Consider the following 121,896-nt stretch of genomic DNA (forward strand, 5'->3'; position numbering starts at 1 on the left):
AGTTACGTAGTGGTCGTTTTATGTAAGTGAAAGTATGCAGAAGAATATAACAGTTAATTTTAAAACAAGTTTTCCATGTGTTAAATAGATATTCCTACAGTATAGATATTCCTCCAGTATAAATATTCCTACAGTATAAATTTCATCTGAGAGTAATGTATTCTAGGACAGTTCCTGTCAATGTTATTAAAACCGCTTAACGCTTAAAAATTTGCTGCTAAAGTGAAGTGGTACTACAGGGTCCGGCACTCGAAGTGTAACAAATTAAAAGGCCATAAATTCAGTTTGGAAAATTACTTTTACTTAATTCAAAGTACAAAATGTGTAAAAATAATACAAAATTCAGAATCAATTCACTTTTGCTCGATATGACCACCTTTTGCCTTGACTATGGCCTTGAGACGGTCAAAAAACGAATCGCAAGCTGCCCGAATGCGACTTGCAGGTATTTTGGCCCACTCGCCTCGAGACTGGTGTATTTTTAGTTCGGACTTTGCTCTCCAAAATGGCCCAAAGAGAATAATCCATTGGATTCGCATCTGGTGAATTCGAGAGTCATTGTGTGGACGTGATGAAGTTCGGAACGTTGTTTTTCAGCCATTCTTGGTTCACTCGAGCTTTGTGAGACGGTGCCGAGTCCTGCTGAAACGTCCATGGTCTGCCACCGAAATGTTTGTCTGCCCACGGCTTCAAAGCAACCTCCAGAATACTTTTCCGATAATATGTCGCATTTACTTCGAGTGCCGGACCCTGTATTTGTATTTTCTTGAAAGTGTATTAGGTTTACCAGCGAGCCATTCTGCAAGTGAAGGAAAACTTTCCCTGTGACCATTTTTCTGGTGAGTTCCTTTTTGAGAATTGTAATCTTTTGATTCATTTCCATATCCTTTGTGAGTTTAGTGATAAAGATATAAGCAGTTAATTAGGTAAAATTTCGTTGTTCAAGCAGTGAACGATTAGCTGCCCTCGAAGAGCTAACAGTAAAAAATATTTATTGCAATTGGCGTTTTAAGTTCAAATAACTGAATAATTGGTTGAAACAACCGAGACATTTTTTGCTTAAACCGGCGAAACAAAAAACGTAAAAGTATTTCTAAACTGGTCTCAAAACTACACGATAGTCATTATCAGTAGGCAACTAATCAAACTGATTCCGGCTATACTTGTTCCCGGTCTCCGGTTCCGGAAGCACCAGAAATAGTGGTCATATATACCAAAATGGATATATCTCACTTTTCTCAGCGATGGTTAGACAGATTTCCACAAACTTAGATTCAAATGAAAGATTTGCATCTGGATCCGATTTCCGATTCAGAAGTTATAGGGTAAAGTGTGTTGAATATTGTACACCGTCACTTAAACTGGTGGAACAAAAACCGTAAAAAATGTAGTAAACTTGGCTCAAACCCACTTCGTTTTTTTAAGGATGACCTACGTGAGCAAAGCACTGTTACATTATGTATATTATACTACTTAGTTTCTTTCAAAAATCGAAGAAAATTTTTTTGAATAGAATACCACAGTATTATACATGAGAAAGGCATTATTACACCACTAGGTGGATTAAAACAGGTTTTTTGAGTGAGTTTATTGATTAGTGAAAAGAGTTGAAAGTGATATTAATTGAGTAATACTGATTTACGAAAAAAATTCAAGCGACGGAAACTGCCCAACATTAAACTATATTAACGGATCGAAGCGCCATCTGCATTGTTATCATTGTCGGTGTTTTTAGATTCAAGCGTAATGAAAATAGGTTGTAGTCGTTGGGTAAAGACCGTAAAATTTGAAGAAGATTTAATAGAAAGTTATGAAATGTGTGAAAATTTATGTCACTCGTGTGATTCTGACTGAAAACCTAAATTTGGTCTACAGTGAACCCATCCGCGAGTGTTTTTTTTTTAATTTTTTCAGTAGTGATTTCGTTTATAGCAATGCGAATAGAAGAAACAAGATACTGGTGAGATCCTCAAAGATATTTCATAGTTTTCTAATTGTAAATGCCTTATTATATATCTCCTTACTACAAATCGGACTATACTAAACTCCGTCGATTATTCGGGGAACGTTTAATCTATGTATCTGTTTTTCTTCGAGTTAAATGCTAAGTTTAAGATGCGTGCGTGAAGTTTATAGTCATGCAGATATTTCTTGAACAAAACGCAATGAATTAAATGTATGCACTGATAGCGAACCTCTTGACAGCCGGCTGCTCCCAGTTTTACGAGTTTCAGAAGAAATTTCATATTTAATCGAAAGTACATATTAATATAAAACACGATGAAATTGCAACATATTATCGATAGCGATATTATCATATTATCGATAGCGATATTATCGATATTATTCAAAAATTTACTAACGACCATCCCCATCTTGTGATGCATGTGGAAATGCAGAGTATTCCTAGGTTGCTAGTAGCAACATGCATTGAACTAACAATCCTTCCTTCCCCAGGAGATCTGCATTCGGACGTGGCTGGTGCAGGTATTGATCAACATGCATAAACGATATAAAAATAATGCTAGTTCCGGTACATCTGGAACCAAAAACTAATAATTTATACCTCCTTAATCAATTTTTTGGAAGATAACTATTAAGGCGTAAACAAAATAAGTTTTACATGTTTAGTTAATAGGATTTTTTTTTCGTTTTTGCCTTTCTCATATACAAAGGTTATGCAATCACTCTGAAACCAACTTTGAAACCGAGACCCGGAGGGCCGAGATTAATATACCATTCGACTCAGCTCCTCGAGTACGCAAAATTTCTGTGTGTATATAACGTTATTTCCAATCAATTCTCACCAAATTTGGTTTCAAATGAAAGATCTAATAGTTTCATAGAATATTCCAGAATTTCATGTTGATCTAACTTCCGGTTCAGGATTTACAAACTTCCTACTTCTATGCACGAGATTCGATGCGGACTCACCTGACGGCGCCGTGCTCGCAAAAAAAGAATGTTGCCAATGATTTTTTAGGGAAATGTGAGAGCTGGATATCTTGTTAATATGATGTCCTTGCTTTTTGGAAAGAAAATATTGACGAATTAAATCAGAAGTTTCAATTTTTTTACAATATTCTCGTCTATCTGGTGAGTCAATCATGTTCGCTTATTGCAAATAATCTTCGCATTGTATAATTTGTGTTTTGTTCTGATAACGGCCAAAAAACCATCTGAGAACATCCACTTAGAAAGCTGGCAAACGATGACCGTTCGAATATTAATTTTAACGTAAACGTGGAGGAGCAAACATTCTATATTCGGTCACTGTTATGACTGACTCTCAGAGAGTTGGTTGTTCGAAAATACTTTTCAAAAGTATACGTTCCATTTTTAATTTTTATGCTTCACCAAATCAGCAGACACATGAAGTGGCTGGGGTAAACTAGGTGAATGATAGTACCTATTATCTTTCTCAAGACAGGGCCGGACTAGATGCCATGTGGAATCCGGCGGAAAAAAAACTTAACCAGGAATAGATCCACTGATCTTACAAAAGCGACACCATTCTGCACTCCCGGAAGAATGCAAAACGACTCGCAGTATGTACGAGCAGAAGTAAATTCGGTACCCCCCAGAGGATGCCAAACAATCTGCCAAACCCTATTTAAGGTTAATACAGAAGGGATTCATTCACTCCAGGAAGAACGATGAACCCTTCTGACTATAGCTCCTTACCACATTGGGTGAGAAACGAGAGAATATCCTTCAATTTTAGCTCCGCATACACAGACTCAACCATGTATGGAGAACCAAAAACCCGGATACGTAGCTGCGTCAATGCGGGACAGTTACATATCAGATGATATGAAGTACCATAATCGCATTCACACAAATCACACGAATAATACTCAGCACGTTGAATAGTAGCCATGTGATAATTGAGTTTGCAATGTCCAGTCAGAGCTCTGACCAGAACACTTCAATGATACTTGGAGAAATGCAGTAGACACTTTGACATTTTCAGATCTAAATCTGGTAGAAATGCTTTGTCTGAGCGCAAGTTTGCAAGTTGCGCCAGTAGCTGGCATGTTTGGATGCAGCCCAAGAACGTATCTTGTGCTTTATCCAACTAGTTGAAAGTGGTAAAGGTTCAGGACCAACGAAATCATTCTCTGCACCAGTTCTAGCCAACTCATCAGCCCATTCATTTCCAGTAATACCAGAATGGCCGGGTACCCATAAGAAGTAAACAGCATTTGAAATGCTGAGGTCTTCAATTTGAGTTCGACATGCGATCACTAGATTCGACCGTGAGTCATTCGAACTGAGTGCTTTTAAGGCTGCCTGACTGTCGGAACAAAAATAAATACGTTTACCACAGATCCTCTGCTGAAGTGCCGATTGTACTCCACACAGAATTGCGTAGATTTCTGCTTGGAACACAGTACAGTATCTACCAAGTGAATGAGACTGCTCCAGCCTATTTCACGACAGTAGATACCAGCACCAGCAGAGAACCGTCCGTAAAACAAACTATGTGTTCATCAAGTTGTCGTTCCAGACAACCAGACAATCATTCCTAACGAAGAGGATAGCTCACATTGAATGTTTTAAAAGGAAAACTGCATGTGAGAGTTAGGTCACTAGGAGCGAGTAAATACTCATCCCACGGAACCATTTGAGACCACAAGCGAGTGTGACTGGTAGCATATTCTAATGGGTTACTGTTCCAAAGCCCTGTAACCCTAAGACGGTATGCACAAGATAATGCTTCTTGTTTTAGGAATACATGTAGTGGTTTAATGCACAGTAGCGCCTCTAGAGCAGCAGTAGGAGTTGTCGTGAATGCTCCTGTCATCGCCATTAGGACCATCCTTTGGAGATGATTTAGCTTTGACTGAACTGTCGCGACTTCTCCTTTCTGCCACCATACAAGACATCCATATGCTAAAATTGGTCCAACGATAGTTGTGTAGATCCAATGAATATATCTGGGTTTGAGTCCCCATGATTTTCCAAAAGCTCGTCTGCATTGGCCGAAAGCCATGCAAGCTCCTTTAATCCTGAAATCAATGTGAGCAGACCAATTCAGTTTTGAGTCAAGAATAACCCCGACGTATTTAACTTGATCGACCACAGTGACCCCTGAACCAAAGAACTGCAACGGACGAGCTCCTGTAATTATCCTACGATGAGTGAAAAGCACCATTGATGTTTTGCCCGGATTTACAGATAATCCAAACCTGACAACACCATTGTTCAACAGATCGCAGGGCTTGCTGCATTAAATCAAAGAGAGTGTTAATGCTTATACCGGTCATCAATATATGATAATCGTCGGCAAAACCATAAGTCGGAAATCCAAGGTTATTAAGTTTCCTTAACAAACTATCAGCGACTAGGTTCCATAAAAGTGGGGATAGTACACCACCTTGAGGACACCCACAGACACTCAGCTTTCTAATCTCTGGCCTGCCGAATCGATGATCAAAGAAGTTGATTGCTAAGCATTGCGTGTATCCAGTAAGGGAAAAACCCAAGATATTCCGTTCACGACTGCAATGTTTAACCTCCAGCAGCCATTCAGCCATCGGCACGGAAATACACCTTGACTTAGGAGTTCCTATTTTTGTGGCCTTTTACGACATGGAATAGGGAACCAGTGGATCAATTCTTGGTAAAAAATAATTCCGCCGGATGCCACACGGCTTACCTGTTTGGTGGACTTAAACCACCGGTACAGGTGGACCGTAGCGTTATTCTTAGCAGTTGGGAAACCGCTACCGACACTACACGGCTATCTAGGCTGCTCAGAGAGGGAAGTTAACATTGATGGTCAACTTCCATGGATGGCCGAACAGTGGCTGGGGTACACTAGGTGAATGATAGTACCTATTATCTTTCTCAAGACAGGGCCGGACTAGATGCCATGTGGAATCCGGCGGAAAAAAAACTTAACCAGGAATAGATCCACTGGGTTCCTGCTACCATGGCTGGACCGATTATCACAAACTAAGATTCAAATGAAATGATTATCACAAACTAATATTCAAAATTATGGTCACATAGGTTACTATTGCATTTTACCCGGATCGGGCTTCCGGTTTGTGAATAACGGGGTAAAATGTGCAAAAAATGAAGAAAAAGTGTACTCATTTTTCTCAGAGACCGCTCAACCGATATTCTTCAACTAAGATTCAATCTAAAGGCCTCATAGTCCCATAGGTTGCTATTGAATTTCATCTGGCCCCGACTACCGCTTCGGGATTTGCGGGGTAAAATGTGAAAAATTCACTAAAAACATGCAATCGACTTTTTCAGAGACCGCTCATCCGATTTTCACAAACGTAGGTTCAAATGAAAGGTCGTATCACCCCATATAATCTAACCAAATTTCATCAAGATAAAACTTCCGGTTCCGGAATTACAGGCTGATAGGTATGAAAATTTCATTTTCGTGTGTTGCCTTTCTAATATAGAAAGGTTATGCAATCAACCGTTTTCACGGAGATGGCTGAATTGATTTTGACAAACTTAGATTCAAATGAAAGGTCTTACGATCCCATACAGAATTCCTGGATATCATCTGGATCCGACTTCCGATGTAAAGTGTGTTCAATATTGTACACCGTCACTTAAGGGACGGGTAGAGTCTAACACTTTTGAAAAATCATGTATTATTTTCTTTATATTTTCTTACAGTAAAACATTTCAAGAATTTTCTGTGCAATTTTCAAACCTATTGGAACGAAACTCTGGAAGTTATGGACCTTTATTATTGGCTATTGTCATAACCAAACAGCAATTCTGGCAGCACTGGAGCTGTCAAAGGCACGAGCACTATCACTCTTGCCAACTCAACAATAACGAGATGATTTCCGCTACGACAGTGAAAATATCACTCTATGTAAACCACGAGAATAAACTAGACGTAAGAATATGAAAGCCAGTGTACGTGTTCTTATTCATTACGATTTCCGTTCCTGTCGGTCCGCATACGATTCTTGGTAGTGTTCCGCCCGATTTCACAACAGCTATCTCATTCTACGAAGAAGCAAGCGCTCAGTGCGCAAGCCCAAGATTTCTACTACGATTGACTTCAAAACTTGACAAAACATTCTTGAAATGTTTCGTAAAAATAAATTATAAAAGAAAAAATATGATTTTTTGAAAATGTTGGAGCCTACGGGCTCCCTGGAGTAATTAATTGTTTCCATTGATTTTATAGACGCGTTTTCCTCGAAACCAGGTTTTGAAAGTCCGTGTCCTTCGTCATTCAAAACCTACTGCACCAATTTTTTTCAAATTTTCCACACACTTTCTACATATAAAAAAGCAGACCCCAACGTTTTCCTTTTCGTTGTTTGTTACTTTGGGGAGGTTTAACAGCTTTAAAATGGCGGATTTTTTCGTGAAAAATCGTAGTTTTCACTTTGAACAACCACCAAAAATTTAAAAAAAATTTTAAAAAATCAAACAGAAACGATGGGGTCTTGAAAAACTTTTACTCTAACTATGCTGCGTTCGTTTGTTCACTTCTGATTAGTCTGTACTGAGATACAGTGGACACCGCAAATCATGATTTTTAAGAAGCGTTCTCGAATATACCACTTCACCGACTTACTTCTCAATATTTTTCCACGAAAAAATTTAAAAATGTTGTTCGAATGTTGCTTTTTATCATGCAAAACATTTGAATTTATTTTGTTGAGCGATAATTTTAGAAAACAATTCGCAAAAATGATGACACAGTTTTAGCCCATTTGGTTTAAGTTTTTCCTTTAGAATTACATATGAAGGACGATGACATATTTTCTCAAGACTCGGTTTCATTTTTGTACACACTAAGAATTAATTCCTTTGTTCGGTAATATTTTTGACGAGAAATTTCGGAAATCTATAAAAATGACCGATATTTCGGTACATGAGTTATATTTTACAATAATTATGCAAATTTTTGCCGGACGATCAGTTTGACGTAAATTTTCGTTACAGAATTTTGTAAATAGATATACAATTCATACGGTAAATTTGAATAGCCGCCGAGTACGGTAAAAACCATACTGTCCGTATGGTAAAATCACAGACTAACAGACAGGACACTCAAATTAGATTCTTCAATCATTTTAACGGTCTTTTCGAATATTCCTTTATTTGGGACAGTACTCACATGTGTCATGATGGCGCCACGTTACCCTATCAAAAACATCCTGTCTGTCATCTAGACTGTGTTTATTTTTTTCATTTACCAACAGAGTTGCCATTCATACAGAATTACCTGTAATGTATTGATTTGTATACGTCCATGCGAATTTCATGCAGGATACAGATTTAATACATATGGCCAAAACTATATACATAATTGTGCCTATTTCTCATCCTCCAACGCAAGACAAAATCGAACCCGTTTTGTTACAATATTTACTTGCTTCTGGTCTGCCGCCACTTAATTTCTGGTGAAAACTACCGACACAATAAAAAATAGTCTAGATGAACAACGTTGAGTCAAATAAATGGTTACCTTCCAACATCGCGAAAAAGTTAAATATATTATCAACGTAATCCAATAATTTATTGTGACGATTCATTTTCAAATATTTTGATGAAATCAGGCATCCCTGCAAGCAGCTGATCGGTGTTGACAAACGAGGGGAAACCAACTAGTAAAAAAACTTTTACATAACACAAGGGGTGTACAGATAGTAAATAGTTCGCGCAGTACAATATAGGTGGAGCTAGTGCATCACGAAAAATTATTTTTTATAAGAATTTACTCATACTGTCATGTCTGTTAGTCTGTGGTAAAATTATCTTCCAATAACCGAACTTCTGTTAAAACTGATTGTCGTTAAACTTTAACCAAACAAAAAAATACTTGTCATTCAGTAATAGCCGTTCAACCGAGAAGGTTGTGTATAGAAGCGTACAGTTTAATAACGCTGGTTGGTTTACACGCGTTAAATACGACAACGGTTGAACTACAGGTAGAGACCTGTTGGCAGCAGCCGTTAAAACGTATAGTCGTGCTGCATAAGAGAGCCCTAGTGCTGGGCCAAGCTGGTGAAGGAAACAACAAAGGGCGTTTCCCAAACTCTACCCAGGCCGCAATATACAGCCACAAGTGCTGAGCAGGAGAGTGCAAAGGCACATCGAAGAGGAAGAGTGCAAAGGCACATAGAAGCAGGAGAGTGCAAAGGCACACCGGTGCGAAGGCACTTCGGTGCAGAAGCATATCGGTGCGGAGCACTAGGAAGAAGGAGACAAGACAACTCGGTCTTTCCACTGCCATACAACACGCAGGTATACACCGGTGACCTGCGCTGGTTACAGCTGGCGAAGACGAAAGCAAATCGGAATTCGAGTGGTGCTGGATGTCAGGTAGCAGTAGCATCACATCATATTCTATCGCTACAGTGAGCTTCAGCATTGTATCAACGTCCAGATACATCCAACAAGAACATCTAGAGCAACGAGGATCTACACGGCAGTGCAACGGAGATAGACAACAATTTCAAGGTAGAAGTTTTTTCTTTTCCTTTTGATTGAGTACTGTGTAGTGTTGGTTTCAAATTTTATTTTAAAGTTTAGTTAAATTTTTAATGTAATGGATGAATCCATGGACGTAAATCCTAGCATGAATCCGATACCCCCACGAACGAAAAAATATCAGGAGAGCTCTTCTGGGCCTTGGATAGTCTTTTTTAGACGTATATCAAAGCCATTAAACATTTTTCAAATTAATAAAGGTTTGACATCACGATACTCTTCAATCAAAGAGATCATAAAAGTAAATAACGATAGAATTCGTGTTGTGGTAAATAATTTGAAACACGCGAATGATATTGTCTCTTCGGAACATTTCAATAAAGAGTATAAAGTTTACATACCCTCCAAAGATGTCGAAATTGACGGTGTTGTTACCGAAGCGAGTCTTTCGGTAGATGATTTACTCAAGCATGGTGTTGGTCGTTTCAAGAACTCTATGCTTGAGGGTGTGAAAATACTGGAGTGCAAACAACTGTACTCAGTAGTTCATGAAGAGGAAAAAAAAGTTTATCGCCCATCAGACTCGTTTCGAGTGACATTTGCCGGGTCTGCGTTGCCGTCCCATGTCTATGTCGATAAAATTCGCCTCCCTGTTCGGCTTTTTGTTCCAAATGTAATGAATTGTACGAACTGCAAAAAATTCGGCCACACAGCTACTTACTGTAGTAATAAACCAAAATGTATTAAGTGTGAAGGGCCTCATAAAGATAATGATTGCAACAAGGAAATTGAAAAATGTATTTATTGTGGGAATAGTCCTCATGATGATATTTCAGTATGCACTGCATTTAAAGTGCACAAAGACAAAATTAAGCTTTCTTTAAAAGCACGGTCTAAGCGCACATATGCAGAAATGCTTAAAACGGTCATTGATGTCCCCCCTTTGGAAACCGAAAACGGGTTTTCAAATCTAGAGGAACCAGAGGACTCTGACTCTGACGAAAATAGTGAAGGTAATTCGTTTATCACTACCCAAGGGTCAGTTAAGAGAAAGAAGTCTTCCTCCAAATTACCAAAAAAGACACCTAAAATTTCATCTTCAAAAAAAGATCCCCGTGTTAAACAAAAAAAGTCAAAACCAAAGACTGTGCCTCCTGGTTTGTCAAATTCACAAACCAATCCAGGATCTAGTACAGAAAAAGATAATAATCCAGTGGGCTCCATTTCACAGCCACCAACAGGATTACTGAAGTTTTCGGAAATTGTTGAATGGATTTTCTCAGCATTCAATATATCTGAACCCTTAAAGACCCTCATAATGGCATTCCTTCCAATAGCTAGAACCTTTTTGAAGCAGTTATCAGCTCAATGGCCAATTGTCTCAGGTTTTGTATCTTTTGATGGATAATTTATCACCCGTCGCAAATGATACAATCACTGTCCTGCAGTGGAATTGTCGAAGCATCATGCCAAAACTTGATTCATTTAAAATATTATTGCATAGTCAAAAATGTGATGTATTTGCTTTATGCGAAACATGGCTTACTTCAAACATAGCTTTAAATTTTAATGATTTTAACATTATACGTCTCGATAGAGACTCTCCGTATGGTGGAGTGCTTTTGGGAATTAAGAAATGCTATTCCTTTTATAGATTAAACATCCCTTCAACTTCTAGTATAGAAGTTGTTGCTTGCCAAATAAACATTAAAGGCAAAGATATTTGCATAGCTTCGGTTTATATTCCTCCAAAAGCACAAGTTGGACAGCAACAGCTTAATGAAATGGTTGAAGCCCTTCCTGCACCACGATTGATTCTGGGGGATTTAAATTCGCACGGTATTATGTGGGGTTCCGTTTACAATGATAGCAGATCATCTTTAATACAAAACATTTGTGACAATTTTAGCATGACGGTATTAAATATGGGTAGCATGACACGGATCCCAAGACCTCCGGCACGCCCAAGTGCATTAGATCTATCTCTTTGCTCAACATCTATTCGACTAGATTGCACCTGGAAAATACTGCCTGATTTACACGGTAGCGATCATTTACCAATCATCATCTCAATTAACAGTAGCAATTGCATTGCTACTTCCGCTAGTATTCCATATGATTTGACAAAAAATATCGACTGGATTAAATACCAAAGTAGTATCTCTAGTATTTTGAATTCAATGGAAGAGCTCCCTCCACTTGAAGAATATGACTTCCTCATTTGTTCGATTCTGGAGGCAGCAGAACAATCTCAAACTAAACGCTTTCCTGGGCCAACGACTAACAGAAGGCCTCCCAACCCCTGGTGGGACAAAGAGTGCTCAGAGGCTAAACTCGCAAAACAAAATGCTTGCAAGACGTTTCTAAAACGGGGAGGAGGAACTCCTCAGAATTTTGAAAAACTTATGGTTTTAGAAACCAAGTACAAGAGCATACTTCGAGCCAAAAAATGTAGCTATTGGAGACATTTTGTCGAAGGTTTGTCAAGAGATACCTCAATGAGCACTCTTTGGAACACGGCCAGACGAATGAGGAATCGTAACGTGGGCAATGAGAGTGATGAATACTCGAACCGATGGATATTTGACTTTGCTAGGAAAGTTTGCCCAGATTCTGTTCCTACGCAGAGCATTATACGGGAATCTCCTCCAAATAATGGTTTTATTAATAACCCATTTTCAATGATGGAATTTTCTATAGCACTCTTGTCTTGTAACAATAACGCTCCAGGGTTGGACAGAATTAAATTCAACTTGGTGAAGAATCTGCCCAACCTCGCAAAAAGACGTTTGTTGGAATTGTTCAACAAGTTTCTTGAGCAAAATATTGTTCCACCTGACTGGAGACAAGTGAAAGTTATCGCCATTCAAAAACCGGGGAAACCAGCTTCCAATCACAACTCATATAGACCCATTGCGATGTTGTCCTGCATCAGAAAATTGTTCGAAAAAATTATTCTACGACGTCTCGACACTTGGGTCGAGACGAACGGTTTGTTGTCAGATACTCAGTTTGGCTTCCGTAGAAATAAAGGGACGAATGATTGCCTTGCATTACTTTCGTCTGACATCCAAATTGCCTTCGCTCAAAAGCAACAAATGGCATCTGTATTTTTAGACATTAAAGGAGCATTTGATTCAGTTTCCATTGATGTTCTTTCAGACAAGCTTCACCAAAATGGACTCCCAGCGGTTATAAATAATTATTTGCACAACCTTTTGTCAGAGAAACACATGCATTTTTCACATGGCGATTTGGCAACACTCAGAAATAGTTACATGGGTCTCCCGCAAGGCTCATGCCTCAGTCCGCTCCTCTATAATTTTTACGTAAATGACATTGACAGCTGTCTAGTAACCCCATGTACACTAAGACAATTGGCAGATGATGGCGTGGTTTCAGTTACTGGACCCAAAGCTATTGATCTGCATAAACCATTGCAAGATACCTTAGATCACTTGTCCGATTGGGCTGTTCATCTTGGTATCGAATTCTCTGCGGAGAAAACAGAGTTAGTCGTCTTTTCAAGAAAGCATGATCCCGCGCAGCTTCAGCTCCTTATGATGGGAAGAATGATCCAACAGGTTTTAACTTTTAAATACCTCGGGGTGTGGTTCGATTCCAAATGCACGTGGGGAGGACACATTAGGTTTCTGATAACAAAATGCCAACAAAGAGTAAATTTTCTTCGAACAATAACAGGATCTTGGTGGGGTGCTCATCCGAAAGATCTAATAAAATTGTATCAGACAACGATACTTTCAGTGATGGAATATGGATGCGTTTGCTTTCGTTCCGCTGCAAACTCTCATATTATCAAACTGGAGCGAATTCAGTATCGTTGTTTGCGAATTGCTTTAGGGTGCATGCATTCGACACATACAATGAGTCTTGAAGTTCTGGCGGGAGTTCTTCCATTAAAAGATCGATTTTGGGAGCTTTCATCACGCCTGCTAATAAGATGTGAGGTGCTGAATCCCATGATAATTAATAATTTCGAACGACTAGTCGAGCTTCGATCTCAAACAAAATTCATGACAGTATATTTTAACCATATGTCACAGGAAATCAACCCTTCAAGATATATTCCTATCCGTGTCAGCCTCCTAAATGTCCCTGACTCAACTTTATTTTTCGATACATCCATGCAGCGCGAAGTGCGTGGAATCCCGGATCATCTACGTTCGACGGAAATCCCAAAAATATTTTCAAGTAAGTTCAGGCATATTGACTCTGAGAAAATGTTTTACACGGACGGATCGCGAATTGAAGAAGCGACAGGGTTTGGTATGTTCAACAATAATGTTTCGGCCTCATTTAGGCTTCAAGAACCTGCATCTGTTTATATAGCAGAGCTAGCAGCAGTTCATTATAGTTTGAGTGTAATCGTCACATTAATTCCAAACCATTATTTCCTCTTCACAGATAGTCTGAGTGCAATTGAAGCCATTCGCTCAAACATGACTGGCAAGACTGAACCGTTTTTCCTGGGCAAAATAAAACAGTGCCTGAACGACATATTGAACAATAATTATCTAATCACTATAGTCTGGGTCCCGGCTCATTGCTCCATTCCTGGCAATGAAAGAGCCGATATTTTAGCCAAACGTGGTGCTATTGAGGGTGAAATTTATGAGAGACCAATTGCTTTCAACGAATTCTATAGCTCGTCTCGCCAAAGAACACTTGCCAGCTGGCAAGCTTCTTGGGATAAAGATGATCTGGGTCGGTGGATGCACTCAATTATTCCGAAAATATCGACAAAGGCATGGTTCAGGGGACTGGATGTGAGTAGAGATTTCATTCGTGTGATGTCCAGACTCATGTCCAATCACTACACGTTAGATGCACATCTCCTTCGAATTGGGCTCTCCGAGACTAATCATTGTGCTTGCGGAGAAGGTTATCGGGATATTGATCATGTCGTTTGGACATGCGTGGAGTATCGTGATGTCAGATCTCAACTAATAAATTCTTTGCGTACCCAAGGTAGACTATCCAATGTCCCAGTTCGAGACATTCTTGCTTGTCGTGACCTTTCATACATGAAACTTATTTATCATTTCATAAAGAAAACTGGAGTTTCAATTTAATAAAGGCCCCTTTCAAGACTTAGTTCTGATCCCAGCTGCGTCCATGAGTTCAACCAATAGCTAAATTAGAATAAAAATAATGTAATGATACAAACAAACTCGAAACAGTTTATGAAATTATTAACAAAATGTCTGAAAATAACAGCTTATTTTATAATTTATAGAAGTTAATCGTTTGGTTCAAATAATATTTCCGAGTAGATTTCATAATTAATGACGAGTTACCTAAGATGATATTTAAGTAATAAGAGAATATGTTTTAATAAATGCAAAACGTTGTGACTATGTTAGAATTAAATTAGGATAAGAATATTATGTAAAAGTGATGCTACGGCGAAGAAAAACTTATGTAAACTGCCTTAAGAAATAAACGTATTTATGAAAAAAAAAAAATACTTGAAGAGTACATCGAATGGATTGAGGTACAGGTGCTAAAGTTTTTAAAACAGAACCACTAAAAATATTTTGTTTACTTATAGGCAGAAAAAATAAATCACTTTTCCACTTGTTGCCTACACAAATCGTTCGAGGGAAATTTCTGGTGAACGACGGATTGTGCAGTGTTTTGGAAGGCGCTCATAATTCCTTTCAGCCGGAACATTTGACCCTTTTTTTTTTTGAATAAAACCATAGCCACACCAGGTTGGAATTTCCTTCATTCGTTTTTGTGAATTTGTGTTGTTTTTTGTAATACGAAAATCCAGAATTTTAACCAAAGGAAAACAAACAAACAAAAAATTACCGAACAATCAGTTAGATCCATTTGGTTTACAGTTTACGGTAGTTGTTTGACAGTTCAGCAATTACCTAACGATCGGTAATCAATTTAATTACCAAACTGATTACCGAACGTGCAGCTGTTGAAAATTCGGTATAAAATTACCGAATTCTGCGAAAGTTTTTTAGTGTGTATGAATAAGCAGGATTGACGAATATTAAATTGTGTCGAACAAAAAATAGACGAATAGAGCGAGTTCTCCGGTAAGATCGGAATTTGGTATGGATTCCGAATCATACTGAATTACGAATCAAATTCCAGACGAGTTAGCTGGGATTGAGCTATGATTTCTCTTGATTCTATCGCATAGATTTTCATCAGTGTAGGCTATTGTAATTTACAGAGTCCCTCTTAAATTTTGACAGTTTGGATATCCGCATGTCAGAGATGCCAGATCTGCATACTTGTCTATAAATTTGCAGATTTCGTATATAGTGCTGCAGACATTTTTTGTTGTGCAGACTTTCGCAGACTTTTGAAAACCGAAGTTTTTGCAGACTTTCGTCAAAATTTACAGACTTTTGAAATTGCTGCGACCTATTTTTTTTGCTCGCCAAGTCAGTTTAGCGTATCATACTTTCAAGAGCAAGACATACCTACTTGCTGACTGCAGATTTTTTTTCGAATTTACAGACTTTTGCAACCCTGTCTAAAGATTTTCGAAATTTTTTCTTGGCATCTCTGGCGCACGTGCTTTTTGTTGTTCTTTTTCGATATGCATGTTTAGAGTAGTCGCAAACAGCGATGTCAGATCTACGGAAATCTCCGTAGATCTACAGATTCGACCATTTTCTACGGATCTACGGATCCGTAGACAAAATCTACGGAAATTGGATTTTTTCTACGGAAATCTACGGCAATCTAAATTTATCAACGGAGAACTACGGAAACTAGTTTGGTCTGAAGAGCAAAAAAAAAAAAGGTTTTCACCGCGAGAGTTTCCGAGAAAAATGCCAATCTACGGAAATGAAACTACTACTATCTGGCATCGCTGGTCGCAAAGTTATTACTAGAGGTGTGCAAAACAGCTCATTTTGGTGAACAGCTCCGAACCGATCAGCTCACCAAAGTGAATCGATTCGATGTATCAGCTCATCAGCTCTTTTGGTTTAAACTTAAGGTTCATTTTGTACGCCGTTTTTCTTATGCACCGGTTTTCTTTCATATGCATGATCGAAATTGAATCATTGATTTGCAATGAATGCAATGCGAATTAACTTATCTTTAATTGATGTCGACTAAATTGAATCTCTTAAAGAGCCGAAGATCCGATCAGCTCGTAGCGTGTTCCCTTCGTCATAATGCAGTGAACTGGGTAGCAAATGAGTGAGCTGGTGAGCTGCGGTTCTTTTGAAAAGAGCTGTGAGCTGTCAGCTCACTTCAATGATTCGATTCACTGGAACAGCTCAGGAGCGAATTGCCCATCTCTAGTTATTACTTATTTCAATACAAATTTAGTATAATAAGTTAGTGCTTGTTTCAATACAAATTTTCTTATAAGTAGAATCAAGTAAATCGGGATGGATAAAATATTCACAGAGCATCCATGGGATGATGAAGATTCATCAAAAAGCAAACAGATTTTTCTTAGCTTCAAAACTGGCGCGGTAAGAATGTTTTACTTGAAGTATTTTGACATTATAGTATGTTTTCCTTTCAAGTCCAAAAAGAGACAAACTTGTCGCGTAAATCATCAGAACGAAGCGTCATTGCATGAGCCAGGTAGATTTGTGCGAGCCCCTCTGCCAACTGATTTAACAGTTGAACGTATTAACAATGGTAAATCCCGGAAAAGACCTGAAACTAAAACAATTGATGAAATAGAACAAATTGAAAGGCAAGATTTGCGTGTTGGGAAAAAAGTCAAATCTAAACAAAACGGTAACTTGTTACCAAAGCAGTCAAGTGTTAAATTACAGCCCACGAGTAAAACCATTAACTTCCGGAAAAAATTGGTAGACAGTTTGAAAGGCTCCCGGTTTCGTTTTCTGAATGAGCAACTATATAAAACTACCGGAGAGGATGCCAAGAAACTTTTTCAACGAGATCCCAGTGCATTTCAAGCCTATCACGAAGGTTACCGACACCAGATTGAGCAATGGTCCGTAAATCCATTGGATCGAATAATTAAAAGCATTCTTAAACTGTACGAATTTTATTTCCTTTCTTCGCATTGAAACTAAATCAATTTTAATTTGCCAGTCCCAAAGATTACCTAGTTGCTGATTTCGGATGTGGAGAGGCTCGTCTAGCTGAAGCTGTTCCCCATAATGTGTACTCCCTTGATTTGGTCGCAATAAACAACAGTGTGATTGCTTGTGATATGGCCAACACTCCACTGGAAACCAACTCCGTTAATGTGGTGGTATTTTGTTTGTCTCTCATGGGGACAAATTTGAGAGATTTTCTTCTGGAAGCAAACAGAATAATGAAAACAGGGTACGTACAATTTATTATGTTGATAGATGCAGCTGGTACTGATTTTATTTGTATTTGTAGTGCTTTACTCAAAATTGCCGAAGTTTCGTCCCGATTTGACAACGTGAAAGAGTTTATCGATTGCGTTCACAAGTGTGGTTTCCTGCTAGAAAACAAAGATCTCAAGCACAAACTATTCTACTTCTTTAACTTTAAGAAGGTGCGAACGGTTGAGAAAAGATCCTTGAAAAGTAAGCAATTTAGTCTCAAACCTTGCCTTTATAAAAAACGATAACAATGCCTAAATGATGTAATAAAGCTATTTATCGTGAGCTGATTTTGTATTGTGATTGAGAACTCAATTGATTATGATTCAACAGTACCGGTTTACTTTATCACAATTCAAATCAATGCTGCTTCAGCATCGAAACATCATTCATCTTCCTTTGCCGTTGCTCGATAATCGCATCGGTAATCGGATTTTCTACAATCGGAAGCAAATAAAGAGGGTGTCCTATTTTAGTAGATATTTATTTGAATTCCAATTCCGACAATTTCCGCTCTAGCAATTCACAATTCAAATGGTGCATGCATAGAAACTGACCATTAAGAAACAGCACGGGAATATCGTTGCGAAATAACCTGAGGTATTTGATGTTGTCCTTTTGAGTAATGTCAACCTTTTCCAATTGGTATCGTTCAGTGAATTTGTATTCCAATTCTGCTACTAAGTCGTCACACAATGAGCAGTGATTATGGGTGTACAGCGTTAGAACAGGTTTACAAAGACCAGTCGCGGGATCAATGGGAGAAGGATTCGATCTGCAAAGCAGAAAGAGCAAATAAAAAACTAATTACAAGCTAACACAATCTCTTTTTTTTATTAAAACAGGTTTACGCATCCCCATGCTATGAATAAATGCACTTTGTTTCTTAGAAAATCCCTGATAATTTCGCGTATTTTAGGAAGCCCTTGACGTTCATTAAAACACTTTCTTACAGTTTCTCTATCAGGATCGACGATGCACCTCCACCTCCATTGCAAATCGAAGCACAACCAACCTCGCCAGTCTTCAGTGCGTGAGTTAAATGAGTAACCAAGCGAGCACCGGACATACCAATCGGATGGCCTAGCGAAACGGCTCCTCCATGTACGTTTATTTTGGCCGGATCGATATCCAGCTTACGTTGATTGGCCACAACCACGACAGAGAAAGCTTCGTTGATTTCCCACATAGCAACATCCTCCTTGCGTACTCCCGTTTGCTGAAGTAATTTCGGAATAGCTAATGCCGGAGCAATCGGAAAATCGATCGGGTCGGTTTCTGCATCTGCAAAACCTACCACGCGAGCCAGTGGTTTGCACTTGAACTTTTCAGCTGCCTCGGTGGTCATTAAAACTACAGCAGATGCACCGTCATTTAAAGTAGACGCATTTCCGGCAGTTACAGTTCCATTTTCCCGTTGAAATACCGTTGCCAATTGACCGAACTTATCGAAATTCACACGCTTGTATTCTTCATCCTCCTTGACAACGATGTCTGGTTTTCCGCGTTTTCCAGGAATTGTGACCGGTGTAATCTCTGCATCAAACACGTTCGACGCCCACGCAGCTGCACTGCGTTTGTAACTGTTCAAAGCAAACTCATCCTGATCCTGGCGACTGATACCCATTTTCTTAGCTGTATTCTCAGCACAATTTCCCATATGAAACTTGTTGTAAACATCAGTTAATCCATCAAAAACAATTCCGTCCTGCAACTGAATTCCACCATAGGGTGTGGAACCTCGTTTCAAATAGAATGGCACATTGGACATTGATTCCATTCCACCGGCTAACACCACTTCTTGTTGGCCGAGCATCAATGTTTGCGCACCCAGCATCACACTCTTCATTCCGGATGAACACACCTTGTTAACCGTAGTACAGATGGTTTTTTTCGGAAGACCAGCAAAAATAACTGCTTGTCTGGCGGGAGCCTGCCCTAGTCCGGCAGCGTTCACATTGCCAAAGTAAACTTCCTGAACGTCTTCTCCAGCAATTCCAGCCTGTTTCACAACTCCCTGAACAGCGACTGCTCCCAACTGGGTGGCGGACAACGATGACAGTGCACTCTGGAAACTGCCAATAGGAGTTCTAGTGGCAGCCACTATCACCACATCATTTCGTTTAGTCGAATACCGGCGAATTCCATGAGCGACGGCCTTGAATTATAAAAGCCTATTACATAAACATCATTCGGACATAATTGTGCACATTTCGATTTGCAAAAATTGGTTGGCAACAATAATTGCGGATGAGTTGAATGTTTCAAAAACTTACTTTATTTAGTTTTAGGATCATTCTGGAAGTTTGTTTGGTTAACAATACAGTTGTAGTAATAAAACGAATCAATTAATTATGATCACTCCACCGGGAGTACTACGAAATTAAAGTGAGCTGCGGAGAACTGAACTGATAAAAGACACCAGCGTTGCCAGGTCATTTTTTCAAAAATCTGAACCTCGTCAACAGAAGTTCACGGAAATGTCACCAAAGCTCATTTTGGTGAGCAAAAAAAAGGTCTCATTGCAACATTTTCTCCTGTCTATCTATGCTATCAACGAAAATCGGTATTTATCTGTACGATCCGTGATTTATCGGTATTTTGGGAGTATATATCTGTATTGCGGTATAGAGGTCACATATCTGTATAAATACCGACAAATCGGTAAACCTGGCAACGGTGAAAGACACACAAACACTTCCCACTTGTACGCGGCGGGCAGATTTTCCCCCATACGGCAGGCTATGTCTGCCAGTCAAAAGTCTGGCAACAATGCAACAGCCGTTTCCGGCAGAGAACTTCGCCTAGCGGTTATTATCGGTTCTGTCTCTGTCGGATTCTTGCCATACAAGATTGGCTGAACGTTTTTTTTAAATAATTTTATTTTGCTTTCCTTTTATTACATAACCTGCCAAGTGTGATTTAATTAAATTCATATTTTAGTTTGAATGAAAAAATCGGTTCTACAGTTTTAGGGTCTTGGTTTTATTTTTTCAATAAAAAGTACATAAAAGGCAATAAGCTATTACTCTTCATATATACTAATTATGGAAAACGGTATTGCCAATAACAAAGCTTTCTCACTACCAAACATACCCATATTTCAATCTCATCTACCTCGTTTCAAGATTCGTTTTCTGTATCTACACGCAGGATTGACGAATGTCAAATGAAGTCGAATAAAAAAAAAGAAAAAGAGAAGGAAGAGGAAATAAACAAGATACGTACGGCGAGATACCCAAGCAACCAGAAGTTCCACAATTGCTTAAAAAGTCTACTTTCTTGCTGCTTAAAAGTACACGCGGAACTTTTGAGAACTTGAAAGTACAGATCAAGTTCCGCGTGAACTTTCTAGCTGCTTAAGAAAACACGTGGCAATTTTTGACAGTTCGAAGTACAGAACAAGTTCCGCGTGAACTTTCTCGTTGCTTAAGAGTGCACGTGTTACTTTTAGCAACTTGAAAGTACAGAACAAGTTCCGCGTGAACTTTTTCGCTGCATAGAAGCTGAACAATGTATTTTAGAAGCAGCTTAGAAGTTCGTTCCGCTGCGTCGCGCGAACTTTCAAGTGTGGATAATTACTTAAAAAATGGGCTGCTTAGAATGCTATTGATTAACTTTGAAAGCTGCTTAAGCCAAATCAGTCCCTTTTATCCGAACTTTTGATTAGTTGGGTAATGACCCAATTTCGCCTGGACAATGTTGGCAACTGCCGGAATGCAGCCAGTCTTCTGACGGTTGCCAGAATTCCTCACAAGCGGGTATTCTCATGTCAAGGCTGATTTGGATCTTGATGTTCGATGACTTATCGTAGCCAAATCATTTACCTTTGTCAATTTTGACAACTTATGTGCTTATTCACTGGGTGGTATAAGTAGTATATAACACTTTATAACGACATTGTTGTGATATTATATCGTAATCGTTGCACATCATAAAACTCTCCTTATAAAGCTATACCCAAATAACCACGACGCACTATAACTTTACATTTTTTCAGCTTTAAAAATTCGCGTAAAGAAATTGATTAAGTGCAGCGGAGTTACACATGTCTTTAAAATGCTATTATAAAGCTGAAAAGGGCGATTATTAGACTCTTATAGGATCTGACAGGTGAAGCAGGAATTGTACATTATTAAAGTAGTTATAATGCAAATATCTACTTTATCGAGGGTAACAAATTTCAACTGTAGATTATAAATGTCACAAAGCAATAAAAGTGCCTAAATAATGAGCTGCGAATGAAATTCAAATATTGAAAAAGATGTTTAACAAACAACATGAATAAATGAAGATCACTATTAATGTTTTTATGACGAATTATTTTTATAATTTTGGATATTTGTATTTGAACCCAGAAACCGTGGCTTTCTGGTTTCGTAGTTAGCACCTTTTACCTGGAACCTTGACATGTTTTGTTCGCATTTATATATGTTACCAATGAATAACACTGAACAATGTTAACAGTATTGTTTTCGAATGTTTCAATGTAAATAAAAGACAAATTTTCCTCGGTAATCCATTTTACTTCTGTACTACCGACACATATTGGTAAATAAAAGTAAACTTAGACTAGCTTTGAATCATAGATCTACTCCACTTTTTATCAATACCAAGACATTGATTTAATGCAGCTATTCAATTTCCTTGCACTGTTATTATTAAAGTTTCAAAATATAGCATTGAATGTCGATATATACCACGGCGGAAGGTTGTTGTAAGATAATGCTCAGTTGCATTTTGAATGCAAATTTAATGCACATTGCTTTAAAGTATGTAGGATTGATGTAGTTATACATTAACAATGTAAAAATAGAGTTGTAAATGTGCAGTGATATAATGCATATGGTTACTAATGCATTATATCACTGCACTCGGAAATTTAATTATGCAGACGTATGAAATTATCTGAATGCAATGAGTCAATAAAATGCATTCCAGCATTCTAGAAATGTTGAACACCAAGGACTTCGTATATAATGGTAAATCAGAACGACTTGTTTTTGCAATATTGTGTTATATTTGCAATTTATTAACTAACATTAATACTATGTAGACAATACATTCGAAAAGAACGATGTCCAACTTTTCGTAGGTCACACCACGCCATCCAAAACTTACGATACACTACTCTGTATCACCATTTTTTGATAAATCTGTTTCTTCAAGAAAACTTTTTTGTTTCAATTTCAATATTCCTTTTGTTCTATTAACTAAAATATTCACTGATAAGGACTGTGAGTAGAGATCTCTTTCTCCACTAACATGACCCGTTCGCTATTCTGCTACGTACATGGAAGAATCTGTTGGTGGATTAATTAAATTTTACTGGACAAAAATCTATCAACGCAAATGAGCAGCTATGATGTATTCATCCATACATGCTTATACGAATAATTGCTCTGCGTCGATTGCACATTAATGTGCACCCATTAGGTAAAACCGAGCCTTATTGATAGTTTTGTGCATGATTCCCAACAACGTTACTTTTCAGCATTATAAAAGCAGTTTACGACAGGAAAGTACGAACTCGTGCCTTGATGACAGCCCGACACACAGGACAATTTGTAACCGCAGGAGCGCATTGTACGCAGGAAACTGAAACATAATCTCAAATTAGACAGCACTCCATTTTAAGCAATTTGTAGAAATTTACCTAGATGACCACAAGGACAAAATACAACACCCACTTCGTCTGCCATACAGATTTTGCATTCACGAGCATCCTTCAAGCGTTTATTTTCTTCCTCCAGTCTTAGCGTTTTATCATCCCCGAGGCCTTCCGATTCAGTCATAGAACTGGTTGTCATGGCCATCTGTGCCATCGATTCAGGTACGCTTTTGCATTCTGCTGTTGCAGTGGAGTTGACTATTCTAGAGGTAGGTATTTCTCTCGGAGCGGCAAGGGTTTCAGTATCATCCGATGTGGCACTGGAACCAGGAGCAGCATCGGACGATGGCGAGGGAGTTGAGAATGTCGAGTTGAAAGATGAGAGATTCGGTGCTGTAGAAGAAGATATTGCCGACCAAAGTAAACGGGATACTTCATTTTCAATGCGGCGATCCATTCTAGATGAACTAGTCGGTTCCAATTCTTCATCCTGTATTTGACCATCGAGGACAGCTTCGATTAATGCCTGTGATTCTAGAAATGGTTGGCCAGTACTTTCTAAATGTCTTTTCGTAACAGCACGTATGCGACCCGCATTTAACCCCATCGATAATGCGAGCTGAACGGGTTCAGTACCGAGTGCTTCATCAAGTGTCATGGGGATTGTCGTGTGAGCGCCTATTTGCATCTGTTGTTGCTGACCTTGGGTGCTATTGTTCTTAATCTGACTTTGAACATTTTCGATAAATAATTGTCCTTTTACCAATTGCACAAACTGGCACTTAGGAAAGCATCTAGCATGTTCAAACCAGGGATCATCATCCGGTAACCAGAAGCGTAATCCTCCATCACAGTGAAAGCAATGAACCTCGTCGGCTCTTCCAAGATAATAAAAACCAGCCTGTGCCAATCGATCCGGGTTCTGAATATGACCCGTTGTCCAGTTTTCAAATGACCGTACTCTTGAATCTAATGAACTAAAATGTGAAGCATGCGGAATTTTTACAGGCTGTATTCCAATGCTGCTATCTATTGCTGGGTTGAAACTGATGTTGTTGGACATAACTTTTGGACAGTTAGGAAAAAATTTTTGATGCTCTCTGAACGGTTCGTCACCCACTTCCCACTGACCAATCACTCCCTCGCACCAAGCACACTTTACTTGATCCGAATTGTACGTGTAATACAAACCAGCTTTAGCCAACGAATTAGGACTGATATGAGCTACTGGCCATGTTGCAAACGTCGCCAATCGACATTCTTCGCGCTTAAGCTCATTCGCGTCGAAGCAACGCACATTATCTGTGCGATCCGGATGTAAAAGGAAATCACAATTTGGGCTCAACTCTCGATGTTTATCGACAATCTGCAACAGGACGAGAATGTTATGAAATTTAGTTTGCAAATTCATTACCAAACAAGCGCATTCTTACATCAATACCCGAGTTTCCGATGAACACGGTGATCCCACAGAAATTACATTTTACCTCCAAGAACTGATCAGTAGCATAGAACCCAGCCTTCGCTAGCATATTGAATGAATGGTCCATCGTCCATTCTGCGTCTTCCCATCTATCATAGGTGCGAAGGCGATTAAACTCGATGTTCATTGCTCTTGCTAACACGCCAAGCAAACTCTCAATTCTCTCAGGAGCTTCTTATCAAAACAATGATACGACCCTTTCGACCTTAGAACTACCTTTTCTTTACAATACTACGGAAATACCACAGGATTATTTAATATCGCTTAGTTTGTTGTATATTTGTGGAATATAACACAGAAGCTGCTTGATCCAAATCCTATCTGTTGTTTTCTTTACTATTCACTGTGTTTGAACTTTTCACGGATGGTTTAGCCTTTGTGTGAATTTTCCATCCAAAGCGTATACTTCATTTCCCTATGTAGGGTCTGCTGCGGGCAGAGGAAACCGACTCACAAGAACATTTTTGGGTTTCTTTGATTTCCTATCAATTTTAGAGATCTATTCAATCTATCGAAGATGAAACAGTAAATAATCAATATCTTTTAGTCTGGTGGAAAAAATTTCCGATCAAATTCAGATGCAATTATTTTTTCTCAATTCAGCATTTTACTGACAGTATGAATCAGCTGCCAGAAAGATTGCTGAATTCAGTCGACATATACGCAGAAATTTAAATGCGCAGTTTTCACATGAATCATACAATATTCAAATCGAACTGTTTGAGTGCGTTGCATGGTTTTCAATCGAAAAAGATATTAATTTCTGTCAGTATTCACTGCACATCAAAAAAATATTTATTGTATCAATCGTGATTTAATTATCAGTTGAGGTGAAAAAAAATTAGACGTGCTGAAATAATAATAGTATCGAATCAGATTTGTTGACCTCTTTATCACAATTGACGTCAATATACTTTTGACAATAGATTTTGACATAGCAGTGCTTTTCAATTGGATCATGTTCCAACTAACGAACACCCAATTAACGAACACTCCAGCTAACGGGACTCCAACCAAATACAAATAATAATACCCCTAAGTCCCATACAAAAGCATGCAATTTTTTTGGTTCACCAAAAGAACAAGTTGGCGTAGCCCATCCCTTAGTTTTGAACTGACATATCAGAATGGTAGAAAAAAAAACATATCTGGCAATGCAACATTGAAGTTGCCATGATACGGAACTAGTTTGTTTGTTGTTTTCCTGACTTTATGTATTGCATGCTGAATACCAGTTATGCAGTATTTAATAATCGCAGAGATCGAAAACCTAATGATTCTGGTTGTATCGTAACATTATGGCTGAATGAGTCGAATGTACAGCATGATATAACCGTACGCTCTAGCAGGGAAAATATTCTGTATTCTTTTGCTTTCTGAAAATCCCACTACTGGTTCTGCTGAGTGTGTCAGTAAACCGCTTATTTTCTACTTCACAGAATAAAACATTTATTTCTGGAAGAGCAGAACAGATTTATGTACATACTACGCTACTAATTGCCGGTTTAACAGTTGATTTCATTTATATTGAAAGTGAACGTGATTTCTGGAATAGCTTTGGGTCATCTCTTCTAATAGAAAATGATGCCATAAAATCCCTATTCGATCGCAACTTTCAATGAAGAAATTTTAAAACTTGGAATAATACAGAACACTATCGTTGGATCTTGGGATCATGTCTTTATTAGACTTGATTCACTTTAGGCTACCTCAATCATCACCGGTTTGCAAGTATTGTCGATTCAAATAATAGACCAAGGCACCTAGCTTTGACAATTAGTTTTCGGTAGTGCTAGAATGATTAAATTCGATCGTATTATGGAACGGATTCTTTATTTTTAACGAGGGGGACGACAGATCCGGTTTTTTTCAATCAAATATAAAAAGTCAATGGAAAGCGAAAAAAAAACTACATCTTTCCAAACATCTAGATCGATCCGTTTCTAAACGTGTAAAAGAAAGTCAAAGAACACATGAACTCTTAAAAAGTTTCTGTTACTGGTCTTGACATTCACTAAGTGTTCACATGGATTCGTCAGCTGATTGGTAAAATGAAATTTGGGTTAAACAACATTGAAAATTTGTTTTCTTAGTAACTGGGAGCATGAAGATGGAATATATTTCAATTTATTGTAGCCCTTTGAAGGTTTACCCAAAGATACCTCTGTCTGTGATATTAAACCGGTTTAATAATTTGTCAGATACTAAGACTGGCCATTTTTATGTTTAGAAACGTTTTTCATGAATACTGAAGCAAAACCCGAATAAAGCTTTTTTTTTTAAATATTAAATATGTTATTAAAAATCTTATAGAAATGGTAACAGTTCATTTTTTTACTTTAATACATATTAACAGCAAACTATACATTTCACATAACGAAATTGTTGAAGAAAATTACTACATAGAAGTATTATTTTTAACCTATTATGCTATTTCATCAACAATTTTCACATAAAAAACTGCTTTTTATTGTGTATAGGATAGTAATTCATCGAATAATTATATATAGGCGAATTTTTCAGTTGTAACTCTCCACCAACAATATTCCAGTTGCGTCATACACAATAATTTTCAACATCGTTTTGAAATTCTTCGGGAACTGCAAGAAACTCGAAATTTGCACAATCTCTGGAAGGTTTTGTTTTTGGTTGTTTTAAAATAATGCTTTCTTTAAAAGACACCTTCGAACAATCAAAACCTAACATTTGGAGAGTTTCCTTGCAGCAACTTTCGCTTTTTCTACTGCATCAGAAATTTCACAATCACTGGGTAGAACGACCCTGTTCCCTATGCATGGGGAATTCAGTCGTGGGAATCTTAGCGTGTTTTGTTGGCTGTGCATTATGTCTCGTTTTGTTTGAATTCGAATCCTTGTAAAATTCACAATCGTTGATTCGATCGAAGTGAAAGAGCGAGCATCTCTGAAAATCGCTTCACATATTTGACTTTTCCTGAAAACTAATGATTTAAAAAATATCATCATTTTATTTAAATTATTACCATTGTTCCTTGAAAAATAAAAAACTTCAGTCTTTGAAATTATATTTTTCTTCATGTGACATTTGCAACTTTCAGGTTTCATTGCTTATTACGATACATCATATCTCCATGGTTATGTTTTTAACCAGCAAAAACCCAAGAAAAGACGATCGATCCATATTCAACCGTTACTATGTTTAGCAAAAAGAAGGAAAGTGTGCATGATCGTATGCAGCGTAAAAAAGCCTAATCGAAGCGAAGTGCAGTTTTTTAGTGTCGTCCCCCTCGATTTTTAATACAATACTTGTAACGTGTAACGAACGAACTTTCTCACTCACTAAAGAAATTATCACATTTTGCAGGAGTTGACTGATATACAAAATGTCTTCATCTCCTTTAGCCCCTTTTCCAATCAATTCGTATGGAATTTGTTTTGGAAGTATGATTTCCAAACGGATTCCGAACCAGATGCAACAATCGATTCCGACTCGGATCGGTTCGGAATCGGTTGTTGTATTTGATTCGGAATCCATTTGAAGATTATACTGAACTCCGAATCAAATTCTTGACGAGTTAGTTGGGTTAGCAGGTAATAACGATGGTACGACCATGCACTTCGGAGGAAAATCAAAACGAGAAGTGTTCTTAACACGATTACAGCTAATCACTAAACATTGCATTAACAGTAATAATCTTCAACGATAATCTGTAACGAAATTTGTGCTTACAAATAAAATATATATTCATCCACCATGAAACACGTATTACTTCTTTGTAGCGAACACTATCGTTTAAGCCAGCCATACCAATGACCTTAACAGTCATGTAGATTTGGCACGCACCGCCTTTACTTTTTTGAATAAATGGTTGCATGAAGCTTCCACCGGATCTTCCTGTTCAATCGTTTGTTTCACATTCCGAATGTATGGATTCACCTGAAAAGCTTCCCTTCGAACAGTTTATTCAGTGAGATGATTCGTGAACTAAGAACGATTCTTACTCGAAGGGTTCATCAACCGGTAGGAATGCACTAGAATTTTCGGTTATCCAGTTACTTCATAGTCAGTATCCAACACAGGCCAATGACGTAATTTGTTTAACTGTTCTGGGTACTCGTGTCATTACTAGATGTGTGGCATACGCAGGCTCGTTAGCTATACGACCGACGATTTTCCTACTTGGAATAAAATGTTAAATATATCACCGTTCAAATTCATGATCGTAAACCACACTTACTTAACAACCCTGGTATGTCGAACCGTATTATCATTCTGAGAAATTGTAATATTTGTTATGCTGTCGATATCTGACTGACGTTGGCAGATGATCGGTTTGGAGAATCAGTTCCGTCGGCGAAAGTTTACGATTATTCGTTGTCACGGAAGCCGATAAAGCGATTCTTACGAACTATCCTATGCACATTCGTGCGATTCTTGCCTTAAATTATGTGGAGTATTCCAGATAGTCAAAACTGTATACAAAGATTAGTCGATAAAATATAAGCGAATTTTTATAATTTGGGAATACTACCTCATCACTAGATCATGACAAATCCGATATAACGAGTTCAAATTGAACGGTTAATATTTTGGTCCGTTTCACTTATGCGTCGCACAAGATTTCCCAGCAGAATCAAACTTAGCCACGCAGAGTTCATCGTTGGAATGTTCCGAACTTCGGGGGATTTGTATTTCTGGCTATCGATTTGCAGACAAATCAAAACCTTTTTTCGTCTTTTTCATAAAAATAAACAGTAACTATGGTGAATTAATTTGCACTTTTCAGTGTTGCTAGTTTGATAGAAAATTCGTTTAGGTACATTGTCAGTTTGACAGTGTACCGCATATTGGAAAACGTGTCCTCGAAAATTTGTCGAAGTATTCCGTATTATAATTTGTATTTGCTCCAACCAGCGAATTTTGGGTGTATTATAACCTTTAGAACGACACCGAGATTTTAGTGATATATCGTAATCGCCGCACATCAGTATCGAGTAGTGATGTGCAGCAATTTTGTTTGTTATATCACAAATGTGTTATACCATGTTCACATTAGCGCTGATATCACTTGATATACCGAGATGATATGCATATCATGTCGAAGTGTTCACATATGATCGAAATGATATCGTTTGACAATCAAGTTGTTATATTGAATGTTCTCATTAGAAATAAATTCAATAATATTACCTTTCTCTATTACAATTGAATCAATAATTGAAGTTTTGCATTTTATGGTCTCCGAACGCCAGTATTCGTTGAAAAATTCGAAATTATAATGATTGTTTATTGTCACTCTCAAAGTCACGTTCATAAATGAGTGCGTTCAAGGCCATTATCCGTGTTGCTAGTTGCGATTTTTGACAACTCGACATGATATCGTACATAATATCCCAGATATCATGCCAAAATGATAATACGCGTTGACATCAAATTGTATGGGATATCAAGTGATATCGCACATGATATCATCGGATATCAAGTATATCCGTATATCACTTGATATCAGCGCTAATGTGAACATCCTACTAGTGTCGTTCTAAAGGTTGTAATATTACACGAAAAGATGCATAATTTCCTATCAGAATCGTATACAATATTCAGTCAGGCTAAACAAAATTGAAAAAGGTTTCTTTCATATATTTTAAAATATTTTTTTTAATTTCACCTCTAAAAACATACCTGTAATTATTAATAAAACATTTCAAACAGATGAGTTGTTGTCTTATCGTTGCTCCAAAGGCCCTAAAAATAAGTCGTTGGAAAAAAAATTAAAATTTTCCGGTGAGATTATGTTCTTCGACACGTATTCTGCTAAATTGAACAATGCTTTGGTACATTGCGTATAAGAGAAGGTTCAAAACACTAAGGAAAAACCACGGTTTGAGCTAAAGTGCACATGACTAGTTTTATTTAGTGCACCGTGAACTTGGCAGAAATGAAATAGTAAAGTTTATTTTTAATTTTGGGGAAATAAATTATATTCATTTTCTTCAGAAGTGTCGTTTGACTTGTCTAAACGGTTCAAATCAACAGAAACCAAGTTTTTTTTTATTTTTATGTCTAATTATCTCGAGATCGGTTGCTTCTCGGGCAACGGTCGTTATGAAGAAATGTATTTTTTTAATCTGTAGAATTATACTCAAGACTCTAAATGACTATTTTTTTAATCGAAAATTTGAGGCTCTGAAAATATTGAAAAATTTCGGTCATCGGGAGTCACTGAGAAAGACATTACAATCGAGAATCAAAAAAATTATCGAAATTAAATGTACAATGAAAATACAACCTATATGAATGAAAAGACACAATACAATAGAAAAATCAACAATCGAAAATTAAATAACAAAATAATATTATGACAGCTCTAAGACTTTTTTTTGCTGGTGTCAACTTGACAGGACTGGGACCTATAGAGATCTATCTCGCCCAGGCCCGTGCGCAGGAATCATCCATTGGGGGGTTTCAAGGGGAGAGGGGGGTGTCCAAAAATGTAAAACGAATTCTGACAGGATCGTGCGCGGGGGGGGGGGGGGGGGGTTTCAAATTATGTCAGTTTATAAATTGATAAAAAAATATGAATTGTCAAGTTATTTGCACTTTAATATAATAAGTACTCCATTGTTCATAAAACTTAATTTTAAAAAAAATTCTTCATGGGGGGGGTTTAAACCCCCAAAACCCCCCCCTGCGCACGGGCCTGATCTCGCCCGTTGAGCAAAAAAAGCAAAGAAAATTGCTAGGTTGCCAGCAAAAAAATAGCTAGGTTGCCAAAAGAAAAGAAAAAAATGGCTAGGTTGCCAAATAACAAAAAGATCGTGCAGTGGCCGGGGCTCTAGTTTGGCGAATTTTCACTTCGCGCATCGCTGAATCTAGCAGGGTTTCTAGTGCATGTATCAGAACAATCCTACAAAATGCAATAAAAATTCGGTTTGTTTACATTTCTCATTTGGGTCGTAATGAAAATTTTATCAGAGTTAATCGTTACTTTATTTTAACCATGTTGCCATGTTATTTTAACAAAACGCTGTCTCTGACTGAAAACTTCATCTGGATTTGTCTGTGTCTATGTACAAGGAAATTTGATCGGTGTTCATTTTCAGTGGGTGAAAAAAAGGTCTCAACACCTATCATCAAAACCGGTAAAGTAAAATTTGTTAAATCTGGCAAAAGATTTCTCGGATAATTTTTCAAAAGGGCGTATAAGCAAGTAACAGTTTCTCTTTGTTTACTTTCTCTTCTATTAATTACCAAGCGGTTTCCACGTTTATCACTCAACTCTATGCTTGAAATGATACCCGAAACATTCGACTTTCAAACAGAATAGTGATATCAAAGAAAATCTTTTTAATCACATCACAATAATCGAAAGAGAGAGTGATTAAAGAGAAACTGTTACTTGCTTATACACCCTTTTGAAAAATTAACCGAGATTTGGTTAGTTATGTCGTTTTCGCTTGAGAAAACTGAAGCTGACCTAGGGTTGTTTCATCAAACAAAAACTTTTCAAGAAACTGTGTTGGTTTCGCACTTAGCAACGGGGGTCTAAGCAAACCTGATATAAAAACCAGGTTCGAGACTGACTCGGTTTTTAGTTCAACAACTTGAAACAAGGTTCGAAACTAGCTTCAAAAAAACGGTTTGACAGCAGTTAGGGTGGAAACTGGGTTAGGTTTGGCTTCAAGCGAAAAACGACATCTGGCAACGCTGTCCGATAGTCGACATAAAATTTAACTCTCTCTCTTATTTATCTTATTCAGAACAACAGAGAATGTTGGCAACGGCACTACCACTAAAAGAAGGTCAGCATCAGATGCTTCAGTTGTTGTTTGCTGAGTTGGGTTTGAATCGCGACCCGAGCGAGTTTAGTTCATTCGATGGTCGCCGTGTTGTGAGCGTAGTGTAGATTATCGAACCGTGCCTGGAAAGAAACACAATAATAAAAAATCAAAACCCAGTCAGTCAGGTTGATGATCGGCGCAAAAATTAACAGAATAGTGAGAAAAGTACGACTTTTACCTGTATAAGCTGTCCATGAGTAGAAGAAATTGGTAGACATGATTAGTGCCATCGTTTCGCGAATAGTGATGTGAGTATTTCCAGAGAATATGCAGAAAATATCGTTGAAGTATTTTGTTCGCTGTAAAGGTCATCTTTTGTGATGAAGAAGATAGTGACGGCGACAGTGGTATTCAAATCGGCTTCCTTTTTCGGAACACGGTGACACATTGAAGGATTAAAGCCCATTTTGTGCAAAATACGGTGGTGCAGAACGCTGGAGATACTGCGGACGGAATGGAATTTTCGAATGGCTGACGGCAGACCATCGATCGATAATGAATAAGGATGTTGCACCGTTCATTCTTTGTCGCTAGGATATCTACGCAAAACGAGCTTGCTCGAGTTGAAAGAGTATTAACAAAAAATCTTCGTCCATGGCCTTCTTGAGATATGGTTTATTTAATTCATGTAGAGGAACCTATAAAATTGATATATAACATATATGAACAAATCTTCGTGCAAGAACTGTTAATTGGCAAACTTACGCGAAATCATCCACGAGTACACAATTTTAGGTCTGTTTCAATTACCTTCAATTTCAGGATGAACAGCACAAATAAAATTTCTATATTAACTGTAGTTTGAATAATAATATTCAATTCAATGAATAGTAAAATGTACTAAGATTGAAATCATTTACCATATTATCTTAAATACTCGACCCGCTACAACGCTGCTATACGTAACAGAACGTAATACAAACGTTGAAGTCTGCTAGTTGCATGGCAAGTTCTAATCAATACTGCAACGGTTTATTATCTGTTGGTGAACAAGCCGAAAGCATAATGCTTCGAAGACCTTTTCGAGCAATGGCACAGTTAATGATCATACGTCATTACTGTAACGAATGTATTTTATATGAAACATGACCAACAAATACAGAACAAGTACAACGCACATGTTATGAGCCTCATTCGCCTGCATAACGTGATGTAATTTGGGTGAAAAATAAAATGCGAGCATTGATTGGAACGGAAATTAGTGTGTGACGTTGGTCTTGCTTTTTAGTCACCGCGCGTCTGCCGGGCAAGCAGAGTTATTCCATTGTTCAACATTTACAGCCACTGACTCCGTTTATTCGTTGGTAATCATGATTACAGCCCTTGGTCGGTATTTGGATATATTTCGTCATTCGATCATTGTTTTATCAACTTCGTGAGGCAGTTTTATTCGCAGTTTATCCTGTATGAGAGAGGCACGGAATAGTAAACTTTCATTTTCTAAATAAGATTAAGGTATATGTGAACTGGGTTTTTTTATTATTCTAACCAAAAAGAGTAGAAAGCGATTGTGTGTGTGGCAATTCTCGATAAGGAAACTTGTTGCTTGAATTGAGCTTATTATACATATAATGGAGACAGACGCATGCTTCTCCATCAGCATTTAATGTCACCAGTTTCGTCGGTCTAAATTCGCTGAATTGAAGTCATCTGAGGTTGAACTTTTGAATCGAGATAACTTGCTTGTTTTATCATTATTGTACAAACATACGTTAATCGGGAAGGTGCGAAAACTAAAGTCAACTCCATTCTACCATGTCGACGCAGTTATTCATCCACGAAACATCTAATAACTGTACCCCACCTTCATGAGTGTGTGGTATCGTTTTTATTTATCACGCCAAAACTAAATGAAAAGTAAAGCCGGCTTTTTTCGTTTGCTCTTTGAGTCAATACTTTTGCATAGATTTGGCATATACAATTAATCGTACAAATTTCTACTATTTCATGTATGGAACTCCGGAGACAGCCATATTCGGAACATGATTATTCTTGAGCTGAATGTTAATTAGTTGTCACTGGTTCATACGGTAAACAACCCCGCTGTCAGGTCATCGTTTGTTCCTTATTGTTGTTGTACTAAATCAGGGTAAACGATTTCAAAGTATTTTTCGTCAGCTGTAAATGAGTTAGATGTCGATGATTAGGGGAAATTGGTCACCGAATAATGTCGCCGAATATGGCCGGAACAAACAAACTTGATTTAGGTGCTATGTCTGCCCGTCGATGGTTCAAGAATCGTTTCTTTATTGCTCTTTACTATTCCATATCCCATCCTATCAGAAGTAGCACAAGAAATCATGCTCAATTAAGAAAAACAGAAAATAAATTGCACCACTTGGAAGCGGACATTCGTAGAATCTGAGAAAGCTGTCTTGCATCAGTCTCAATACATAAGTACTTCGAAGTAAAGACATAAGCGCTATACATTAAAATAGCGCTATTTCGATTGCACTTTACTGGTACAGAATGCACGAACCGATGATTCTGGTCCAGCAGCGGTGTTCAAATATAGCAATAAACAGAGGAAAATATTGTTTCTCGTTATTATTGTTATGTGAAACCACAAACTAAGGGAATTTAAAAAATGTTTTCTCATCATATTGAATGGGAATGGGTGCGTAAATGCTCCTAAAATGCATGTACAAAGTTGCCTGCGCATTTAACACAACTACAATAGCTAATGGAAAAAAGGATACCCGTTTCTCACTAGAAGCGCTGTTAGTGTCTCCGTACAATGGGAAATCTATGTTTATTATGTGTATGATTTAATCTTATGTCCTATCTCTATGGAAATCCATCCAACAAAAACCGCTCATAGGCAGCAAAAGAGACAAAAACAAAATCTCAAATCAGTGTCTGGTGGCAAAGCAGAATTTATATGCAAAATGTCGATGTCTGTTCAATTTTGCATGCTTCAAAATTGATCAGGCAACGTAACGTCAGACATCTACATTTTGACTATTAACAATAGACATTATATTCGTAGGTTGACTTCAGAAGCCGAAACGTCAGATAACGAACAACATTCCTTTCTATCGTAAGACTGAGACATCCGCATTTTCTTGGAAAATTACAACAGCAAGAAATAATAACCGCACAGCTCTATCACAGACTAACAGACATGACAGTATGTGTAAATTCTTATAAAAATAATTTTTCGTGATGCACTAGTTCCACCTATATTGTACTGCGCGAACTATTTACTATCTGTACACCCCTTGTGATATGTATAAGTTTTTTTACTAGTTGGTTTCCCCTCGTTTGTCAACACCGATCAGCTGCTTGCAGGGATGCCTGATTTCATCAAAATATTTGAAAATGAATCGTCACAATAAATTTTTTGATTACGTTGATAATATATTTAACTTTTTCGCGATGTTGGAAGGTAACCATTTATTTGACTCAACGTTGTTCATCTAGACTATTTTATATTGTGTTGGAAGTTTCACCCGAAATTAAGTGGCGGCAGACCAGAAGCAAGTAAATATTGGTTCGATTTTGTATTGCGTTGGAGGATGAGAAGTAGGCACAATTATGTATATAGTTTTGGCAATATGTATTAAATCTGTACCCTGCATGAAATTCGCATGGAGGTATACAACTCAATACATTACAGGTAATTCTGTATGAATGGCAACTCTGTTGGTAAATGAAAAAAATAAACACAGTCTAGATGACAGACAGGATGTTTTTGATAGGGTAACGTGGCGCCATCATGACATATGTGAGTACTGTCCCAAATAAAGGAATATTCAAAATGACCGTTAAAATGATTGAAGAATCTAATTTGAGTGTCCTGTCTGTTAGTCTGTGGCTCTATCTTCAAATCGTTTCTCTAATTGCTCTTTGATGGTCATGCAAGGCCGCGGATATAAAAGTATACACTGGAATCGTTTCGTCGCGGATTTCGTCGAGATTTGGTGTCATTTCTAAGACATTTGGCATGAAAATAACTCGATATCTTTAATCTCAAAGTCCAAAAGTCGATTTTTTTCAATTTTTTTTTAAATTGAACCATAATTGGACGTTTCATGCATATATTTGACATACAAAAAAAACACACGTTTCTCGGAGATGGCTTAACCGATTTTCATTCTAAGATTCAAATGAAAGGTACTTTTGGATCCGACCTCCCGTTCCGGAGTTATACGGTAATATGTGAAAACCAAGGAAAAAATGTGCACTCAATTCTCACGGAAATGACCCAACCGATTTTCCGAATTTTCAGAAGATTCAAACGAAGTTTCGAAGTTATTTAATAATTTCTAAAGCATTTCATCCGGAGCCGACTTTCGATTTCGGAACTAGAGCGCGATAAGTAGAAAATATCATGAATAGTTTTACACAAACGATGACAAAAACAGGTAAAGATTCCATTAAACTGATTGAAAATTTTCTTCCAGTTTGCAGAACTTGTTAGTTTGTGGGCATATAAACTTAATTCGGCACTACTGGTCCCTCATTTTAATTCGTAATGTCAGTAGAATCGTAGCACTAGCCATGCAATGGTTCTGCACACTCTGAATCGGCTGCGAAGTCTGTTGAAACAGAAGGTCAAATTCCACTTCAGGAATGTAATACCAAGGCTTTGCTTTGGTCCCTCATTTCCTGTTTCGGAAGCACCGAAAGCAGTGAAGAGTAAAACTCATTATGATTGCTCAGCGATGCTTGAACTGATTTGCACAAATTTTGATTTAAATTAAAGCTCATATTATCCCAAAAGCTACTGTGAAATTTCATCCGGATCCGGATCCGATTTCCGGTTCCGCAATCACAGGGCAATGAGAGTTAAAACTTTCAAACCGCCATATAAAATGACGATACAAATGCGGTACGCACCGGTACGTGCGGGCATTGAAGAGGAAAACACAACACGCCTTTACAAGCGATGCACACAGCGTGCTTTGTTTAATTTCGTACACGCTATAAAGAAAATCAGGATACAACTTCGGAACCGAAAGTTACAGAATGAAGAATGTCTCTTATACCGTCTCTTTAAGCGGCGAAGCAAAAAATGTGAAAAGATTTCTAAACTGGCCTCGAAACTATTCCAACCGTTAGTCATTAATAGTAGACGTTAATTCCGGCTATACTGGTTCCCGATTTTAGATTCCGGAAACACTGAAAAAATGTTGGAATACTCCAAAATTGAACTCCGTATATTTTCTCAGATATGGTTTGACAGATTTTCACGAACTTAGGTAAAAGTAGAAGATCTTATAATCCCCTCTAAAAAATTAATCTGGATCCGACTTCTGGTTCCGAAATTACTGTATTAGGCGTAAAAAAATTATACCGCCACCTGAAGCGACGACGTGAAAGAGGGAAAACTTATTTTCAATTAGGTTCAAAACTGTTCCAATGTGTAGGTCATATTTGTTGCTGGCAATACGAACCAATTTTGGCTATTCCGATGCTCGAAATTAGGTTTCGGAAGTATTGGAAATACTGGTCAAAAACTGTAAAAAGGATCTCACTCATTTTTCTTCAAGATGGCGAAATCGATTTTCACAAAATTATAGATAAAAAGAAAAAGTCTCTACCTGAATTCTTTGTGGATAATACTTCTGGTTCCGGAACTAATGGGTGTTTTGATTCATATTTTGTTAGATTACGTTCGAACAAATTTTTCTCAAACACAGTAATACTTATGACGGTATGAGTAATACGATTAAGACATTATTACACCACTAGGTGGATAAAAACAGTTTTGACCTAGGACTACGTCTTTCTTTACTATGCTCACCTGGCGCATTTTCAAGATTTCACACCACAAAAGTGTAACTAAATAAAATTTTGTTTTCTTAATAATTTTTTCCCTGTTTGAGTATTTGCTCTAATTGTTTCACGAAACGAATGGAAAAAAGATGCCAGATTGTTGTTAATACCTCGTTTTTTTTATACTAAAACATTGTTTAAATAGTGAAAAAATAGGTCCAAACAAGAAAAATTAAAAAAATGAATGAAACCACGACACATCGGGTGCGCAGGCTGCCATCTACGCCAAGACAGTGGAACTACACTTAGCATTATTCAACTGGTGATTGCATCATCCAGCTTCTGGTCGTTTGCATTGGAGGAAAAGAAAACGAAAAGTGGAAAACGATGGGGAACGTTATTCAAAATCAGCCGTCAGTTAAGGGCTGAGGACAGTACCGTAAAGTGGTAGGTTTTTTGCTTTTTTCCCGTTTCAAATTATATTTTCTTGGAAACGGTGCAGAATATAGAAAAACCCACGTGACAATGTCCTCGAAATTTAGTTGAGAATATTCTGTGAAATTTTCAGAATGATTCATTGAGTTTAGCGGTCATGTTTGTATTTTTTTCTGACTGAAGAACTGCTGAAAATTGGAACGCTCGGAAATGCTTACCTCTACTTGTTCATCGAATATCTCGACTTTGAAGGCTTGTATCATAAATCTACCGTGACAATTTAGTTTAGCTGCGATTAGTACATAAAAACATATATGTTATCGCGAAAAAAATAAAGTCTTGTATTTTTCTGTGAAACAAAGTCAGTTTCAATGCATCCACCATTTTTTTCGCTTTGGTTTCCTGATAGCATTCTGAAAAAAGAGAGATAAATAAAATTGGCTCGACAAGGCTGCCAAACACATAGACGTTTCATTGTATATAAACACATTTTTTGTTTCGCATTCAATCTTTGTGAAAGTTGAACATTTTTTCATTGTTCATTGGAATCCATGTAATGTCCAACCCATACGATAGATTTATGTGATAAAACTTCTCATCAAAATAATAAAATGTATGCTGGAAACCCGGTACAGTTTGCTCATATACGAAAGAGTACAAGAGAAATACGATGTGCAAAGGGAATTGAGCGAGCCACGTGGTCAATTAAAAACTCAACACGCGACCCTCTGTCCTCAGACCTTAAGTGCAAATCTAGAATAATTTGCACCAAACGAATGCAAATAAAGCCAGCATGCGGCATATCAATATCGTAGAAAATACCACCTTCTGAAGGCCTGAAATGAAACCCTCGATTACATCATTCAGCTGCTGGTCGTTTGCGTGCTAGTAACAGAAAAAAAAGCGGGTGGGTAATGTCAGAGACATAACTGGGTGTCGTGAATACGAAAACAACTGACATGTTCCTTAACACTTCCGAATATCAATTAGTTGATCAATTGTATGAATTATGCAAGCATTCCCCTTTTCCACACTTTTCGCAATTTAACACAGCGAAAAGTGCACAAATCTAACCAAACTGTTCTAGATTTGCACTAAACTGAGGATATTTCCTTTCGATTTGCGAACAACAAATCCTAATAGTTCTTCAGAAAACTTTTAGAGCCATTAGAACGGCTGATTTTTTGTTATGCTCTCCACCGTTGCCTTTTTATCCATGCAAATGACTGGCAGCTGTGACGTAATCGCTCTTGTCGGAAGCGAAACTGGCTTTACAAACGGCACAAAATACATCTGCTCGCATTGGCGATAGAATCCAAACTGATTCAATTTTTGTTAGGAGCTTTCTTTTACGTGATTTCGTTTGTAGCTTTTTCACTAATGGGCGGTCCTAACGGTTATAAAAATAGCCGCATAAAGAATTTTAATGTCGATTATTTCATTTCGGATTTGCATAATTTATTGAAAGAAACTATCAATATGCTGTAGGGATTCGTTTCTAGCATTCAGAAGGACCAAATTGAGGAACTTACTACGATATTCACCACTTTTCGAAACATTTTTCTCGAACGATTTGTTGTACAGCAGATGATATTTTGTTCTCTTCCTCAGAACGCGTTCTGATTGGCTGGTGTTTACATAGGCCAAATGAGATAGGGTTTTCAATAGTGTACTATTGAAATACTTCAATGCTTTTTCTATACACGTTTAGGTTGAAAAATTTCGATTCTAATGGTAGTTAGATTATATAAATCCTTCCACAGATCACTGAGATATGAGCTTTCAAAATACGAGAAAGGCAAACGCGCCTTATGAATTATCCTCTTTGATACTCGTTTATACCAAACATTTCAGAAAAGTTGAATTTTGAACTATTTGAGATTATGTCACACAGCTGAAAATTTTATCATAAAATTGTGATCATATTTCCGATGGCATGTAGCAAAAATTATGTTGATTCGTTAGATACAACAAGAGATATTCACGATCAAAAACTTATCACTCTCTCAGAGGGTAAATTTTGAAAAGGCACCCCATAGTAAAGTAAGTCGTATTCACGACAAAACATTTTATCGGCGCGAAAAATGAAAAATGATAATCTGAACTGAAGTAGTCAATGTTAAAATTCTATACGTTGGCATTTTTGTAACTATTAGAACCGCTCTTTTGAATTTTTGATCTATTATGTTCATTGTTCGCTACGTTCGCAGTGCGGCTTTCGCTACAAACAAGTGCGGAAAAATCATCAAATTATGACTACATCGGAGAGACAGTTCTAAGGATCATAAGTGATAGTGTTAGAATTCGCAATTACGGTGAAATCATTTAGTTCCAAACCATTTTCAGTGTTTCTACATAGAATCAAGCAAAGAGTTGATTGGATTTGCTCATATACATTAGTTTGGTTTTAGAAAATCGATTTTCAATAAGAATAAGTGTCGTCACTAATCCTTACATACAAACCTGTGGCAGATTTACTTTGTGCGCCGTTCGCCAAACGAGAGGCAACCGATTTGATCGGAATTTTGCTCGTGGAAATAATAGGCAACTGTGTTGAAAGTTGAAAAAATGGTAACCTTTGGTTCTTTTCAGAATTCCAAGCATTTCACAAAGATCTAATGAGATTTTACTTGAAATGGATAATTGATTAGTAGAAGAATGTACCGAAATAAAGGTGCATTTTTAAAGTGATCTGCCCCTTGTGGACACGGACAGTCCTACGTCAATCTTGCGGTTATGTCTCTAACATTACTTACTACAAGCTAATTTTTTGTTCGGCAGTTTTATCCAGTAAGAATAGAAGTAGTGAATAAAAGGATCGTACCATCTCTGTGAAAATGAAATGAATTCCGTTCTGGAGTCTTTGACACTATTTCGGTTACTTCCAGAATCGGAAATCAGAGACAAATGAGATTTTGCCAACTAGTTCTGAAGAATACTTCCTTCAGTGAGCATGGTCGTTTGAAAAACGCTTGAATTTTTGGTACTTATCACACTGTAGCTTCCGGACCGAAAGTTCCATTCAAATAAAATACAGTATTTTTGGATCTTATGCCTTTTCATTTGAAGTCAAATTTGTGAAAATCGAACCGAACCGAACCGAGTCATCACCGAGGAATGTTAGTGTACATATTTTATTTTTTTTTGCACTTTTTCGAATTGCTCTGTAATTTCGTAACGTTTGAAATTAAGCCAAGTGACAGTGACAAAAGTTTCTTTTCAGAAAAATCAAATATGTATGATTAAAATTCAACTAATACGGACTCTTGTATTGATATTTCAAATCCAATTTCATTTAACGTGACAAATTCTACTAAACTAAAGACTTTGTGGTCCTGCAAAAGCAATAAAGAATAAGATTTCTATTTGGACGGTCAATTCACACAATCAGACAAGGAATTTTGCAATTGTCCGATTCTTTGCAGATGGTTTTCAATTTGCGCATCGTGCTATTGGGTGCCGTCTCCTTCGTTGAACGTAAAGTTCAAAGTCGATTTTCCATAGGAAGATATTCTACGTCTCGCTCCAAATTGTACTCCCACGGGCCACGGTCGGTTCGGCGAAAGACTCCATCCTACGGATCAGTTTGAAGAAATTGACTGCACCGATGCAGTCATGCTTCACCGGTTCCACAACAAAGACGGTGCATTATGCCGGTGCAGATCACCATCCGGCAAGGTGCTTAAATATATTACCTGCCGGTTACGCTTCACTGCGGGGCTATAAAACCGAACCATGGCTGAGGTAAAAAAGAGTCATCTAGATCTTGCCAGTAGGTATCACGACCAGCTGAAGTTCAAGAGAACATCCCAGTCGACAGCCTCCGATGAAGGTCAATCGGCATGTGCGCAAGGAACACTACTCTATGCCCATATAAACAAAGACCCTCGTACGCGTGTAACCATACGGTATGAGTCGGAACTGGCTGACGAACTCGTTATTATTGAGAAGACGTGGAGGAAAGAAGGCTAGTGGAGAGCAAAAAAAATCAATACTGTTACCGGGTTTTCCCATAAATGGTATAATTTGGTTGGTTGCATGTCTGATGTGATTGTTGCAGGCAAGTGTGGAGATGGGAGCCGGGGTGACAATCAGCTGTGCAATAAAACACACATGCAGCTGTTTTATAATGTCATTACTTCATATAATGGAGAATGGCTTATGTATGTGTTTTATCTTTCGTTTGATGTAAGAAATTAATTACTGTTAATTGATCGCATTCAATTGTTCGATTCTCGTGATCATTTGGTGCATTCGAAAGATCGATAGAAGTATGTTTCAATTGACTAAAATACATTTTACATTTAAAGGGTGATTTTTTAAGAGCTTGAGAACTTTTTTAAACAATAAAACGCATAAAATTTGCAAAATCTCATCGGTTCTTTATTTTAAACGTTAGATTGGTACATGACATTTACTTTTTGAAGATAATTTCATTTAAATGTTGACCGCGGCTGCGTCTTAGGTGGTCCATTCGGAAAATCCGCTTTTTTATCGACAAATTTTGTTCAGCGATGAGGCTCATTTCTGGTTGAATGGCTACGTAAATAAGCAAAATTGCCGCATTTGGAGTGAAGAGCAACCAGAAGCCGTTCAAGAACTGCCCATGCATCCCGAAAAATGCACTGTTTGGTGTGGTTTGTACGCTGGTGGAATCATTGGACCGTATTTTTTCAAAGATGCTGTTGGACGCAACGTTACAGTGAATGGCGATCGCTATCGTTCGATGCTAACAAACTTTTTGTTGCCAAAAATGGAAGAACTGAACTTGGTTGACATGTGGTTTCAACAAGATGGCGCTACATGCCACACAGCTCGCGATTCTATGGCCATTTTGAGGGAAAACTTCGGAGAACAATTCATCTCAAGAAATGGACCGGTAAGTTGGCCACCAAGATCATGCGATTTGACGCCTTTAGACTATTTTTTGTGGGGCTACGTCAAGTCTAAAGTCTACAGAAATAAGCCAGTAACTATTCCAGCTTTGGAAGACAACATTTCCGAAGAAATTCGGGCTATTCCGGCCGAAATGCTCGAAAAAGTTGCCCAAAATTGGACTTTCCGAATGGACCACCTAAGACGCAGCCGCGGTCAACATTTAAATGAAATTATCTTCAAAAAGTAAATGTCATGTACCAATCTAACGTTTAAAATAAAGAACCGATGAGATTTTGCAAATTTTGTGCGTTTTATTGTTTAAAAAAGTTCTCAAGCTCTTAAAAAATCACCCTTTACATGCCTAGTAATATTTTTAAATGTAATGTTGAATAAAAGTTGTTTTTTTTTATTATATTGAATTACAATAAACATAACAGCATAGATTTGTCTGATTGTTGATGGTTCTGGCATATGCGATGAAAGCTAGTATTGGCTATTGAGCTCATGTAATTGAAAAAGTAACACGCCGCTCGACGTCTCGCAGTTTCGGTCTGTGCGTTTTTCAATTCATACGTAGAAAATAATTACAAATGACGATCAAATCAGTTATCATGGAATGTGGATAGGCGAATATGGGGAATATGGACCGCAAGGGTGGAATGGATCGCTTACATTTTTAAGAGGAAAAATGTAAGTTTCCATCGTTGGCATGAAAATTTATCTGTGGTTTATCCAACGTTTTTTGTATGCAAGTCATCACATGTTTTAATTTAAATAATACATTCAATACGGCATACTGCCTTAGCTCTCAAGTGTCGAGGACAAAATTAAATTCATGCAGAGTGCTGTGCTAGATTGGAAATGTCACTACGCCGTTTATAATTTTCCAATCGAACTTGTATGTGGAGCATGAAACGTATTTCTCCTTATATTTTCAAATTGTTTACTTCAGCTCGATTTTAGTGTATCAGATGAAGTGCCCGGCAGATTCCGAACCGTGGCTTATTTTATGTCAATCGTGCCTTTTTCAAAAGTATTGTGCGGAATAGATAAAACGAAGCAATTTATTTTATATATTGCTTATGGTATAAAACTTATACAGTTTATCTGATAAATACTGAAAAGGCCTTTGCGATTTTTCAATTTTATCTATGGGTAATGTTCGTATATTTTTTTGACAAAAAACAGTACATTTGGAGTAAAAATCAAGAAATCTCAGTACATAGACTTTGAAACAACAGTACATTTTACAGTACGCATTCTTCTAAAAATAGTGAATAAAAAAACAAAAGCAAATAAATTTGATCAGCCTCTTACGAGGAAAACAGATCGAAAAAATGACACACGAATTCAACTATGTAATGAAAAACCACGAAAAAGCCACCGCAGAGACGGGACTCGAATACGTCGTTTGCCATCGTTTTGCCAATTGAACTATCCTGCACAAACACACGAAGAAACAGTCGTACTGAACAAAAGAACCGAGCGTGTTCAACTGTGCTCGAGCGCCACGGCGTTTATTTGTAGTCATTTTTCTATAGCAACCTCTCTGCCAGTTGTTTCAGCCCTCAATTAGTCTGTTTTTTTCGTGAGTTTCACAAGCAGGGTATCTTAATTGGCAAAACGATTTCCCCGGATAGGACCTAGCTACGAGTTCGAGCCTCGTCTCTGCGGTATTGTTTTTTACCGTAGTTGTAGTCGCATATCATTTTTTAAATCTGTTCCTCGTTATCTACTGATCAAATGTGAAATTAGCTCAATACGGCTCTACGCCTCAACAAGACAAATAGTTAAAGCAAATAATTATCGAATGATTTATTTTCATAATCTAATTTTTTTTATTTCCTTTTTAGGGCAATTTCAAGTTCGATAAAAACTAAGAAAAAAGGCACCGATTATTCATCAAACATTTTTTGAGAAGCATATGATTCTCTTGGTAGAGACATTTTTCTATTTTTTAATCATCAAAATTTCGCTAAATTCGCGCTCTGAACAAGAATGATTAATGAAAAAAATATTGTTTGCATATACTTATATTCACATTCAAATTCGTTACGTGTTGTCACTGTCCTCTCTGACGTTTTGTACTGCAACAAATCAAAATTCGATTCGTTAAAGATTTAAAATAGTGTATTAATTTTTAGTGTGAAAATTGCAGTACATTTCAGTGTAAAAATACAGTACAAATTAAAATACAGTACATTTGAGGGTAAAAAACAGTACGCAGTTTTTGGGTCGAAAATGCAGTACAATACTGTAAAATACAAAACGGATACGTGCGCTATATGCTCGCATCTCATCTGATACAGTCGAAAATTGCTTACGGTCGAGACGATAGAAACAAAGACAATACAGTGTAGTGAACAATAGAGTGTACGAAATGGGCAAATACAATTTAACAAAGCCTGAAACTTGGACTACAAGACCAAATTCAATTTGTATTGATTTCAAGCGCTGCAATGTTAAACCAGCAGCAACCGAAATTGAAATCTTGCTTAAGGAACGAATGCATCTAAACGGTAATGATGTAAGTGAGTGTACATGGTGGACAATGCCATAGAAATACGCGTGCATGATCTTCCCCCGCATACCAGCGATCAGTTCGTTCGGGAAAGTATGTCGCAGTATGGTGAAGTTCTTTCCATCGAAAGGGAAGTATGGCGGAATTTTTTTCCGGGTATCCGGAATGGCGTCCGAGTGGTACGTATGCAACTACGTAAAACAATTCCATCTTACATAATTTGTGATCAAGACGGGACACATCCGTGTAAAACGCTGATCACGTATGAAAATCAACTGGTTACATGTCAGTTTTGTGAACAACCTGCACACTACGGCAAACCTTGCATTCAAACTGCGAAAAGGACATCTTCAAACAAAAACAAGGGCAATCGCTAAATTACGGAAACTTGTGAGCGCAGTACTTCTGTTTCACCATCAAACCAACCAGCAACTGCAACAAATGTACAACAAGGCGCGTCTACAGCAACTAACAACGAGCCCAAGACTGCGCATTACAAGAAAAACGAAGAAATCGCAAGAAAAAAATGGAAGCTAGCTTATTTTCGATACACTCCTTGATGTTTTTTAAAACATGAACGTAGGACTCAAAAACGAATGAAAACATAAATAATTGTTCCAGAATCAATTTCATATCATGTCTGTCTCGATATTGTTACATAAAATTAACATGGTATTCTCTAATGAAAAATCCACGCTCGAAATCAATGAGCAAAAAACCCCCGTTTACTGAAGAAGCTCCTCTTAAGGTAGAATGTAGTGCCAGAAAATTCGCACAAATTTTAAATTTTAATTTTTTTTAAATTTTTTTCTTTTTTTTTTTTTAATTTTAATTTAATATAATTTTTTTTAATATGTCGTTAATCGTGGAACCACAAATGGATCCATATTATTTTTATGATATTGTGCGACGATTTTTTGGAGGCATGATACAACTGACCACAAAGCATTTTCTGGTGTAAGGTCAGTAAAATCGATTACACGTATTTGAAAGGGCCTGCACGAAACGCTATCATGTTCACTTTGACCCAAGTTCAGTTTTTGTTCTGGATATATTACATGAAGCCGAAGTACTTGCAGGATGCCGGATAGAGTGTTACTGATGTAAAAAAGTCTAACAAATCGATTTCATATAGTTTTAATGACAGCAGTAAACTCGTTGTAACGTTTTACCATTTTTACCTTTTTTTATACATATAAAAAATAGGTATAGAATTCGCTCAAACTTTCGAAAAATTTTCCGAGGCCCGGAGGGCCGAATGTCATATACCAATCGATTCAGCTCGACGAACTGAGCAAATGTCTGTGTGTGTGTGTATGTGTGTGTGTCTGTATGTGTGTTGTCAACTAAGAGGTCGAGATCTCAGAGATGGCTGGACCGATTTTGATCAAACTAGTCGCAAATGAAAGGTCTCCCCGTCACCCAAAACGCTATTGGATGGTTTTGAGATAGGATGTTTACTTTTTGAGTTATACGGAGTTTTAAGTCAAAATTTTCAGTTTTTTGACAGTATCTGTCACAATTTACCTTGAAAACAGAATATGTTTTTAGACTTAGATTCCGCACGGTAATAGCTATCCAACAAGCCATAGATTGTTAAAATCCGTCCATTTTTAACGGAGATATCAATATTTTTGTGTAAACGACTTTTCCCCTTATTCCAGCAGTAGAAGTTTTGAGCACTGTATGACAAAGAAATGCTTGGGAGCAACGGAAAACACGATTTTTATACTGTGACATACAATTGTTTCTAAGTGCCCAAAAGACTGTGTACAGCATCCTTTTTCATGACAATTTGCCTTGGACCGATTTTAGCACGGTTCGTTTTTGGCAACATAATCGTTCGAATATGGCATTTATAAACCAGATGATATCAGCATTTTCGAGTTGAAAGTAATTCCATAATTATATTGATTTAAACTACTTACAGCAATAAAAGCTTGAAGAACATAACTTCCATATACCATACGACTCAGTTCGTCGAGATCAGCAAATGCGTGTGTGACAAATAATTTCACTCAATTTTTTCGGAGATGGCTAAACCGTTTTCTAAAAGGTGATTTTTTTGAGGTTAGGATTTTCATGCATTAGTATTTGCTCAGATTTTTTTAGGTTATGATTTTCATGCATTATTATTTGCTCAGTATGCTCTGACATTTCATCATGAATAGACTTACTAACGAGCAACGCTTGCAAATCAGTGAATGGGCCCTAGAAAAGTTGGCAGAAAATCTACTTTTTTATCGACAAATTTTGTTCAGCGATGAGGCTCATTTCTGGTTGAATGGCTACGTAAATAAGCAAAATTGCCGCATTTGGAGTGAAGAGCAACCAGAAGCCGTTCAAGAACTGCCCATGCATCCCGAAAAATGCACTGTTTGGTGTGGTTTGTACGCTGGTGGAATCATTCGACCGTATTTTTTCAAAGATGCTGTTGGACGCAACGTTACAGTGAATGGCGATCGCTATCGTTCGATGCTAACAAACTTTTTGTTGCCAAAAATGGAAGAACTGAACTTGGTTGACATGTGGTTTCAACAAGATGGCGCTACATGCCACACAGCTCGCGATTCTATGGCCATTTTGAGGGAAAACTTCGGAGAACAATTCATCTCAAGAAATGGACCGGTAAGTTGGCCACCAAGATCATGCGATTTGACGCCTTTAGACTATTTTTTGTGGGGCTACGTCAAGTCTAAAGTCTACAGAAATAAGCCAGTAACTATTCCAGCTTTGGAAGACAACATTTCCGAAGAAATTCGGGCTATTCCGGCCGAAATGCTCGAAAAAGTTGCCCAAAATTGGACTTTCCGAATGGACCACCTAAGACGCAGCCGCGGTCAACATTTAAATGAAATTATCTTCAAAAAGTAAATGTCATGTACCAATCTAACGTTTAAAATAAAGAACCGATGAGATTTTGCAAATTTTATGCGTTTTATTGTTTAAAAAAGTTCTCAAGCTCTTAAAAAATCACCCTGTACAAACTTAGATTCATATGAAAGCTAGTATACTTCCAAATTTGGATCCGACTTCTGATTTCGGAACCACAGGATGACATGTGAAACGAAATTAAAATAATGCAATTCATTTTTCTCGTAGATGGCTGAACCGATCTAAGATTCAAATGAAATCTAAGAATCATCTATGATTCAAATGAGAGGTCTTAAAATCCTATAAAAAATAGTCAGATCCGATTGCTGGTTTAGGAGATACAGGGTGATTAGTATAAAAATAACCATTTCACATAAATTAATCAGGTTTATCGGGTTTGCAAATTTTGATAGTCGATTACCAATCAAATTTATTTCAGTAAGCGGTAATCTTTTTTGGATTCGGAATGTACCCCCAAATTTTAATTCGCACTACAATTTCTCAAAGATGTCTACACACTCCTCAGGTGAATTTATCTGATTTCGGCTACACCGATCTTAGAACTCCGGATCCAGTTTCGAATCGTTTCTCAAAGTTTAATCATTTTTTCACAAAGGCCAAATCGAACTTCAAAAACGACGAAAAACTCTAAAGTGAAACTTACTTCGACATCTCATGGAATGTTCAATCGAATGTCACACGTTAAGATTGAAATTCGATACGATTTGCAGATTCGAAATTACAGGGTAATGAGTGATTAAAATCTCAATTTGCCGTTTGAAACGACGATAATTAAAATAATGTCATGAGAACTAAAACACCTAAGAATATCCATGCAAAAAAACACATGCGGATTGATAAAAAAAAGGTATCATCTCACTGCTAGGTGGATTAATCACGTTTTTCTAGTTAGTTCTAGTTGAAATTTGATCTTCAATCCAAAAAGCAGATCCAATACGATCTATCAATTATCTAATTATTTCACAAATCGTTAAACTTTGTTCTTCGAATTCTAAAAGGAGTCTGGTCAAATCGATTAATTATATAACAGATAGCTTTGCGAACTTCACAGGATTCGCTAGTAGATGTCTTGACATATTGCTATTATTCATACTACCGCTACATTGGGCCGGTTAATGTTAAATCCAGAGAAATTACCCAGTACATCAGTTATTTTACATGCTTCTTTTTTACCAAAGGGTGACTGAATGGTAAATTACCTGAGATTTAAAAACAACGAGAATTTATTTCTTCAATTACATTGAAGAAGTTTCAATAAAGCTGCATTTTGATACTGTCTGTTTCTTTAACCCACAATAAACTGCGAACTCGACAAAATGAAAATAAGGGTTAATATATCTTGATCATTGTTGGTAACTTTCAAGTACATGTAGTGTTCGGTCAACAATGAGTCATACTTCCCCGAAAACTTTGTGGCATTATAATGGCTAAAGCCAGTTGATGAGTACGGGTCAGCTGCTACGTACATGATGCAATCCATTGATCCGCTCGATGGGAGCTTATTTCTAATTTTGGGTAAATCCATGAGGCGACTGATATCATTTTTTACTAAATCATGGACTGTGACCATACAACGGAGATATCCCATATCATAATCTGCGTGTTGCGTTATTTTATCATACCTTTATAAGGAACAAATGTTTCTTCGACAAACCTGGAATTAGAATCAGAACTAGTTGACTAGCATAGCATAACAGTTTTGTTTTAATCTCAGTCACATTCGAACCTTTTTCCAAATGTAAAGCGAAGTCTTGAAACTTAGTTAAGGGGTAAATTGGGGTTAAACGGCACAATATGATTCATTGAATTTATTTTTAATTTACTCTTTAGGTAATATCAATCGATTTCCATCAATCGCTATCAGCTTCTTATCGAAATGCGAAAGAAGGTTTACCCATAGATATGACTTATGAAATAAATTGGGGTAAAGCGTGTTAACCGGGCTAGTACTGTCATTCCCATTATGTGCACTTGGATCGTTGAAGTTTTTTACGTAATATGGACCAATATTGATAGGTCGTATGGGATCTGCTTTGGGATTGTAAATCAGAATTCAACATAAAATTATGTTTGTGGGAAAATTGTGGTAAAATGATGTAGTACGATACATGCGATCATGGAAACTATTTGTTAACTAGTTTTGGACGTGGTGTACCTTATGATCAAAAAAGAACCGGAATTTTCATTTTAAAAATCCCGCGCTTGTCCAATCGGTAAACTTTCATTCTCTCAACGTTGGCAACACTTTTATACACATTCTGTCAAATTTTGACGCATATCGTACGATTAGTTTTTGTTTGGCGTCTATACAAAGAAGTTGAAAAATTTTCGTGTGGCGATTTTTATAATGGATGAAAATTTAGAACAACGGCTCGCCTTCGAAGCGCCATTCGGTCGATTGTTGTGCGGTTTCGACGTCATATTCATAGATCCACACCTCATCACCAGTTATGATGCATTCGATGAATTCGGGGTCACTATCTGCGTTGGAAATCATCTCTTTGGCCACATCAACACGACGCTGTTTTTGAATGAAATTCAGCTTTTTCGGCACCAGCCGAGAAGCGACGCGTCTCAAACCCAAAACATCAGTGAAAATGTATTCGGCTGATCCATAAGAGATGCCCAACAACACAGCAATCTCTTTAATCGGTACAGAACGATTTTCCAACACGATTTGCTTCGCCGATTCAATGTTTTCTTCAGTAACAGATGTTGTTGGGCGGCCAGGGATCTCATCATGATCCAAGCTTGTACGACCACCTTTGAAGCGTTTATACCACTCGTATGCCTGTGTTTTTCCTAGACACGATTCACCAAAGGCCTTTTGTAACATTTTCAACGTTTCGGAACACTTAAATCCATTTGCAACACAAAATTTGATGCACGCACGTTGTTCTAAATTTTCATCCATTATAAAAATCGCCACACGAAAATTTTTCAACTTCTTTGTATAGACGCCAAACAAAAACTAATCGTACGATATGCGTCAAAATTTGACAGAATGTGTATAAAAGTGTTGCCAACGTTGAGAGAATAAAAGTTTACCGATTTGACAAGCGCGGGAATTTTAAAATGAAAATTCCGGTTCTTTTTTTATCATAAGGTACGTAACATAGAACTGTCTAGGGTAACCTAAATGGGTCCAAACACCTCTCAGTAGAACTTTTTTCTGTAAATTTATGGAAGAGGATGATTTGGGGTCGAATACAGTTATTTGTGGTCGTTGGAAATTATTAAAAGAAAAATTGGGTCAAAACGGGCATGATAGTGAATTTTACTACTCTTCTAACTATCATCAATCGATTTTACTGTATTTTTTTACATAAAAAATACCCACTTTGAAAATATTTACTTACATTTTTATGAAATTATTGAGTAAAGTCGCGTTTTTTTATATTTTTTTACCTACTGTGTTTTATAGAATGGAAATTGGTCCAGGAATCTGCCCATAATCCATCGCCACGTATGTTTCTGCGTCTTTGAGAGGGGGGTTTTCATATTTCGTTAGAATCTCATTGTACAACTTCCAACCACGTCTTTTGGGCACTAGATTCTGTATCAGTGTTGCTAACTGGTTCTTCTAGCAGTGTTTGGTTAGCATGGAGTTTTTTTGGCGATGTCATAATCCAAAAAAACGCTGGGTGTGCCCTAATCATTCTTAACAAATTTAGCTTCCGATTCTTAGTTCCACTACGGCGCTTGATGTGATCCTGTCAATCGATAGTATGCCGCTCACGTAAATGTTTGAATATGAAGTGGGTATCGAAAATTAAACAAACTTGTTTAAATATTCCATATCCGACAAATAGGAGCGCCACAACAAAATAAACAGTGTGTTCAGATCTTGAATGACTCAAGCTCTAGATATATACTGTCCTTAGAATACATTTATAGACAGTATATTGATTCGATCGAAAATATGCTTAACAGGGAAATTTTCATTCTACTTATACCAGAGAACAGATTGGAAATTATTGAAAGAATGGAATGGCAAAGATAAACTTGTGTGGGAATTTGATTCTATGAACATAGCTAAAATAAAATTAAATGATCCCTCGCTGAAATCTGGCGAACACAAGGCAAGAAAATTGTTCGGCCGCAGAACTGTACACGGTGTAAACTAATTCAATACTAAGGCTAACTGAATGAAAAGGTTTTTGCCTTTCTCTATAGAAAGGTATTAGAATTGCTGGAAAAACCGACTTTCGAACGGAGCCTCGGAGACCCATAGTGTTATATACCATTCGACTCAGTTCGTCGAGGTCGGAAAATGTCTGTGTGTGTGTATGTGTGTGCACTTTTCGAAGATATTTGAACGCGCTCAATTTTCTCAGAGATGGCTGAACCGATTTGAACAAACTTGGGCTCGTTTGAAAGCTACTGTCGGGCCATTGATCAAGTTCGAAGATCAAATGGCTGTGACTTTTGGTTCCGGAGATATGATTGTATAAGTGACGTAACCGACAAAAAGCGTTGTATTCGAACGCGCTCAATTTTCTCAGAGATGGCTGAACCGATTTTAACAAACTTGGGCTCGTTTGAAAGCTACTATCGGACCATTGATCAAGTTCGAAGATCAAATGGCTGTGACTTTTGGTTCCGGAGATATGATTGTATAAGTGACGTAACCGACAATTGATCTATAGATTAATCGATATATCGATTCATCGATTTATCGATTCATCGATTTATCGATTTATCGATTTATGCGATCGTAAGACCTTTCATTTGAATCCAAGATTTATCGATTATTCGATCTATCGTTTATGATTTATTCGATATAACGTTAAATTGATTAATCAATGTATCGATTTGTCAATGTTTCGATTATTCTATCAATCGATTGATCGATATACCGATTAATCGATTGATCGATTATTCGATATATCGATCATTTGAATAATCGATTATTTGATTAATCGATTATTTGATTATCAGATTGATAGATTCTTTGATTAATCGATTATCAGTTTGGATTATAACCTCAAATTGGATAATGTATGGATTATTCGATCAATCAATTAATCGGTTATTCAATCAATCAATTAATCGATTATTCTATTAATCGATTATTCGATTATTGAATATATCGATTATTCAATATAATGATTAATCGATTATTCAAAGAATCGGTTAATCGGTTGTTTGATTGATCGAATAATCGATGAATTTATTCGTCGATTATTTGATTTATCGATTATTTGATTTATCGATTAATCGATTATTTGATTTCCCGATTGATCGATTGATCAAATAATGGATGATCGATATATCAAATAATCGATTAATCGAATAATCGGCTTGTCGATTAACTGATCAATCGATTCATCGAATAATCGATCAATCGATTCATCGAATAATCGATACAATCAATTTAACGTTATATTGAATCTAATAATCGATTAATCAAATAATCGTTAAAACTGATAATCGATTAATATGGTTTATGGATTAACCGATAAATAAAAAATCGAATAATCAAATTTTTTGATTTATAATTTATGATTTGATTTATGATTAATCAAATAATCGAATAATCAAATAATCGATTAATCAAATGTATCGATCAATCGATTGATCGAATAATCGATACATTAATTGATTAATTTAACGTTAATAATCAAATAACGCTAATTTCAAATAATCGATAAATCGAATAATTGAATCGATTATATCGATTTATCGACAGATTGATAAATCGATCTATCGATAACGTCAAATTGGATAATGTATCGATTATTCGATCAATCAATTAATCGATTGATCGATAATTCAATATACCGATTAATCGATTTTCCAATATATCGATTATTCAATATATCAATTAATCGATTATTCAATATATCGATTAATCGATAATTCAATATATCGATTAGTCGATTATTTGATTTATTGATTAATATCGATATTCAATATATCGATTAATCGATTACTCGAAAAATTGAATAGTCGGTTAATCGATAAATCAAATTTGATTTCTCGATTAATCAATTGTTTGTTTTATCGATTAATCGATTATTTGTTTTATCGATCAATCGAAAATTCGATTTATCGATTAATCGAAAATTCGAGTTATCGATTAATCGATTAGATTTATCGATTAAACGATTATTTGATTTACCGATTAATCGATTAATCAAATAATCGATCAATCAAATGATCTATATATATATATATATATATATCAAATAATCGGTTAATCGATTAATCGGTTTATCGATCAATTGATCAATCGATTCATTCGATTCAGAATGGATCTATCGATTATTCGATTTATATAACGTTAAATTGGATAATGTATCGATTTATCAATTGAACGGTTATTCAATGTATCGATTAATCGATTATTCAATATAAGTGAATCGATTATTTAATATATCGATTAATCGATTATCCAATATTATCGATTGTTCGATTTATCGACTAATCGATTATTTAATTTATCAGTTAATTGTCTGTGATTTATTGATTAATCGATTATTTAGTTTATCGATTAATCGATTATTTGGTCTATCGATCAATCGATAATTTGATCGATTATTTGATTTATCTATTAAACGATTATTTGATTAATCGATTTACCGATTAATCGATTAATCAAATAATCGATCAATCAAATGATCTATATATATAAATAATCGGTTAATCGATTATTCGGTATATCGATCAATTGATCAATCGATTCATCGATTCATTCGATTCAGAATGATCTATATATATCAAATAATTGGTTAATCGATTAATCGGTTTATCGATCAATTGATCAATCGATTCATCGATTCATTCGATTCTGAATGGATCTATCGATTTATCGATTATGCGATTTATCGATTATTCGATTTATATAACGTTAAATTGGATAATGTATCGATTTATCAATTGATCGGTCATTCAATATATCGATTAATCGATTTTGCATAAGATCGATTAATCGATTTTTAGATATATCGATTATTCAATGTATGTTAATCGAGTATTTAATATATCGATTGATCGATTATTCAATATATTAATTTATCGATTATTTGATTCCCCGATTAATCGATTATTTGATTTATCGATTAACCGATTATTCGACTGATCAAATAATCGATACATTGAATAATCAATTTAACATTATATCGAATCTAATAATCGATTAATCAAATATTCGATAAACTGATAATCGATTAATCAAATAATCGATAATCATATATAATTAAATCATAAATCATAAATCATAAATCATAAATCATAAATCCTAAATCATAAATCATAAATCATAAATCATAAATCATAAATCATAAATCATAAATCATAAATCATAAATCATAAATCATAAATCATAAATCATAAATCATAAATCATAAATCATAAATCATAAATCATAAATCATAAATCATAAATCATAAATCATAAATCATAAATCATAAATCATAAATCATAAATCATAAATCATAAATCATAAATCATAAATCATAAATCATAAATCATAAATCATAAATCATAAATCATAAATCATAAATCATAAATCATAAATCATAAATCATAAATCATAAATCATAAATCATAAATCATAAATCATAAATCATAAATCATAAATCATAAATCATAAATCATAAATCATAAATCATAAATCATAAATCATAAATCATAAATCATAAATCATAAATCATAAATCATAAATCATAAATCATAAATCATAAATCATAAATCATAAATCATAAATCATAAATCATAAATCATAAAATAACTGCATGATTGCCGTTGTTTGTTTTCAAAGAAATTGATACTCGAATTTGAATTTGTTAAAAAGAAAGGGTTGTGATACTCGATGACAAACTCAGTTTCGTCAAGCACATTGGATGACGATTGTGGCGCTCTCGCGAATGTTGGCCAACAGCTCGTCGGTGCGCTCCAGTAAACGCAGGTTACTGATAGGGGTGACAGTTTCGATCCTCAAGTACGGCAGCCCGGTATGGACGTCAGCACTCCGTGTGGAACGCAACGGACAATTGCTAGAGAGCATGCATAGACTGATGTACCTTCGCATGATCAGTGCGTACCGTACGGTATCTGGAGAAGCAGTTTGTGTAGTGACGAGCATGATGGCCATTGGACTGCTCATCAAGGAGGAATGTCCGTAGGACTACCAACACAGCCTTCTTACGCGAGTGGCAACGGAAATGGAACAGCTTAACCAAGGGCAGTTGAACACATCGACTCATTCCAAGAGTCTTCGGATAGATCGACGTACCTGACGGTGAAGTGAACTTCGGTCAGACGCAATTCCTCCTCAGGCCACGGTTGTTTCAAGTGGTACCTTCACAGGTTGAGTCCAAATGAGTTAGAGACGGCAGGACACGTCTTGTTCGCTTGTCCTCGCTTTTCGACACAAATGAGTGGTCTACTGGAGGTATGTGGCAGAGAAATTACACCAGAGAACCAGTGTCACAGTGAAGAGAACTGGAACGCAGGGTCGACCGAAATACGGCAACAAGTCGAACTATTTTTTGCTTTCTTCGAATGATCCCCCAAGTATATCAAAGGCAGACAAAGATGGTTTGGTTCAAATAATTGTGCTTTATTTATCGGAGGACCGCAGGATCATTTTATTCACGAAAGATTGAAACCATTAAAATTTTAGGAAGTTTAAAACCCTTTTCATATATAATCTGGGTCGAATTTTTATACGAAGAAAAGTCTAGTTCATATGTTCGAATTCAAATTTAACTCATTGAACCGAAACCAGGTGAGAAGTAAAGTCTTAACTATTGAGAATTATTAAGATTTGCTATGGAACTAGACCACACTAAAATGTTCAATACATATTTCAACCTAGGATAAAGGTAAATATATGTAAACATCAATTCAGCCGAAACGAAAGTATACATTTGCATTTTATTTTTGCCTTTCTCATATAGAAAGGTTATGCAATTACTGTGAAAACCGACTTTTGAACCGAGGCCCGGAGGGCCGAGTGTCATATACCATTCGACTCAGTTCGTCGAGTACGCAAAATGTCTGTGTGTGTATGTGTGTGTGTATGTGCGTATGTGTGTATGTAACGTTTTTTTGCACTAACTTTTCTCGGAGATGGCTGAACCGATTTTCACAAACTTAGATTCAAATGAAAGGTCTTGTGGTCCCATACAAAATTCCTGAATATTATTTGAATCCGACTTCCGGTTCGGGAATTATGGGGTAAAATGTGCAAAAAATTGTGAAAATAAGTGCACTAACTTTTCTCAGAGATGGATGAACCGATTTTCACAAACTTGGGTTCAAATGAAAGGTCTTGTAGTCCCATACAAAATTCCTGAATATTGTTTGGATCCGACTTCCGGTTCCGGAGTTATGGGGTAAAATGTGCAAAAAAATGAAAATATGTTTTCTAGCTTTTCTCATAGATGGCGCGACCGATTTTCATAAACTTAGGTGAAAGGTCCTGTGGTCCCATACGTAATTCCTGAATTTCATCTGGATCCGACTTCCGGATCCGGAAATATAGGGTAAAGTGTGTTAAAAATTGTATACCATCACTGAAAAGGACGAAAAACCGTAAAAAGTTTAGTAAATCGACCTCAAATCTTCTCCAATTAATAGTTTTTTTATCAGTAGACGGTCAAACAAACCGATTTCGGTTATTGTTTTTAGGATTCGAAGAAAATTATTTTGAAGAATACCACAGTATTATATATGATAGTATGATTGATATGAGAAAGACATCATTACATCACTAGGTGGATTAAAACAGGTTTTTATACTATGTCATTACACTTTTGAGACAATACTGCACATGGTTCGAATTACAATAATACTGATACTAGCATTTCAATGGAACAAAATATCAAATAGATTTCAAATCATGAATTTACTGGTACTTGAAAGATCCGATGAATCTATATTGAATGCATTTTCCCGACGAAAGATCAGCAAAACGATGAAACAGTGCTTAGCACAAATCAAAACGGATAAATCCCGATTTATCTATTTCAACAGACGAAAATCTTAGTTCCTTGGAATACATTTGCTGGTTCTAAAATGAACCGATTAATTAAAATCATTTCACAATGTGGGTATATTCTGGAACTAAGCTTTTTGACATGAACCGACCGAAATTAGGTTCCTGAAACTGAATTTGAATTCTTACATGCTGAATTTTCGACGTTGATACTAAATATTTAGAAAAAAAAAACTTTAATTTTGTGCTATCTGTGTTGTATATTTCACCTTTTTTGCATTTAATAATACCTTATGATCAAAAAAGAATCGGAATTTTATTAAAAAACGCAAAATTTAAATTTTAAATAAATTTCTTTATTATCGCTTTCAAAGTACTCTCCTCCTGCGGCAATTCATGCATGCCAATTCCAATTTTCCCTACAAGTTTTATAGGCCGCCGAACTTATGGCCTTTAGTTCACGCAGCGAATTCTCTTTTATGGTCTCTATGATCTCAAAACGCGTTCCCCGCAATGGCAATTTGAGTCTGGGGAAGAGGAAAAATTCACACGGGGCCATATCTGGAGAGTACGGTGCTTGGTTGATGATATTGGTTGAGTTTTTGGCCAAAAACTGCGACACAACCAACGCTGTGTGAGCCAGCGCATTGAATGAAATTCAGCTTTTTTGGCACCAGCCGAGAAGCGACGCGTTTCAAACCCAAAACATCAGTTAAAATGTGTTCGGCTGATTCAGAAGAGATGCCCAACAACACAGCAATCTCTCTAATCGGTACAGAACGATTTTCCAACACGATTTGCTTCCCCGAGACAATGTTTTCTTCAGTAACAGATGTTGTTGGGCGGCCAGGGATCTCATCATGATCCAAGCTTGTACGACCACCTTTGAAGTGTTTATACCACTCGTATGCCTGTGTTTTTCCTAGACACGATTCACCAAAGGCCTTTTGTAACATTTTCAACGTTTCGGAACACTTAAATCCATTTGCAACACAAAATTTGATGCACGCACGTTGTTCTAAATTTTCATCCATTATAAAAATCGCCAGACGAAAATTTTTCAACTTCTTTGTATAGACGCCAAACAAAAACTAATCGTACGATATGCGTCAAAATTTGACAGAATGTGTATAAAAGTGTTGCCAACGCTGAGAGAATAAAAGTTTACCGAATGGACAAGCGCGGGAATTTTAAAATGAAAATTCCGGTTCTTTTTTGATCATAAGGTATAAGTGCTTAAACTCTAAGATGTGGGAGGGGCATCTGTGTGTCGCCTTGAAGCCCCATAGTAAAGAAAAACGTATTCACATCGAAAATGTTATAATAAAACTTTTCGAATGACAAGAGAAAGGCGTTATCGCACTACTAGGGGAAATAAGAGACGGTTTTTCAATACAGCTACTCGTTCCAACTTGAAACTAACTGGGTGATGGTAGATTTACGGATAGCTGCACTTTAAGAAATAATTCCATGCACTCCATTCTATCTTTCATTAATAATTTTTAGGCGGCCATATTTCCCCACAAGCCCCTAGAGATCTCGAGCACATATAACTGATGCTTTTGCTCCTGTCCCGTGCAATACTCTATGATGGCTATCGGATACAATACAACGAAGTTGATTGTGATCAACGATGCCATAATCGATTCTGTTTTGATCTTTTCCGTTTGAAAATGTTAATGTCGGTGTGGCAAATGAATAGTACAATAAATGTTTGTATTTCAGCATACTCTTGCATCGTAGTGCTAAACACTTAGTGAGATGTGAAATCTTGCAAGTAGAGTTTCACAGGTTGGCTGATTACAGATAATTGAATGCAAGCGATTCCTGTTCGAGTACACTCGTGTTGGTCTAGAATCTTCTTGAGTTCGATCAAGTACAAGATAATGTAGTAGAAATCATTTTTTTATTCAAAAGTTGAAAATTTTCAAATTTTGTTCTCATTAGATTTGATCTTCTCAGCAAGTAAAATATTTTCAATCGTTTTACAATTTCTTTTCATGGTAGTTTCAAGACAGTTCATTTGGAAATTGTTTGTTTTACTTCATATCTACAGAGAAGAAAAAAGGAAATTCACACGACATATGTTCATGGAGGCTTATACGTCATAACGAGTCAAATTTTGAACAAAGCGAAGAAAATTTGCTCTTCATCCCTAGCACAAAGATTTACTTCAGAGATGTGCATTAAAGATGAGCAATTCGTTCGCGAGCGGTTCAAAAGAGTATAGTTCTTATTTCTTTTTTTAAGAACGGTAGTTCTTCAGTTCAAAGTCGTGACCTTTTTTGCTCGCTCAATCTTTTTCGAGAACGGTAGAACACAGTATAATATGAACCTCAGTTCTAATTGGGATCTCGGTTAGTCATTCAACAAGCAAACTAACTATGAAAAGAACGAACGAACGGCTCTCGAGAACTAGTTCTTTTAATAGAACTCTGCATCACTGAACGGTTCTATGAAATGAACTATTTGGCCCATCTCTAATGTGCATCAAGCGTGTAATGATTGGACATCATTCGATTGAAATTCCAACTTATATTCAAATCCTTGAACCATCCATTTGTCGAAACTTTAGAAATTATTGAGTGCAGTCACCGACCTAGATCATCATTGTCCCATGAAGTTTGCCAACTGAGGAATGTTTTTGGCTAGAGGCTCTGTCAAATTCATTGAAAGCTGTGAGCCTGTCGTGAACTTTTCCATGAAGTGCACCAAGTTTGGCCAATTAATCCAATTGTTCAACTGGTAATTTTTTTTGTAGCACTGCGATTACCATGATCGTTACCTGGAAGAACGGCTTATGTCTATTAATAATAGTGCTGAGACGACTTGTCAAATTCAAATGGTGGTTTGAGGGTAATGATTCAGTACTACCCGGGCTATAAAGAACTGCTACTAGTTCTGCGATATAAAAAGAAGCAGGTTCTTCTAGCTAAAAACAGACGTGGAAGTTATTGTTGGTCGTAATTAAATGTGGCTCGTAAGTGTAGAACATTCTCTCAGAACCAACGTCCTGGAACATATTTGACTATATTTTCGGGATTTTTTCCATGCGTAGGTGTTCGGAGATTGCACGAAAAGTTTCCCTACTCCAAACAAATCATAATTCCGAAGAGCGGGTCTATTGAATTATAGGTAGCTTTTAGAGTCGATACATTACAATGGATGAAACAAGGAACCATCATTATACACTTGCGGGGACGGGTATAGCGTGATGGGATAGTCGATGCCTTTCACGCAGCCCGCCTGGGTTCGATTCCCAACCCCGCACATAGGGTCAGAAAGATTTTCTGGTCCGAAGAGGCGAATGACCTAAGATGTTAAAGCCTCTATAATTGAAACAAAAAAAAATCATTATACACGTTAGTCAACTCGACAGCCAACCGGAAGGACAGCAGCTGGTCAAAAAGGACAAAAGCGTCCGAAGACTAAAAAATCAGCAGGCAAGCTTACGGTCGTTGTATTTCTAGAAAGGAATTTGTTCATTGATTACCTTGAAAAGGGTAAAACGGTAAAACAGCAATATTGAATCGTTGGTTAGACGCCCGGGAATGAAAAACAAAAACCCCTCTTAATCCATCTTGTGGCGTGATAATATCTTTCTCTTGCCATTAAAATCGTCTCATTAAAATATTTGTAAGACTCTATGCTCGGCCATTAGTATTGCGAGCTTGTCAAATAACCTAATGGTAGCTTTCAAACAAATCTAGGTTTTTCGAGGTTACGTCACATATTACATTACATCTCTCGAACCGGAAATGTTCGCCATAACTCTTTCAAATTTAATTGACATAAGTTTATCAAAACTCGTTACGTCATTTTCGAAAAAAATTCAGCCGAAAATAAATGTGCGGCTTGTCGGTTACGTCACTTATACTATTATATCTTCAGAACCGGATGTGACAACCATATGATATTCGAACTTCACCCAAAATTCAATAGTAGCTTTCGAAGCCTAGACTTGTAGAAATTGGCAAAACCATCTGTGGGAAAAGTGAACGGTAAAAATACAACGCGTTTTGTCGGTAACGTCACTTACACCTTTATATCTCTGGAACCAGAACTGGCAGCCATTTGGTCTGCGAACTTGGTTCATAATTCAGTAGTAGATTTCAAATGAGCCTAGACTAGAAAACAACGCGTTTGGTTGTTTACATCACTTTCATAATATCTCCAGAACCAGAAAATACAGCCATTTGATTTTTAAACTTGATCAATAGTCTAATAGTAGCTTTTAAACTAGCCTAAGCTTGTTGAAATTGGTTCCGTCATCTCGGAGAAAATTGAACTGTAAAAACAACGCGTTTTTGTCGGTTACGTCACTTATATCATTATATATCTAGAACCAGAAATGACAGCCATTTGATTTTCGAACTTGACGCGTTTTGTCGGTTACGTCACTTATACCATTATATCTTCGGGGCCAGAAATTATAGCCACTTGATCTTCGAACATGATTCACAATTCAATAGTGACTTTCAAAGGAGCCTAACCTTGCTGAAATCGGTTCAACCATCTCTGAGAAAATCGAGCGGATAAAAAATCTTTAGAAAGTGCACACACATACACACACAGACAATTTCCAATCTCATCGAGCTGTGTTTATTTTCTAGCACATCCACCATATTCGGCAGATTTAGCTCCCCGCAGCTATTTTCTGTTTTCAGATTTGAAAAATAAGCTGGTTTTGAGGCTACGTACGAATAACGCGTTTTACTATAGTGGTGTATAAATGTTAGAGTGCCTTTGGAATACTTTGATGAATAAAAACCGAAATTTAGGAAAAATGCTCTTTGTCATACCGAGAACTTTTTAACTGACGTTTGTGTGTTGCCTTTGATTAACGATGTGGAAAATCGACGAGAATTTCGATCTGGACCACTATTTCCGGTGTTTCCGGAGTGAGTTTGTTAGGCATTCAACTAACAAGACCTAGCAATTGGAAATTGCACCGAAGCTTGAAAATGTGACCAGGTACTCTATTTTTGCGAGGAAAATCTACCTTTTTCTCTTTTTCTCTCGTCAAAGTGATCATTTTCCCAATTCTACATACTCAGAACTTTACCGTCTGTTGCGAGAGTGATATTCGTTTCTCATGTATGATTTTTAAGTATCAATAAACCGTGTGCGAACTCAGTCGTTGACTCGTTCTCGTTTAGTTCAGTTCTGGTCCGGAATTAGGCCCCGACCGAACCGTTCGATCGCGCACCGCTCGCGTTTTTCTTTTCTACGCAGTTTTTCCTCCGTTTGTGATTTCCTTTCCCGTTTTGTTTTTGTTAGCTCTCTGTGTGTGGAATGCGTTTTGTGTGACGATTTTTGTTGTTGCAGTTGTTGCTTTCGATGCGTTGATCATTGATCAGCAAGACAATTTTAGATATCGATCAAGTTCGCAGATGTGAGACGCCGTTTAGGTTAAGGAAAAAAATGTATTCGTTGCAACGTCTAGTGAAATGAATTTAAAATTCCTCGGACGTGTGTCAAGTGATAATCTCAATGCGATGCGATAGTTAAAAATAGTGTCGGGGCACGGGTTGTGATTCGTTTCGTCATACCGGCTACAATAATGGGATCGCATATTTCGTGAAAAAAATGCCTGTATTAGCCAGGGCCCGCTGAATTTAATGGCTTGAAGCATATTGTCTGTGTGGAACAAACAAAACGAACGGATATTTTAAAAATAACTCACCGGTTTTCTTTTATTTGCGAAATGTTACAATTTTCAAAGGTTCGCAGCGCTGTAAGATTGATGCATGAGTTGAGCAGTGTTTGGATAGAGGTCAAAATGTTTATCTAAATCATTATTTTGCAAGAACATATTCCAGTATTGCGTGGAGATTTAAGGTCCGGTCTTTTGTGTTCAAAATAAATAAAAGCATCATTCCGGGAACGGTTCGGTTGAGCTTCTTGTATCTAGTTTAAGTATCTGTAACAATAAATTAGCAAGTTAGTTCCATTCTTGAGATTAATATGACATCAATGGCTCCTAAGTAATAGCTATATTGATTAGTAGCAACATGAATAAACTTTTGGCTTTGAGTCTTCGAAAATATGTTGTAATATTTTAAATTAAACCGAATTTGTTCCTTGTATTATTGAAAAGGCTCAATATGACCAGATAATTAATGTGTTGTATTTCCGGTTTTGAATTCCAATACATAATATAAGGAATGTAACTCACATTGATTACTAAGAGATGAGTGAATTAATTTCTCCTGTGCTAGATTTGAACTAAAAGTACTGTCGACTGCTATTGAAGTTTATTCAGATCCGTCTTCCGGTTTCGAATTTTCAGGTGAATGAAATGAAAATTGAAAATCGTCATATAAATAAATAACTAGTTGAAACAATTTCATTCAGATTTATTCGGGTAGTTCACAAAAGCGTGCTTCAACGCTTACCAATATTTGCCAACGAGACCATAAGACCGGTCCAGTCATCTCTGAGAAAAACTCCAGTCTGTTAATCTCCGAGAAAGTGAAGTGAGTTTTTAAGTTCTCTACTTTTATTTCCGGTACTTCCGGAACCGTAAATATAGTTTTATGATTGATTCAGATGGCTATTTTATGATAACGAACATGAAACGCGGAAAACTTTTTGTTTGTGGGAATATTGAAACTACATTATGGAGTCGCAGGCAGTGATGACATTTCACCACCGTGTAAGTTTCATGCCTACACTGGGGACGCAGCCGGCAAATAACGCACAAAAAGGGAAGCGTACTTCTTCTCAGTGACGAATAGACAGAATTTGAATATGTGCTTTTGGTTAAAGAAGCTGTTGCGAGTGAACTACATTCTCTTCGCATGAATCGCTCTCATGCGTTCTCGCCTAAATACACTCAAGTGACCACTGGCGCGTGCTGGTCAGCGAACACTTCTTACCTGGACTTGCTTTGATAGTCTTTTTCGCAGGAAGGGAAACCGAAATTTCAACGATAAATTGTATTTTTGCAGAATATGCGTGCCCTACGCTTCTTTTATGCGAATCGTACACCAGAATGCTCACCGGCGTGTACACTTCGGTAAAAATAAATGCGTCCACCTCAGAGTATTTGAGAGCTCTGCTCCAGAACTTTGGTTTGATCCGGTGCTAGAGGTGAAAGGAAATAAACACGCGCTTTCATAATGCGTTTATAAAGTCACAGTAATGTTTATGTGTGACAGACCTTCGTTAATGTTGTCAGTGCAAGGGGAGAAATTACACTTGCTCTTCGTCACACACAGGAGATGGATATCTCTGGTCGCAAGAAAATGAAACATACATGAAATAAGAATATTACTTTTATTGAAACTACACTGAGGTCTTTTCTAGGTGGAAGGAATTTGAAGTAATAACTAATAAGAATTTAGTGTACATGGATTCATTTTGAGTATTTGGGAACGTTACGTAATATCGTAGTTTGCTTTCTCGTATCTTTATAAACAGACTTTGATTTTGGTGCACAAAAAATCCCTAATTAAAATTGAATTTCGCTCGACAAAAAAAAGAGTGATGATAGAAAAGTATTTTGGATTCATCAAATGTTTACGATGTTGTTCGTGACTAAGATTTAATTAGTTTATTTGAAAACAAGTTATTCCCATGTTACGGAAAGATAGGCTGTGTCAGCATGTCATTGAAACGTAACGACAGTTTATTTTTTATCGATCTCCAATACGTCGCTAGTCACTAGTCAAAATTGACCTTTTTGAGTCAGGCAAGTGGTTAGATTTTAGTAACAATCACTCAAATTTCTTGAGGCGAACTAGTCATAAATTTGTTATCATAAACAAAATTATTGTTTGGGTAAATTAATGTATTTGATCATCAACTAATCAGACCTGGTAAAGATTTTAACGGATAGTTGAAAATATTTTGCTCGATTTTTCAGTGCCCTGTACATAAAAACGTTCGATAAAAATATGAACCGAAAGATGGATTCGGTAGAATTCCATAGCAGGCTGGACCGATTCAAATGAAAGGTCTCTTGGTTCTCATGGCTGCTTTTGATATTTACCTGGATTGGACTTCCTGGATTTTCTCAGAGACCACTCAATCGATTTTCTACAACTAAAGAGTGTATCGAAAATAAGCTATCCACATACATTTGTATTGTACGCATGTATTTGTGATGGGTTTTTATTAGAGATGGTCGGGTATCGGGTATTTTACCCGAAACCCGACCCGTACCCGTACCCGACGGGTTTTTGGTCGGGTACGGGTAAAAAATTTTATTTTCAATCGGGTACGGGTCGGGTACGGGTAAAAAAAATTTACTGCTTACTCGGGTACGGGTCGGGTCGGGTAAAAAAATTTACTACTCACTCGGGTACGGGTCGGGTACGGGTAAATTTTTTTTTCTGATCGATTACCCGACCATTTGTACTTCACATAAATATGTTTACACGTTGACGAGAATTTTTTATTGCAAAACAGTTGTTCCGAAAAATAAACAATTTGATTCAAGGGGTTTTGACATTCGCGCCTAGAACCAGACCTGAAAACTGGCATCTTTTTCCAGAAAAAAACATTTTTTTTTCATTTAAAAAAAACGATCAATCATAGTTACGTGAAAAGTTATGTGAATATTTTCCACCCTACTTTTTTATAACATATTTAATAAGACACACTGCCTTAGCTCTAAGATGTTGCGGTCAGACCCTACTTTTCACGTAGGTTTTAATGGACTGCCATTTTAAAGCTGTTTAATGCACAATCCAGTAAAAATTATTTGATTTATATATAAAATGTAGTGTAGTACTCATATCACATTTAGATACCAGAAAACTGTTATTTTAAATATTGGTTGGAGATTTTCAAAATTTACATATAAATCATTAGGATTCTACCCATAAAAACATGAATATTTATTTCAGAAAATCTGCATAGAAGTTCTTCTTATTCTTCACTTTTGGGTGGTGTCACCTCACTTGAAATGACACCGATTGATGGCACAGCAAGTTGAGCTATATTGCCAGTTCGATGTCAACATTTCATAAGGGCACATAAACCAATGAGAGTTGCTCTTTGTTTACTTTCTCTTTTGTGAATATCTCCTTAATTTTCACGTGTACCTACAAAGTATTCGTGTAGGATGAAAGATAATATCTCCATGTTTCAAACATTACCAAATATGTAACGAACGTTTGTATAATAACGCAGATATAGTCGAAAGAGAAAGTAAACAAAGAAAATCTGTCAATTGTTTTTAGGCCCTTTTTTTTTCATAAATACGTTTATTTCATAGGCAATATACATAAGTTTTTCTTCGCCGTGGCATCCACAATACATAGTAGTTTAAACCTAATACATTTCGAATATCATATTAGTATGTTGGTACTCATTAGTTAATCTAAACACTGTTTTTATCAAGCGAGTTGCTATTTTAAATTACATTAAATAAAATACAGTTATTTTGTACATGATCTTATAACTATTTCAGGTTTGTTTGTATCAGTTCACCACTTATATTCAATATCCTATAGTTGGCTATTGGTTTAACTCATGGAAGAGAAAACAGTCTAACATAAAATAAAATTCAAATTGGAACTCCAATGGATTTAATAAAATGATAAAGAAGTTTCATGTATGGAAGGTCACGACAAGCAAGAATGTCGCGAACTGGGACATTGGATAGTCTACCTTGGGTACGCAAGGAATTTATTAGTTGAGATCTGACATCACGAAACTCCACGCATGTCCAAACAACATGGTCAATATCGCGGTAACCTTCGCCGCAAGCACAATGATTAGTCTCGGAAAGTCCAATTCGAAGGAGATGTGCATCTAACGTGTAGTGATTGGACATGAGTCTGGACATCACACGAATGAAATCTCTACTCACATCCAGTCCCCTGAACCATGCCTTTGTCGATATTTTAGGAATAATTGAGTGCATCCACCGACCCAGATCATCTTTATCCCAAGAAGCTTGCCAGCTGGCAAGTGTTCTTTGGCGAGACGCGCTATAGAATTCGTTGAAAGCAATCGGTCTCTCATAAATCTCACCCTCAATAGCACCACGTTTAGCTAAACTATCGGCTCTTTCATTGCCTGGAATGGAGCAATGAGCCGGAACCCAAACTATTGTGATTTGATAATTATTATTCAATATGACGTTCAGGGACTGTTTTATTTTGCCCAAGAAAAAAGGTTCATTTTGGCAAGCAGCGTTTGAGCGAATAGCTTCAATTGCACTCAGACTATCTATGAAAAGAAAATAATGGTTTGGAGATAATGTGACGATTACACTCTTTAGGCCCTTTTGAAATGTTGACGTCGAGTTAGTTTACGTTTCTTTTCACTGAAAATCTCGATACGTGACAGTCGCAAAAGTACGGGTGAAAATCTTTTCACGCGATATGCTCAAATTTTCACCGTGTTCACTCGTTGAGGGTTCCAAGAGAGGTGGAACAGAAGTTCAATGGCTGTAAAAACCACCAGCTCCCGTTAACATCGTTGGTGTGGGTTTGTGAGGCTTACAAAACGGGCATATTTGATAGATTAATTTAAATCAAAATCATAATTCATTTTGCTTTGTAGTAAAAAAACGAGCTTAATCCACCTAGCAGTGAGATGATACCTTTTTTTATCAATCCGCATGTGTTTTTTGCATTAATATTCTTTGGTGTTTTAGTTCTCAGGGCATTATTTTATTGACCGTCATTTCAAGCGGCAAATTGAGATTTTAATCACTCATTACCCTGTAATATTTAGTCTAAAATTGTGACAGTTGATTGAACATTCCATGAAATGTCGACGTAAGTTTCACTTCAGAGTTTACAGTTATTTAGGGTACTTCCAGAGCCGGTATTCAGGAACCAGCATAACCCAAACCAATTCGTATGGCCAAAAACGAATAAATTGCAATAGTTTTGAGTCCAACTTTCAAGTTTTTTGGAATTGTCACCTTCTACATCGGTTCGAATTTTGAAATTTGATCACTCTGTAATTCTAGAATCGGAAGTCAGAATCGGATAAAATTGACCAATTTTGTATGGGACCGTAAGTCCTTTAATTTGAATTTTCGTTTTTGAAATTCGAGTTGGCATTTCTTGAGAAAACGAGTGAGCTTTGAGAAACGATTCGGACTGGAACCAGAATTCGAAAATCGATGTAGCCGAAGTCAGTTAAATTCACCTAAGGAGCTGTACAGTTTACATTTGAATCAAAATGTTTGAAAATCAGTGCAGACATCTTTGAGAAATCGTAGTACCTTCTGAATCAAAAATTGAAAAACACTAAAACTGAAATAAGTTCATTTGGTTATGAATTATCCAAATCTGCAAACCCGATAACCTGATTAATTTACGTGGAATAGACATTTCTATACTAATCACCCTGAATCTTCTAAACCGGAAGTCAGATCTGAGTAAAAAGCGAGATGTTTTATAGGATCTTAAGGCCTTCAATTTGAATCTTAGATGGTTCTTAGATTCAATTTGAATCTTAGATCGATTCAGCCATCTACGAGAAAAATTAGTTATATTATTTTAAATGGATCCAAATGAAATTCAGGATGCTTGTTTGGGAGTATACGGCTTCTCAGATGAATCAGAATTTGTAGAAAACGGTCGAGTCACCTCCGAGAATATTGAGCGAAATTATTTGTCACACACATATTTGCTGATCTCGACGAACTGATTCGAATGGTATATGGGTGTTATGTTCTTCCAGCATTTATTGCTGTAAGTAGTTTAAATAAATTTAATCATGGCATTGTTCTCAACTCGGAAATGCTGCCATCATCTGGTTTATATATATCATATTCGAACGTTTATTATTGTTATTGTTGCCAAAAACGAACCGTGCTAAAATCGGTTCGAGGCAAATTACCATGAAAAAAGATGCTATACACAGTCTTTTTGTTACTTAGAAATAATTGTATGTAACAGTATAAAGAATCGTGTTTCACTTTGCTCAGAAAAATCGCTTTATCACTAAGTGCGTGAAACTCCTACTACTGGAATATGTCCTACCCAAAAATATCGATATCTCCGTTAAAAATGGACGGATTTTAACAATCTATGGCTTGTTGGATAGCTATCACCGTGCGGAATCTAAGTCTGAAAACACATTCTGGTTTCAAGGTCAATTGTGACAGATATTGTCAAAAAACTGAAAATTTTGACATAAAACTTCATATAACTCAAAAAGTAAACATCCGATCTCAAAACCATTCAATAGCGTTCTGGGTGACAGAGACACAGAGGTGCGAGAGCATAGAAGTGACGAGTCACAGAGGTGCCATCGCATAAAGGTGCGAAGACGAAGGGGTGCAAAGGCACAGAGGTGCTAAAGCAACCCAGTGCTGATCTACCAGGTACCAGAATTTGTACGCTGCGTAGGATCAAAAGAGACGGCATATATCGCGAGGTGCTACACTGCAAGCATCGCATTTGATCGCCACCAAGAGCAAAAGCACTGTACCTGGGGTCAGGTACAGCAAGTGCAGTGGTGTTCACAACGACGGCAGAGCAACTGAGATAGCAGTAAACGACAGAAGACTGCCAATTGGAAACAGCAAAAGACTGCCAATTGGAAATCGTTGGAAGAGCTTCACGTCGTTCTTCACGATAAAGGAACAGAGACATCAGCTACAAGGTAGATTTAATTTAATTTATTTTTTATTTCTTATATCTGAAATTTTACTAAACATAAGTTTTTATTTTGGTATTATTAATTTACAAAAAAAATTTAATGTAATGGATGATCTCATGGAAGATCATCCGAATCCGATTCCGGATACTAGTAAAAGTTTAAATACTCCGAGGGCTAAACATTATCCACAGGGTACCACTGGGCCATGGATAGTCTATCTTCGAAAAAAAGAAAAGATTTTAAACTTGATGCAAATTACAAAGGATTTGACATCACATTTCTCTGAAGTTAAAGAAATCTGTAAGGTTAATAGAGATAAAATTCGAGTTGTAGTTAACGACTTGAAACAGGCAAACGATATTGTAACCTGTAAATTATTTGCTATTGAATATCGAGTTTACATTCCATCGAAGGAGGTAGAAATTGACGGTGTTGTGACTGAAGCAAGTCTGACAGCAGATGATTTACTTAAAAATGGAGTTGGCCGTTTTAAAAACTCCATGCTTGAGGGAGTTAAGATACTCGAGTGCAAACAATTGTACTCAGCATCTATTGTCGATGGAAAAAAGTCTTATCGTCCCTCAGATTCGTTTCGCGTAACATTTGCCGGATCTGCATTGCCTAGCCATGTCTATATCGATAAAATTCGTCTTCCTGTTCGGCTTTTCGTACCGCATGTTATGAATTGCACGAACTGTAAAAAATTCGGACATACAGCTACTTACTGTAGTAATAAGTCCAAATGTATCAAATGTCAAGGGCCTCATAAGGATAATCTTTGCGATAAAGATGTTGAAAAATGTGTTTATTGTGGGGAAAGCCCTCATGATGATCTTTCAGTGTGCGCTGCATTTAAGCTGCGTAAAGACAAAATGAAGCTTTCTTTAAAAGCACGGTCTAAGCGCACATATGCAGAAATGCTCAAAACGGTCATACATGTCTCCCCTTTGGAAACCGAAAACGGTTTTTCAAATCTTGCGGAGCCAGAGGAATCTGACTCTGACGGAAATAGTGAAGATACCTCGTTTGTCACTCCTCAAGGGTCTGTTAAGAGGAGATTAACAAACCACAAAATACCAAAAAAGACACCTAAAATTATACCTTCAAAAAAAGATCCCCGTGTTAAAGCTAAAAAGCCAAATTAAAAACCAAAAACTGTGCCTCCTGGTTTGTCAAATTCACAAACCAATCCAGGAACTAGCTCAAGAAAAGACAATAATCCAGTGGGCTCCATTTCACATTCACCAACAGGATTACTGAAATTTTCGGAAATTGTAGAATGGATTTTCGCTGCATTCAATATTTCTGAACCTCTAAAGACCATCATAACAGCATTCCTTCCAATAGCTAGAACTTTTTTGAAACAGTTATCAGCTCAATGGCCAGCTCTTTCAGGTTTTGTATCATTTGATGGATAATTTATCATCCGCCGCAAATGATTCAATCACTGTCCTGCAGTGGAATTGTCGAAGCATCATGCCAAAACTTGATTCATTTAAAGTATTGTTGCATAGTCAAAAATGTGATGTATTTGCTTTGTGCGAAACATGGCTTACATCAAACATAGCCTTAAATTTTAATGACTTTAACATTATACGTCTCGACAGAGACTCCCCGTATGGTGGAGTGCTTTTAGGAATTAAGAAATGTTATTCCTTTTATAGATTAAACATTCCTTCGACTTCTAGTATAGAAGTTGTTGCTTGTCAAATAAACATTAAAGGAAAGGACATTTGCATTGCTTCGGTATATATTCCTCCAAGAGCTCAAGTTGGACAACGACAGCTTAATGAAATTGTCGAAGCCCTTCCTGCTCCACGTTTGATTTTAGGAGATTTCAATTCGCACGGAATGATGTGGGGTTCCGTTTACAATGATAGCAGATCATCTCTAATATATAATATTTGCGACAATTTTAGCATGACGGTACTAAATATGGGTAGCATGACACGGATCCCAAGACCTCCTGCACGTCCAAGTGCATTAGATTTATCTCTTTGTTCGACTTCAATTCGACTAGATTGCACCTGGAAAGTATTTCCTGATTTACATGGTAGCGATCATTTACCAATCATCATCTCAATTAGCAGTAACAAAGGCATTGCTAATTCAGTTAATATTCCATATGATTTGACAAAAAATATTGACTGGATTAAATACCAAAGTAATATTTCAAGTGTCTTAACTTCAATGGAAGAGCTTCCCCCACTTGAAGAATATGACTTCCTCGTTTGTTCGATTCTGGAGGCCGCAGAACAAGCCCAAACCAAACGATTTCTTGGTCCATCGTCTAACAGAAGACCTCCAAATCCTTGGTGGGACAAAGAGTGCTCAGATGCTAAACACGCGAAACAAAATGCTTTCAAGACGTTTTTAAAACGAGGAGGAGGAACTCCTCAGAATTTTGAAAAATTCTTGGTTTTAGAAACCAAGTACAAGAACATACTTCGGGTTAAGAAATGCAGCTATTGGAGACATTTTGTGGAAGGTTTGTCAAGAGAAACCTCAATGAGCACTCTTTGGAATACGGCCAGACGAATGAGGAATCGTAACGTAGGAAATGAGAGTGAGGAGTACTCGAATCGATGGATATTTGATTTTGCGAGGAAAGTTTGTCCAGATTCCGTTCCTACGCATAGCATTGTTAGGGAGTCTTCTTCAAATGATGATTCCATTGATAGCCCCTTTTCAATGATGGAATTTTCCATAGCACTCATGTCTTGTAACAATAACGCTCCTGGATTGGACAGAATTAAATTCAACTTGGTGAAGAATCTGCCCGACCTCGCAAAAAGACGTTTGTTGGAATTGTTCAACAAGTTTCTTGAGCAAAATATTGTTCCACCTGACTGGAGACAAGTGAAAGTTATCGCCATTCAAAAGCCGGGGAAACCAGCTTCCAATCACAACTCATATAGACCCATTGCGATGTTGTCCTGCATCAGAAAATTGTTCGAAAAAATTATTCTACGACGTCTCGACACTTGGGTCGAGACGAACGGTTTGTTGTCAGATACTCAGTTTGGCTTCCGTAGAAATAAAGGGACGAATGATTGCCTTGCATTACTTTCGTCTGACATCCAAATTGCCTTCGCTCAAAAGCAACAAATGGCATCTGTATTTTTAGACATTAAAGGAGCATTTGATTCAGTTTCCATTGATGTTCTTTCAGACAAGCTCCACCAACATGGACTCCCAGCGGTTATAAATAATTATTTGCACAACCTTTTGTCAGAGAAACGCATGCATTTTTCACATGGCGATTTGGCAACAATCAGAATTAGCTACATGGGTCTCCCGCAAGGCTCATGCCTCAGTCCGCTCCTCTATAATTTTTACGTGAATGACATTGACAGCTGTCTAGTAACCCCATGTACACTAAGACAATTGGCAGATGATGGCGTGGTTTCAGTTACTGGATCCAAAGCTATTGATCTGCAAAAACCATTGCAAGATACCTTAGATAAATTGTCCGTTTGGGCTGTTCATCTTGGTATCGAATTCTCTGCGGAGAAAACAGAGCTGGTCGTCTTTTCAAAAAAGCATGATCCCGCGCAACTTCAGCTTCATATGATGGGAAGAATAATCGAACAGGTTTTGACTTTCAAATACCTCGGGGTGTGGTTTGATTCCAAATGCACGTGGGGAGGACACATTAGGTATCTGATAACGAAATGCCAACAAAGAGTAAATTTTCTTCGAACAATAACAGGGTCTTGGTGGGGTGCTCATCCGCAAGATCTAATAAAATTGTATCAGACAACGATACTTTCAGTGATGGAATATGGATGCGTTTGTTTTCGTTCCGCTGCAAATTCTCATATTATCAAACTTGAGCGAATTCAGTACCGTTGTTTGCGAATTGCTTTAGGCTGCATGCATTCGACACATACAATGAGTCTTGAAGTTCTGGCGGGAGTTCTTCCATTAAAAGATCGATTTTGGGAGCTTTCATCACGCCTGCTAATAAGATGTGATGTGCTGAATCCCATGGTAATTAATAATTTCGAACGACTAGTCGAGCTTCGATCTCAAACAAAATTCATGACAGTATATTTTAACCATATGTCACAGGAAATCAACCCTTCAAGATATATTCCTATCCGTGTCAGCCTCCTAAATGTACCTGACTCAACGTTATTTTTCGACACATCCATGCAGCGCGAAGTGCGTGGAATCCCGGACCACCTACGCTCTATGGAAATCCCAAAAATATTTTCAAGTAAGTTCAGGCATATTAACTCTGAGAAAATGTTTTACACGGACGGATCGCGAATGGAAGAAGCGACAGGGTTTGGTATGTTCAACAATAATGTTTCGGCCTCATTCAAGCTTCAAGAACCTGCATCTGTTTATATAGCAGAGTTAGCAGCAGTTCATTATAGCTTGAATGTAATCGTCACATTATCTCCAAACCATTATTTCCTCTTCACAGATAGTCTGAGTGCAATTGAAGCCATTCGCTCAAACGCTGCTGGCAAAAATGAACCGTTTTTCTTGGGTAAAATAAAACAGTGTCTGAACGACATATTGAATAATAATTATCTAATCACAATAGTTTGGGTTCCGGCTCATTGCTCCATTCCAGGCAATGAAAGAGCCGATATTTTAGCCAAACGTGGTGCTATTGAGGGTGAAATTTATGAGAGACCGATTGCTTTCAACGAATTCTATAGCGCGTCTCGCCAAAGAACACTTGCCAGCTGGCAAGCTTCTTGGGATAAAGATGATCTGGGTCGGTGGATGCACTCAATTATTCCTAAAATATCGACAAAGGCATGGTTCAGGGGACTGGATGTGAGTAGAGATTTCATTCGTGTGATGTCCAGACTCATGTCCAATCACTACACGTTAGATGCACATCTCCTTCGAATTGGACTTTCCGAGACTAATCATTGTGCTTGCGGCGAAGGTTACCGCGATATTGACCATGTTGTTTGGACATGCGTGGAGTTTCGTGATGTCAGATCTCAACTAATAAATTCCTTGCGTACCCAAGGTAGACTATCCAATGTCCCAGTTCGCGACATTCTTGCTTGTCGTGACCTTCCATACATGAAACTTCTTTATCATTTCATTAAATCCATTGGAGTTCCAATTTAAATTTTATTTTATGTTAAACTGTTTTCTCTTCCATGAGTTCAACCAATAGCCAACTATAGGATATTGAATATAAGTGGTGAACTGATACAAACAATCCTGAAATAGTTATAAGATCATGTACAAAATAAATGTATTTTATTTAATGTAATTTAAAATAGCAACTCGCTTGATAAAAACAGTGTTTAGATTAACTAATGAGTACCAACATACTAATATGATATTCGAAATGTATTAGGTTTAAACTACTATGTATTGTGGATGCCACGGCGAAGAAAAACTTATGTATATTGCCTATGAAATAAACGTATTTATGAAAAAAAAAAAAAACTTACACCTCACAGTTCACCATTTTCAAAATTGAATTTTTCACACCGGGAATACACGTGAATTATTTGATGTTTGGTCAATTCACGTAAACGAACCGATGATACTCTATTAATTTTAGGGGATGTTCGTGATTTTTCAAGTGATTTTAATGTGAATTTTTATTTGTGTGTCAAGATAATGAGCACGCTTACTTGTGGTTCTAAAGAATTAGATCAAAAGTCGCACTGTTCCGTAAAAACCATACTTACCCAAAATTGAATACAACGGGTATTACGACATTTTGGATCAATAAGCTTCTCGAAAAATTTGAGTAGATATTACTCCCGTTTTGTTGACATTTGTAAATGAGTATAAAGTTCCAAAGACATTGGAAATCTATTCATGCTTCACAGTGTATTTATATGTACAAATGTACACAAGCATTTTAATGTATTTTACTTACAAACTAGAGCCTGATACGCTCTATCTAGCTCGCTATCTAAAACATTTTATTTTTTCCATCCTGAATTTTGGTAAACTTTTTACTACTCATTCGGGTCGGGTACGGGTACAGGTAATTTTTAATCGGGTACGGGTCGGGTACGGGTAAAATTTTTTATTTTTTATCGGGTACGGGTCGGGTACGGGTAATTTTTTTTTATTATTGACCGGGTACGGGTCGGGTACGGGTAATGTTTTAAATTTTTAATCGGGTACGGGTCGGGTACGGGTAATTTTTTTTGCTGATCACTCGGGTACGGGTCGGGTTCGGGTATAAGAATTTCTATACCCGACCATCTCTAGTTTTTATACTCAGATCACAGCATGCTGTGCGTTCGGCTGTCAGTTTTCGTTTGTTTACTTGTTTGTGCGTTTGAAATTCTGCGTTTTAAAAATGTCGCGTATTGAAAATTAAGGCTCTGGACACATGGCTAAGTGAGAAGGGTATTACTATGCGAAAATTGGCGAAACGGTTATTGATTAATATGTTTGGGGAACACTATTCTTTGGATGAGCTACCAGGAAAAAGCAAAAAACCCAACCCGAAACTAGACCAGAAAGTGGTATCTCTATTCATGAAGAACAAATCAATGTCAATACGTGATTTGGCCAAAAAAGCAGGAACGATTGTCGGAATGATCCAGCGTATCAAGAGGCGAAATCACCTGAAGACCTACAAGAAGCAGAAAATCTCGAACCAAAGTGTAGAACAGAAGAAGCGAGCAGCAACAAGAGCCCGAAAATTGTATTCGCGTCTTTTGCAGTGTCCGGAAGCATGCGTTTTAATGGACGATGAGCCTTATGTAAAGGAGGACTCAAAAATCCTTCCAGGTCCACAATACTTTACTGTCGTCGTTGGGGAGGATGTGAGCGATGCGGACAGGTCGATTCAAGTGGAGAAATTCGGTCGAAAAGTACTGGTATTGCAAGCAATATGTTCCTGTGGTTTGAAGTCAACCATTTTATACACTACCGGAACTATAAATGCAGAAATCTATCGATCTGAGTGTCTCCAGGTTGCTGCCTTTATATAAGAAGCATAGTACACCTCCACTGTTTTGGACGGATTTAGCGTCGGCTCACTATGCCAAAACCACTGTCAATTGGTTTGCGGAAAAGGGTATAAATTTCGTTGGGAAAAACATCAATCCACCAAATTGCTCTCAGCTTCGACCCATCGAATGTTACTGGGCAATCGTGAAGAGGGTCTTCAAGAAGACTGGTAAGGCAGCTGGGAACATGCAGGAGTTCAAAAAAATTTGGGCTCAAGCGTCCAAAAAATGCGATGCAACACTTATCCGGAACTTGATGAAGAGCGTTCGATCAAAAGTTCGAAAATTCGTGAAGGAATAACTTAAATTTCATTCGGTTTTCATTATGCTCAAGTTTAACCTCGTACAATAGAGGATCAAGTTTTAGTTTGAATAAAATATCGTTTCTTATCATAATTTGAAAGAAAAGTGTGTGGATAGCTTATTTTCGATACACGCCTTAAGATTTAAATTAAAGGCTTTGTAATCCCATAAGTTATTATTGAATTCCATCTGACTTCCGGTTCGGTTCAAAGGTTCAAGTGAAGTCTTACAATCCCATATAATCCTACCGAATTTCATCGGGATACGACTTCCGGTTCCGAAATTACAGACTAATAGGTATTTCATTTTCAGGGACGTGTTTTTATACATGACACGGAAAATTCAATCAAATACAGGGTCCGCCATGTAACTTTTTTTTAACTTGCAATAAAACACAAACGGTTCATCCGATTTCAAAATTTATTTTTTCATATTAAAGTACAATCCTTCCGGTTAATTATGGAAGATAATTTCATTCAAATGGCTGCCTCGGCTGGCCTTGCAGTACGCCATACGGTCGGTCCAGTTTTTTAGTACATTTTCGATTGTATGCAGCTTTATTTCAGTTATGGCTGCACGAATGTTGTCCTTCAAGGCTTGAATTGTCTCTGGCTTGTCCACATAACATTTATCTTTGACAGCCCCCCAAAGATAATAGTCTAACGGCGTCAAATCACAGCTCCGAGGCGGCCAAACGACATCCGAATTTCGACTGATAATTCGATCTTCGAAGACTGTGCGCAGAAGATCGATCGTAGCGTTGGCTGTGTGGCACGGAACGCCGTCTTGATGGAAACAAATGGTGTCCAAGTCCTCTTCAAGTAACGGGAAGAGCCAATCGCTAATCATGGCGCGGTAGCGCTCGCCATTGACCGTGATGGCGGCTCCTGCCTCATTTTCGAAGACAAATGGCCCAATGATGCCGCCATACAAAAATCCGCACCAATCCGTCACTCTCTGAGGATGCATCGGCTTCTCCATGATAACGTGCGGGTTTTCCGTTCCCTAGATGCGACAATTTTGTTTATTAACATACCCGCCGAGATGAAAATGTGCCTCATCCGAGAGATAATTTTTTGACAAAAATCGGCGTCTTCTTCAACCTGATCACAACCCCAGTTGGTGAAGCGATAACGCATCGGATGTTCTCGTACACGACCATTTTCGTTCAGCGGAAGGATAAAACTAAGTTTCTGTCAAATCAGAAGTGACATTAAGGTTACCAATGTCGAAATAACCGCTAGTAAAAAAAAGTTGGATGGGGGACCCTGTAGTGGTCATATTTTCCCAAATAGATTTCACTCACTGCACTGCTCAGCGATGATTTGACCGATTTTCACAAATTTAGATTCAAATAAAAGGTTCTGTGGTCTTGTACGGAATTCCTGAATTTCATCCGGATTCCTGAATTTCATCCGGATCAAGTTTTAGTTTGAATAAAATATCGTTTCTTATCATAATTTGAAAGAAAAGTGTGTGGATAGCTTATTTTCGATACACGCCTTAAGATTTAAATTAAAGGCTTTGTAATCCCATAAGTTATTATTGAATTCCATCTGACTTCCGGTTCGGTTCAAAGGTTCAAGTGAAGTCTTACAATCCCATATAATCCTACCGAATTTCATCGGGATACGACTTCCGGTTCCGAAATTACAGACTAATAGGTATTTCATTTTCAGGGACGTGTTTTTATACATGACACGGAAAATTCAATCAAATACAGGGTCCGCCATGTAACTTTTTTTTAACTTGCAATAAAACACAAACGGTTCATCCGATTTCAAAATTTATTTTTTCATATTAAAGTACAATCCTTCCGGTTAATTATGGAAGATAATTTCATTCAAATGGCTGCCTCGGCTGGCCTTGCAGTACGCCATACGGTCGGTCCAGTTTTTTAGTACATTTTCGATTGTATGCAGCTTTATTTCAGTTATGGCTGCACGAATGTTGTCCTTCAAGGCTTGAATTGTCTCTGGCTTGTCCACATAACATTTATCTTTGACAGCCCCCCAAAGATAATAGTCTAACGGCGTCAAATCACAGCTCCGAGGCGGCCAAACGACATCCGAATTTTGACTGATAATTCGATCTTCGAAGACTGTGCGCAGAAGATCGATCGTAGCGTTGGCTGTGTGGCACGGAACGCCGTCTTGATGGAAACAAATGGTGTCCAAGTCCTCTTCAAGTAACGGGAAGAGCCAATCGCTAATCATGGCGCGGTAGCGCTCGCCATTGACCGTGATGGCGGCTCCTGCCTCATTTTCGAAGACAAATGGCCCAATGATGCCGCCATACCAAAATCCGCACCAATCCGTCACTCTCTGAGGATGCATCGGCTTCTCCATGATAACGTGCGGGTTTTCCGTTCCCTAGATGCGACAATTTTGTTTATTAACATACCCGCCGAGATGAAAATGTGCCTCATCCGAGAGATAATTTTTTGACAAAAATCGGCGTCTTCTTCAACCTGATCACAACCCCAGTTGGTGAAGCGATAACGCATCGGATGTTCTCGTACACGACCATTTTCGTTCAGCGGAAGGATAAAACTAAGTTTCTGTCAAATCAGAAGTGACATTAAGGTTACCAATGTCGAAATAACCGCTAGTAAAAAAAAGTTGGATGGGGGACCCTGTAGTGGTCATATTTTCCCAAATAGATTTCACTCACTGCACTGCTCAGCGATGATTTGACCGATTTTCACAAATTTAGATTCAAATAAAAGGTTCTGTGGTCTTGTACGGAATTCCTGAATTTCATCCGGATCCAACATCTGTGTGTTTACAATTTTATACCATCATTTGAAGGGGCGAAACAAAAAAAGTAAAAAAATTCTAAATCAACATCAAAACTGACTACCGAGTCATTATCAGTAGACGGCCAAACAAAGCGATTCCGGTTATCGAAGAAAATTATTTTTAAGAATAGCACTGTACTATATATGATTGTAATATTAATAGATATGAGAAAGGCATCATTACACCACTAGGTGGATTAATTTCTCGAATTTCTCTGGCTTAAACTGAAACTTCTTTTCCCTCGGAAAAACTACCAAACCAATTCCTACTCAAGTATGCTTTGTTTATTTCTTAAACATGTTTCATCACAGCACAAATCAGTACTGATCGGTCGCGATCGGACTTGATCGTTCAGCAGGCAGCACAGGCGTTACGGCTTACGGTTTCGTTTTCTTTTGTTTGACTTCTAAAATTAGTCTAAATAGCTTCTTCCGACAACGGTTCGCACATATGTCTTTGCTCCCGAACTTCGTACCGGAGTGATAGAAGAATAAAAACCAGATGCACACGCTAGGCCTCGGCATACCTTGCTTAGTCAGTATCCAGTCTTGGTTGCAGAAAGGAAAATTGGAAAACACTACTAGAAAATGAAGATGATCATTTTCCGTAACTTCTTGTTTGCCTGTTCTGGCTGTCGCAACCGTACACATCTCGAATAAACGAAACAGAACGAAATTCAGTATCGTAAGGGTTTTACTTTCTTGTCGAATGAATCAGTGCATCGTTGCTGCTAAATACGAATAGCAGCTCTTCTATTAACGAGTTTCACTTTCGTTAGTGCTCCTGTGAGTGCATATCAATGCATCTGATTATTGAACCCCAAATTATGGTTCAATGAATATCCTTGTGATTACTGTTGCATGTTTGAAGTGCGTAAACCCGTCACGGAAGACGATGTGTTGACGTGTTGACAGCTTTGAATGAAGTGTGGGTTGCTTTATTTGTGCTACAAATTGTGATTACGTGATCTAATGCTCCTATTCGGTTCACTATGGATAGAAGACAATGCTATGATAATAATGTCAGCCATCTAATAAATAAGTTTGAAGTACGGAGCAGTCCTAAAAATAGAAAAATGTCAGCGGCTGACTTGAACGAGGAAATATACATGCGAAGAGGTCGGGCATATGTCTCGGCAGTGCCCGGGAATCCCGGGGTGCGTCCTGTTTATCTAAACGATGCCGCAATGTTCTACGACAGTGTCGAGAATATTCCGACAAATGTTCGATTCCGTAACCGGCCCAGCTACAACGAATCGTTGTCTTCGCTGAACGAATCGGACTACGAATGCTCGTACGAAACCGGCCTTTACCGGGACGATCCGGCGCCAATCGGTAAAGAACAGGTGGTCACATCACTGTCGCGATTCGGAGCCATTCTGAATATGCTGTCGAAAATTCCGTTCCCGCGATTATCCGTCACCGGGATGGGGCTTTGTTCGCTCGTCGCTATCTTCATCTGTCCCCGAACGCTCGGTGCCAATATACTGTATCCTGGTTTCAGATTATTATTTGGCACGCTCTATCCCGCCTATGCATCGTACAAAGCAGTGCGGACCAAAAATGTCAAGGAGTATGTAAGTATTGTAGCATAAGAAACATTTGTATACCATTTATCTCTAGTCATGATATGTTCTCAGTGTTCATTAGTGGGGAATATTTGGATAGTGACGTTTATCTAATTCACCTGGGTAGGAATGTATAAATAAACTTCGTCCCAGTTAGGCACATATTTTCAGAGTATTGACCGTTAACACAACGAAATGCGACTGCTTTACCATTGAGCTACCAAAAATATGTGCAAAGCCACATCTTGGAAAATTGCTTCATATCTCTAGTATTTACAATGTAATTTTAACTTTTCTCATTACAGGAAACAATAGTATTTTAATAACAAAGCGTACAGTTAGTTTCTTATTGAAAAATCTCTTTTTTGTTAAAACAATCGTTTATTTTCAAATCATTAATTTTACCCCGTCTAAAATAAATGATATAAAAACAATCGTTAAAAAGGAGTAAGTCTTTTGAAAAAAAATTACTACTTTAACTCAACCATCAGAAAATTTTAAAGAACATCAGTAGATTTCAAACCTGATATTGCACATCCCCTAAAAACCCAAGCTAAAAAAGTTAGGATCTACAAAAGACCATACAGATAATTTGAAAAAAATACAGAATATATAAAATCTCGTTCAAACCCAACACAGTTTCGATCCCAACTGCTTTGAAATGTGCGGATTGGTGATGATGGTGTCAGAACTGAGTGAGTTTAGGCTTCAAGCGAAAACGACATCAATCGTCAAGATTCTTGATAATAGTCGTACTTTTTGAACTTACTTTCCACGATTTTTTTCGCGTAATCGATAGATAGACACTGCCAAATCTTTCGAATTCTGCGTGACAACTGCTTTAAATCGTGCACAGGTTTTCCCGCACAGGTTTTCTCGATGCTGAACGATCTGCAGGTACCGAAATGCACATTTAATAAAATCTCCAACCCCCGAGAGGATTTAGAGATTTTACAAAAACGACACCCGGAAAAATGCAGAACGATTCACAATATGTGTGAGCGGAAGTAAATTCGGTACCCCATAAGGGATGTCAAACAATGTGCTAAAGCCTTTTAAGGTCAATACAGAAAGTATTAATTCACTCCATGAGCAACGATGAACCCCTCTGACTAAGCTCCTTGCCACAATGGGTGAGAAAAGATAGAATATCCTTCAGTTTTAGTCCCCCATACAGATTCAACCATGTACGGAGAACCAAAAACCCGGATACGTAGTTGTGTCACTTACATAAATAATATTAAGCCATCATATGGTTGAGTTTACAATGACCAGTCAGTGCTCTGACAAATATCCCGCAATGATGCTTGGAAAAATGCATTAGACATTTTGAAATTTTCAGATTCAAATCTGATAAAAATGCTGTTATCTGAGCGCAAGTTCGCAAGCTGCGCCAGTAGCCAACTCGTCCGAGGTGACTGACTGATGACTGACAATTTCCAGCATCCGAATTTTCAACGGCGGGTGAAATCCCAACTGCATTATCCATCTTATGAGGTCCTGTCTTCCGTGACATCATCTCGCATTTGAAATTCAAGTACTTGAGAACTCCCAGTTTAGTGGCCATCCGCGACATTGAACAGGAAACCAGTAGATCAATTCTTGGTTGTAATAGTTCCTCCGGATGCCACACGAAGACACTCCATCCATGTGCATCTTATATGATGTAAAATCACAGGGGTTTTTCGAAGTGTGTACCGTTTCATAGAGTGTCCTCAACAGAGACGGCTGATCTCACTCTAACTAATTATTTTCCAATATGAGATGAAGATAATTAAGGGAGCAGTTAGCCTTTATAAATACAGAGGAAATTTGGCATCACTTTGTATACGATTAGAATTTTTTTTATGACCGCAGCATGTCTCACAGTCTTATATAACTTTAGATTTAGTGACACGTTCCCCCGGTTATTTGGAGATTTGTGCCATGCCATGGCTTCACAATGTTATCTGTAGAGAAGAATACATAGGAATATGATAAGGGTCTGCGGTGGACCACAGTATGGTGGAAATACAGTATTCTGTTGTTAAGTTAAGCCATGGCCAATATATTATTCAGTCACTCAATCCGGTTCAGGCACTGTACTGAGCTGCTCTTAATTTGTAGCATAGATACTCTCAGTTTCGCCGTGGACCATAATATTGTGGAAATACAATATTCTGTTGTTAAGTTAAGCCGTGGCCATTATATTATTCAGTCATCCAAACCGGTTCAGGCACTGTTCTGAGCTGCTCTTAATTTTGTAGCATGGACACTTAGTTTTGCTCTCTTTGTTACTATACGAGTAGATTACGGGTTGATTACTCTTGATCTTTGCTAAGGCTAAGTAAATGACTAAGTGGAACCTCGAGTTTTAGTATGTATGTGACGAACCAGTCAAAAAGTTTCCGGTTTGAGTCCTTGAGGAGTAATACAATTGTTCCCACATTGCTACACTATTTTTATACCACGATTTCTCCTTAACCGCAAAAAAGCTTCAGTTTTCGATTACAAATCTCTTCCCAACAAGCTTCTCTTTTAAAATAGTCACTGGGGACTTGATCTGGCGAATCTAGCATCTGAAGGATGTCTCTATTGAACGCTTGAGGGATTTTTACTATTGGCGCCATCTGTATGTAAAAGCGTTGACTTCTTGATCGACGTTATTGAGATTTTCTAAGGTTTGGATCTAGAACAAAGTTTCTAGCGTTTTACTGAATATTTGTGCATGACACGAAAAGACAATTTCTTGCGTCCTAATGTTTTGAGAAAAAACTGGGAAATGTCTAAATGTATTTAAAAAATTAATGGCGTTTTCGTTTTTAATTTGCACTACACCGGTGCAGTGCTACACTGAGGTATGAATAAACGAACAAAAATGACGAAAACATAAACAGTAACCATTGGCTACAATAGACGATTCCATTGCACAGAGCTACACCAAACTTTTGATGAGTGCTACACCAGTGGCATCGGTGCAGAAAAAGTGTAGCACTGGTGTAGTGCAATTGGTAAAAACGAACGGTTTCAGTGCAGCTTTCGCTACACCAGTGTAGTGCAATTTAAAAACGAAAACGACATAAGAAACATTAGGTGGCCGGTATCTTTTGCGTTAGGTTCAGTCGAAGTATTAAAAAATTGGATCGGACTCCAGGAATGAGACATTCATGAATTGCCAGAAAGGTGAAAAATCGAAATATTAATTTTGAAATTAAAAATTCCAATTAAATTCATTCTGGTTAATATATTATTTTTAAGTTTTCAGTGACTATGTAATTGATGCTTTTTATTTTACTATACATTTGTTTCTATATTCCGTCACTTCCGACACCGATCCAAATATTCATGAACTTTTGAACACATTGCTATGATGTACAAACGAATGTATCCAATTTAATTAAATATATGTTTCTTCTCGTTTGCTTGCGGCGTGGAAAACCATATCTGCGAATCTAGGTCAAATGGATGATGTATTGGATAGTGTTCGCGTTCTTCACCTGCGTCGAAACGTTCACCGACATTTTGCTGTCCTGGTTCCCGTTCTACTATGAAATCAAAGTCATCATCGTACTGTGGTTGCTGTCACCAGCGACGCGCGGTAGTTCGACTCTCTATAGGAAATTCGTGCATCCGATGTTGACACGCCGCGAACAGGTGAGTAATTCATGGGATGCATACAATATCTGCTTAGTGGGTCGAATTCCTAATGAAATGTAATTAAATTTTAGGAAATTGATGACTACATCAACCAAGCCAAAGAAAAGGGCTACACGGCTGTGCTACAGTTAGGTTCTAAAGGCGTCAACTATGCCACAAACGTTATAATGCAGACAGCAATCAAGGTAAAAATTACTCTGTTTTACTATACATATTGACTGTTCACTATCTGGACAAAAACATAACACCACATCACGCATAATTTGTTCAGTTTTCGTTAGTATTGCTAACCCGTTTCTTTATGGCATGTTTGATTTCTTTTTCGTTTTCTACTATTGAACTACTTTAATCCCAAAAAATCAGATAGCAACAGTAATTAGTTTGCTAGCGCATATATTACTGCCGGGAAACAAAAACAACATTGGAGTTTTCATTTTCTTTTTTTCCGTTTCATTCCAACCCCTTAATCGTATCCCAAACAAATCCTGATTCAGGCTTTTAACACTGCACCGCATATGCCTAGCATGATGCGACAGAGCCATTCCGATGATACGCTTGCTTCTGCTACGCACGGCTCACGCCGCACTTACTCGCTCAGTTCCGGAATTCAATCAACGCAGGTGGACGGTTCCGAACCATCGACGATTGCTTCCCGGGTGAGGCGTTCCCATTCGGCTGATTCCGCGTTGAACAAAGCTAGTTCTGCACATGCTCAGCCAAGTGCCCCGAACCATAGTATTATATACGAAATAGATTCCGAAGAAGAGGAACAACTGCTAGCGGAAGCCCAGGCAGCAATCGAAAAGCATCAACTCTCAATAACTGATACGATTGATGGAGGTAATCGTGCAGAGATTTGTGGGGATATTGATTTCGAACAAGCAAGCTCTGCCGAGACTGAGGACGGTAGCTCAGCTAGGTCGAGAGCTGTACAAAAAAGAAAAACTGCTGCCACCCGCGGTAAAAAAGCCACAAACGGTACTACCGGAACGGCAGCGCCAAAGACAACTCGTGGTCGTAAGAAACCTCGCAAGGACTCAGAAACGATGGAAATCGATGTTGATGATTAGAATCAACTTTTCCTGGCCTGCTACTTCGATTGCTCAAATTCAATTTCAATCGTTTACTTTACAAGAACTGATTTTTTTTTCATTACTTAGATTAACCATAATTAACTGTATTTTATTAGTAACAAAATCTACAAAATAATATAGTGTATGCAATTCACTACATGTTCTACGTTCAAAATTAACTGTAAAACAAGGTGATAGTGTTTTGTTGTAAGGTGTGCTGATGTTGCCAAGTTTTACAAAATTACCAAGAAAGCATGCCACTAGTTATTCTGTATTTGTAAGCGATTATTAAAAGCACTAAAAATGTTTCAGCATACTCGAGCAATCGAGCAGTGACCGATTCATCGAATACACACCCATTAAGATCTCCGTATGAGTTATTCTGCAGTTTTCGGTAGCATATCAATTTTACCTGTACTGTGGTTAATTTTAGTTAGATTAGGCACGCAACAAACGAAGAACCTAGAAATACCTCTCGTGAATGATAGCGAAACGTGTAACGTCACAGTCTAGTGTAACCTGTTCAAAAATAAGAGCCATAGATTTATCTTTAGCCTATCATAAGCGTTCTAGAAATAGTCTAGGTGTCATCGGAATAGACGCTCAATTGTACTGATTGCTTCGCTAGGCTAGTTCTGGAAACGAAATCATGCACACTAATAGTGAAATACATCTCATATTTGTTTTAAGTAACCGTAACCTGATAATAAACACGTTGTTTTAAAATTGAAATAATAAATTATTTTGTTGTCTAATTTCATAACTTATTGACATCTTTGGTTTTGTAAGGTTTTCTACGAACTTGCCACTAAGAATTTTAGGATAAAAACGTACGTTGAACTAAAACACAATACTTACGTAAATCAGTACGATATCGACGTTTCAAATGGGACCAAAAGCCAATCACAAAATCTCTCTTTGATTACTTCCTTTTTCGATTATTTCTGCGGTATTACACAAATGTTCGTTTACTTTCTAGTACTGATAGCAAAATGAACATTTCGGATGTCATTCTACACAAATCGCTAGAAAGTAAACGCAGAAATTGATGAGTTATTATCATAAGAGAAAGTAAACAAAGAGAATCTGCCATTGCCATTGTCATTTTTTTTTTTTTTTTTCATAAATACGTTTATTTCATAGGCAATATACATAAGTTTTTCTTCGCCGTGGCATCCACAATACATAGTAGTTTAAACCTAATACATTTCGAATATCATATTAGTATGTTGGTACTCATTAGTTAATCTAAACACTGTTTTTATCAAGCGAGTTGCTATTTTAATTACATTAAATAAAATACATTTATTTTGTACATGATCTTATAACTATTTCAGGATTGTTTGTATCAGTTCACCACTTATATTCAATATCCTATAGTTGGCTATTGGTTGAACTCATGGAAGAGAAAACAGTTTAACATAAAATAAAATTTAAATTGGAACTCCAATGGATTTAATGAAATGATAAAGAAGTTTCATGTATGGAAGGTCACGACAAGCAAGAATGTCGCGAACTGGGACATTGGATAGTCTACCTTGGGTACGCAAGGAATTTATTAGTTGAGATCTGACATCACGAAACTCCACGCATGTCCAAACAACATGGTCAATATCGCGGTAACCTTCGCCGCAAGCACAATGATTAGTCTCGGAAAGTCCAATTCGAAGGAGATGTGCATCTAACGTGTAGTGATTGGACATGAGTCTGGACATCACACGAATGAAATCTCTACTCACATCCACTCCCCTGAACCATGCCTTTGTCGATATTTTAGGAATAATTGAGTGCATCCACCGACCCAGATCATCTTTATCCCAAGAAGCTTGCCAGCTGGCAAGTGTTCTTTGGCGAGACGCGCTATAGAATTCGTTGAAAGCAATCGGTCTCTCATAAATTTCACCCTCAATAGCACCACGTTTGGCTAAAATATCGGCTCTTTCATTGCCTGGAATGGAGCAATGAGCCGGAACCCAAACTATTGTGATTAGATAATTATTATTCAATATGTCGTTCAGACACTGTTTTATTTTACCCAAGAAAAACGGTTCATTTTTGCCAGCAGCGTTTGAGCGAATGGCTTCAATTGCACTCAGACTATCTGTGAAGAGGAAATAATGGTTTGGAGATAATGTGACGATTACATTCAAGCTATAATGAACTGCTGCTAACTCTGCTATATAAACAGATGCAGGTTCTTGAAGCTTGAATGAGGCCGAAACATTATTGTTGAACATACCAAACCCTGTCGCTTCTTCCATTCGCGATCCGTCCGTGTAAAACATTTTCTCAGAGTTAATATGCCTGAACTTACTTGAAAATATTTTTGGGATTTCCATAGAGCGTAGGTGGTCCGGGATTCCACGCACTTCGCGCTGCATGGATGTGTCGAAAAATAAAGTTGAGTCAGGTACATTTAGGAGGCTGACACGGATAGGAATATATCTTGAAGGGTTGATTTCCTGTGACATATGGTTAAAATATACTGTCATGAATTTTGTTTGAGATCGAAGCTCGACTAGTCGTTCGAAATTATTAATTACCATGGGATTCAGCACATCACATCTTATTAGCAGGCGTGATGAAAGCTCCCAAAATCGATCTTTTAATGGAAGAACTCCCGCCAGAACTTCAAGACTCATTGTATGTGTCGAATGCATGCAGCCTAAAGCAATTCGCAAACAACGGTACTGAATTCGCTCAAGTTTGATAATATGAGAATTTGCAGCGGAACGAAAACAAACGCATCCATATTCCATCACTGAAAGTATCGTTGTCTGATACAATTTTATTAGATCTTGCGGATGAGCACCCCACCAAGACCCTGTTATTGTTCGAAGAAAATTTACTCTTTGTTGGCATTTCGTTATCAGATACCTAATGTGTCCTCCCCACGTGCATTTGGAATCAAACCACACCCCGAGGTATTTGAAAGTCAAAACCTGTTCGATTATTCTTCCCATCATATGAAGCTGAAGTTGCGCGGGATCATGCTTTTTTGAAAAGACGACCAGCTCTGTTTTCTCCGCAGAGAATTCGATACCAAGATGAACAGCCCAAACGGACAATTTATCTAAGGTATCTTGCAATGGTTTTTGCAGATCAATAGCTTTGGATCCAGTAACTGAAACCACGCCATCATCTGCCAATTGTCTTAGTGTACATGGGGTTACTAGACAGCTGTCAATGTCATTCACGTAAAAATTATAGAGGAGCGGACTGAGGCATGAGCCTTGCGGGAGACCCATGTAGCTAATTCTGATTGTTGCCAAATCGCCATGTGAAAAATGCATGCGTTTCTCTGACAAAAGGTTGTGCAAATAATTATTTATAACCGCTGGGAGTCCATGTTGGTGGAGCTTGTCTGAAAGAACATCAATGGAAACTGAATCAAATGCTCCTTTAATGTCTAAAAATACAGATGCCATTTGTTGCTTTTGAGCGAAGGCAATTTGGATGTCAGACGAAAGTAATGCAAGGCAATCATTCGTCCCTTTATTTCTACGGAAGCCAAACTGAGTATCTGACAACAAACCGTTCGTCTCGACCCAAGTGTCGAGACGTCGTAGAATAATTTTTTCGAACAATTTTCTGATGCAGGACAACATCGCAATGGGTCTATATGAGTTGTGATTGGAAGCTGGTTTCCCCGGCTTTTGAATGGCGATAACTTTCACTTGTCTCCAGTCAGGTGGAACAATATTTTGCTCAAGAAACTTGTTGAACAATTCCAACAAACGTCTTTTTGCGAGGTCGGGCAGATTCTTCACCAAGTTGAATTTAATTCTGTCCAATCCAGGAGCGTTATTGTTACAAGACATGAGTGCTATGGAAAATTCCATCATTGAAAAGGGGCTATCAATGGAATCATCATTTGAAGAAGACTCCCTAACAATGCTATGCGTAGGAACGGAATCTGGACAAACTTTCCTCGCAAAATCAAATATCCATCGATTCGAGTACTCCTCACTCTCATTTCCTACGTTACGATTCCTCATTCGTCTGGCCGTATTCCAAAGAGTGCTCATTGAGGTTTCTCTTGACAAACCTTCCACAAAATGTCTCCAATAGCTGCATTTCTTAACCCGAAGTATGTTCTTGTACTTGGTTTCTAAAACCAAGAATTTTTCAAAATTCTGAGGAGTTCCTCCTCCTCGTTTTAAAAACGTCTTGAAAGCATTTTGTTTCGCGTGTTTAGCATCTGAGCACTCTTTGTCCCACCAAGGATTTGGAGGTCTTCTGTTAGACGATGGACCAAGAAATCGTTTGGTTTGGGCTTGTTCTGCGGCCTCCAGAATCGAACAAACGAGGAAGTCATATTCTTCAAGTGGGGGAAGCTCTTCCATTGAAGTTAAGACACTTGAAATATTACTTTGGTATTTAATCCAGTCAATATTTTTTGTCAAATCATATGGAATATTAACTGAATTAGCAATGCCTTTGTTACTGCTAATTGAGATGATGATTGGTAAATGATCGCTACCATGTAAATCAGGAAATACTTTCCAGGTGCAATCTAGTCGAATTGAAGTCGAACAAAGAGATAAATCTAATGCACTTGGACGTGCAGGAGGTCTTGGGATCCGTGTCATGCTACCCATATTTAGTACCGTCATGCTAAAATTGTCGCAAATATTATATATTAGAGATGATCTGCTATCATTGTAAACGGAACCCCACATCATTCCGTGCGAATTGAAATCTCCTAAAATCAAACGTGGAGCAGGAAGGGCTTCGACAATTTCATTAAGCTGTCGTTGTCCAACTTGAGCTCTTGGAGGAATATATACCGAAGCAATGCAAATGTCCTTTCCTTTAATGTTTATTTGACAAGCAACAACTTCTATACTAGAAGTCGAAGGAATGTTTAATCTATAAAAGGAATAACATTTCTTAATTCCTAAAAGCACTCCACCATACGGGGAGTCTCTGTCGAGACGTATAATGTTAAAGTCATTAAAATTTAAGGCTATGTTTGATGTAAGCCATGTTTCGCACAAAGCAAATACATCACATTTTTGACTATGCAACAAAACTTTAAATGAATCAAGTTTTGGCATGATGCTTCGACAATTCCACTGCAGGACAGTGATTGAATCATTTGCGGCGGATGATAAATTATCCATCAAATGATACAAAACCTGAAAGAGCTGGCCATTGAGCTGATAACTGTTTCAAAAAAGTTCTAGCTATTGGAAGGAATGCTGTTATGATGGTCTTTAGAGGTTCAGAAATATTGAATGCAGCGAAAATCCATTCTACAATTTCCGAAAATTTCAGTAATCCTGTTGGTGAATGTGAAATGGAGCCCACTGGATTATTGTCTTTTCTTGAGCTAGTTCCTGGATTGGTTTGTGAATTTGACAAACCAGGAGGCACAGTTTTTGGTTTTAAATTTGGCTTTTTAGCTTTAGCACGGGGATCTTTTTTTGAAGGTATAATTTTAGGTGTCTTTTTTGGTATTTTGTGGTTTGTTAATCTCCTCTTAACAGACCCTTGAGGAGTGACAAACGAGGTATCTTCACTATTTCCGTCAGAGTCAGATTCCTCTGGCTCCGCAAGATTTGAAAAACCGTTTTCGGTTTCCAAAGGGGAGACATGTATGACCGTTTTGAGCATTTCTGCATATGTGCGCTTAGACCGTGCTTTTAAAGAAAGCTTCATTTTGTCTTTACGCAGCTTAAATGCAGCGCACACTGAAAGATCATCATGAGGGCTTTCCCCACAATAAACACATTTTTCAACATCTTTATCGCAAAGATTATCCTTATGAGGCCCTTGACATTTGATACATTTGGACTTATTACTACAGTAAGTAGCTGTATGTCCGAATTTTTTACAGTTCGTGCAATTCATAACATGCGGTACGAAAAGCCGAACAGGAAGACGAATTTTATCGATATAGACATGGCTAGGCAATGCAGATCCGGCAAATGTTACGCGAAACGAATCTGAGGGACGATAAGACTTTTTTCCATCGACAATAGATGCTGAGTACAATTGTTTGCACTCGAGTATCTTAACTCCCTCAAGCATGGAGTTTTTAAAACGGCCAACTCCATTTTTAAGTAAATCATCTGCTGTCAGACTTGCTTCAGTCACAACACCGTCAATTTCTACCTCCTTCGATGGAATGTAAACTCGATATTCAATAGCAAATAATTTACAGGTTACAATATCGTTTGCCTGTTTCAAGTCGTTAACTACAACTCGAATTTTATCTCTATTAACCTTACAGATTTCTTTAACTTCAGAGAAATGTGATGTCAAATCCTTTGTAATTTGCATCAAGTTTAAAATCTTTTCTTTTTTTCGAAGATAGACTATCCATGGCCCAGTGGTACCCTGTGGATAATGTTTAGCCCTCGGAGTATTTAAACTTTTACTAGTATCCGGAATCGGATTCGGATGATCTTCCATGAGATCATCCATTACATTAAATTTTTTTTGTAAATTAATAATACCAAAATAAAAACTTATGTTTAGTAAAATTTCAGATATAAGAAATAAAAAATAAATTAAATTAAATCTACCTTGTAGCTGATGTCTCTGTTCCTTTATCGTGAAGAACGACGTGAAGCTCTTCCAACGATTTCCAATTGGCAGTCTTTTGCTGTTTCCAATTGGCAGTCTTCTGTCGTTTACTGCTATCTCAGTTGCTCTGCCGTCGTTGTGAACACCACTGCACTTGCTGTACCTGACCCCAGGTACAGTGCTTTTGCTCTTGGTGGCGATCAAATGCGATGCTTGCAGTGTAGCACCTCGCGATATATGCCGTCTCTTTTGATCCTACGCAGCGTACAAATTCTGGTACCTGGTAGATCAGCACTGGGTTGCTTTAGCACCTCTGTGCCTTTGCACCCCTTCGTCTTCGCACCTTTATGCGATGGCACCTCTGTGACTCGTCACTTCTATGCTCTCGCACCTCTGTGTCTCTACACCTCTGTGCGTATGAACGGGATGGCCTTCGTTGCTAGCTTTCCAGTCGGGAAACGCCCCGAATATTGCGTTTGCTATGGGCAGTTTAACTACCTGAAGCTTAGAATTGTCTCGGTAGCAGCCGTTAACTCACGAGCCAGTACAATCGAAACACAACCTCTTCGCTTGAATGGTTTTTACTGAATGAACCATTGTCATTGAAATGTTCACGTCGAGTAGAAGCAGTGATCCCTTATAGGTCAAATTAATAGTGTACGGATCTTCTCGGAATAGCTATTGAAGGTCTCGGTTGTGAATAACCGATTCCTTATCGAACTGCCAGTGCACTTTGACAGTGAATTCTAAACTGTTATGCAAACGTACGGAATGACGTTTCTTATTAGACTAAAATCTTCCGTGCGCTTCGTTGTGCTTATTGATCCTTTAATTGTATACTGTAGCAGTATTTGCTAGCAAATTGGGTGTGATAAATACTAATAGACTGTTACCATGGTTTTTAAGAAAAGCAGTTAATGTTGATGCAAGTATTTAGTTAGTGACTCAAAAAGGTTTTTTCGAAAATTTGTTCCTATTTTTGATACTATATTCAAGTTTTGAGCTAGAACTTTGATAGTATGATATACAAACAGTATCGTTCACGTAGTAACTTTCTGAGATCATAACTGACATGTCTCCAAATCCTCGACATAGTGTTTAATAGAATTGGTAACAGAAGAACCCGAGTAATCAAAGAACCCAGGTAAAGGTCTTTGAATAAAATATCATTAGTCGAAGCATTATTGTGCTGATCACTTTAGTTTGACCCTAGGAAGCAAAATCCACATAAAAAGGTGGGTCAATAATGTCATAGTTATAACTGAAGGACGTGGATACGAATAAAACTGACATGCTTCTTTCACACTTCTGAATATAGATAACCGCTCGTATTAGTAGATAGTGTGAATTTTGCAACTTGAAATGTTTCGATTCCAGAATTGTAACCGTGCATCTATACTAAAGAATGATTTATGGAGGACAAACGTATTCTACCATACAATTGAATAACACGAAACAAATGGTATTTTTTTCTGTAGATTTAGATAATAGAGGTAGACTTCGCATAATCTTTTGGAAAAATTTTAATGCTTCTAGAAAGAACAGATTTATGGAGTTTATCCAATGTTGACAACTGTTGAGTCTTTTTACAATTATTTAATTTATTTTCTGAACTCTAGAACTGGATTCAAGAGCTGAATCGAAATATGTGAGGCAGCAGGTTCAGAATTCTGTTGCAAAGTTCTGAATCCAGATCAAAACATCAGGTCATAAATTTAGTTCTAGAATCCAGGTTCCAACTTTAGTTCTAGAATTATAGAACTGAACTCATTTTCAAAATCATAGAACAGAATTCTAAACTTAAATTTCAAACCGTAATAAAGGAACTGAATTCAGTTCCGAAACCCAACTCCAGAATCCATGTTCTGAATTTAGTTCTAGCAAACAGGTTCTGAATTCTGGAAATGAAATCTGAAACTAAATTTAGTAGTTAAATTCTGAAACTGAATTCAGAAATTAACTTCTGGTTAGGAACTTTATTCTAAAATACTGGTTTGGAGTTCAGATCTAACATTTAGTTCAGGAATACAGATAGAAAATTCATATCCTGAATTTTTTTTAATGAATTCTGAGTTTGAAATCCTTAATCAGAATTCTGGATTCGAATCCCGAACATGAATTAAGGAACTAAAATTAGAATCAAGAAACCAGTTCCAGAGTAAGGAATTAGGATTCAGTTCCAGAGTCATAGTTTTTAAATCTGAACCTGTTAATCTGGAACTAAATTCTGAAACTGAAATTAAGTTCAGAATTCAGGTGTATCAGAATCTGTCAAAACCGTCGGCTCGGATGCGAGAAAGGCAAGTAACCGTGATGAGTTTTCCTCATTGATTCCAAAAGTTTGAGAAAACATAGTTTTTGAGTTATTTATGGTTATTTCACACGGTTGAAAATGTAATCACAAATTGCTGATCATGTTTTTGATAGCATGTAAAAATAAATATGTTGCTACGTTCAGTACAACTCGAGATAGTCACGATTAAGTTCTACCCATTCTTCCACTGGGCGAACTTTGAGAAGACACTCCATAGTAAAGTGAGAAATATTCACGTCAAAATGTTGAACTCAGTTATAGCGACGCGAAAATTCGAAGTGCTCTCATTCTCATCTTATTTGATACAATGCGTGCATGCAACAAAGACAGTAGAACTCACTCCAACTAATTGTATTTATATATGAGATGAATTACGTTACGATCACCTTAAAAATTGTGTCATTTGTCAAAATGGACTGTTAGAGTTTATTAAAAAACAAAGTGAAGTCTTATCTTAGCCCTAATGTTGTTTTATTTGAGAGTGAATTATTTTACGATCAGAGACGATTTTTCGTACAGAGAAAAAAACTGGGAGTATCTTTGAGTCTGTTATTCGATCATTAGTTAAATGTTCATTACAAATTTGAAAGAGAATGAAGAAATGGTTAAATAATAAATCGCTGGTGAAGATAGCATCATCAAATGTAGTACGAATTGAAAATATCAATCATGAATACGCTTCGATGATATTAAGTTTCAGTTCCTTTTCCCCTTTTCGAGATATAAAATATTCATGAAATGGTGATGTAAAACACAACATTATTTAATCAGAAACTGAACAGTTCTGTTTCCGCGATTAGCTAAAATATTCTGCGTAGCAAGTTTGTTGAAACCATTACATTAACTGTAATATACACTAGTATCCGAAATAGTATGCTCAGGCACAGCTTAAAAGGAAAATAGAGAAGGTCCAATAACATTGAAATTAATATTTAACTACTTATATGTCATAGGCTTCTCACAACAGCTTCGCAAACGAAATTAAAATCTAATTTTGTTATTTGATTCACACACACACGGTATGTATTGCTTTTGTTGATTCACACACTTGTTCTAATTTGCAATCCTTTTTTCGCACAGTTTTATTCTAAGTGAAAATAATAAAATTCACATATGCTAAATTAGAATCAAATCATCCTTGCTAGTAATGAGTACGATTCGTTTCAACGATGTTCAGCTGGCGTAATTTACCGTTTTCATTTTGTTTTGTCTTTTTCTGTATATTGTTTCCTGCGTCCGCTTTCCTCTGTTGTTCACTCGAATTCCTCATGCTCGTCCAGGGTGGTGGCGGTTTGGTGCAGACGCTGCGCAAAAGTTATAGTCTGAGCGACCTCTCGGAAACGGATGCGCCGCGCACTCAGGAGGAGATGGATGAGCTGACCCGGCCCCAGCGGGTTTTGCGCTCCAAGAGCGCCAGATCCGCTTCCGGTGGTCGCCATGTGGAAATGTACTTTCCCGAGGTGGAAATAGCTGGGACACCACACCATAATCCACCACCGTATAAGTAGGTTATAGAAGCATGCAATTCAGTATTGTAAAGTTTTGATTTCCTAATGACTTTTTAAATCTTTTTTTTAGCTATATTCGATCCTCAGACGATATCAGTTCAGGATATTCGAGCGCAGAGCCAGGATTGAGCAGAACGGCCTCGATGAGTAATACCGTTAGGCCGCGCGTCAAGTCCAAAACACGTGAGGTAAGATTGTATTGAAATGTTATTTCTGATATACAGCCCATATATAGTTGCGTGGTGGAACGTGGCACAAATGAGCAGATATGGAAAATACGTTTCGGTATAAACAGATAGGCTTGATACGATGCTGGAATTGACACTTGCAATTGGAATTTTAACGACTTAGTGACTTCTTTTTACAGCAAATTTTTACCGTCTTAAGAAAAACGATGTTTCACAGTCTTTCAAATAGCATCGTTCTCTAATCATTAATGTTATCCCACATTATCTTCATAATGATGAGGCCTTCCATTGAATGTGACTATCATGAAAAAAAAATTATCGTTCCATTTGATTTTCATATCTATGCAAAGCTTCTTACAATCGATATAATGCATATTAATGACTAGTGGTGCATTCAGAGTTCTGAATACTAATCAATTTAAAACGATAAAATGTTAAATAAATCAATTTACCACAGATAAGCGTTCAGATTGCTGATTTTGAACTAGAAGAATTTTTGGATTCATTAAGATGCTATTTTACTATCAATATTGGTGGTCGGCGTAGTTTCTAGATAAATTTCAAGTTACTTTCAAAAGTTTCATAGTACAATAGAGAAAGGTTTGGTAATAATGCGAAAAGAAACTTATAAACCAACAATGGTGCGTTAAAATCGCAATACAATGTATGAGAAGTAAGGAATTATACGGATTTTCCTTCAACGGTATCACTTATTTTACATTAAAATTTATTATGGAAGGAGGGGTTTTGTATTTTCGGAATATCACCATCAAAGCTGCGACCCACAGCACTGATTTTCAAGATAAATATAAAAGTAAAGGCAGCCATATTGCAGTCCCCCCGGGACCGAATTCTCTCTCGACTGCCCTACTGAATCTTTGCGAATGCTTGAGGTGGCTTTCGGTCCTCAGGTTCTAACGGAAGCAACACTTGAATTACAAACATTATTGGATGAAGATGACACGCACACTCAAAAACAATTGGCTGAGGCATTAAATGTGTAATAGCCAGCAATTTCCGTGCCATGGCTTAAAGCCATGGAAAAAGTTGGAAATAGGGTGGAAAAATGAGTAACACATCAATTGAGCAAAGGCCGCAAGAAAACCGTCGAACAATTTGTGAAATGCTACTGAAAAGGTACAAAAGGAAGTCATTTTTGCATCGAATTGTGATTAGTAATGGAAAGTGAATTCATTTCTCGAATCCTAAGCTCAAAAACTTATGTGTTAGTCCCGGCGAGGCATGAAAATCGTGCTAAGCGGTAAGAAGCGCTTGGTTGCTGTGTATTTTGGTGGGATCAGTGTGGATTTATCTATTACTAGCTGACCCGTCGAACTTCGTCTCGCCCAAAAATTATTTGTTGCAGTTTATGTTTGCGGACATCAGAATTGTCAAACGACTAAGTGGTTATCATCGGATAATCCTGCACCATTCGCATCTACTGCGTCAATCTAAAAAACTTTTACTTATACATTAAGTATCGCTAGCGCAAAAGAGTGAAAGAGATACCAAATCAAAGCATTCATCAGGTCGACATTTTCTTGGTAGAGTATTAAAAAGCATCGGACATTCGTTTTTGTTTTATTTATTGAGGTTTTAACCTTTGTTTTGACATTACCTACTCCTAGATTTTTACATCGGTTGAGAAGCACTTCGAGATTGTTACAATTCTTTTCATTTGTGTACTTCATTATTATGATGGCAAACTAATTCGTACATACGTTTAGTTTTCCGGATAGTTTTTCGTGTGGACGTCATGTCTGAACGATTAATTTAAGTGAGTCCGGCCAGACGTCCGGTTATTTGACTAAAGCTCTTTAATAATTTTCTTCCATGAAAAACTGATAAAATTGACATGAAGACAAAACGCAAAACTTACCTGACGCTACACACACTCAATTCAGACAATCGTTCAGTTCTTTATTCCGTCCAAGGTTCATTTGAACTGTCCGGAAAACTGATGGTTTATGGGCCGCTTTAAAGTTTAAACGCAGTAAGCGACATCGTTCTTTTAACCAAATGTCATCCATGCCCGCATAGCGTTTTGGCTACCTGAGCAGCCATGGCCACCAGACGACTACCAAAATTGATTCAGTGACGGTTGTCAAATCCAATTTGACAAAACAAAGTCGCCTGTATCTAAGTTAGCCGAGCGTTTTCATCTTCTCACCTTCGCTGAAAATGTCAAAGATTTCAATGTGGAAAAATCCTGGTGGGTACGGTTGTATCGACGACACGACCAGGCACTCCGAAGTAAGATAGGAATAAAAAGTGTTCGTGATTGATTTACCGCCAGTTACCACAAATATAGCGACCCCTTGATAATGATAAAAATAATCTTCTTGCGCAACACTGTTTAAGTTGCTACGAGCTAGCTGCCACGGAGCCCCATAATAAATAAACAAACCTTTAGAGAAAATGTAGATAAAGTTTTATTAATTTAAATTTTGTGCCATCTTGAAATTATTGTGAAGAAATCGAGATTGTGAAAGCTGTACGAGGCCCTGCGCACTATCGGCCGTGAACTGGTCCCCCTAGGGGAATATAACTGCCCGGCCCTCGTTTAACATTTACTTCTAAAATACAAACAGATGCCCATGTTTGCAACGCTGAAATGGAATTATCAAATATGACGGAGTTAGACGCTTTAACAATACGCATAAAATTTGGCTTACTGAATTCATTTATTCCGAATTACAGAATCATCCTGCACCAGAGCCAGGTTCAACAGTTTATCATGTATTGGAACAAATTAAAAAAATGTAAGATTAGATTAGATTGATAGTAATCAAGCTAATGTTACAACGTTCTTTGTGTATTTACGGCGACCGGAACTGGAAGCACAATGTCAAATCTGACACAAGGTGCATTGCTGCCACAGACAGGAATATCCACTCGACTTTCCGAAACACATGAGCGTTGCTTGATATACTGACAATAAACCCGGAATTTCGTGCCAGTATGCGCGAAACGAAGATAAAACTTTGTTGAATTGTATCCGACATTCTTGACATTCGATTACTTTCAGGTTCCAGAAGTCTTTCGGGAGATTGTAGTTGCTGTATATTCTCTGCTTGAGAATCGATTATCAAATTTTTTGAAGGAAACTTGTTTCACGATCAGATTCCACATCCTAAGAAAGTTGATCCCCGAGCTTTTCAAATGTCTTTCATGTTCATCAAATTTTACCATTCGTTTTGCGAAGAACTTAAAATCACCGAGAGTAGATGTAGAGGAGTTTCTCAAATGTCCAAAATATGACGGTGTATTGTTTTACAACATGTACACTGATTAGCAACGATAGTTGAACAATTTGAAACAAACTCAGAAGTGACGAATACACAAAGAATCGGGGAACAATTGAAATAGTTTTAGTTTAGGAAGTCATTAGAAAAGAATAAATATAAATTTTGTTTATAAGTATATTCGTACCTGTATATGAAGTGCGAGTTTGGCATGGATTAAAAATAAAGTTCAAATATTCAAGTATCTTTGATTTACTGCAAATGAGTTTCTTGCATTTCGTACAATAGTACTGATATACCAGATCGACTAAGCTATATCATTCATATTCCGTAACTAAATTTGGATGATTGGACTGATAAAAAGTTTCGCATTGACGAATTTAATGATTGCAAAGTTTGTTACCATTTTGTAACTCGTGTACATAGCGGAAAGCAGTCATAGATCTAAGTCTGATTACGTTAAACTATTTAACTAGCATCGGTGGATATTGAAACATTGCGTCATACCAACAACGCACTACTCAATACAAAAGTTCTTGGCCACATATGGCAACCTGATTGCGCTGGTATTACAAGAAATTTTTCGTATGCTCGAGCCCTAGCTGAGCTAATCGATCTACTAATCTAACGCGTGATGATGGTGCAGAATTTGCAACTTGCCGCGAAATAGGGATCTTCCTCTCGAGGCAGTTTGTTTTGTTTACTTTCTTCAAGTCTTCAACATACAGTAACCAAGGTTTTGGTAACTGTTATTCAAAACTAATAATTGATCAACTTGTGTTGCTAGTTTTAATAGTTTTTCAGATAATTTCATTTTGACATTACCAGTTACTGAGGGGTAGTTAAATTTGCGATACAGTTTTGATAGGCGAGTGGCAGGTCGTGTCGTCGGTTGTATCGTTTGAGTTGTATATCTGGCAGCGGTGAGTCAGTCGGTCACCAGAATGCCAGCCATATTTTTCCAGCTGGCAGCGTTTAGTCAGCCATCTGGCAGCCATGCGTATGCGGGTGTGAGCGTTCAGTGATCAATGCCATGTGCAGTAATATTCACAAAATAAAATTTTTCAGCTCCAATCATAATTATAAACAGTTTTTGAATGCTGCTCACTTTGAAAATGCACATTTAATTTATAGCCAATTCGTTTAAAATGTCAATTACTTTTGTTTTCACATTAACTTTCACTGTGAAAACATTAAATGTGCAGTTAATTTAAACTCAATGCGATACACGCACTGCAAAAAGTAAACTGTAAGTGGTACACGCAACTAAAACAAAGCCATTTCTTAGAACTTATACCATTCAATTTTGATAATACATTGAATATATCAGAAGTTATCCACTCTTTGGTCTATTCGCTACATACGTTGTAACTATGACAATCTGCTCGTTTATATATCGATAACATTAAGTTACAATATGAACGAATATGTGGAATTTTTCAGCGTGGTTTTTAGAAAGCGAAAGTGATAACCGTTTAGAATTAATATTTACAATTTATTCATTTTTCTTTTTCATATCCTACGAAGCATTAAAAACAATGGAGCCAACAAAATATATTGTGCGGACTGTTTACTTAATTTATTTCCTTCATAAATTCAATTGTTGCTATGGACACTTTCCAAAGATAATGGGCTTTTTAAGGAAGGGCCAATAAAACCACATTTTACTGTGTTTACTGGTTCACGGTTACCAATCCAACATTTTTCGATAGACCGAACATTATAATCTTTGGTTTTATGTTTATGTATGTAATACATTTGGCACACTTGGCATCGATCTCGTGCTTATTAATCGTAAATATCTCCCGGATATCTTAGGAAATCTCGGATGTGCTTCCCATTATAAAATAAATTACTATAATTTACCTTCTTATTAACATGTTTTCAAATTGTTCAGTAGACAACGGACGGTAATCAAACGGTTCAACCACGATTTTATCAAATGCCTGTGGACGAAAATGTTTAAAATGTACGTATTCGGTGATCTTATTCGCATGGTAAATAAAATAACGTCGTATCAAGCCTAACTCTTTGTATCAATACAATCCACGCCTAGTATCTTTTTCAGGATGACCAAACATAAAAGTGTACAGTATCGTTTTTTTTTCTTCATCACTTTATCACCTCAAAAGGTTGACGAAGATGTCTTCTATGACGGCAGCGACACAGACCGATACTACAGCAGTGGTTCTCAGTTCCATCCTTTCGCTACCCTTTATGAAATTCCACCAAGTCCTCTTCCGGCCATAACGCAAGCAAATGGCTCAACCCCTAATTCCATGATTCCACCTGTGTACACCTCTCAAACTAATTCGGTTCCGAGTTCTCCACTGGCTATGCCAGCAGAAGTGGAACAAAAATATGAACTGTTCCTAAAGTGGATGGAATCTCAAACGCAAAATGACAATCCTCATGTTGGAACATTCTCAGCAACGAATGATCGTAGTTTCATAGATTCTGACGTTGATGATTCCAATGATCCGAAAGTCGTAACCAACATAATTCCACCTTCAGACCATAACTTAAGTGCTGAGAAAGAGGACATTCGTATAGAAGCTCCTGTGGCGGTACCAATTTTGGATGGGTACAGGGAACAGTCTGAGAAAGATCTGAATGAAGATGCCTTTCGTGATACGATGTCATCGTCAAGTGTCAGTGAGGATGAATTTTTAGAAATAGACGATAGTTTTTCGGAGTCGATGATTAATGATGCGAATGAAATGCCCTCGAATGTTGAAGGGCAGGTAAATAACGAGATACAACCAATTGAAAAACCAAGTCTGTTTCTCGGCGTACCTATTCCAGCGGTGGTAGATGCGCTTGAAAAGAACGTAGAGGTGAACATAATTTCTGAAATCCTGGAAGGGGCCATTTTCTCTGAAGTAGTCGGAACAGATTCAATACCTTTTCCTGTTGAAAAACTTCATGTTTCAGAGGAAAATATTTCCTCAAATGATGTAGAGAACCGTATAAAAACTGACAAACCTGCTGAGATTCTTTTTTCCGAGTCTTTGCAAGCAACTAAACCAATTTCAGACCATTTAAACGTGTCAACTTCGAATCTAACATCTTCTACATCTTCTCTAGCTGTTTCCGAAGCCAGTAGTCAAGCGGGTGATCTGATTTCGTCGAAAAAAACAACTTCGCATGGCAAAAGAAAGGCTCCTCCGGTACCAATCGCCTTTAAGGCGGAAACGTTGATTCTCTCGGTCGATGCACCCACAGCTCCAAAACTGGCGGTAAAAGTTACGAAACCAATTCCCATCGTGTCACATCACACGAAAACTATTCCGCCAGAAGGTTCGAACGAGAAGGAGAAAGATAAAAGGCACAAAACGAACAAACTGATGAGTTCCTTTAGTGGAATGTTCAAACACGATGCAACGGTTACTACAGCATCCGGCCCAAGTGCGCCATCTCGCGCTAGAGATTCCTCGCTACCGAAAGAGACTGAGATTTGAATTGTTCTCCTTCCTTGTTTCCCTTGTTTATTTTTTACTTCTTTGTTATGATGAGAACTGCTGCTGGTTGATACGCTTTCCAAAGTCCGTGTTGTTTGGTTGCACTTTCTCTAATTGTACGTAATCGTTGAATTTATTTTAGTTTTGTTTCATTCGATCATATTTGCTTGGTTTTTTTTATTTGTATTTGTCATTTGTTTTCATCTGTTATTTATTCGACACGTGACACGACTTGTTGATAGTTATAGCTTTTAGATATACAAAGTGATCTGCAAACACTATACAATATGCGTTGCTCAAATATGCCAGTTCTCAAATTATATCTTGTTCTGTTATTTTATACTTGTCGGAGTTGCATGTATAACAAGAAATACACGTTATTTTTGGCGGTATGACGAAATTATGTTAAAAATGGTTTGGTAAAGTTTGCAGTATCTTGTTTATTGTCTGGCTCTAAAATACTTAGTTAGAAATTTCGGGTCAAAGATTCGAAAATATTTTAACAAACACCGTTCAAAGTGTTCAACTACACAAGAACGAGTGATTTATTACAAGAATTCCAACAAATTTAACTTGATATTTGTTATGTTTCTGAATGGAGACTAACATTGTGATTTTGTTACTAACTCTTTGCATTTTCATAAAACAAGAATAGGTACTAAGATAGAGAGGATAAGTTCGTGTGATTTGTTAGTGACTTTAATCCTTATTTGTGTCGTTACTCCTCAAAGTAATTCAAATTCATACTTGCAGGAAAAAATGTCAACCAGCTGCACCACATTACCTCGTTCCAAGAAGGCGGAGAAGGTTGTCAAGACGCGCTCGAAAACGGAAAAGTAATGGATTCCCTATTTTTACGACACCAACAGAATCAGTTCAAGATCGTGATGTGATTTCTTTTTTTTGTGACACCTTCTTGACTTTTATGTTCCTTGTTTTATTTTATATTTCATGATACGACACGAAATGAGTTACAACTCGAATGGTGCTTTTAATAAACAAAACAAATTTCCTGGTGAGATATTAAAATAAATAATCAAGCCGAGCGCGATGAGCACAATGAACAAGAGCTTACAGGCGTTACAACTGTTATTGCTTTCTGTCTATTAAAGATGAGAATTGAGTTTTATCCCAGAGTAAAACATTGTTGTCATATTCTGCAAACAATTGCTAACCCCAAAAAGTAACATAAATAATAATAATTCCGAAAATTGAACATAGAGGGATTTAGAAATAATTAAAGCATTTATTCAATAATGACTTAAATATTTAAGGAATGCCAAAATATGGAACATCAATACGAAACATTGATTACTTTAGATAGTTGGACTGACTTGACTGGGAGGGCTGTTTAGAGAAATATATGAGCACTAGACAAACGATCCTCCGTTTTTGTGATCTCTTTCTAAGAAAAATACTAACAATTCTCTTTTCTTCTGCTAACACACATCAGTTATTATGATTTATATAGCTCGGTAGTGTTACGTTATGTATAGCATTCGCGAACGAAAATTCAAGAACAAACATCGTGACCGAAAATGAAAGTTTTCTCTATGTCATCCTGTAGGAATGTATGTGGATTGATGTTCAAACATAGCATATAATATTGAAGGGAAAATTCAACGAACAGTAGGTAAATTGATAGGATTATTTATTTGTTATAATTTTCAGTCTAATTTTACTTATTGCCAGATATTTAAATAGTAAATATTTTGTTAGCTGAGTTCGTTTTAACACAGTTTTCTAAGCAATGTAAGTAATACATACAATTACTGTAAAACAACTCTTGCATGTAATAGCTTCCTAGACTATACATTAATTTTCACAATATTATTATACTATTTTTATGTACCAAAATAATTACCAAACAATCGAACTATTTGTTGATGCCACAAACTAGCTTTCGTCACGGACAATTTGTAATGCTCAAAATATAATCATACAACTGAGACAAATGAATCTAACATCTAAAGATATTACTTTTTCTTTATTTAGCTTAGTGAATATTCTGTACTAAGTTCTGTATAAAAAATTATGGAATGAAACGACACAAATAAACGTTGAAAGTTCTATCAAAACGCTACATGTTCACTCCGAAAGTATCTTGCCTTTTAACGATGACATATAGGGCTACTGTACCAATAATCATCTCATTAGTAGAGTCACCATGTTATTTTACCGATGACTCGACTTTCAATCAAGCAATTGTGATAAATTCGAATACAACTTTGATTTTTTTTGGGGTATAGCGTGATGGGTAATCGATCGATGCCTTTCACACAGCCTATCTGGGTTCGATTCCCAACCTCGCACATTGAGTCGGAAAGTTTTTCTGGCCCGAAGAGGCCAATGACCTTAAGGTCAAAACCTCTATAAACGAAACAAAAAAAAACTTATTTGAAATACCGTAGGAAAATAGTTCGAAAATTTTGCATTCCTGCTGTTATAGTGACGCGAAAACTCGAAGCGAATGCACCTAATTTCATTTTACTCTTAAAATCATTCTTTTGAACAGAGACAGCAGAGTTCATTCTATCTAATAGTATTCGTATATGAGATGACTACTGGAGCTGAGATGAATGAGACTGGCACAAACTCGACATATCGGTTCAAGCGTACGTTCATCATTGAACTTGCTAATGAATTTCAACTTATGTTGTAGCATTATCCCATATATCGTTTTTTACATCATTTTTTCATAAATATTTCATAGATTTCATACATAAGTTTTTCTTTTCCGTGGCATCCACAATACGTAGTACTTTAAACTTAATACATTTCGAATATCATATTAGTATGTTAGTATACATTAGTTAATCTAAACACTGTTTTTATCAAGTGATTTGCTGTTATAAATTACATTAAATAAAATACATTTATTTTGTACATGATCTTATAACTATTTCAGGTTTGTTTGTATCAGTTCATCGCTTTTATTCAAAATAAGATAGCTGGCTATTGGTTGAACTCATGGAAGAGAAAGGAGTCTAACATAAAATAAAATTTAAATTGGAACTCCAATGAACTTAATGAAATGATAAAGAAGTTTCATGTAAGGAAGGTCAAGACAAGCAATAATGTCGCGAACTGGGACATTGGATAGTCTACCTTGGGTACGCAAGGAATTTATTAGTTGAGATCTTACATCATGATACTCCACGCATGTCCAAACGACATGATCAATATCGCGATAACCTCCGCCACAAGCACAATGATTAGTCTCGAAAAGTCCAATTCGAAGGAGATGTGCATATAACGTGTAGTGATTGGACATGAGTCTGGACATCACACAAATGAAGTCCCTACTTACATCCAGTCCTCTGACCCATGCCTTTGTCGATATTTTGAGAATCCCAAGAAGCTTGCCAGCTGCAAGTGTTCGTTCGGTCTCTCATAAATTTCACCCTCAATAGTACACATTTGGCTAAATTATCGGCTCTTTCCTTGACTGGAATGAAGCAATGAGCCGGGACCCAAACTTTTATGATTTGATAATTTTTAATCAATATGTCGTTCAGGCGCTGTTTTATTTTGCCCAAAAAAACGGTTCATTTTTCCCAGCAACGTTTGAGCGAATGGCTTCAATTGCACTCAGACTATCTGTGAAGAGAAAATAATGGTTTGGAGATAATGTGACGATTACACTCAAGCTATATTGAACATTATTGTTGAACATACCAAACCCAGTAGTCTTCTCAATTCGTGGACGGATCAAACATTTTCTGAGAGTCAATATGCCTGAACGTACTTGAAAATATTTTTGGGATTTCTATCGAGCGTAGGTGATCCGGGATACCACGCACTTCGTACTGCATGGATGTGTTTAAAAATAACGTTGAGTCAGGAACATTTAGAAGGCTGTCATGGATAGGAATATATCTTAAAGGGTAGATTTCCTGTGACATATGATTAAAATATACTGTCACAAATCTTGTTTGAGTTTTAAGCTCGACTAGTCTTTCGGAGTTATTAATCACTTGGGGATTCAGTACCTCACATCTTAATAGCAGTCGTGAAGAATGCTCCCAAAACGACCTTTCAATGGAAGAACTCCCGCCAGAACTTCAAGACTCAATGTATGTGTCGAATGCATGCAGCCCAAGGCGATTCGCTAACAACGAATTGAGTTCGCTAAAGTTTGATAATATGAGAGCTTGCAGCGGAACGAAAGCAAACACATCCATATTCCATCACTGAAAGTATCGTTGTCTGACACAATTTTATTAGATTTTCCGGGTGAGCACCCCACCTGTTATTGTTCGAAGAAAATTTACTCTTTGTTGGCATTTTGTTATCGGATACCTAATGTGTCCTCCCCACGTGCATTTGGAATCAAACCACAACCCGATGTATTTGAAAGTCAAAACCTGTTGGATCATTCTTCCCATCATATGAAGCTGAAGCTGCGCGGGATGATGCTTTCGACCAGCTCTATTTTCTCCGCAGAGAATTCGATATCCAGATGAACAGCCATAAACGGACAAGTTATAGGTATCTTGCAATGGTTTTTGCAGATTAACTGCTTTGGGTCCAGTAACTGAAACCACACCATCATCTGCCAATTGTCTTAGTGTACATGGGATTACTAGACAGCTGACAATGTCGTTCTCGTAAAAATTATACAGGAGCGGACTGAGGCATGAGCCTTGTGGGAGATCCATGTAGCTAATTCTGAATGTTGCCAAATCACCATGTGGAAAATGCATGCGTTTCTCTGACAAAAGGTTGTGCAAATAATTATTTATAACCGCTGGAAGTCTATGTTGGTGGAGCTTACCTGAAAGAACATCAATGGAAACTGAATCGAATGCTCCTTTAATGTCCCCTTCCCTTCCAGAATTATCATTTTACATCATTTTATTATTATCTATTTATTTACATCATCTCATAATACTAAAGGTTAATTATGATCTTTCCGATCCAGCTCAGTCCTGGCATAGTTCCTTGTACGAACGCCAATATCCTTTCATGCTTATTCATTGCATGTGTCCACACTTGTCCAGTTCAGTACCGTCACGAACTTGGTTCACTTGAAAGTGATGAAAATTTGAAACAGTTGTGCCTGGATGTTTTTCTCTATAAACATCGTTGGTTGGTGAAGTGCGTTTGTTTTCTTTGGAAGACTTGTGAATGGTTATCAATGATTTCTGGCGTGTTGGTTTTATTATTGAATAGCTGGAAACCGACCTTTGACCAAAATCTTGTAGACCGTTTCATATACCATTCAACTTTTCTCGGACGAGATCAGAAAATGTCTGTGTGTATGTATATCAGGCCAGGACAAAATTTTGATTTCAGCTCCACCTAACTGTTCCACTACTATGAACTATGCAAATTTTTAGCTCGATCGGTGGAACTATATTTTCGCGACCGATGTTTGTTTGAGATTTAGTTTCAGGAAACAGACTTTTTAAAAAAAAAAATCGCCCGAAGATCACCCTATAGACTTTAAAAATCAGGTCATGTGTAATTTTTGTAGGAAACTTAACTTATTCTTTTGTTTGCATAAAATAGCATAATCCATATTTTCTGAACTATATGAGATAGAGGATTTAAGTCATCAGTAAAGTTATTGGATTTGACTAAATTTATGTTTGAGCTGTGACAATGGTTATTGGATTTGAGTTTATCTAAAAAATTGACTCCAAAGACTTCAAAAACCTATTTCCTAAAATTAAACAGTTTTTGTGTCTTTACAGCGAGTTTGGAAGCATGGCTTGTCATTTAAAGAGAATCTTCATACTAAGCTGGGCATCTATCGTAAAGACATCAAACAACTCAGATCAACCGTAAATAGTATCTTTGATTAGGAAAAAGTAAATAGTATCTTTGATTACATTTCCTGAAAGCTTGCTATTTTAGTCCATACAACCTTTAGTTTAAGATCTCTTGAACAAATATAAGGCGCACTGCTTTATCTAAATGTATCCAGAAATGAGATTTTTCACATTTCGCACTAGATTAATTCAATGAAAAAAATATCGTAGAAAATGCATTGGTTCGACGAGAAACTTTCAGCCGGGGATCTGCCAGGTGCCTGCTTGAAAGTATGTCTCGTTGTCCAGTACGATGTAAATCGGACCTCTCGCAGAACAACTTCCAAAGTCTCCTTAAACGATTTTATCACACGGGATACGGTCGAATTTTCAATTTCCAACTGTTTCACAATCCACCTATGGGAATACCTTGGATTTTCCATAATCGCGCACACATTTTGTTGTTATAGCATATCTACCTTTTCCCAAAAATTTCATCTATTGTTACCGATACCTGAAATCATACTAATTTTTTCGGGTACAGTCTTCATGGTGGTAGCGGATCTACACGACCATAGTACTTTCGAAGGAAATATTCTGCGAAATACCATGCTTTGCAGAATGCAGGTGGTAGAAGAAACTGCTTTTAAATATTATAAGTATTGCATGATTTTGATTCTCTCCAGGCAATAAGCCTGCCCAAAACAAAAACTGAGTAAAGGGTGCTACCTCCATAAATTGATCAAACAAAAATTGATTTAAATCTGTGAAACTTTTTATAAAAAACCTTTTTTAATCCACCTGATGCTTTTCTCATATTAATTATATTTTCAAAAATATCACTAGAAGATTCTGTCAAGAATTTTTTTTTCAATCTTCAATAAAATAAATTTTCTTTGGGTATGAACTAACATAACCTTTTCAATTTGTTAACAGTTATATCAAGTTAATAAAATTTTTTCTTCATTTTGCTTCGTCGCACTAAATTATTAAACACACATTAAACAGCAACCTATAAGACTATAGAAACCTTGAGCCTAAGTTTGTGCAAATCGATGAAATCATCTCTGAGAAAATTGAGTGAGTCTCGTTGTGGAGTTTAAGACCACTATTTTCGGTACTTCTAGAACCGGAAACTTGGAATCAGTATAGCCGAAGTCGGTTCGTGTAGTAAGTAACTAATATAAATTAAATCAGTTTTGAGTCAAATTTATTAGAATTTTACCCTCTTTTGCATCGTCGCTCTATGTGCAATTTTAAACATACTTTACCCTATGAAAGCATGATTAAATTCAATAGTAACCTATGGAATTATAAGATTTTTTATTTTATGAGTGACATTATTTGACACATACTCACACTCATATATACACACTTAGCCTTCCGGGCCAATTTTTCACTAGTCAATTTTTCAAGATATTGCATAAACTTTTTATATGAGAAAGGCTATAAGTGTCAATTTATAGCAAAGCATCGTTATCATGATTTTGTGATAATACTAACAAGTAGGTACAAATTGAAAAAAATTACAAATTTACCATTTCTCACCTGAAAAATATAGATTTCAATGTGGCAACCCTGCACGCTATACAAAACTGAACAAAGCACGCTGCGAACGGATAAATGCCGCACGTACCGACGCGTACCAGTTTTGCATAATTTTGAATGACGATTTGAATGTCTTGAGACTCATCACCCTATAATTTCGGAACCGGAAAACGGATCTGTATGAAATTGCACAGTACAGTAGACTTTAATTTGAATCATGATTCGTGAAAATCGGTTTAACCATTGCTGATAAATCCAAGTGAATACCGTTTTTGAAGTTTTTCTTCACTATTATCGGTATTTTCGGAAGCGGAAATCGTGTACTAGTAGTCTCAAAGTAGTTTTATGTATTCACTAACTACCAAAGTCTGTCAACTAGATAAATTTAGCAATAAGTTTTATAAAAATGTGCACCTCGTTTCGCCATCGCTTGTGAAAAAATACTCATGAAATTGAAAATTTTCACTAATCGCACTGTAATACCGGAACTAGAAGTCGGATCGGGATTAACTTTTCGAGGACTTTTTAAAGAATTTCAAGACTTTGTGTGCTTCTTAGTTTGTGAAAATCGGTTGAGAAATTTCCGAGAAAATTGTGTACACATTTTCTCATAAGTTTGCACATAGTTCCTTGTAACTCCAGAACCGAAAGTCGAATCCAAATGGAACTCAGTAAAATTGTGTGAAGCCATAAGACATGTCATTTGAATCTAAGTTTGTTAAAATCGGTTCAGCCATTTCTGAGAAACGTGTGTGACTATTTTTTCCCTTTGTTGGTGCATATCACCCTATAATTCCGGAACCGGAAGTCGGATCGGGATAGAAGTTAATAGCAGCCTATGGGACCATAAGACCTTTCATTTTAATCTGAGTTCAGTAATCTCTGAGAAAATTGTGTGACATACATACACAGCGATTGCATAGCCTTTCTATATGATATATTTCTATTCTTTATATATATTTTCCTTTCTTTTATGAATATAAAAACCTGTTTTAATCCACCTAGTGGTGTAATGATGCCTTTTTCATATCAATCATACTATCATATATAATCCTGTGGTATTCTTCAAAATAAATTTCTTCGATTCTCAAAAGAATAACCAAAATCGGTTTGTTGGACCGTCTACTGATAAAAACCATCAATTGGAAAAGATTTGAGGTCGATTTAGAAATTTTTTTAAGGTTTTCCCCATTTTCAGTGAAGGTATACAATTTTTAACCCACTTTACCCTATATTTCCGGATCCGGAAGTCGGATTTATCGGGTTTATCGGGTATGCGGTTTTCCATTCCGGAAGGTACGCAAAAATTTTATTAGGAACGCACTATGATTTCTATAAAATGGCTACAATGATTTTCAAAAATTTTAAATCTAATGGATTTTTTTACAATATATTAGGCGAACTTAACTGACTTCGGCAACAACGATTTTCGAATTCCGTGTCCGAAAGTATCGCGAATAGAGAAGCTTAAAGGAGGCCAAAACGAATTTAATAAACATAAATTTAATTTAAAATAAACTTATGGTCCCTTGCAAAATTGGTGAATTTTATCCGACTCCGACATTAAATTTTGAAATTATTCCGACTTTCAATTTTGAAATTAAAGAGTGATGAGATTTTTAAAATCAAACCGTGATAGAAGATGACGATACTAAAAAATCTTCAAAGTTCGGCTCAAAACTATTTAAATTTATTCTTCATACTAATTCATGGACACACGAACTATTTTTGGTTATGCTGGTCTCTGAATACCGTTTCTGGAAGTACCACAAATAATGACAAAAACTTTAAAGAGGAACTCACTTCTACTTCTCATGAAATGCCTAATATTCTCGCAAAAAACACATGCGGATTGATAGAAAAGGTATGTCACTGCTAGGTGGATTAAGCATTTTTTCAAGTTCAATTCAAATGAATAGTGAAGTTAATAACTGTATTACAAAAATATATTCACTTAAACTTCCTTTTCAGCAAATGCAAATTTCTCGAGCGTTTGTTTAACTTCTTCATCAGGATCACGGTCACGATGTAAATGTTGCTCTTCAAGTCACAGACAGGACCGTAGGCCCGCCACACAAATTTCGTTGTTATCCTCAACATTCCAATGCATTTGAATATCTTGGCCACCTTTTTTTGCGTAGATTTCATCATCCTGCACCACACATTTAAAATTGGTCAGCTCGAATTTTTGCGATGCTCGATCAACATTTTCACTCTTAGCATCTTTTGTTTTGATGTCATTTTTATAATGATGAATGAGAAATGATGCATAATGCAACAGAGTCGAATCGACTTTTTCGTACAAAGACCGCGCCTGCATTAAACCTTTCGTTTCGAGGAACATTATGTTGCTCCTGGCTTTTTATTGACGACGCATTGGAAGCTGACCATTTTTGTCGTAACACTATTTAATTCACTAATAATCCATATGTTTCATCAAAAATGAATTATAAAAAATTTACAGAAGTATTTCTCTCCTTTATTCGGAGTATTTTTAAATTTGTTTAGTCTTACTGAAACGAGCTTTCACTTCTGAAAATTGTTTTGAATTTCTTTACATTTGAGGAGTCAACTCTGCTTAGGAGAATGCATTAATAATCCGAAGTATACATCGGTTATTGATATTTACAAACAGAGGCCCTGTGATTTATTGTTTTTGCTACGTTTTGTTTTAAATTTTATTTAAGGTCTCATTAATTTGGATATCATAGAAATTCTCAAAAAGCTTCTGTCTGTAAGTGGCATTTCTTCGTGATCCTTACCATCATCACGGTCACAGTAGTCATCATCAACGAAAACATGTCATTACTGCAAATGAGTTATATGTCGCCAGTATGGAAACAAATGTGTGCTTTAAACGATTAGCGAGGAAATCAATGTGTAACTGTTTTCGCAAATTAAGATCATCTACCATCATCGCTGCTGCAATTTTTCTCATGAGATAACACAAGTTCAATCACGGTGAAAAGATTCGAGAGCAATGTTAAAAATATCCACAAACAGTAGCAAGCCGGCACATATCTTAACGCACTTAGTGGCCTGTGTAACCTATTTTTTGCAGTTCCCTCCGGTCGCCGACTTGGTGCCTGGCATCGATTCCTCTATGCAGCTAACTGGAGATATGGATCGAAAAACTTGTTTCCCCGCTGTGACTCCAGAGCGAAACTGGCTCCAGAGCATCCCCATAAAAAGCTGTTGGTCGCTGCAATGGCAATAATGCTGTTGTCCGGGACGTTTGCGAATGGAATAAATTTTTCCAGTTTTCGTTGCATCCCCGTGTACATACAATATTCGGTCAGGTGAAATTGCAGAATGCCAATCGCGTGCCGATTTAGATGAGGTCGGTATCTGAAACTAGTTTCCTGCGACAGTCGGTACGTTTCAGACTGGGGTTCCTAGTTCTTCCTCGAACGAAACCAGTTCCGATAGCCGAGGTGTTTGTCTGCCAATTTCCTTTCGTTCAATTGATTTTCGAAAGCGGGTTTTACTGGGTTCATCAGAGTACTGCAAAAATGTACGTCTGAAAAATGGATTAGATTGGATTTCGTACTGGATTTGTAGTAAGCCTCGTACGGGTTGCTAAACCGGAGCTAGATCTAGGACAGTTTCATTTTCATGTAGATCTTGACTGCTAGACGGAGAAAGGCAGTCGGAAGCATTTTCCGACTGTTGAACTTACGTCTGGTAAAGTTAGTTTTGATAGTATTTTGATGACAATTTCAAACGTGCGATACCATCTAATAAATCTAAAAATCCTTGGTGTTTATTTTTCAAATTCTTCAAACTGTATTTCTTATTTAAGTTCAACTCATATAAAAAAAAGATAAATTGTTCACTCAAGTTTCTTTTTATCAGTGGATGCGAATTTTCGGGCCTTTAATTTGACTCCTTCCTTAAACTGCACAGTCTCCATGATCACTTGATGCAGCGCGCCATTTCACCTTGACCAACATCTCACTGACAACTGTCTTTGGCATCTTCTTGAAGTTCCGTTTGACAATTGCCCATTAGGTTTATATTGGGCAGAGCTTCGGCATATTGGGAGGGTTCATGTTCTTAGGTACCACCTGGATGTCATTAATGACAGGGTGTTAAATCTGCCCAAATAAACCGAAGCAATTCTATTGCTTGTGGAAAAGCAACAGACGTTTTTTCCAGGCACTCCTGCATATAAATTTCTTGGTTGATGACTCTTGACGCCATGTTATAACGCTCTTTAAACCACAAGAACAGATGGCCTGCTACACAAAATATTTCTTTGCGGAATTCGAGAGCGCAGTGTCAGCATCACGATCGTACTTTGGCCAACTTGTTTAGCTTGTCGTCACGATTTGTAGTCACCTAGGTGATGACCGATTACGAATGGTTTTGAACCAAAAAGTAAATATCGAAATCAAACAGTGAGCATAATGTTGTATAGACATTTTTAAAATGAGAAGTACACGTGGTTTTTTTTATGCACGATGAAAAAATAAACGTCGAGTTGATTAATTTTTGGTCAAAACACCCTTTAGTAACCGGGAAAATCGACTTCAGGTTTATGGTTTGTGAGACTTGACTTCTGTTTCATCAGACCTTCTTCATATCAACTACATGTTTAAAGCTTGCTTCATTTAGAATTGGAACAAACTTTTGCTCATATTGTGGCGCTCCTGGTGGACATATTTGGAAGTTTTTGGCGCCCACGTGTCGGGAATTTTGTCAGCTTCACGTATGATTTTTGACATTCTGTATCGACTGTACTTTGTAAACAATCAACATGGAAGCCGAAGGGAAAAAATTGTGCACAATTATTTGGAAAATCCATTGTGGTCTGCAACTGGGCAAGCTAAACAGCTGAAATTGCCCAGAAATACCGTATGGCGCGTTATCAAATGGTATAAGGAAACATTGACGACGATTCGGGAGCCTCAAGCCAATCGTCGGAGTGGAACTGTCGACCGGAAACTGCGTGGTAAGATTTTGAAGACGATTAAGAGGAATCCTAATCTGTCGGACCGTGATTTGGCCAGAAAATTCGGTGCTGCCCATAGTACCGTGAGGAGAACTCGACTCCGGGAAGGAATCAAGTCGTATCGAGCTAGCAAACAGCCAAATCGGACCATAAAACAGAATAATGTGGTCAAAATTCGTGCTCGGAAACTATATGACCAGGTGCTGACCAAGTTCGACGGGTGTCTTCTGATGGACGATGAAACCTATGTCAAGGCTGACTTCGGGCAAATCCCAGGTCAAAAATTTTACTTGGCAACGGCTCGGGGGGATGTTCCAGCCAAATTTAAATTTGTTTTTGCCGACAAATTTGCAAGACAATTCATGATTTGGCAGGGCATTTGCAGCTGTGGCAAAAAACGAAAGTTTTCGATACAAATAAGACAATGACATCGGAACTATACCAAAAAGAGTGTTTCCAAAAACGAATTTTGCCGTTCATTCGATTTCACGACCATCCCGTAATGTTTTGGCCAGATTTGGCAAACTGTCATTACAGCAAAGTCGTTCAAGAATGGTATGCAGAGAAAGGGGTCCAGTTTGTTCCGAAAAGCCTTAACCCACCCAACTGCCCCCAGTTCCGCCCTATTGAGAAATACTGGACAATTATGAAGAGGAGGCTCAAGGCAAAGGAAAAGGTTGTCAAAGACATCAATCAGATGACGACCTGGTGAAATAAGATACGTGTTACAGGAAAAATTCGAGAATTCCTTCGAAACCGTGACGAATAATTTTATCCGTATTTTTTCTTAAAAGTATGAAGAAAACGCTACATTTGTATAAAAATAACTGAAATACAGGCAATTGTCTTCGTTCCAAGAAATGCTACTGCTACTTCGAAAAGAATAAACCAACAAATAATTTTGAAGATTGAAAAATATAAAAATAATTATTATAATTTGTACCAAATAAATGATTTGTATACTAGTTAAAACTCATCTTCAACTGTAAAAATTAATATATTTGTAATAATTTCATCCGTGTCCATCTCACACTTTCCTATCGCAGATCTGCATTCGAAAAATGTAACAGACAGAAGTGATTATCAGAAGTTCATTTGATGATTTTTGAAACTTTTAGAGAATACATAAACACATAATTGTTATGTTTTAAAATCTCCTCTCTTAAGCTAAATACCCACCCCTAGAACTTAACGCTACCTCCTAAATCATGTGACATTTTTCTTACTCATTTACTTGTCGTTTTAAAAAGCTTCTGGTGATCATTCATAATCGCCAATAATTTTTGTATTGTTCGAAGTTCAGACGAGTTTGACAGATTTACCTTAATATCACTCCATCACCAGTTTAGCGTAATGGCACGATGCCATATCCCGACAAAACAGAGTTTTATCTACTTGAAATAAGGAGAACGACTGCAGGTTTTTTTAGGGCACTCTTCTACATATAGTCATTTGTCGAAATTTTCAGAATGATTCATTGAGCTTACCGCTCGAGTTGTTTTTTTCTGTCCTAAAAACTGCAGAAAACTGCTACGCTTGGAATGGCACACTTATACTTGTTCATCGAATATCTAAACATTCAAGGCTTATATCATAAATATACCGTAACGAAGTCTAGATAATTTAGTTGACACGCGATAAGTACATAAAAATATATATGTGATATAATTTATGAATTAGACGCGATAAACGTCCGAATGGTCCAAAGGGACAACAGTCCGCTGGGAAAGTTGAGGATTCAGTATTTTGGTAAGCACATGGTATAATATCCGTCGATTATTTTGAGAAAAGAAAAAAAGCTGTTTTAATCCACCTAGTGGTGTAATGATGCCTTTATCATACCAATCATACTATCATATATAATACTGTGGTATTCTTCTAAATAATTTTCTTCGATTCTCAAAAGAATAACCGAAATCGGTTTGTTTGACCGTCTACTGATAAAAACTATCAATTGGAAAAGATTTGATGTCGATGTATAAAATTTTTTAAAGTTTTTCCCCATTTTCAGTGATGGTATACAATTTTTAACCCACTTTACCCTATATTTCCGGATCCGGAAGTCGGATCCGCATGAAATTTAGGAATTACGTATGGGATCACAGGACCTTTTATTTGAACCTAAGTTTGTGAAAATCGGTCGCACCATCTATGAGAAAAGTTAGAACACATATTTACTTTTTTTTGCACATTTAACCCCATAACTCCCGAACTGAAAGTCGGATCAAAATAATATTTAGGAGTTTTGTATGGGACCATAAGACCTTTCATTTGAGTCTAAGTTTGGGAAAATCGGTTCAGCCATCTCCGAGAAAAGTTAGTGAAAAAAACGTTACATACACACTTACGCACATACACACACATACACACACACATTTTGCGTACTCGACGAACTGAGTCGAATGGTATATGACACTCGGCCCTGCGCGCCTCGGTTCAAAAGTCGGTTTCCACAGTGATTGCATAACCTTTCTATATGAGAAAAACAAAACGAACTCATATGTCGAAGAAAAAACGGCTGTTTCATCAAGACAATGCACCGGTTCACAAGTCGATAGCAACGATGGTGCAATTGAACGAATTACACTTCAAACTACTTCAAGATAAAGATCTGGCCTGTGAATATTGGATATTTGATGATTTCATAAAAAGCTCGCCGATAAGAAACTCAGCTTAAATGAGGAAATGATTGCTGAACTTGATGCTTATTCTGAGGCAAAATACTAATCCTTCACAATTAAAAGATTCCATAACTTCACAATTAAAAGATGCTGGCGTGAAGTAGTTATCAGTGTAGTTTTACCCAAAACGTACCTCCGAGGCATAATGCACCTTTTGCTTTTCTCAAAAGTTGGAAATTTTTTGCACTGAAATTTTAATGAAACCGAAAGTCCGCCATAACAACAGATTACAATAAGAGTTTGGTGGCGATGGTTCAATCATATTTGGAAAAATTTAAAAAAAACCAATTATGTCTCTGTTATAAGCAATGTTTGATGTTCGTTCCATAATAATTTTCTAGGGTGAGGAAGACGATTTTAATTATGTAACCAGTGAATTTCTTTGCCAATCATTCGGGTTTCTAAAATTCATGAAATTTTGAAGAAAAATCGTCAAATTTATCGTCTCTTATTTTTGGGGGCAAAACGACCCGAATTGTGTGAGGCAAAATGCTCAAGAATTCGCTTACAAAAATTATCCATAAGTTATCAATTTAATGAATATTAGTGAATCAATCTACCACCTGGCAAATATTCCGTGAACGAAAAGTCTAAAGCTCTCTTTAAATTTTCTTATTTATGAGCTTTATGAGGATGCATATTGCCCCGTGGTTGTCATGAGCTTTGATCCGGTGTTTTTATGAATTTTTACTCGTTGTTTAAAATCATCCTGCCTCTAGCAAAGTCCTGGCATTACATTCCTTCTGTGGAATTTGGCCTTTCTGTTTCAACAGACTTCGCAGCCGATTCTTAGTGTACAGAATCATTGCATGGCTAGTACTATGGATCCTACTGACACTAAGAATCCTTCCAGGTCGGGGCTCGAACATACGACAACTGGCTTGTAAGACCAGCGTCCTATGCATTGAACCGCCAACCCGGGACTATCATCCTGCCTCTATGTTCAGATAATCGTCACTTCGCGTAAATTGTAATGTATATTTTTCATGTTTTCCACGATCGGGCGTCATGCCCCGCATATATTTCAAAAGACAATTTTTAAGGGTTTTGGAAAATAAGATATTTCATGTATTTTTCAATGCATTCAGTGAGTATTTGTACGTAATTTTGAGAAATAATGATTACGGAAGATAGTCATGCATTCTCAATAGTTAAGATATAGCTACATTTCCTTAGGGGATGCGTTTTACCCCATCTACCCCTAATTGCGAAAGTAAACATTTGCCAAAACCAATGTTGCTCGAATATCAAAATTGCAACGAACGCCAATGATCATCGTTCGATTCCCTTCGCCTTTGTTCGATATTCGCTCTGCTATTCGGACTTGTCCGTATATTCGGGTGCGAACGAAGCCGACGCATGAAGATCTATTCCTTGCAGTTGTTATTCACATTGAACATACCCTCGAATGACTTAACGCGAATGTCGAACGAATATTCATGCACCGATCATCGTCAAAACCTAATTCGCGATGATCGTTCGTGCTGTCTTTGAAACAAGCAAATTAAGACATTTTCCACAGTATTAGTACCATTGTCTTATGTGTGGGTGTGTGTGATGAACCGTATCCCAGCACTCCCCCAATTGGTTTTCTACGATTATTGCTTATTTATTTTCACTCTTCTCTCTTTCGTGCAGTGAATAGTTCAACGTTGTTTGAGACGGGCGTTAGTAATATAAGTATATTCGCACCGAAGACATTGGC

General features: G+C 37.2%; 4 protein-coding genes and 2 long non-coding RNA genes across 15 annotated transcripts; 3 read left to right on the forward strand and 3 right to left on the reverse strand.

Annotated features, from left to right (window-relative positions):
- Positions 1 to 16,332: 16,332 nt before the first annotated feature.
- Positions 16,333 to 18,227, forward strand: LOC131436569 (ribosomal RNA-processing protein 8). 2 transcript variants are annotated; one of them, XM_058605360.1, is made up of 4 exons: positions 16,333 to 16,913; positions 16,968 to 17,452; positions 17,509 to 17,745; positions 17,806 to 18,222. In XM_058605360.1, the coding sequence occupies exons 1-4, from the start codon at positions 16,827 to 16,829 to the stop codon at positions 18,017 to 18,019; spliced, it is 1,023 nt and encodes a 340-aa protein (XP_058461343.1). In that variant the 5' UTR covers positions 16,333 to 16,826; the 3' UTR covers positions 18,020 to 18,222. The 2 variants fall into 2 exon arrangements, with proteins under 2 accessions (XP_058461343.1, XP_058461344.1); XM_058605361.1 differs by lacking the exon at positions 16,968 to 17,452 and having other exon boundaries at positions 16,792 to 16,913; positions 17,806 to 18,227.
- Positions 18,228 to 18,239: 12 nt separating this feature from the next.
- LOC131436568 (acetyl-CoA acetyltransferase, mitochondrial) lies at positions 18,240 to 20,183 on the reverse strand. 2 transcript variants are annotated; one of them, XM_058605358.1, is made up of 3 exons: positions 20,048 to 20,183; positions 18,725 to 19,929; positions 18,240 to 18,546 (listed from the first exon to the last, which is right to left on the reverse strand). In XM_058605358.1, the coding sequence occupies exons 1-3, from the start codon at positions 20,066 to 20,068 to the stop codon at positions 18,255 to 18,257; spliced, it is 1,518 nt and encodes a 505-aa protein (XP_058461341.1). In that variant the 5' UTR covers positions 20,069 to 20,183; the 3' UTR covers positions 18,240 to 18,254. The 2 variants fall into 2 exon arrangements, with proteins under 2 accessions (XP_058461341.1, XP_058461342.1); XM_058605359.1 differs by lacking the exon at positions 18,240 to 18,546 and having other exon boundaries at positions 18,579 to 19,929.
- A 2,583-nt stretch (positions 20,184 to 22,766) lies between these two features.
- Positions 22,767 to 25,465, reverse strand: LOC131437180 (death-associated inhibitor of apoptosis 2). The gene is made up of 3 exons (XM_058606357.1): positions 24,816 to 25,465; positions 23,428 to 24,748; positions 22,767 to 23,369 (listed from the first exon to the last, which is right to left on the reverse strand). Exons 1-3 carry the CDS (start codon positions 24,990 to 24,992, stop codon positions 23,281 to 23,283), a joined length of 1,587 nt encoding a protein of 528 aa, XP_058462340.1. The 5' UTR covers positions 24,993 to 25,465; the 3' UTR covers positions 22,767 to 23,280.
- A 2,012-nt stretch (positions 25,466 to 27,477) lies between these two features.
- LOC131437181 (uncharacterized) lies at positions 27,478 to 29,587 on the reverse strand. Of its 3 annotated transcripts, none has more exons than XR_009230732.1 (5): positions 29,376 to 29,587; positions 29,082 to 29,316; positions 28,846 to 29,019; positions 28,652 to 28,780; positions 27,478 to 28,551 (listed from the first exon to the last, which is right to left on the reverse strand). It is a non-coding gene; the product is annotated as an uncharacterized LOC131437181 (long non-coding RNA). The 3 variants fall into 3 exon arrangements; XR_009230730.1 differs by having other exon boundaries at positions 28,614 to 28,780; XR_009230731.1 differs by having other exon boundaries at positions 28,614 to 28,780; positions 28,846 to 29,022.
- A 3,065-nt stretch (positions 29,588 to 32,652) lies between these two features.
- Positions 32,653 to 107,343, forward strand: LOC131437179 (uncharacterized). Of its 6 annotated transcripts, none has more exons than XM_058606356.1 (8): positions 32,653 to 32,933; positions 83,230 to 83,302; positions 86,729 to 86,926; positions 87,001 to 87,114; positions 98,131 to 98,354; positions 98,429 to 98,546; positions 103,924 to 105,368; positions 106,006 to 107,343. In XM_058606356.1, the coding sequence occupies exons 1-7, from the start codon at positions 32,902 to 32,904 to the stop codon at positions 105,250 to 105,252; spliced, it is 2,088 nt and encodes a 695-aa protein (XP_058462339.1). In that variant the 5' UTR covers positions 32,653 to 32,901; the 3' UTR covers positions 105,253 to 105,368; positions 106,006 to 107,343. The 6 variants fall into 6 exon arrangements, with proteins under 6 accessions (XP_058462339.1, XP_058462338.1, XP_058462337.1 ...); XM_058606355.1 differs by lacking the exon at positions 32,653 to 32,933 and adding an exon at positions 64,201 to 64,326 and having other exon boundaries at positions 82,729 to 83,302; XM_058606354.1 differs by lacking the exon at positions 32,653 to 32,933 and adding an exon at positions 64,206 to 64,330 and having other exon boundaries at positions 82,726 to 83,302.
- Positions 98,553 to 101,528, forward strand: LOC131437182 (uncharacterized). The gene is made up of 2 exons (XR_009230733.1): positions 98,553 to 101,183; positions 101,247 to 101,528. It is a non-coding gene; the product is annotated as an uncharacterized LOC131437182 (long non-coding RNA).
- Positions 107,344 to 121,896: the final 14,553 nt, after the last annotated feature.

This window comes from Malaya genurostris, chromosome 3 (assembly GCF_030247185.1).
Source record: "Malaya genurostris strain Urasoe2022 chromosome 3, Malgen_1.1, whole genome shotgun sequence".
Taxonomy (NCBI): Eukaryota; Metazoa; Arthropoda; class Insecta; order Diptera; family Culicidae; genus Malaya; species Malaya genurostris.

Bases quoted from the DNA above. Each gene is read 5' to 3' on its own strand.
- LOC131436569 (XM_058605360.1), top strand. From the start codon at position 16,827: ATGGATAAAATATTCACAGAGCATCCATGGGATGATGAAGATTCATCA. The intron at 16,914-16,967 runs GTAAGAATGTTT...TTTCCTTTCAAG, and splicing joins TTAGCTTCAAAACTGGCGCG to TCCAAAAAGAGACAAACTTG. The intron at 17,746-17,805 runs GTACGTACAATT...TTGTATTTGTAG, and splicing joins AACAGAATAATGAAAACAGG to TGCTTTACTCAAAATTGCCG.
- LOC131436568 (XM_058605358.1), bottom strand. From the start codon at position 20,068: ATGATCCTAAAACTAAATAAA. The intron at 19,930-20,047 runs GTAAGTTTTTGA...TTATAATTCAAG, and splicing joins TGATCCTAAAACTAAATAAA to GCCGTCGCTCATGGAATTCG. The intron at 18,547-18,724 runs GTAAGAAAGTGT...TCTGCTTTGCAG, and splicing joins TCGATCCTGATAGAGAAACT to ATCGAATCCTTCTCCCATTG.
- LOC131437180 (XM_058606357.1), bottom strand. From the start codon at position 24,992: ATGAACATCGAGTTTAATCGCCTTCGCACCTATGATAGATGGGAAGAC. The intron at 24,749-24,815 runs GTAAGAATGCGC...GTCCTGTTGCAG, and splicing joins TCGGAAACTCGGGTATTGAT to ATTGTCGATAAACATCGAGA. The intron at 23,370-23,427 runs GTAAATTTCTAC...ATTATGTTTCAG, and splicing joins TTGTCCTTGTGGTCATCTAG to TTTCCTGCGTACAATGCGCT.
- LOC131437179 (XM_058606350.1), top strand. From the start codon at position 82,718: ATGGATAGAAGACAATGCTATGATAATAATGTCAGCCATCTAATAAAT. The intron at 83,303-86,728 runs GTAAGTATTGTA...CTGCGAATCTAG, and splicing joins CCAAAAATGTCAAGGAGTAT to GTCAAATGGATGATGTATTG. The intron at 98,355-98,428 runs GTAGGTTATAGA...TCTTTTTTTTAG, and splicing joins CATAATCCACCACCGTATAA to CTATATTCGATCCTCAGACG.